The 144179-nt window shown below is 43.0% G+C and overlaps 1 protein-coding gene across 3 annotated transcripts; it reads left to right on the top strand.

Moving 5' to 3' along the window:
* The first annotated feature begins 32971 nt into the window (after positions 1-32971).
* Positions 32972-113569, top strand: MAP9 (microtubule associated protein 9). Of its 3 annotated transcripts, none has more exons than XM_075257435.1 (14): positions 32972-33091; positions 35080-35229; positions 37472-37568; positions 39001-39318; positions 46748-46965; positions 53323-53437; positions 57877-58091; positions 60883-60941; positions 66788-66923; positions 85857-85946; positions 91763-91924; positions 96811-96956; positions 107731-107863; positions 113317-113569. In XM_075257435.1, exons 2-14 carry the CDS (start codon positions 35149-35151, stop codon positions 113434-113436), a joined length of 1890 nt encoding a protein of 629 aa, XP_075113536.1. In that variant the 5' UTR covers positions 32972-33091; positions 35080-35148; the 3' UTR covers positions 113437-113569. The 3 variants fall into 3 exon arrangements, with proteins under 3 accessions (XP_075113536.1, XP_075113530.1, XP_075113545.1); XM_075257429.1 differs by having other exon boundaries at positions 32972-33123; XM_075257444.1 differs by having other exon boundaries at positions 32990-33015.
* Positions 113570-144179: the final 30610 nt, after the last annotated feature.

Genomic DNA, 144179 nt, shown 5'->3' with positions numbered 1-144179 from the left:
GCTCTGACCTCTCAGTTTGATTCTGGCTCTGACCTCTCATACTTATTCTGGCTCTGACCTCTCACACTGATTCTGGCTCTGACCTCTCAGTCTGATTCTGGCTCTGACCTCTCACACTGATTCTGACTCTGACCTCTCATACTGATTCTAGCACTGACCTCTCAGACCGATTCTGGCTCTGACCTCTCATACTAATTCTGGCTCTGACCTCTCATTCTGATTCTGGCTCTCACCTCTCATACTGATTCTGGCTCTCACCTCTCATACTGATTCTGGCTCTCACCTCTCATACTGATTCTGGCTCTCACCTCTCAGACTGATTCTGGCTCTGACCTCTCAAACTGATTCTGGATCTGACCTCTCATACTGATTCTGGCTCTGACCTCTCAGACTGATTCTGGTTCTCACCTCTCATACTGATTCTGGCTCTGACCTCTCAGACTGATTCTGGCTCTGACCTCTCAGTCTGATTCTGGCTCTGACCTCTCGGACTAATTCTGGCTCTGACCTCTCATATTAATTCTGGCTCTGACCTCTCATACTAATTCTGGCTCTGACCTCTCAGTCTGATTCTGGCTCTGACCTCTCATACTGATACTGGCTCTGACCTTTGATACCGATTCTGGCTCTGACATCTCATACTAATTCTGGCTCTGACCTCTCAGTCTGATTCTGGCTCTGACCTCTCATACTGATTCTGGCTCTGACCTCTCATACTGACTCTGGCTCTGACCTCGCACACTGAATCTGGCTCTGACCTCTCAGTCTGATTCTGGCTCTGACCTCTCAGACTGATTCTGGCTCTGACCTCTCAGACTGATTCTGGCTCTGACCTCTCAGACTGATTCTGGCTCTGACCTCTCAGTCTGATTCTGGCTCTGACCTCTCATACTGATTCTCGCTCTGACCTCTCAGTCTGATTCTGGCTCTGACCTCTCATACTGATTCTGGCTCTGACCTCTCACACTGATTCTGGCTCTGACCTCTCACACTGATTCTGGCTCTGACCTCTCAGACCGATTCTGGCACTAACCTCTCCGACCGATTCTGACTCTGACCTCTCATACTGATTCTGGCTCTGACCTCTCAGTCTGATTCTGGCTCTGACCTCTCATACTGATTCTGGCTCTGACCTCTCACACTGATTCTGGCTCTGACCTCTCATACTTATTCTGGCTCTGACCTCTCACACTGATTCTGGCTCTGACCTCTCACACTGATTCTGGCACTGACCTCTCAGACCGATTCTGGCTCTGACTTCTCATACTAATTCTGGCTCTGACCTCTCAGTCTGATTCTGGCTCTGACCTCTCATACTGATTCTGGCTCTGACCTCTCAGTCTGATTCTGGCTCTGACCTCTCATACTGATTCTGGCTCTGACCTCTCACACTGATTCTGGCTCTGACCTCTTACACTGATTCTGGCTCTGACCTCTCAGACCGATTCTGGCACTAACCTCTCAGACCGATTCTGACTCTGACCTCTCATACTGATTCTGGCTCTGACCTCTCAGTCTGATTCTGGCTCTGACCTCTCATACTGATTCTGGCTCTGACCTCTCACACTGATTCTGGCTCTGACCTCTCACACTGATTCTGGCTCTGACCTCTCACACTGATTCTGGCTGTGACCTCTCAGACTGATTCTGGCTCTGACCTCTCAGACTGATTCTGGCTCTGACCTCTCAGTCTGATTCTGGCTCTGACCTCTCATACTGATTCTGTCTCTGACCTCTTAGTCTGATTCTGGCTCTGACCTCTCATACTTATTCTGGCTCTGACCTCTCACACTGATTCTGGCTCTGACCTCTCACACTGATTCTGGCACTGACCTCTCAGACCGATTCTGGCTCTGACCTCTCAGTCTGATTCTGGCTCTGACCTCTCATACTGATTCTGACTCTGACCTCTCAGTCTGATTCTGGCTCTGACCTCTCATACTTATTCTGGCTCTGACCTCTCACACTGATTCTGGCTCTGACCGCTCAGTCTGATTCTGGCTCTGACCTCTCACACTGATTCTGGCTCTGACCTCTCAGACTGATTCTGGCACTGACCTCTCAGTCCGATTCTGTCTCTGACCTCTCATACTAATTCTGCCTCTGACCTCTCAGTCTGATTCTGGCTCTGACCTCTCATACTGATTCTGGCTCTGACCTCTCACACTGATTCTGGCTCTGACCTCTCAGACTGATTCTGGCTCTGACCTCTCAGACTGATTCTGGCTCTGACCTCTCAGACTGATTCTGGCTCTGACCTCTCAGACTGATTCTGGCTCTGACCTCTCAGACTGATTCTGGCACTGACCTCTAAGACCGATTCTGGCTCTGACCTCTCACACGGATTCTGGCTCTGACCTCTCACACTGATTCTGGCTCTGACCTCTCAGACTGATTCTGCCTCTGACCTCTCAGACTGAATCTGGCTATGACCTCTCAGACCGATTCTGGCACTGACCTCTCAGACCGATTCTGGCTCTGACCTCTCACACTGATTCTGGCACTGACCTCTCAGACTGATTCTGGCACTGACCTCTCAGACCGATTCTGGCTCTGACCTCTCATACTGATTCTGGCTCTGACCTCTCAGTCTGATTCTGGCTCTGACCTCTCATACTGATTCTGGCTCTGACCTCTCACACTGATTCTGGCTCTGACCTCTCAGTCTGATTCTGGCTCTGACCTCTCATACTGATTCTGGCTCTGACCTCTCACACTGATTCTGGCTCTGACCTCTCAGTCTGATTCTGGCTCTGACCTCTCAGACTGATTCTGGCACTGACCTCTCAGACCGATTCTGGCTCTGACCTCTCATACTGATTCTGGCTCTGACCTCTCAGTCTGATTCTGGCTCTGACCTCTCAGACTGATTCTGGCTCTGACCTCTCACACTGATTCTGGCTCTGACCTCTCATACTGATTCTGGCTGTGACCTCTCAGACTGATTCTGGCTGTGACCTCTCAGTCTGATTCTGGCTCTGACCTCTCGGACTAATTCTGGCTCTGACCTCTCATATTAATTCTGGCTCTGACCTTTCATACTAATTCTGGCTCTGACCTCTCAGTCTGATTCTGGCTCTGACCTCTCATACTGATACTGGCTCTGACCTTTCATACCGATTCTGGCTCTGACATCTCATACTAATTCTGGCTCTGACCTCTCAGTCTGATTCTGGCTCTGACCTCTCATACTGATTCTGGCTCTGACCTCTCATACTGATTCTGGCTCTGACCTCTCAGTCTGATTCTGGCTCTGACCTCTCAGACTGATTCTGGCTCTGACCTCTCAGACTGATTCTGGCTCTGACCTCTCAGACTGATTCTGGCTCTGACCTCTCAGACTAATTCTGGCTCTGACCTCTCAGTCTGATTCTGGCTCTGACCTCTCATACTGATTCTGGCTCTGACCTCTCAGTCTGATTCTGGCTCTGACCTCTCATACTGATTCTGGCTCTGACCTCTCACACTGATTCTGGCTCTGACCTCTCACACTGATTCTGGCTCTGACCTCTCAGACCGATTCTGGCACTAACCTCTCAGACCGATTCTGACTCTGACCTCTCATACTGATTCTGGCTCTGACCTCTCAGACCGATTCTGGCTCTGACCTCTCATACTGATTCTGGCTCTGACCTCTCAGTCTGATTCTGGCTCTGACCTCTCATACTGATTCTGGCTTTGACCTCTCACACTGATTCTGGCTCTGACCTCTCAGTCTGATTCTGGCTCTGACCTCTCATACTGATTCTGGCTCTGACCTCTCACACTGATTCTGTCTCTGACCTCTCAGTCTGATTCTGGCTCTGACCTCTCAGACTGATTCTGGCACTGACCTCTCAGACCGATTCTGGCTCTGACCTCTCATACTGATTCTGGCTCTGACCTCTCAGTCTGATTCTGGCTCTGACCTCTCAGACTGATTCTGGCTCTGACCTCTCACACTGATTCTGGCTCTGACCTCTCATACTGATTCTGGCTGTGACCTCTCAGACTGATTCTGGCTGTGACCTCTCAGTCTGATTCTGGCTCTGACCTCTCGGACTAATTCTGGCTCTGACCTCTCATATTAATTCTGGCTCTGACCTTTCATACTAATTCTGGCTCTGACCTCTCAGTCTGATTCTGGCTCTGACCTCTCATACTGATACTGGCTCTGACCTTTCATACCGATTCTGGCTCTGACATCTCAAACTAATTCTGGCTCTGACCTCTCAGTCTGATTCTGGCTCTGACCTCTCATACTGATTCTGGCTCTGACCTCTCATACTGACTCTGGCTCTGACCTCGCACACTGATTCTGGCTCTGACCTCTCAGTCTGATTCTGGCTCTGACCTCTCAGACTGATTCTGGCTCTGACCTCTCAGACTGATTCTGGCTCTGACCTCTCAGACTGATTCTGGCTCTGACCTCTCAGACTAATTCTGGCTCTGACCTCTCAGTCTGATTCTGGCTCTGACCTCTCATACTGATTCTGGCTCTGACCTCTCAGTCTGATTCTGGCTCTGACCTCTCATACTGATTCTGGCTCTGACCTCTCACACTGATTCTGGCTCTGACCTCTCACACTGATTCTGGCTCTGACCTCTCAGACCGATTCTGGCACTAACCTCTCAGACCGATTCTGACTCTGACCTCTCATACTGATTCTGGCTCTGACCTCTCAGTCTGATTCTGGCTCTGACCTCTCATACTGATTCTGGCTCTGACCTCTCACACTGATTCTGGCTCTGACCTCTCATACTTATTCTGGCTATGACCTCTCACACTGATTCTGGCTCTGACCTCTCACACTGATTCTGGCACTGACCTCTCAGACCGATTCTGGCTCTGACCTCTCATACTAATTCTGGCTCTGACCTCTCAGTCTGATTCTGGCTCTGACCTCTCATACTGATTCTGGCTCTGACCTCTCAGTCTGATTCTGGCTCTGACCTCTCATACTGATTCTGGCTCTGACCTCTCACGCTGATTCTGGCTCTGACCTCTCACACTGATTCTGGCTCTGACCTCTCAGACCGATTCTGGCACTAACCTCTCAGACCGATTCTGACTCTGACCTCTCATACTGATTCTGGCTCTGACCTCTCAGTCTGATTCTGGCTCTGACCTCTCATACTGATTCTGGCTCTGACCTCTCACACTGATTCTGGCTCTGACCTCTCAGACTGATTCTGGCTGTGACCTCTCAGACTGATTCTGGCTGTGACCTCTCAGACTGATTCTGGCTCTGACCTCTCAGACTGATTCTGGCTCTGACCTCTCAGTCTGATTCTGGCTCTGACCTCTCATACTGATTCTGTCTCTGACCTCTTAGTCTGATTCTGGCTCTGACCTCTCATACTTATTCTGGCTCCGACCTCTCACACTGATTCTGGCTCTGACCTCTCACACTGATTCTGGCACTGACCTCTCAGACCGATTCTGGCTCTGACCTCTCAGTCTGATTCTGGCTCTGACCTCTCATACTGATTCTGACTCTGACCTCTCAGTCTGATTCTGGCTCTGACCTCTCATACTTATTCTGGCTCTGACCTCTCACACTGATTCTGGCTCTGACCTCTCAGTCTGATTCTGGCTCTGACCTCTCACACTGATTCTGGCTCTGACCTCTCAGACTGATTCTGGCACTGACCTCTAAGACCGATTCTGGCTCTGACCTCTCACACGGATTCTGGCTCTGACCTCTCACACTGATTCTGGCTCTGACCTCTCACACTGATTCTGCCTCTGACCTCTCAGACTGAATCTGGCTATGACCTCTCAGACCGATTCTGGCACTGACCTCTCAGACCGATTCTGGCTCTGACCTCTCACACTGATTCTGGCACTGACCTCTCAGACTGATTCTGGCATTGACCTCTCAGACCGATTCTGGCTCTGACCTCTCAGACTGAATATGGCTCTGACCTCTCAGACTGATTCTGGCTCTGACCTCTCAGACTGATTCTGGCTCTGACCTCTCAGACTGATTCTGGCTCTGACCTCTCAGACCGATTCTGGCACTGACCTCTCAGTCTGATTCTGGCTCTGACCTCTCAGTCTGATTCTGGCTCTGACCTCTCATACTGATTCTGGCTCTGACCTCTCACACTGATTCTGGCTCTGACCTCTCAGTCTGATTCTGGCTCTGACCTCTTACACTGATTCTGGCTCTGACCTCTCAGACTGATTCTGGCACTGACCTCTCAGACCGATTCTGGCTCTGACCTCTCATACTGATTCTGGCTCTGACCTCTCAGTCTGATTCTGGCTCTGACCTCTCAGACTGATTCTGGCTCTGACCTCTCAGACTGATTCTGGCACTGACCTCTCAGACCAATACTGGCCCTGAACTCTCAGTCTGATTCTGGCTCTGACCTCTCATACTGATTCTGGCTCTGACCTCTCACACTGATTCTGGCTTTGACCTCTCAGTCTGATTCTGGCTCTGACCTCTCAGACTGATTCTGGCTCTGACCTCTCAGACTGATTCTGGCACTGACCTCTCAGACTGATTCTGGCTCTGACCTTTCAGACTGATTCTGGCTCTGACCTCTCAGACCGATTCTGGCACTGACCTCTCAGACCGATTTTGGCTCTGACCTCTCACTGATTCTGGCTCTGACCTCTCAGTTTGATTCTGGCTCTGACCTCTCATACTGATTCCGGCTCTAACCTCTCACACTGATTCTGGCTCTGACCTCTCACACTGATTCTGGCTCTGACCTCTCAGACGGATTCTGGCACTGACCTCTCAGACCGATTCTGGCTCTGACCTCTCAGACCGGATTCTGGCTCTGACCTCTCAGACCGGATTCTGGCTCTGACCTCTCATACTGATTCTGGCTCTGACCTCTCAGTCTGATTCTGGCTCTGACCTTTCATACTGATTCTTGCTCTGACCTCTCACACTGATTCTGGCTCTGACCTCTCAGTCTGATTCTGGCTCTGACCTCTCACACTGATTCTGGCTCTGACCTCTCAGACTGATTCTGGCACTGACCTCTCAGACCGATTCTGGCTCTGACCTCTCATACCGATTCTGGCTCTGACCTCTCAGTTTGATTCTGGCTCTGACCTCTCATACTGATTCTGGCTCTGACCTCTCACACTGATTCTGGCTCTGACCTCTCACACTGATTCTGGCTGTGACCTCTCAGACTGATTCTGGCTGTGACCTCTCAGACTGATTCTGGCTGTGACCTCTCAGACTGATTCTGGCTCTGACCTCTCAGACTGATTCTGGCTCTGACCTCTCAGTCTGATTCTGGCTCTGACCTCTCATACTGATTCTGGCTCTGACCTCTCAGTCTGATTCTGGCTCTGACCTCTCATACTTATTCTGGCTCTGACTTCTCACACTGATTCTGGCTCTGACCTCTCAGTCTGATTCTGGCTCTTACCTCTCACACTGATTCTGGCTCTGACCTCTCAGACTGATTCTGGCACTGACCTCTCAAACCGATTCTGTCTCTGACCTCTCATACTAATTCTGGCTCTGACCTCTCAGTCTGATTCTGGCTCTGACCTCTCATACTGATTCTGGCTCTGACCTCTCACACTGATTCTGGCTCTGACCTCTCAGACTGATTCTGGCTCTGACCTCTCAGACTGATTCTGGCTCTGACCTCTCAGACTGATTCTGGCTCTGACCTCTCAGACTGATTCTGGCTCTGACCTCTCATACTGATTCTGGCTCTGACCTCTCAGACTGATTCTGGCACTGACCTCTAAGACCGATTCTGGCTCTGACCTCTCACACGGATTCTGGCTCTGACCTCTCACACTGATTCTGGCTCTGACCTCTCAGACTGATTCTGCCTCTGACCTCTCAGACCGATTCTGGCTCTGACCTCTCACACTGATTCTGGCACTGACCTCTCAGACTGATTCTGGCACTGACCTCTCAGACCGATTCTGGCTCTGACCTCTCATACTGATTCTGGCTCTGACCTCTCAGTCTGATTCTGGCTCTGACCTCTCATACTGATTCTGGCTCTGACCTCTCACACTGATTCTGGCTCTGACCTCTCAGTCTGATTCTGGCTCTGACCTCTCATACTGATTCTGGCTCTGACCTCTCACACTGATTCTGGCTCTGACCTCTCAGTCTGATTCTGGCTCTGACCTCTCAGACTGATTCTGGCTCTGACCTCTCAGACTGATTCTGGCTCTGACCTCTCAGACCGATTCTGGCTCTGACCTCTCAGACTGATTCTGGCTCTGACCTCTCAGACCGATTCTGGCTCTGACCTCTCATACCGATTCTGGCTCTGACCTCTCACACTGATTCTTGCTCTGACCTCTCAGTCTGATTCTGGCTCTGACCTCTCACACTGATTCTGGCTCTGACCTCTCACACTGATTCTGGCTCTGACCTCTCACACTGATTCTGGCTCTGACCTCTCATACTGATTCTGGCTCTGACCTCTCAGTCTGATTCTGGCTCTGACCTCTCATACTGATTCTGGCTCTGACCTCTCACACTGATTCTGGCTCTGACCTCTCACACTGATTCTGGCTCTGACCTCTCACACTGATTCTGGCTCTGAACTCTCACACTGATTCTGGCTCTGACCTCTCAGACCGATTCTGGCACTAACCTCTCAGACCGATTCTGACTCTGACCTCTCATACTGATTCTGGCTCTGACCTCTCAGTCTGATTCTGGCTCTGACCTCTCATACTGATTCTGGCTCTGACCTCTCACACTGATTCTGGCTCTGACCTCTCAGACTGATTCTGGCTCTGACCTCTCAGACTGATTCTGGCTGTGACCTCTCAGACTGATTCTGGCTCTGACCTCTCAGACTGATTCTGGCTCTGACCTCTCAGTCTGATTCTGGCTCTGACCTCTCATACTGATTCTGTCTCTGACCTCTTAGTCTGATTCTGGCTCTGACCTCTCATACTTATTCTGGCTCCGACCTCTCACACTGATTCTGGCTCTGACCTCTCACACTGATTCTGGCACTGACCTCTCAGACCGATTCTGGCTCTGACCTCTCAGTCTGATTCTGGCTCTGACCTCTCATACTGATTCTGACTCTGACCTCTCAGTCTGATTCTGGCTCTGACCTCTCATACTTATTCTGGCTCTGACCTCTCACACTGATTCTGGCTCTGACCTCTCAGTCTGATTCTGGCTCTGACCTCTCACACTGATTCTGGCTCTGACCTCTCAGACTGATTCTGGCACTGACCTCTAAGACCGATTCTGGCTCTGACCTCTCACACGGATTCTGGCTCTGACCTCTCACACTGATTCTGGCTCTGACCTCTCACACTGATTCTGCCTCTGACCTCTCAGACTGAATCTGGCTATGACCTCTCAGACCGATTCTGGCACTGACCTCTCAGACCGATTCTGGCTCTGACCTCTCACACTGATTCTGGCACTGACCTCTCAGACTGATTCTGGCATTGACCTCTCAGACCGATTCTGGCTCTGACCTCTCAGACTGAATATGGCTCTGACCTCTCAGACTGATTCTGGCTCTGACCTCTCAGACTGATTCTGGCTCTGACCTCTCAGACTGATTCTGGCTCTGACCTCTCAGACCGATTCTGGCACTGACCTCTCAGTCTGATTCTGGCTCTGACCTCTCAGTCTGATTCTGGCTCTGACCTCTCATACTGATTCTGGCTCTGACCTCTCACACTGATTCTGGCTCTGACCTCTCAGTCTGATTCTGGCTCTGACCTCTTACACTGATTCTGGCTCTGACCTCTCAGACTGATTCTGGCACTGACCTCTCAGACCGATTCTGGCTCTGACCTCTCATACTGATTCTGGCTCTGACCTCTCAGTCTGATTCTGGCTCTGACCTCTCAGACTGATTCTGGCTCTGACCTCTCAGACTGATTCTGGCACTGACCTCTCAGACCGATACTGGCCCTGAACTCTCAGTCTGATTCTGGCTCTGACCTCTCATACTGATTATGGCTCTGACCTCTCACACTGATTCTGGCTTTGACCTCTCAGTCTGATTCTGGCTCTGACCTCTCAGACTGATTCTGGCTCTGACCTCTCAGACTGATTCTGGCACTGACCTCTCAGACTGATTCTGGCTCTGACCTTTCAGACTGATTCTGGCTCTGACCTCTCAGACCGATTCTGGCACTGACCTCTCAGACCGATTTTGGCTCTGACCTCTCACTGATTCTGGCTCTGACCTCTCAGTTTGATTCTGGCTCTGACCTCTCATACTGATTCCGGCTCTAACCTCTCACACTGATTCTGGCTCTGACCTCTCACACTGATTCTGGCTCTGACCTCTCAGACGGATTCTGGCACTGACCTCTCAGACCGATTCTGGCTCTGACCTCTCAGACCGGATTCTGGCTCTGACCTCTCAGACCGGATTCTGGCTCTGACCTCTCATACTGATTCTGGCTCTGACCTCTCAGTCTGATTCTGGCTCTGACCTTTCATACTGATTCTTGCTCTGACCTCTCACACTGATTCTGGCTCTGACCTCTCAGTCTGATTCTGGCTCTGACCTCTCACACTGATTCTGGCTCTGACCTCTCAGACTGATTCTGGCACTGACCTCTCAGACCGATTCTGGCTCTGACCTCTCATACCGATTCTGGCTCTGACCTCTCAGTTTGATTCTGGCTCTGACCTCTCATACTGATTCTGGCTCTGACCTCTCACACTGATTCTGGCTCTGACCTCTCACACTGATTCTGGCTGTGACCTCTCAGACTGATTCTGGCTGTGACCTCTCAGACTGATTCTGGCTGTGACCTCTCAGACTGATTCTGGCTCTGACCTCTCAGACTGATTCTGGCTCTGACCTCTCAGTCTGATTCTGGCTCTGACCTCTCATACTGATTCTGGCTCTGACCTCTCAGTCTGATTCTGGCTCTGACCTCTCATACTTATTCTGGCTCTGACTTCTCACACTGATTCTGGCTCTGACCTCTCAGTCTGATTCTGGCTCTTACCTCTCACACTGATTCTGGCTCTGACCTCTCAGACTGATTCTGGCACTGACCTCTCAAACCGATTCTGTCTCTGACCTCTCATACTAATTCTGGCTCTGACCTCTCAGTCTGATTCTGGCTCTGACCTCTCATACTGATTCTGGCTCTGACCTCTCACACTGATTCTGGCTCTGACCTCTCAGACTGATTCTGGCTCTGACCTCTCATACTGATTCTGGCTCTGACCTCTCAGACTGATTCTGGCTCTGACCTCTCAGACTGATTCTGGCTCTGACCTCTCATACTGATTCTGGCTCTGACCTCTCAGACTGATTCTGGCACTGACCTCTAAGACCGATTCTGGCTCTGACCTCTCACACGGATTCTGGCTCTGACCTCTCACACTGATTCTGGCTCTGACCTCTCAGACTGATTCTGCCTCTGACCTCTCAGACCGATTCTGGCTCTGACCTCTCACACTGATTCTGGCACTGACCTCTCAGACTGATTCTGGCACTGACCTCTCAGACCGATTCTGGCTCTGACCTCTCATACTGATTCTGGCTCTGACCTCTCAGTCTGATTCTGGCTCTGACCTCTCATACTGATTCTGGCTCTGACCTCTCACACTGATTCTGGCTCTGACCTCTCAGTCTGATTCTGGCTCTGACCTCTCATACTGATTCTGGCTCTGACCTCTCACACTGATTCTGGCTCTGACCTCTCAGTCTGATTCTGGCTCTGACCTCTCAGACTGATTCTGGCTCTGACCTCTCAGACTGATTCTGGCTCTGACCTCTCAGACCGATTCTGGCTCTGACCTCTCAGACTGATTCTGGCTCTGACCTCTCAGACCGATTCTGGCTCTGACCTCTCATACCGATTCTGGCTCTGACCTCTCACACTGATTCTAGCTCTGACCTCTCAGTCTGATTCTGGCTCTGACCTCTCACACTGATTCTGGCTCTGACCTCTCACACTGATTCCGGCTCTGACCTCTCACACTGATTCTGGCTCTGACCTCTCACACTGATTCTGGCTCTGACCTCTCAGTCTGATTCTGGCTCTGACCTCTCAGACGGATTCTGGCACTGACCTCTCAGACCGATTCTGGCTCTGACCTCTCAGTCTGATTCTGGCTCTGACCTCTCAGACGGATTCTGGCACTGACCTCTCAGACCGATTCTGGCTCTGACCTCTCATACTGATTCTGGCTCTGACCTCTCAGACTGATTCTGGCTCTGACCTCTCAGTCTGATTCTGGCTCTGACCTCTCAGACTGATTCTGGCTCTGACCTCTCAGACTGATTCTGGCTCTGACCTCTCAGACTGATTCTGGCTATGACTTCTCAGACTGATTCTGGCTCTGACCTCTCAGACCGATTCTGGCTCTGACCTCTCAGACCGATTCTGGCTCTGACCTCTCATACCGATTCTGGCTCTGACCTCTCTGTCTGATTCTGGCTCTGACCTCTCACACTGATTCTGGCTCTGACCTCTCAGACTGATTCTGGCTCTGACCTCTCAGACCGATTCTGGCACTGACCTCTCAGACCGATTCTGGCTCTGACCTCTCACTGATTCTGGCTCTGACCTCTCAGTTTGATTCTGGCTCTGACCTCTCATACTGATTCTGGCTCTAACCTCTTACACTGATTCTGGCTCTGACCTCTCAGACCGATTCTGGCTCTGACCTCTCAGACCGATTCTGGCTCTGACCTCTCAGACCGATTCTGGCTCTGACCTCTCAGACCGATTCTGGCTCTGACCTCTCATACTGATTCTGGCTCTGACCTTTCATACTGATTCTTGCTCTGACCTCTCACACTGATTCTGGCTCTGACCTCTCAGTCTGATTCTGGCTCTGACGTCTCACACTGATTCTGGCTCTGACCTCTCACACTGATTCTGGCTCTGACCTCTCAGACTGATTCTGGCACTGACCTCTCACACTGATTCTGGCTCTGACCTCTCAGACTGATTCTGGCTCTGACCTCTCACACTGATTCTGGCTCTGACCTCTCACACTGATTCTGGCTCTGACCTCTCAGACTGATTCTGGCTTTGACCTCTCATACTGATTCTTGCTCTGACCTCTCAGTCTGATTCTGGCTCTGACCTCTCAGACTGATTCTGGCTCTGACCTCTCAGACTGATTCTGGCACTGACCTCTCAGACCGATTCTGGCTCTGACCTCTCATACTGATTCTGGCTCTGACCTCTCAGTCTGATTCTGGCTCTGACCTCTCATACTGATTCTGGCTCTGACCTCTCACACTGATTCTGGCTCTGACCTCTCAATCTGATTCTGGCTCTGACCTCTCAGACTGATTCTGGCTCTGACCTCTCAGACTGATTCTGGCTCTGACCTCTCAGACTGATTCTGGCTCTGACCTCTCAGACTGATTCTGGCTCTGACCTCTCAGACTGATTCTGGCACTGACCTCTCAGACTGATTCTGCTCTGACCTCTCATACTGATTCTGGCTCTGACCTCTCAGTCTGATTCTGGCACTGACCTCTCAGACCGATTCTGGCTCTGACCTCTCATACCGATTCTGGCTCTGACCTCTCACACTGATTCTGGCTCTGACCTCTCAGTCTCATTCTTGCTCTGACCTCTGACACTGATTCTGGCTCTGACCTCTCACACTGATTCTGGCTCTGACCTCTCACACTGATTCTGGCTCTGACCTCTCACACTGATTCTGGCTCTGACGTCTCAGTCTGATTCTGGCTCTGACCTCTCAGACGGATTCTGGCACTGACCTCTCAGACCGATTCTGGCTCTGACCTCTCAGTCTGATTCTGGCTCTGACCTCTCAGACGGATTCTGGCACTGACCTCTCAGACCGATTCTGGCTCTGACCTCTCATACTGATTCTGGCTCTGACCTCTCAGACCGATTCTGGCTCTGACCTCTCAGTCTGATTCTGGCTCTGACCTCTCAGACTGATTCTGGCTCTGACCTCTCAGACTGATTCTGGCTCTGACCTCTCAGACTGATTCTGGCTATGACTTCTCAGACTGATTCTGGCTCTGACCTCTCAGACCGATTCTGGCTCTGACCTCTCAGACCGATTCTGGCTCTGACCTCTCATACCGATTCTGGCTCTGACCTCTCATACCGATTCTGGCTCTGACCTCTCAGTCTGATTCTGGCTCTGAGCTCTCACACTGATTCTGGCTCTGACCTCTTATTCTGATTCTGGCTCTGACCTCTCAGTCTGATTCTGGCTCTGACCTCTCACACTGATTCTGGCTCTGACCTCTCAGTCTGATTCTGGCTCTGACCTCTCACACTGATTCTGGCTCTGACCTCTCACATTGATTCTGGCTCTGACCTCTCAGTCTGATTCTGGCTCTGACCTCTCATACTGATTCTGGCTCTGACCTCTCACACTGATTCTGGCTCTGACCTCTCACACTGATTCTGGCTCTGACCTCTCACACTGATTCTGGCTCTGACCTCTCACACTGATTCTGGCTCTGACCTCTCAGTCTGATTCTGGCTCTGACCTCTCACACTGATTCTGGCTCTGACCTCTCACACTGATTTTGGCTCTGACCTCTCAGACCGATTCTGGCTCTGACCTCTCAGACCGATTCTGGCTCTGACCTCTCAGACCGATTCTGGCACTGACCTCTCAGACCGATTCTGGCTCTGACTTCTCAGACCGATTCTGGCTCTGACCTCTCAGACCAATTCTGGCTCTGACCTCTCAGACCGATTCTGGCACTGACCTCTCAGACCGATTCTGGCTCTGACCTCTCATACCGATTCTGGCTCTGACCTCTCATACCGATTCTGGCTCTGACCTCTCATACCGATTCTGGCTCTGACCTCTCACACTGATTCTTGCTCTGACCTCTCAGTCTGATTCTGGCTCTGACCTCTCACACTGATTCTGGCTCTGACCTCTCACACTGATTCTGGCTCTGACCTCTCACACTGATTCTGGCTCTGACCTCTCACACTGATTCTGGCTCTGACCTCTCACACTGATTCTGGCTCTGACCTCTCAGTCTGATTCTGGCTCTGACCTCTCAGACGGATTCTGGCACTGACCTCTCAGACCGATTCTGGCTCTGACCTCTCAGTCTGATTCTGGCTCTGACCTCTCAGACGGATTCTGGCACTGACCTCTCAGACCGATTCTGGCTCTGACCTCTCATACTGATTCTGGCTCTGACCTCTCAGACTGATTCTGGCTCTGACCTCTCAGTCTGATTCTGGCTCTGACCTCTCATACTGATTCTGGCTCTGACCTCTCAGACTGATTCTGGCTCTGACCTCTCAGACTGATTCTGGCTATGACTTCTCAGACCGATTCTGGCTCTGACCTCTCAGACCGATTCTGGCTCTGACCTCTCAGACTGATTCTGGCTCTGACCTCTCAGACTGATTCTGGCTATGACTTCTCAGACCGATTCTGGCTCTGACCTCTCAGACCGATTCTGGCTCTGACCTCTCAGACCGATTCTGGCACTGACCTCTCAGACCGATTCTGGCTCTGACCTCTCATACCGATTCTGGCTCTGACCTCTCATACCGATTCTGGCTCTGACCTCTCATACCGATTCTGGCTCTGACCTCTCATACCGATTCTGGCTCTGACCTCTCACACTGATTCTTGCTCTGACCTCTCAGTCTGATTCTGGCTCTGACCTCTCACACTGATTCTGGCTCTGACCTCTCACACTGATTCTGGCTCTGACCTCTCACACTGATTCTGGCTCTGACCTCTCACACTGATTCTGGCTCTGACCTCTCACACTGATTCTGGCTCTGACCTCTCAGTCTGATTCTGGCTCTGACCTCTCAGACGGATTCTGGCACTGACCTCTCAGACCGATTATGGCTCTGACCTCTCAGTCTGATTCTGGCTCTGACCTCTCAGACGGATTCTGGCACTGACCTCTCAGACCGATTCTGGCTCTGACCTCTCATACTGATTCTGGCTCTGACCTCTCAGACTGATTCTGGCTCTGACCTCTCAGTCTGATTCTGGCTCTGACCTCTCAGACTGATTCTGGCTCTGACCTCTCAGACTAATTCTGGCTCTGACCTCTCAGACTGATTCTGGCTATGACTTCTCAGACCGATTCTGGCTCTGACCTCTCAGACCGATTCTGGCTCTGACCTCTCATACCGATTCTGGCTCTGACCTCTCAGTCTGATTCTGGCTCTGACCTCTCAGACCGATTCTGGCTCTGACCTCTCAGACTGATTCTGGCTCTGACCTCTCACACTGATTCTGGCTCTGACCTCTCAGACTGATTCTGGCTCTGACCTCTCAGACCGATTCTGGCACTGACCTTTTAGACCGATTCTGGCTCTGACCTCTCACTGATTCTGGCTCTGACCTCTCAGTTTGATTCTGGCTCTGACCTCTCATACTGATTCTGGCTCTGACCTCTCACACTGATTCTGGCTCTGACCTCTCAGACCGATTCTGGCTCTGACCTCTCAGACCGATTCTGGCTCTGACCTCTCAGACCGATTCTGGCTCTGACCTCTCAGACCGATTCTGGCTCTGACCTCTCATACTGATTCTGGCTCTGACCTCTCAGTCTGATTCTGGCTCTGACCTTTCATACTGATTCTTGCTCTGACCTCTCACACTGATTCTGGCTCTGACCTCTCAGTCTGATTCTGGCTCTGACGTCTCACACTGATTCTGGCTCTGACCTCTCACACTGATTCTGGCTCTGACCTCTCAGACTGATTCTGGCACTGACCTCTCACACTGATTCTGGCTCTGACCTCTCAGACTGATTCTGGCTCTGACCTCTCACACTGATTCTGGCTCTGACCTCTCAGACTGATTCTGGCTCTGACCTCTCATACTGATTCTGGCTCTGACCTCTCAGTCTGATTCTGGCTCTGACCTCTCAGACTGATTCTGGCTCTGACCTCTCAGACTGATTCTGGCACTGACCTCTCAGACCGATTCTGGCTCTGACCTCTCATACTGATTCTGGCTCTGACCTCTCAGTCTGATTCTGGCTCTGACCTCTCATACTGATTCTGGCTCTGACCTCTCACACTGATTCTGGCTCTGACCTCTCAATCTGATTCTGGCTCTGACCTCTCAGACTGATTCTGGCTCTGACCTCTCAGACTGATTCTGGCTCTGACCTCTCAGACTGATTGTGGCTCTGACCTCTCAGACTGATTCTGGCTCTGACCTCTCAGACTGATTCTGGCTCTGACCTCTCAGACTGATTCTGGCACTGACCTCTCAGACCGATTCTGGCTCTGACCTCTCAGACGGATTCTGGCACTGACCTCTCAGACCGATTCTGGCTCTGACCTCTCAGTCTGATTCTGGCTCTGACCTTTCAGACGGATTCTGGCACTGACCTCTCAGACCGATTCTGGCTCTGACCTCTCATACCGATTCTGGCTCTGACCTCTCAGACTGATTCTGGCTCTGACCTCTCAGTCTGATTCTGGCACTGACCTCTCACACTGATTCTGGCTCTGACCTCTCAGACTGATTCTGGCTCTGACCTCTCACACTGATTCTGGCTCTGACCTCTCAGACTGATTCTGGCTCTGACCTCTCATACTGATTCTGGCTCTGACCTCTCAGTCTGATTCTGGCTCTGACCTCTCAGACTGATTCTGGCTCTGACCTCTCAGACTGATTCTGGCACTGACCTCTCAGACCGATTCTGGCTCTGACCTCTCATACTGATTCTGGCTCTGACCTCTCAGTCTGATTCTGGCTCTGACCTCTCATACTGATTCTGGCTCTGACCTCTCAATCTGATTCTGGCTCTGACCTCTCAATCTGATTCTGGCTCTGACCTCTCAGACTGATTCTGGCTCTGACCTCTCAGACTGATTCTGGCTCTGACCTCTCAGACTGATTGTGGCTCTGACCTCTCAGACTGATTCTGGCTCTGACCTCTCAGACTGATTCTGGCTCTGACCTCTCAGACTGATTCTGGCACTGACCTCTCAGACCGATTCTGGCTCTGACCTCTCAGACGGATTCTGGCACTGACCTCTCAGACCGATTCTGGCTCTGACCTCTCAGACGGATTCTGGCACTGACCTCTCAGACCGATTCTGGCTCTGACCTCTCATACCGATTCTGGCTCTGACCTCTCAGACTGATTCTGGCTCTGACCTCTCAGTCTGATTCTGGCTCTGACCTCTCAGACTGATTCTGGCTCTGACCTCTCAGACTGATTGTGGCTCTGACCTCTCAGACTGATTCTGGCTATGACTTCTCAGACTGATTCTGGCTCTGACCTCTCAGACCGATTCTGGCTCTGACCTCTCAGACCGATTCTGGCTCTGACCTCTCATACCGATTCTGGCTCTGACCTCTCATACCGATTCTGGCTCTGACCTCTCAGTCTGATTCTGGCTCTGAGCTCTCACACTGATTCTGGCTCTGACCTCTTATTCTGATTCTGGCTCTGACCTCTCAGTCTGATTCTGGCTCTGACCTCTCACACTGATTCTGGCTCTGACCTCTCAGTCTGATTCTAGCTCTGACCTCTCACACTGATTCTGGCTCTGACCTCTCACATTGATTCTGGCTCTGACCTCTCAGTCTGATTCTGGCTCTGACCTCTCATACTGATTCTGGCTCTGACCTCTCACACTGATTCTGGCTCTGACCTCTCACACTGATTCTGGCTCTGACCTCTCACACTGATTCTGGCTCTGACCTCTCACACTGATTCTGGCTCTGACCTCTCAGTATGATTCTGGCTCTGACCTCTCACACTGATTCTGGCTCTGACCTCTCACACTGATTTTGGCTCTGACCTCTCAGACCGATTCTGGCTCTGACCTCTCAGACCGATTCTGGCTCTGACCTCTCAGACCGATTCTGGCTCTGACCTCTCAGACCGATTCTGGCTCTGACTTCTCAGACCGATTCTGGCTCTGACCTCTCAGACCGATTCTGGCTCTGACCTCTCAGACCGATTCTGGCACTGACCTCTCAGACCGATTCTGGCTCTGACCTCTCAGACCGATTCTGGCTCTGACCTCTCATACCGATTCTGGCTCTGACCTCTCATACCGATTCTGGCTCTGACCTCTCATACCGATTCTGGCTCTGACCTCTCAGTCTGATTCTGGCTCTGACCTCTCACACTGATTCTGGCTCTGACCTCTCACACTGATTCTGGCTCTGACCTCTCACACTGATTCTGGCTCTGACCTCTCACACTGATTCTGGCTCTGACCTCTCACACTGATTCTTGCTCTGACCTCTCATACTGATTCTGGCTCTGACATTGCATATATATGCGCTCATGCGGGTGTCCCATATACAGTCCTATGAAAAAGTTTGGGCACCCCTATTAATCTTAATCATTTTTAGTTCTAAATATTTTGGTGTTTGCAACAGCCATTTCAGTTTGATATATCTAATAACTGATGGACACAGTAATATTTCAGGATTGAAATGAGTTTTATTGTACTAACAGAAAATGTGCAATATGCATTAAACGAAAATTTGCCCGGTGCAAAAGTATGGGCACCTCAACAGAAAAGTGACATTAATATTTAGTAGATCCTCCTTTTGCAAAGATAACAGCCTCTAGTCGCTTCCTGTAGCTTTTAATCAGTTCCTGGATCCTGGATAAAGGTATTTTGGACCATTCCTCTTGATATATATATATATATATATATATATATATATATATATATATATACTCACCGGCCACTTTATTAGGTACACCTGTCCAACTGCTCGTTAACACTTAATTTCTAATCAGCCAATCACATGGCGGCAACTTAGTGCATTTAGGCATGTAGACATGGTCAAGACAATCTCCTGCAGTTCAAACCGAGCATCAGTATGGGGAAGAAAGGTGATTTGAGTGCCTTTGAACGTGGCATGGTTGTTGGTGCCAGAAGGGCTGGTCTGAGTATTTCAGAAACTGCTGATCTACTGGGATTTTCACGCACAACCATCTCTAGGGTTTACAGAGAATGGTCCGAAAAAGAAAAAACATCCAGTGAGCGGCAGTTCTGTGGGCGGAAATGCGTTGTTGATGCCAGAGGTCAGAGGAGAATGGCCAGACTGGTTCGAGCTGATAGAAAGGCAACAGTGACTCAAATAGCCACCCGTTACAACCAAGGTAGCCAGAAGAGCATCTCTGAACGCACAGTACGTCGAACTTTGAGGCAGATGGGCTACAGCAGCAGAAGACCACACCGGGTGCCACTCCTTTCAGCTAAGAACAGGAAACTGAGGCTACAATTTGCACAAGCTCATCGAAATTGGACAATTGAAGATTGGAAAAACGTTGCCTGGTCTGATGAGTCTCGATTTCTGCTGCGACATTCGGATGGTAGGGTCAGAATTTGGCGTCAACAACATGAAAGCATGGATCCATCCTGCCTTGTATCAACGTTTCAGGCTGGTGGTGGTGGTGTCATGGTGTGGGGAATATTTTCTTGGCACTCTTTGGGCCCCTTGGTACCAATTGAGCATCATTGCAACGCCAAAGCCTACCTGAGTATTGTTGCTGACCATGTCCATACCTTTATGACCACAATGTACCCAACATCTGATGGCTACTTTCAGCAGGATAATGCGTCATGTCATAAAGCTGGAATCATCTCAGACTGGTTTCTTGAACATGACAATGAGTTCACTGTACTCCAATGGCCTCCACAGTCACCAGATCTCAATCCAATAGAGCATCTTTGGGATGTGGTGGAACGGGAGATTCGCATCATGGATGTGCAGCCGACAAATCTGCGGCAACTGTGTGATGCCATCATGTCAATATGGACCAAAATCTCTGAGGAATGCTTCCAGCACCTTGTTGAATCTATGCCACGAAGAATTGAGGCAGTTCTGAAGGCAAAAGGGGGTCCAACCCGTTACTAGCATGGTGTACCTAATAAAGTGGCCGGTGAGTGTACATACATATACACGAGCACATATATATGGGATACCCGCAGGAGCGCATATATATGCGATGTCAGAGCCATATATATGCGAGCGCATATATATGCGAGCGCATATACACCCTCTATATATATGCATATATTTATATATATAAATATGCGCGGGTGTCCCATATACTGTATATGCGAGCGCATATATATATGCGAGCGCATATGTGTGGATGTGTGGATGGATGTGTGCCTGGAAAGCTAGCGCCCTCTTCTGTATGGTGAGCCATAGGGGGAGTCTGCCTAGCTCTGCCCTGCAGGCTATGTTGGTGGTGTTGCGATGGACATGGAGCAGGTATTTGCAGAACTCTAGGTGGAAGTTCTCTGTTGGGCTGGAATCCCAACTTGACTGGTCTGGGTAGGTGGCTGGGCCCCAAACCTCACTGCCATAGAGAAGGATCGGGGAGATGACTGCGTCAAATATCTTCAGCCAGACCCTCACCGGTGGTTTGAGGTGGTACAGTTTTCTTCTGATGGCGTAGAAGGTTCTGCAGACTTTTGCTTTCAGGGTTTCTATTGCTGCTTTGAAGCTTCCTGATTGGCTGAGCTCCAGCCCCAGGTAGGTGTAGCTGTTGGTTTTCTCCAGTGTGGAGCGGTTCAGTGTGAATTGTGGGGTGGTGGAGGCTTTATTGTGGCCCTTCTTCTGAAATACCATGAGTTTGGTCTTCTTCTGGTTGATGGGTAGGGCCCATGTGGTGCTGAATTTTTCCACCAATGACAGGCTTTCTTGGAGGTCTTTCTCGGTGGGGGCCAGGAGTAGGAGGTCGTCGGCGTATAGCAGGAACTTCACCTCTCGATTGTTCAGGGTGAGGCCTGGGGTTGGTGAGGCCTCCTATATATATAAATATATGCATATATATAGAGGATGTCCCAAAAACATGCGCGCGCACATGTGTGCAGGTGTCCCATATATATGCGAGCGCATATATATGCGACACGCACACATGTGCATGCGAATTTTTTTGGGACACCCAGTATATATATGCGAGCACCCGTGTGTATATATATATATATATATATATATATATATACATACATGAGCACATATATACAGTCCTATGAAAAAGTTTGGGCACCCCTATTAATCTTAATCATTTTTAGTTCTAAATATTTTGGTGTTTGCAACAGCCATTTCAGTTTGATATATCTAATAACTGATGGACACAGTAATATTTCAGGATTGAAATGAGGTTTATTGTACTAACAGAAAATGCGCAATATGCATTAAACCAAAATTTGACCGGTGCAAAAATATGGGCACCTCAACAGAAAAGTGACATTAATATTTAGTACATCCTCCTTTTGCAAAGATAACAGCCTCTAGTCACTTCCTGTAGCTTTTAATCAGTTCCTGGATCCTGGATGAAGGTATTTTGGACCATTCCTCTTTACAAAACAATTCAAGTTCAGTTAAGTTTGATGGTCGCCGAACATGGACAGCCCACTCTCAAATGATCTGAAAACAAAGATTGTTCAACATAGTTGTTCAGGGGAAGGATACAAAACGTTGTCTCAGAGATTTAACCTGTCAGTTTCCACTGTGAGGAACATAGTAAGGAAATGGAAGACCACAGGGACAGTTCTTGTTAAGCCCAGAAGTGGCAGGCCAAGAAAAATATCAGAAAGGCAGAGAAGAAGAATGGTTAGAACAGTCAAGGACAATCCACAGACCACCTCCAAAGAGCTGCAGCATCATCTTGCTGCAGATGGTGTCACTGTGCATCGGTCAACTATACAGCGCACTTTGCACAAATAGAAGCTGTATGGGAGAGTGATGAGAAAGAAGCCGTTTCTGCAAGCACGCCACAAATAGAGTTGCCTGAGGTATGCAAAAGCACATTTGGAGAAGCCAACTTCATTTTGGAAACAAAGATTGAGTTGTTTGGTTATAAAAAAAAAGGCGTTATGCATGGCGTCCAAAAAGAAACAGCATTCCAAGAAAAACACATGCTACCCACTGTAAAATTTGGTGGAGGTTCCATCATGCTTTGGGGCTGTGTGGCCAATGCCGGCATCGGGAATCTTGTTAAAGTTGAGAGTCGCATGGATTCCACTCAGTATCAGCAGATTCTTGAGAATAATGTTCAAGAATCAGTGACGAAGTTGAAGTTACGCCGGGGATGGATATTTCAGCAAGACAATGATCCAAAACACCGCTCCAAATCCTCAGGCATTCATGCAGAGGAACAATTACAATGTTCTGGAATGGCCATCCCAGTCCCCAGACCTGAATATCATTGAACATCTGTGGGATGATTTGAAGCGGGCTGTCCATGCTCGGCGACCATCTAACTTAACTTGAATTGTTTGTCCAAAATACCTTCATCCAGGATCCAGGAACTGATTAAAAGCTACAGGAAGCGACTAGAGGCTGTTATCTTTGCAAAAGGAGGATCTACTAAATATTATCACTTTTCTGTTGAGGTGCCCATACTTTTGCACCGGTCAAATTTTGGTTTAATGCATATTGCACATTTTCTGTTAGTACAATAAACCTCATTTTAATCCTGAAATATTACTGTGTCCATCAGTTATTAGATATATCAAACTGAAATGGCTGCTGCAAACACCAAAATATTTAGAACTAAAAATGATTAAGATTAATAGGGGTGCCCAAACTTTTTCATAGGACTGTATATATAAATATGTGCGGGTGTCCCATATATATGCGCATACACACACATATATATATGCGCGCACATCTATATATACACACACATATATAGGCACGCACACACATACATATATATTTATTGTGGGGGAGGTAGGCTCAGCGGTAGCAGCAGCGGACCTAGACAGTCAGAGACAGACACCAAAATCAGTTTAAACAGGGTTTTAGCCCTGTGTGTTTATTTTGCAAAAAGGTGTTGGCAAACAAAAACAGGCCTTTACTTCAGGCAAAAACAGAAACACAAATACCTGCCCGTCTAGGCGACTAACTACACAGATGCACTCTGTCTATACGTATGGCTTGCTTCAACCACACGGACAAAACAAATCAACAAGTAAACAAGCTGTGGAGCACCCACTGGTCTTACCAGTTTTCAGCTGGGATGGACAGGACCTGGCTCCACCACTCTCCCCCAGGAACTGCCCAGAACAGAAGTCTTGAGAGGCTTTATAGGCCTGTGATTAGGCCTAACTGTTCCCACCATTGCACACAAGCTCCTTCCTGCAGTGGGATGAGAAGAGGTTAATACTGACAGATGCTTTGCTACAGCTATTGAAGCCCTCACTCACCACACATATGAGAGGACTCTGGGGGAGATATAGCGTCCTTCCAGGACTTTTCCTGTCACTTTCTTAAATACCCTCCCCCTTTGTTCGAACCTATAGGGGGCGAACACCTTTCGCCACCATACAATGTGTCCTGGACAAAGCGTCTGCATTCCCCTGTAATTTACCGGATCGGTGTTCGACCTTAAATTTAAAATTTTGTAAGGTAAGGAACCATCTCGTAACCCGGGCATTTCTTTGTTTAGCCTGAGACATCCATGTGAGAGGGGAGTGGTCAGTAATCAACCGAAACTGTCGGCCTAGCAAATAATATCGTAGGGACTCCAGAGCCCATTTGATGGCCAAACACTCCCTTTCTACAATACTGTAATTTTTCTCTGCATGAGTGAGCTTTCGACTCAGGTATGTGACTGGATGTTCCTCACCTTCGATTACCTGTGAAAGGACTGCTCCTAACCCTACATCTGAGGCATCAGTCTGCACCACAAACTCTTTTGCATAATTTGGAGTGACCAAGACCGGTTGTATACAAAGGACTGATTTCAACTTTTGGAATGCCCCCTCAGTCCATTTGATGAGGCCAGTTCTCCCTCCCTTGGTCAGGTCAGTCAGGGGAGCTGCAATGGAGGCAAAATTGGGTATGAACCTCCTATAGTACCCCACAATTCCCAGGAAAGCCCTCACCTGCTTTTTACTTACGGGACGGGGCCAATTCTGGATAGCCTCTACTTTATTCACCTGGGGTTTGATTACTCCTCTTCCTATTGTGTACCCTAAATACCGGGCTTCCTCAAGGCCCAAAGCATACTTTTTGGGGTTAGCAGTTAATCCGGCTGCCCAAAGCGAATCTAGTACTGCTTGGACCTTCGGCAAGTGGCTCCCCCAATCAGGGCTGAAGATGACAATATCATCAAGGTAGGCTGAAGCACACCTGCGATGTGGCTTGAGGATTTTGTCCATCAACCGCTGAAAGGTGGCGGGAGCACCATGTAAACCGAAAGGCATAGTTACATACTGGAAGAGCCCATCTGGGGTAGCAAAAGCAGTTTTCTCTTTAGCCCTTTCCGTAAGCGGGACCTGCCAATACCCTTTTGTTAAATCGAGAGTAGAGAAATACCTGGAAGTCCCTAACCTCTCAATCAGCTCGTCCACTCTGGGCATTGGGTAGGCATCAAACTTTGAATTTTCATTTAATTTACGGAAATCGTTACAAAATCTGATTGTACCATCGGGTTTGGGAATCAGGACAATAGGATTTGACCATGCACTTTTAGATTCTTCAATGACCCCAAGGGCTAACATATCGCTAACCTCCTTGGTTATGGCCTGTCTACGAGCTTCAGGTACACGGTAGGGCTTCAGACTGATTCGTACCTGCAGCTCGGTTACAATGTCGTGCTCTATTAGATTAGTACGCCCAGGGGTCTCTAAAAATACATCAGTGTTTCTTTGGACAAGTTCTTTTGTCTCTTGTGCCTGTACCTTAGACAGAGTCACCGCTATCTGTACATCAGGACAATGATTACCAATGGCACCCCTTGCTGTAATGGCAATCTCTCTAGGGGCACTTATGGCAGACAAGGATTCCCTCTCTTTCCAGGGTTTTAACAGATTCACATGGTAGATCTGTTCAGGTTTCCTCCTGCCTGGTTGGAAGACCTTGTAGTTTACATTCCCCACTTTTTCAATTATCTCATACGGACCTTGCCACTTGGCTAGAAATTTACTTTCTACGGTGGGTACGAGCACTAACACCCGGTCACCTGGGTTAAAGGATCTGAGCTGAGCCTTTCTGTTATAAACGCGGCTTTGTGCCAACTGAGCATGCTCCATGTGCTCCTTTACGATGGGCATTACTGCGGTAATTCGGTCTTACATTTGGGTTATGTGTTCTATAACGCTACGGTAAGGAGTCTGTTCCTGTTCCCAAGTTTCCCTAGCAATATCTAACAGACCCCTTGGATGTCTACCATACACTAGTTCGAAGGGAGAAAATCCGGTGGAGGACTGTGGTACCTCTCGGATGGCAAACATTAAATATGGCAGCAAACAATCCCAGTCCTTACCATCCTTGCTAACTACCCTTTTCAACATTCCTTTAAGGGTCTTGTTAAACCTCTCAACTAGGCCATCGGTCTGGGGGTGGTAGACAGAGGTTCTTAAGTGCTTAATGCCCAGGAGCTTACACATTTCCTTTGTAACTTTGGACATAAAGGGGGTACCTTGATCCGTCAGGATCTCTTTAGGGATACTGGTTCGGGAAAACATATAAAACAACTCCTTTGCGATTAGTTTTGCCGAGGTATGTCTGAGGGGCACGGCCTCAGGGTATCGGGTAGCATAATCTACTACGACCAATATGTACTGATGTCCCCTAGCCGATTTCACCAGGGGTCCCACCAAATCCATAGCTATACGCTCAAAGGGCACCTCTATAATTGGGAGGGGTACTAATGGACTCCTGAAGTGAGAGACGGGGGCAGTCAATTGGCACACGGGGCAGGAGCTACAGTAGTCCTGTACATGTCTGTCCACCCCCGGCCAATAGAAACGTAATATACGTTCCTTAGTTTTCTCATACCCCAAATGTCCTCCCAGTGCATGCTTATGGGCTAAGTCTAGTACCACTTTTTGAAAGGGTTGAGGTACCACCAATTGCTCAATAACTTCATTTCTTATTTTTCTTACTCTATACAGTAAATCCTGGTTCACAGCAAAATAAGGAAATTCTCGGTCAGCCCCCGGATATTGGGACTTACCATTTATCACTTTTACATTTTCTCTTGCCCGAGACAAGTTTGGGTCCCTGAGTTGGGCAGTACCAAAATTGTCATGGGACACCTCAAGTTCCTGTAGGTCAGACACCTCCCGCTGACCTTCAGTGTCACCAGCTAACACTGTAAGGGGCGAGCTAGTTCCTTCTGGGACTGCAGCTATTGCTGGCACACCACAGTCCGGGTCAAAAGGTTCAGGGTCAATTTGAGGCAACCTTTCGCAATCATCCCGCTCTTTATATGGAACCTTCTGGTTTTTCCACAGGCTCCAGAACCCAGGAAAGTCTCTTCCAAGAATGACACTGTGGCACAGACTCTGGACTACGCCGACCTGGTGACAAACTATACCACCGGTAGTCTCGATGGGGACCTCAGCGATTGGGTACTTTCTGACGTCACCATGGATGCACAAGACCCCCATCATACGCCCATTGTATTGGACAGGGTCCACCAGAGTTGCACGTACCAGGGTCACCACACTACCAGAGTCCAGGAGAGCAGACACAGACTGTCCTCCCACAGTTACCACACACATTTGGGGATCACCATCAGTCGGCAGTTCTGCTAAGCAGGCAGGTTGATCAAACAGCGAGACTTGCCGGGCACGGCTACAGTCCATTGGCTCACTGGTCAGAGGGCAATGTGCAGCTACATGTCCCATCTCATGGCACCGCCAGCACCGTAAATATGATTGGTCGCCATTTTGCGGGTGGAATCTAGACAACACGGCTCCGGCTGCCTGCTCCCTTGGTATACACCCTTCCACTCCAATCCTCCTCACACCCCTACCGGTGGGTATTGTCTTACCAGACTTCGGGGAGGTCGGTCTGGAGGGTGTCTGGAGGAGGTCCTCAGTGGCCCGATATCTCTCCACTAGGCAAACCAGCTCCTCTGCCGTCGTGGGCCCTGCTTGGCCAACCCAGCGTTGGATTTTAGGGGGAAGGGAGCGGGTGTACATGTCCAGCACTACCCGTTCCACCATCTTGGCAGGGGAGGCTTCTTCTGGCTGGAGCCACTTCCTCACCAGGTAGACCAAGTCATGCATTTGAGACCTGGGCGGGAGACTTTCAGAAAAAGTCCATTGATGTACCCTTCCAACTCGTACATGCATGTTTACTCTAAGTCGGGCTAGGATTTCTCCCCTCAGCTTGGTATAGTCCCTGGCGTCTGTCTCACACACATCATAGTATGCCTTCTGTGGCTCCCCGGTTAGAAAGGGCGCCACGACATCTGCCCACTGTTCTCTCGGCAGCTTTTCCCGTTCTGCAACCCGCTCAAAGACATGTAAATATGCTTCCACGTCGTCTGTGGATGTCATCTTCTGTAACGAACTCTGTACAGCAGCTCGAGCATTGGGTCTCACCTCCCGGGACTCAGCAGAAGACTCTCTCCCCAGCTTTTGAGCAGCCAAGGTCTCACTTAACGCCGTCAACTGCTTCATGAACATCATATTCATTTCTTGTTGCCATTTTTCAGAGGCCTCCATTGCACGCTGTTGCCGCCTCTCAGCATCCACCTGGGCCTGTCCAAGCAACTTAACCAGGTCTTCCATTGCGGGAGCGTTCGTCTTTTGTTCTACCACCGCCTTCACCCAGGACATCCGGTGATAGAGCAAAAAAAAAAAAAAAAGGTATCTGTCTCTTTAAGAGCTGTTTTAAACTGGGCTTGCCCGCATCCGAAGCACCAAATGTGGGGGAGGTAGGCTCAGCGGTAGTAGCAGCGGAACCAGACAGTCAGAGACAGACACCAAAATCAGTTTAAACAGGGTTTTAGCCCTGTGTGTTTATTTTGCAAAAAGGTGTTGGCAAACAAAAACAGGCCTTTACTTCAGGCAAAAACAGAAACACAAATACCTGCCCGGCTAGGTGACTAACTACACAGATGCACTCTGTCTATACGTGTGGCTTGCTTCAACCACACGGACAAAACAAATCAATAAGAAATACAAGCTGTGGAGCACCCACTGGTCTCACCAGTTTTCAGCTGGGATGGACAGGACCTGGCTCCACCACTCTCCCCCAGGAACTGCCCAGGACAGAAGTCTTGAGAGGCTTTATAGGCCTGTGATTAGGCCTAACTGTTCCCACCTTTGCACACAAGCTCCTTCCTGCAGTGGGATGAGAAGAGGTTAATACTGACAGATGCCTTGCTACAGCTATTGAAGCCCTCACTCACCACACATATGAGAGGACTCTGGGGGAGATATAGCGTCCTTCCAGGACTTTTCCTGTCACTTTCTTAAATACCCTCCCCCTTTGTTCGAACCTATAGGGGCGAACACCTTTCGCCACCATACAATGTGTCCTGGACAAAGCGTCTGCATTCCCCTGTAATTTACCGGATCGGTGTTCGACCTTAAATTTAAAATTTTGTAAGGTAAGGAACCATCTCGTAACCCGGGCATTTCTTTGTTTAGCCTGAGACATCCATGTGAGAGGGGAGTGGTCAGTAATCAACCGAAACTGTCGGCCTAGCAAATAATATCGTAGGGACTCCAGAGCCCATTTGATGGCCAAACACTCCCTTTCTACAATACTGTAATTTTTCTCTGCATGAGTGAGCTTTCGACTCAGGTATGTGACTGGATGTTCCTCACCTTCGATTACCTGTGAAAGGACTGCTCCTAACCCTACAGCTATAGCTATAGCTACAGCTATTGAAGCCCTCACTCACCACACATATGAGAGGACTCTGGGGGAGGTATAGCGTCCTTCCGGGACTTTTCCTGTCACTTTCTTACAATATATATATATATATATATATATATATATATATATATATATATATACACATACTAGCTGGTACCCGCGACTTCGTCTGCGGTGATTGTAGAAGTGGGTAAATACAGGCGCGGGTAAGGTTTTAGTAGTGTGTATAAGGTGTGGGATATAAAATGTAACTTTGTATCTTGTTTTTGCTGTAATTCTGAGAATACGTGAGACTTTTGTGTTGAAGTTAATTAGTATTTCAGCTGCTATATGGTGTTCTGAGAAACTGTACATAGTGTGTTTGGGACAGAGGTATTTCAGGTTAATATACTTTGATATACGACGTTGTATGATTTGTTATTTTCCGCCAGTACATGTAAGTTTTGGGCACAGGATACTCTTGAGCAAGCAACATAAAGTCTGGCCCTGTGCATGACAGTTTAGTAACCCATCATGTCCTTCACATTAACCCTTGTGTAAGAGTTACTGATATGTGAGAGACTTGGAGGTAATAATTAAGTATCTTCATTATTGAGGTCTTTTATTAGTACCTCCATATGTCTCACATATTAGTAACCTTTATATGGGTCACACAGGGGTTAATATAAGGGACATGATGGGGTTTATTCCTATTAATGTGAGGCACACAGGGGTTAATATGAGGGACATGATGGGGTTTATTCCTATTAATGTGATGCACATGGAGTTACTAACACTAAACTAATAACCCCAAATGCCTGACATTAATGAGAATAGGAACTACAGGAAGGGACCTGTGTGTTTCTTCACTTTGCTAGCAGCTTCCTCTCCTCCTCGGGAACGTTTGCAGGATGCAGGCGAAAGGAGCTATCGCTATAGCAGGCAGAGACCTGAGCGATTAAGCTCCACCTCCTGGGTTTCCTGCACCCCTCTCATTGGAGGGCAGTGAGAGAAGGGGAGTGTCCTTATGCCTCAGCTCTAGCAGAGCACTGAAGGGACGTTTCGACTTCATTTAACTCTTGCAGGTCCTGTGCTGCTGGTGTGCCAGTGAAATATGGCAGGAGTGCCACTCTTGGCACGTGTGCCAGGGGTTGCTGACCTCTGCTGTAGAGGGTAATATGAATTTTGTGGCTTGCTATGGTCCAAAGTGTGTTAGATTGCAGAGATAGTGATGTGAGTTTGGGTTTTGTGGGGGTCCTGGGAAAAAAGTATGTGCGCTATTGTGACGAAAAGTAGCCTATTGTGCAATCCTGTGTAGTGACTATGTTTGTGGAAAATTTCAGCCAAATCGGTGGAGCGGGTTTTGCGTGATTGACCGCCAAACATCCAAACCCACAAACATTTCACAATTATAATATACTAGCTGGTACCTGCGACTTCGTCTGCGGTGATTGTAGCAGTGGGTATATACAGGCGCGGGTAAGGTTTTCGTAGTGTGTATAAGGGATGGGATATGAAATGTAACTTTGTATCTTGTTTTTGCTGTAATTCAGAGAATACGTGAGACTTTTGTGTTGAAGTTCATTTGTATTTGAGCTGCTATATATACAGTGTTGTGAGAAACTTTACATAGTGACTTTGGGACAGAAGTATTTGAAGTTAACTCTTTCCCGACGATGGCATTTTTTGATTTTCGTTTTTGACTCCCCTCCTTCTAAACCCCATAACTTTTTTATTTCTCCGCTCCCAGAGTCATATGAGGTCTTCATTTTTCCTGGGACAAATTTTTCTTCATGATGCCACCATTGTTTATTCTATATAATGTACTGGGAAGCAGGGAAACAATTCTGAATGGGGTGGATTTGACGAAAAAAATTTCTTACGGGCTTTGGTTTTACAGCGTTCACTGTGCAACCAAAATTTATATGGTTTTATTTACTTTTTGACCCTTTAAAAAAATCCAAAGCTGTGTTAAAAAATTTTTTTTGGAAAAGTCGTCATATTCCGACAGCCGTAACTTTTTTATACGTCCGTGTACGGGGATGTATAGGGTGTCTTTTTTTTGCGGGACCGGGTGTACTTTTTAGTTCTACCATTTTCGGGAAATGTTATTGCTTTGATCACTTTTTATTCAAATTTTTATCAGAATCAAAACAGTGAAAAAAAACGGCGGTTTGGCACTTTTGACCATTTTTCCCGCTACGGCGTTTACCGAACAGGAAAAATATTTGTATAGCTTTGTAGAGCAAGCGATTTCGGACCCGGGGATACCTAACATGTATGGGTTTCACAGTTTTTAACTACTTTTATATGTGTTCTAGGGAAAGGGGGGTGATTTGAATTTTTAATCCTTTTTATTTGTTTTTATATTTTTTTTACTTTTTTTTAAACTTTTTTTTTTTGCATTTATTAGACCGCCTAGGGGTATTGACATGGGTGGGCGGTGTCGCGGATTGTCAGAGCGGTGGGGGTCGGCAAACATGGCTGCTCCGGAGCGTTAAAGAGAGCCTCCTGGAGTATCGTTAAGGGGAGGGGCAAAGTGGTAAAGTATATGTATATGAGATTGTGTGGGGTTAGGGGCGAGGGTGTAGAGGGCAATATGAATTTTGTGGCTTGCTATGGTCCAAAGTGTGTGAGATTGCAGAGATGGTGGTGTGAGTTTGGGTTTTGTGGGGGTCCTGGCACAAACGTATGTGCGCTATTGTGACGAAAAGTAGCCTATTGCGCAATCGGGTGTATTAACTATGCTTGTGGAAACTTTCAGGCAAATTGGTCGAGCGGGTTTTGCGTGATTGAGTAACAAATATCCAAACACACAAACATCCAAACTCACAAACTTTCACAGGATGTATCTATGTCCAGGAATGTGTATTTCCTGTATTCTTATTGATAATCATATACATATACAATGTCTCTCTTGGCCAGTTCTGGCTCCTTCCTATAGACAATCCACTCTACCGTAGCTGCTCCTGTAGTGAGGTGACTAGATTGGGGTTTCTGGCGGCAGCTCCTATTAGCAACTCCATTCTAGTCACTTCAGTACTGAATAGTCTACATTGGAGTTGATTCTAGTAGTTCCTGCCTCCAGCAACTCCAATCTAGTCACCTCTCTAGTGAATTGTCTAGATTGGAGTTGCTCCTGGTAGGTCCTCCCTACAGTAACTTCATTCTAGCCCGTTCACTAGTGAGGTGACTAGATTGGAGTTGCTGGAGGGAGGACCTACCAGGAGCAACTCCATTCTAGACGCAACCCTTCTCCCTCCTCGGCTGCCTGCCGACAAATGCACGTAATCACCAAGCGCACGCGCTCAAGAGATACAGCGTACTGACGTAAAGCTCCGCCTACACGTAGGATCACGTGCCCTCTTCCGTTACCTTACGCCGTTACCTAGCAACCATACGGCTTCTCATGCTTTGCCCCGAGAAAGGTACTGCCGGTGATCAGGTACCGGAAAGTGATCTCCATCAGTCGTTATTAATAACGAGGGCAGAGGAGGCGTCTACACTATGTACGGCTGGGAGGGTGAGGAGGACATATGTAATACACACGTCTGTACTACACGACCACTGGACAGAAGCAGCAGCACTGATTTCTTAGGGTACCCATCCTCTGCTGTAGTTGTGTGTTACCGTACGTATTATTAGTGAGGATTTATTATACAGTCAGTCTTTATGTTACCGTACATATTATTAGTGAGGATTTATTATACAGTCAGTCTTTATGTTACCGTACGTATTATTAGTGAGGATTTATTATACAGTCAGTCTTTATGTTACCGTACATATTATTAGTGAGGATTTATTATACAGTCAGTCTTTATTAATAGAATTTCTCATGCTGGTATAACATCCACATATACCGCACTGCTTTCCATTGGTAGCGCATTGGCGTGATATTGTGGCGCTCATTTGGCGTCCTTTCCTTCTCCAAGCATGCCCTTATAAATCAGTCTGTGCTAGGCAGGGCCATTATTAAGACTAGCAAGTGAAACATCTTAAAGTGGTTGTATGTTTATGGACAGAGGACACGCGGATAAGTGTCCGATCACTGGAGGGCCAATCGCCAGGTCCACTAGTAAACAGAAGGACGGGGACCAGAAGTCCCCTTTAGGCCTCTTTGTGAATAGAATACCAGTGCATTTACGTGACCGGTGCTCCGTGCTGGAGATTACAGTCCTGGCAGCCTCATAGAAGTGAATGGAGCACTGTTCACACAGACGCACAGGCACATCATTTACAAGGAGGCTTCAGAGGGACTTTCAGTACCCCGATCGGTCCTCCTTATCACTGTGAATAGAGGTTATCCTGTTAAATATACTTATCCCCAATCCACATGGGAGATAAGTGTCCAATCACCGGGGCTTCAACTACCAAGTCCTCCAACAATCATGAGAACAGGGGACCAAAAAACCCACTAAAGCCTTATTTATGGTGCGCCATTCACTGTTATTTCTTCCTTGTCCTGTCGGCGCAAAAGAAATCTCATACATGCGCTGTACGCTCAGGCCCGAACCTGTAGCGTTAAAGCTTACAGCGCATGTGAGAGATTTGCGCCGACAGGACAAGGAAGAAAGAAGAGGGGAAGGAGTGAACATCAAGCAAGAGGGGGTGGCGATGCAGGTCCAAGATGTTAACGCTGGGGGGTGCTCACAGCACAGGGGGAAGGCTGATTTGCATAAGAAGATAACTAATTCTTGAAATTGGCTGCATTGATCACAACACAAAAGGTCTGTCTACAGTAGCCTTTCTAAAGGCTACATGAAGATAGGCTTAGTTAAAAATGTAAAATCCCAATGATACAATCCCTTTAAAAACCAGAGTTTATCCACAAAACGTTGGATTTACTGGGATTGTTTCTGAAAAGTTTGTTTCATAACAGTGCAAAGACGTACATGTTACAACAGCATGGCCTATATTGCTATAAACAGAAGACACATAGCACGATGTCACTATAAAGAGTGTGTTGGTACAAATTGTACCAGTCTGGGCCCCGGGGGAAAACACAACATTTCTATCATCATTATTAGGATGAGATTATTCAGTGAGTGGCGTCCTGCTACAGTTTCAGCAGGGTTTTCTTGCTGAACCACTAAAAAATAGGAAAGAAGACATAGTGAAGACTATTAGTGTGCTGAGAATACAAAAGTTCATTGCTGTCTATATTAGAAACAGTAGGACTTTATAGCGGGTGCTTTTATATGAATTTTGGAGCTATAAAGATGTCTATTTCCATGAAAAAGGTTCAGTGTAAGCATATCCTAACACAGCTAATTGGGAATAATCTAGATTAATATGAGGGGAAAAATATGAATCCCCTCAAGGGAGAAGTCTATGGAGATTGTGGGTACGTGGGGCATTAGCCTAAGCATTACATTTAGACAGCCAGTGTGCATCAGTAACTACCTGGTGTGTTTGCTCAGGTACGCCCTTAGAGGGCAGTGGTGTTCTCAGCAGTACACTATACATGGAGTTATTGTATATCTATGGATGTTTGATATATTTTATCCAGTGAATTATTATGCTTACGTATAACGCCTTGTACTTGTAGCCCTCACAAGCATTCATTGTGTATTTATTTTGTTTGCAGCTAAATAGCAGGAAGCCATAGCACATAGACATAAGGCTATTCACCAATAAGAACCTCTTTGTCTGAAATATGGATGATGAAGATGAAAACCTCACTACTTTCCTAGCTTACACAAAGAGCCCTAAGACAACAAAAAGAACATCCTTTCAGGTAATACTATTTGTTTTTTCTTACTGTTTGTCTAGTATTAATTTTCCTGATAGGAATGATTTGTACTTCCTGACCCGGGTGACACAGTGAAAGTATTCAGTACGTCCTGTTCATACACAATAGCTGCAGTTGGCTAATCCACCATATCGTGCCATCTCACTAGGGCCTGAACACTAGTTTCTATTGTATCGGTACATGAAATTGTCATAAGTTACGTTTTATTAGAAAATGTCTGTGGTGCAGCAGGAAATAACGTGTCACTTTCCTTTCCGTAAACTATTATTAAAGCATACCTCTTGTGTCACCTCTTCTTACTCATAGACTGTAAGCTCTTGCGAGCAGCATTAATTAATGACTCATTTATTAGTCTGTAATGACTCATTTTTTCTGTGCATGAACCCTATTATATGTAAAGGGCTATGGAATATTTTGGTTCGATGTAAGCCAACAAATTAATAATTATTGTTAAAGAAATGCTGCAAGAACTGAAATAATTGAATATGAATGTGAGGGACATCAGACACAAAGCTGTGAGTATTAAAGGGATGTTTGCTTCAGAAAACTCTATTTCAAATACATAATCTTATTTGGAGTTAATAGCACTTTGTTATTTGAGGTGTCGGTCTCTTTCCCTGTCCATGCATTATACATTCATTATTATTAAACAGCCCATTAAGTTCAAGGTGCAATTTGTAATGCTTCAGTTTTCTTGTAGTGGCACTGAAGGAAAATAAAACATTTAATACCCCCTGGTACCTATGTAGATAAGAGCTTATCTTTAGGGGTCCCATCCGCTTCAGTCTTTGTGACCCATTTATTATTGGGGGAATCTTCTAATATAAAAGAACTGACCAAAGTGGACAACCCCTCTAATGAAAGCTACCTGTTAGATCAGCTGATACCACCGTCGGCTGCCTGTAGCATAGATACAGGATGAGGTACGAATGGGTATGGAGGCGTACAGGTTCTCTATGGCATCCTGTTGCTCATTTGCCCCATTTGTTGCATGTTACGATCTGGTGGAGATGTTACTGAGAAACCTGTACTGTGTACTCTGGTATTCTGTCTAGGCCATCCTGGGTCTGTTCACCATGTATGTGTGTCCTCACATAACCACTCAATACCTCTTTAGAGCCAGATTGGAATGGCCAAGATGGTGGGAAATTTGGCAATACAACTATCCTGCTTTTCTCAGTCTGATGATTTATCCCTTCTCAAGGGCCAGCTCCAGGCTTGTGTGAGCCTTCAGGTGACAGAGCATCATTGGACCTCTTTTGGAGCAACTCATTCGCACCGCTGCAAAAATACAACCAGAATTGGGTGTTTTTTGCTGAGGCAAGCCTATTGTCCAAAATTGGCCATTTCATACAAATAGATAGAACCTATTAAGACGTCGGAAAGTCAAGAGGAATTTGAGGTGGACATCTGCTCTCGATTCCTCTTTATTTTCTGCCCCCGGCCGTTGTGGCTTTCCACCGCAGATTAGGTCTAAAGAATGAGTCTAACCAGTGGAGAGTCTCAAGTCTATGAGTCAACTACAGAATGTGTGGCAAGATCAAGCAGGATACTTTTTTTTTTCGAGCGTCCTGTTTGAATTGTTTTCAATGGGAGGCAGAATGAGGGAAGAATCTGCTGCTCATATGAGGGCGAAATCCGTCACAAAATCAACACTAGATCCTAGGGCCTGATACTGTCAATAGTGCAATGAATGCTTTCATTTGTATTAATAGAAGTGCTCAATGCAGAAACTCAGTATATACTGTATATATACAGGAGAATAACTAGCATTGACTGGGCTTCAGAAAACTTTTCTCTATTCCTCCACACCCACGGTATAGTACACCCTTTCCTGGTTCCAACATGGTGTAACGTCCCATAGTGGCCCCTGCACACTGTATTATATCTCATAGTGGCCCTTATGGTGTTCCCCTATGGAGCATTAGTCACGTAAGCACAATGGTGCATTATTCACAGAGAGTCCCCCATTCTACTGATCACTGGGGTCCCAGCAGTCAATCCCCAGTGATCTGCCACTGTCCTGTGTATAAGTGTCTTTAATGGCACAAACCCTTTAACCAAATTCAAGGTAAGTAAGGTAAGGAGAAGACACATCTGTAGGTATAAAATGTTTCACAATCTACCACAGCAAGACAACTCATGGACTTGTAATAGACTCATAAACTCATGATGGTAATAGATTTACTATTTCCTTAGTTACAGGATGTAACATTGTCTGTTGTAGGATGAACTTAAGAAGGCAGTTAGTGCTCGAGTGTCTCGACAGCAAGCAGTGGAAGAAGCTGAAAATTCGGATTACTCTGAAGAGTTTGAAAGTGATGGTATATGACAATTCATGGCATTATTTCATGATATGTTTATACTTTCTGCATTGATATTTTATGTATGGTCAGCATGTTTAGCTAACGTTTACCTAATATGTATGGGCACTTTAGACTCATATTTCTACTGGCTCATACTATCTCTGCACAGATCACTCCACCCATTATCCATATATTTGTTTCTGAGCAGATCTTGGGATAGCTGTTCACAGCTCATAGTAGCAGCTCAGGCAAAATGGTTGCCTTCTTAATCTTGTAGAACACACACTGTCTACCAATAAGTATTTGGACACCCATGCAATAAGATATCTGCGGTTGTGATGTACGTCACGCCTTCCGCCATTATATAGGAAACAGCATTGGCATTAGTCGCATGCAAGATACCACGAAGTGCAGAGTTGTCCGATTTCGAGAAAGGGGTGATTGTGGGGTACCACAGAAATGGTCAATCCTTAAGGGACATAGCAAGTATGTGATTACGAAGTGAAAGGTGAACGGTGACTGTCGGAATGTGCCCTGAGTCGGCAGACCCCCAAAATTGGGAGATAGAGACGACAAGTGCTGGCCAGAGAAACCAAACCGATGGCTCACATACACCAGGAGTTTCACCAGACATTCAGGAGTATTGTGTTGATCAATACCATTCATAAGGAAGCATCTTCTGGGTTCTGCCAACTACTGGATATGAATAAATGTTGTTTTTCTATTCTACCACAGGTGTCCAAATACTTATTGGTAGATAGTGTACAAAGTAAAAACACATATAGCCGGGAATAAGCATCCTCTTCTAAAGAAAATGATTGCTCTAGAACTATTTATAAATGTTATAATACAATAGGAAATAAATAATGTGAATAGGGGATATAGTGGATAGGGGATAAGTGTCTGTACTGGGACAACCCCTTTAACATGCATACACTTATTAGAACTGTCAGCCATGTGACCAAATCTCTCCTCTATCTTTGGTAGAATATCACACTTATGATTCCATATTATACTGTAATCCTCATCCACACTAGTATCCTAGGTGATTCATAACATGTTATTTTAAGAGATATTTCAGGATCTGCAAACTCAATTCATATTCACCAAATGGGCAAATCAAACAACTTATATATAATATTACCCAAAATTCTGTTGATCGGTGAACTAGTCACATTACCTTCCACCTACACCACACATTCCCCCCTCTATGGATAAATGTCTGATCACTGAAGCGGCCTCACTGGTGGACTCCCTCCAATCACTTGAACAGGGGCCCTCTGACCCTGGGTCATCTGCTGTGCATGACCACAATGACAAAGACTGAATGCAGCCATGCTCAGACATACACCCTGCTGCCCCATTCACTATGTATGGGGATAAGTGAAATAGCCAAGTATAGTGCTATGTTTTTTCTTCAGCCTCATAGACTTCATTTACTTCATTTTAGATAGTTTAGACGAATCCTTTGGAAATACAAAAACAATTGAGTCAAAACTACAAAAAGATCTTCAGAATTTCCACTTCTCTGACAATGAGGAGGATCTGCATGGCAAAACATCCTTTCTTAAAAAAAGCAAAGAAGCAGAAAGAAGCTTAAGCAAGTATTCTGACAAAAGCACAGAAGATATCAGCCAAGGAGACCATAAAGATAGGTTGTCAAAATCTGGAGTGTTTGATGAGGTAAAAACACAGCAAGGAACAGATGACAAAGAGAGAAAACCCATTCCAAAGCCAAGAGAATCCAGGTTAAAAAGCTCGTCTTCAGGTAAGAGATATGTATTCAGATATATATGTATGTTATATAGTGCCAACATACTCGATAGCTCTTTACAGATGTTGTCAACACTGTCCCAAGTAAGGCGCACAATCTATATCCTATCAGTATGTTTTTGGAGGGTGGGAGGAAACCCACACATACACATGGAGAACATACAAACTCCATGTGTCAAACCCAGGACAAGCAAGTAACAGTGCTAAACACTGAGTCACCGCTGCTATCCATAGTCAAGTCATAGTCACCACTATCCATAGTCAAGAACATATCTCGTCTTTTTCTGTAATGAAGAACTGCAGTAAAAATATATGATTGTATGGTGGATTTTTATTCTGTAATACCTGGCCACCTTAGTTAAAAAAAGAACGCTATGAAGTAGATCAACTGAGCTAAATTCTCCAGAATTCTCGATTAAAGGGGCTTACCAGACTAAATTATTGATGACCTGTCCTTTGTATGACAATATCAGATCATTGAGGGTGTTCTCAGCAGCTGATATACAGAGAATGGGGCAGGAAGGAGACAGCTCTGTTCTTTGTGAAGTGGAAAGACCAGGTTACTGCCGTTTAGATCAAATCTCATTAAAAAACTGGCTGCGTGCAGGAATACCTTCCGCTCCAGTTCTCAGTCTCTATTGCTGGTCGTGTTTTTTGACAGTATACATGTTCACTGTAGCCCATCACTACTGGTCTCAGCAGTACGTCACAAAGACCAGTCACAATACATTGTATGGCCACTGCAGTCCTGTCAAGAAAGGACTGAGTGACATACCCATAGGGGATTCAGAAGGTAAGTGCTCTTCAGTTTTTTAACCCCTCTTCTTCCTGGTTTCAATGAAATCCGGCAACTCACCCTAATTTTCTTCTAAAAAATTGTATTTGTTTAACAGCACATTTATGATGTATGTTCAACAAGTAGCGGTGGTTGTGCTTAATAAACATCGATGCCAAATTTTGGAGCAAACTGTGGAAGCAAAGCAAGGCACCCAATAGGTGGTGCAAAGCTAAGCAGATGTATTTAAGGCCGGGACCCCACGTGAATTAAACGCCACGGCAAAAACAACACTTTGTAGTCCCTGAAAAAGGAAACCCAGACACACATTGCAGAAATATACCCAAAATAGAAATGCTGCTATTTACAATATTGTTGCTTTTTTAGAAATCGGAGCATGTCAATTATACCTGCGGAAATAGGCATTTTCCCTATATGTATGATTGAATCATAAAGTCTGCTGTGGAAACCTCTGCGGATTTTCTTTGAAAAGCGATGTAGGACAAACTGTAATGTGTGTCCGCTGCGGTTTTTCTGACCAAGCTTTTTTTTTTTTGCTGCAGCCTGCTACATGGGGCCTTGGCCTTAAAATTCATCAATTGTTTATCCAGCAACAGCCATTGCAACAAATTTGTACCATGTTTAGAAAGCCTGATCTCTCTTTACACTAACTATTAGACAGGAATAATTATTTCGCCCCTTTGTATAAATGGTACATAATCAGAAACCCACTACCAGTATAATGCAGTGTTGGCGTTTATCTCTAGATGGCAGCAAAGGATTCTGAACAAATTTATTCAATTTAGCCTTCTGTCTCCTGTGTGACTTTGGGGTTCTCACTGTATAAGAAAGCACATTGAGGAAACTGTATGCATTTTTTTTCTTTTGACTGGTAAAATACTAGCCGTATAGGTTAAAGGAGTATACCTACACAGACACTACTTTGCTAGTTTTGGAGCGACAAAACAAGCAACATAGCACAAGCACAGAAAGAGTGAACCAAAAAACATCAAAGTCACTCAAAAGGTCACTGTAAAGATAAGGTCCTCACTAGGTGCATGTCAATACCTGAAAAACTATACCACAGAGAGAAAAACAAATATAGGTAGTTCGACACTCAAAGTATATATCAAAGGTACCCCAAATTTAAAACAATTCGTTTATTTAGAACATAATTTAAAATATAGATGTAGTAAATGTACATAAAAGGGAGTCAGCGGGGACAGTCTACTATGCAATCCCAGTTACAAAGAGATCTCCATAATGGCAAACCCCCATAGGAGAAATAAATACATATCATACGACATGTAATATTCACAATAAATAAATAAATGTACGTGAAATGTAACATGTAAAAAATAACAGTCCTCAATATAAGAAGTGTGCGTATGTAGCAGGAAGTATATCATGCTCAATGGACAATGAACATAGAATACAAGGACCACAGACAATAGTAATGGCAAGCAGAGGTGTGAGCTCCATAAACATGTATATCCATCTAACTTAGTCAAGGCTCAAGTACTGTAAGGATACATGTAAAGGTGATACAGGTAAGGAAAAAGAAAGGAACTCATTGTAGCAAATATGCAGGAGGGAACATGGGATGCAGTGGAACGCCTGCCTTCGTCAGGGGGCATTTGTGTATATTTACTGCATCTTACTGCATCTATATTTTAAATTATGTTCTAAATAAACGAATTGTTTTAAATTTGGAGTACCTTTGATATATACTTTTGAGTATATATACCTAGATCTGTTTTTCTCTCTGTGGTATAGTCTGGGAGCAGAAATCACAAATGACCACAGTGCGCTTTCTGTATTCCAGGTAGGCAAAAAAAAAAAGATGCAATAAGTCTATAGAATGGCTCCCAATATCTCAGTTTTATATATGCTCATGAAACCCACCTTAAAATGTAGAAATTTACTTTTCTACATTCATAAAGGCTACTGAGATGAAAACATTTATTTTACATTTGTCAAAGTGGAAGTAGAGCCAGTAAGACTGTGAATAACCCATGAACATCCCCTTTAAATTGGTACAATTAAGTGACAAATTACTGGTAATACAAACTCATAAAGTGATATACTAGCTATCCTATGTGCAGCAATCCATATGCTAGTGGTATGCTAAACCAGAAGGTGTGATGGAATTGGGTGGATTCGTGGTGGGATAGGGTCCCAATCCGTACTCTATTGTATAAAGGATCCCACTCAAGGCAAATTGATTTTCCTTACAATTGCGTTTATTTACAAAAAAGTGTATACTGCTTGGTGCAAAATGAACGTTTTCGGCCTAACCGGCCTTCATCAGGCTCTACAAAAACATAGAAAATAAAATAACAAAACGGAGTGAGTGAGTATCCCACCTTAGCAATTCTGTGTATACATACTTGACAAGTGCGCACAATATATATAAAAAATACAACATCATCACGTTTTATGTTGATCTCGGAAAGTAGATAAAGCTCCATACAATACAGGGATGAAGTATTCCTGTGGCGTACATGCTGTGCGAAATAGAATACAAAGGTATTGTTGCGGTGACTCATCGTGTAGGTCCTTGGTCTCTAGTGGTGGTAGATTAGGATGTAAAGTAACATACTGAGAGCTAATTCCACCGTCACAACAAGAGAGTATATAGAGTCCATATTGTGAAGTATTATTCCTATAAGCACCCCTAAAAGGCATAAGTGAAGATAGGAAGATAATTAGGAATGGATAAATGAGCATACCAGAAGTTTGTCGTATGATAGATGCTGGACAAGGTAGATGTCCAAAAGAAGGTATAAGAACCTAATGGATAAAAGAATAAAGTATGTCATTTGTGCTACTTGTGGCTATAGGATCCAGTATGTCATGTTGCAAATAGCTCACCTTTAGGATTAACAGTTACTGTCAGGCAGTTGTGTCTAGATGACAAGGGAATGCAGCTGACCTTAGCAATGGCTATTTCAAATGCTGTGAGAAACGGTAGACAGGCATAATGAATAGGGCATTCAGGGCAAGGTGTCTAATGAGTGTCTTGATATCTTGATATATATAGGCATCCATACCAAATATCCACAAAATTGAGGCAGTGTTACCTTAGAGGATGAGGCCCACTAGCTATGGGTGGCAAGGCATGGGTGATGCAAGTTGCCAGAGACGGGAATCTGTGGCTAACATGGCCAGAATCAGTGAACCGTGGATGTCAAATGAGTAACAAGCTGTAGGGGGACCCCAGTGACCTTACCTGCTGGAATCGCTGGCTGCACGTCCTATCTCATTGGTGGTGTGGCAGGGACTAGGTCCGGCGCGCGCTTTAAGCTGCGCCGAGCCGCTCTGACGATGACGTCATGACGCACGGACGTCGCGCATCATGACGTCCGTCGGAGCCGGGACACGCCCCCTTACTGAGACGGGAGCTGTGTCCACGGCAAAATGAAGCGATCACGTGGGAAATGCTCCCACGTGACGCTAGTTGCTCGGGTAACCCAGGATGCCTGTGGGAGGTGAGCACAGCGGACTGAAGCTATGAGGCCAGTCCTGCCTGTAAACAGAAAGCAAATAGGGGCGAATAATAGGCTAAGAATATGGATGGAATGGATATGTGTTGCATGTGTGTCGGCAGTAAGGTGGACAATAGGGAGGAAAAGTTATATAAGAAGTAAATAAATGAAATGAAGTAAGATCCAAGAAAGAGGTCAGAACAAAATGAAATAAAATAGAAATGAAAAAGAAATAACATGAAAGAAGAATTATGAAAATGAAAGAGGACCTTTCACCATATCTGGGCACATGCAGTGCTATATACTGCCGGAAAGCTGACAGTGCGCTGAATTCAGCGCACTGTCGGCTTTCCCGATCTGTGCCCGGTGTGAAGAGCTTACGGTCCGGTACCGTAGCTCTTCTATGGTCAGAAGGGCGTTTCTGACAGTTAGCCAGAGACGTCCTTCTGCCTCGCGGCGCCAATCGCGCTGTGCTGTGGAGCGGGGAGGAACTTCCCCCTCCCTCTCCTGATAATACTCGTCTATGGACGAGCTGTGTGAGCAGAGGGAGGGGGCGTTCCTCCCCGCTCCACAGCACAGCGCGATTGGCGCCGCGAGGCAGAAGGACGTCTCTGGCTAATGGTCAGAAACGCCCTTCTGACCATAGAAGAGCTACGGTACCGGCACCGTAAGCTCTTTACACCGGGCACAGATCGGGAAAGCTGAATTCAGCGCACTGTCAGCTTTCCGGCAGTATATAACACTGCATGTGCCCGGATATGGTGAAAGGTCCTCTTGAAGTGAGATGGAGAATTGTATAGATAGCATGGAGAATAGTGTTAGTGAAGAGGAAAATTCTACCAATAAAGAAAGGTAGGAAATCAAAGGAAGGAAGGATCGGAAAATTCAGTATTGCAAACAATTGCAATACCAATGTAGCGTGGACCAAGGATACCTTTGTCACGATGTCACAAATTCTGAGCAAATGGTTGTCTAGCGGCGATTCTGAAACAGAGTGAGAAGCATTTTAGTAATCACGACTAACATTGCAAAAAGGCTGATATGTCGTATTCCCTATTCAGTCCTAGGGGTTCCATGTTTTGAAGGGTATAAATCCAAAACGCCTCCCTTCTTTTCAGAAGGTGCACTCTATCGCCCCCTCTTCTAGGGGATTCCACCTGTTCCAGGACCTGGAACCTCAACTGAGCAATGTAGTGGTATGCTAGCTATCCTGTGTGCAGTAATCCATATGTTAGTGGTATACTAGCTATCCTATGTGCAGAAATACATATGCTAGTGATATACTAGCTATCCTATGTGCAGTAATCCATATGCTAGTGGTATGCTAGCTATCCTATGTGCAGTAATCCATATGCTAGTGGTATGCTAGCTATCCTATGTGCAGTTATCCATATGCTGGTGGTATGCTAGCTACCCTACATGTAGCAATCCAGTGGGGGGGGGTTGAATTGCAGCCTGTCAAGCTTTTTGTCGTGATACTTTGTTGAATTCGTATCTTTAGAAATTGAAATCAATAAAAGGCTCTGTCAATAGGAGCTGAGCTGCTGAGCCAGGACCCTGCAACTATATAAGACATGGAGTCAACTCCGCCTGGCTTTGCGTTGTGTGTAGTTCTGGCGTTGGAGGTGGCCCCAAACTGTTGATCTGTGCATGGGGGTGGCTCTAACCCCCCCCCCCCCCCCATTAATCAGATTTTATCCTATCCAAAGGATGAGTAATAAATTAAAAAATCCTGACCAACCCTTTTAAGCAAATTCAAAATCAGTTACTTAATATGTAAACACACCTGTACATGAGAAACCCTGAATCACGGGATTTGTCATATCTTCTCCCAATGGCAGGACATAATTATCAAGTTTAGATTCGTACAAATGAATCCCTTTTCCTTCAACCACCAGATGGCAGCAGAGTATCTGGAAAAATATATACGGTTAATATAAAGTGTGTGGTTTGTCTTATAAAGTCTTTAATTAAAAAATTAAAACAAGAATAATTAAAAAAGAATATGATGTGATTTATTGTGCCATCAGTGCACTGAGCATGGATTTTGTAATAACTTTGTATAGTTTTATTAAAAATGTTTCCTTACGGAATTATTGCAGTTATGTGCTTGTAATTAGTTAAGTGCCTCACTCCTCCGTGCTGCTCTGTTGTGAATGATCGTTCTTACCTGTGTCTGACAAGTAGGGGGCAGCACATAGTGGTGAGTTGCTTATCTACAGTGATTTCTTTCCTCCCACTGCTTGGCGCCTGTATCAGGACGTTTACTTTTTACTGTTATAAATAATGCCAATGCTGGTCTTTCTGACAAGCAGATAGTCTATGTCAAACTTAAATGATATCCCTGTTTTTTCACTGAGGATACATCAGAATCTGTACTGTATTCCACTGTGCGTTCATGACTAACACAGCCTCACTACAATGACATTCATGGATGTCTACAAGCTGAACACCAGGTGGTGCTATTACAAGCACATAGCACTACTGCCACCACACCACCATCTGAACATCTTCTACCGCTCCTCACACAACCGCCTCCAAGATTTCTCTAGTGCATCCCCTATACTCTGGAACTCCTTACCAGAATATATGAGACTGACCCCCACAATCACAGGCTTCAAGAAGGCCCTGAAGACTCACCTATTCAGGAAGGCCTACAACCTCCAATAACACTATCACCGCACTGCCATCTGTACAGTCTCACCCTCTCCTTCTGTCTCTACCCCCTTCCCTCATAGATTGTAAGCCCTCGCGGGCAGGGCCCTCTACCCCACTGTGCCAGTCGGTCATTGTTAGTATTATATCTACCTGTATATTCTGTGTATTGTATGTAACCCCCAAATGTAAAGCACCATGGAATTAATGGTGCTATATAAATAAATAATAACAATACCCCCACCTGCTGTCTCTACCCTCATAGACTGTAAGCCATTGCAGGCAGGCCCCTCTATCCCATTATACCAGTTGGTCATTGTTAGTACTGTGCTTGTTTTATGTATTTTGTGTGTTATATGAAAACTCTCAAATGTACAGCACCCTGGTATTAATATGTACAGAACATGGAATTAATGTTGTTCTAAAAATAAATAATAATGCTGACTGCCATTTGTACGGATGCCACAATCTCTTTAATAACTTATTTCTTTGTCATTCATGTCTAGCTCAAGGTTTTGGCATCTCCCTGTCCGATGAAAGCTTAAAGCCTACTTCACTGCATAGCAACTTGTCTGGAAAAAGCAGTCACCTGGAAGACAAAGCAGAAGGAAAATACTCCAGTGACAAACCGACTTCGCTCTCTGCTCCTTCTTCTCTAATGAGACTTAATGATAAAGTTTCTGCTTCTAAGACACAGTCTTTCTCGGAGAGATCTAGCCCAGAGGTAATTACTATGTTACAACTCTATGCGTCTCTATGTTATAACTCATCGCTGTAATTAGAACTATTTCCATTTTGTACATCATGTTTGAAAGCCTGCAGCCATGGTAAATGGTCTTTGCCCTGGATGTGATGATCACGATTGTAGGTACATGATGACAATCGCAGACTTCCAACACTTACAAAGAATTAGTTTTTCTTCTGTACGACCACAAGCTTAAACAGATGGGAGATATTGCCTTGGGCATTTAAGGTGACACTATTCCTTTAGGTGGCAGATTTCATGTGTGTGCAAATTAAGGTGCACTGCCCACTATGCTGGTCTAGATGTTTTATAAATGGAATCTGCTGTCAAACCCTCCAAAGCGTATCTGTCATTGAAAATGCAGTCCTATCTGTAGGCAGCATATTATAGTGCAGGAGGAGCACAGTAATATGGACACTTTGTAGCATCCAGTATTGTGTTCATTCAAATCTCTGCTTATTCTGAGCTTAGGAGTCCACTTGCTTAATATGTACCATAAAACTGGTTTACATTACCTTGTCTGACATAGATGCGATGCTTATTAGGAAAGGGCCGCTGCTTAAGAATTAACAATGTGCTCCACAGGATGTCTCAAAGTAACCCAGCAAATAGGTAGCATAACCTCAGACTAGACAGTGTTAAAATGCTCGATAAATCTGCCACATCTTTAGGCTGTCTAGTCACACAGAATTAGGAAATCTGCAATTCATTGGATTTGCTGCGTCTTCTTTCATCAGTGTGGGACTGCCATAGATTTGAGTGGAGATGCAGCATTGATGCAAGGAAGCCACATCATTCATAGTGATCCTATGGATTGGTACAACCCTGTTAGAGCTTTTCCCACTAATAACACTTATCCTGCATTCTGAGGAGATAGATATATATATATATATATATATATATATATATATATATATATATATATATATATTGTGTATCTTATACTGTATATAATAAATCACCTCTTATAGAGGTACTACTGAAACAGCGTAGCACAAATAGCGCTAGATTAACACTAGCCTAATGCTTTCTGTCATTCTCCACTGGGGGACCTGAATGATGGAGAGCTGGACCGGTTAATCAGCTGTTGCAAGTGTCCTCATTGGCTATATTGGGGTTCTCTGGGTATCTACCATTTTCAAACAGGACTTTTCTTTCCCCCGATTTTTCGCAGTTTCTGCAACCTAGTCTCCAACTGAGACTCTGGTGCAGATATGAACTCAACCTTAGCTACACTGTTATGGAAACAGCTTTGCTTTTACACCAGGAAGACTATATCGTTGAACCGGTGGCCCCCTAAGACTCCCTTCCTTTCCCAGTGGGCGTAAGTTATATATTGCCATTGGATTACTTTGCAGATAACTATTTCCCTGTCTTTGTCTCAGATCCCTCCCACTAAGGAGGAACCCAAGTGTGACTAATAGTGCCATCGCAGCTCATAACACTCAGGGAATGGCATTGATCCCAGCCTTTTTTGCCTTCAAATGTGTCTGGTTCCACTGTTATTTAGGATAACATTGTATATTGATTGTTCTTGACTGGTATATCAACTATTGACAATGACAATTTTAGCCATGGGACCATCCCCATGGGTTGGCAAAGGAGAACGTAAATAATGCTTCATCAACCAGTTATCCAGCCAATATCTTCGCCAGCATTGGTATACAGTATACAGTGATGTGGTAGGGGCAGCAAGTTGAGGACAAGGTAGATGACACATTAATGACCAACTCAGGTTGTGTACAAGCTATGGGCTCTGTGTATGTGACATATACTATACATACATACATACATACATATATATATATATATATATATTATCATGAAATATCACATTGCCTTTATATAATATACACATACAATATATATGAAATATAGATTTACATGAACATACACAAACATATAGTGTCTCGTTTTATTCTACTCGTACAATACAATGACAATGACTTTTTCACCTTGTCACATTTGATAATACCTGTTATACCAGTTGTTATTATAATTGGCAATGCATTCTGCTAGTGCTTTGTGCACACAAATCATTCATGTAACAGTGTCATCATATCACCTCCAGAAAACTGCAATTTATTGACACTCATATTATGCGCATGGATAAATGCTAGCACAATGTTGACCCATTGACCCCCATACCTTTTAAAGGCACTATTTGTTGCCAGTTCTGGTTAGAAAGGGGTAAGTTGGGTGGCCAAAGGGAGACGTACGCAAAGTCCGATTTACAAAAGACTAAGGGGACATAGCAGAGGTTGTGCTGTATTGCATATAAGTTCACTGATATAACTATAGGGACCACAGTGGTTGTAGCTGTTACAGGTCCCATAACCTAGGGACATAGGTCACCCACTGCACCTTACTGATCACACATCATTCATTTACTATCTGAGTTCCTTTCATCACTGCCAGGCTGTACATAGTTAGTTTATTACCCCTGCCCTCTGGTGCACTCGAGTGAGAGAGATGAAGATGTTTTATAATACATAACTCTTCACTGTCATAAAGGAGAAAATGAACCCTTTAGTTTCAAAGTAGCAGTTTTTTTTAGCATATAATTAAAGGGGTTGTCCGGGATGACTGGAAATCCTTCCATTAATCTAAACACCCTCCTACTTTCTAAATAACATAATTAATCAATAATGTATTGTTACCCATATCCCTGAGCCGTTCATGAAACCACCCCAGGGACATTTTATGATTATCCAGTGACGATCAATTTCCCTATTTCTGGAAACAGAACGTCACTACTACTCCCCTCCCCCATCTACCCCATTATACTTACCTTTTTCCTGCGAGACGGCTCCTCCTTCTTTACTGATTCTGCAAGCGCATGCTCTTCTTCAAGCACTGCGCTGCGCACTGCTGCCGATAATCCACCTCTACTGCACAGAGCATGTGCAGTAGAGGTGGCTCATTGCTGCAGAGAACAGAGCAGCGCTGAAGAAGAGCCCGCTCCTGCAGAATCAGTAAAGAAGGAGGAGCCGTAGGATGAAGTGTGGAAGGTAATTATATAATATGGGTTGGGGGTTAGGCTGAGTAGGTAGGGAAGGGCAGGATAGCTAGAGAGACAGGTAGGGGGTGTATGGGAGGGAGAAGAGAGAAAGGAGCGGGGGACTGATGAAGGATGGGGGAGTAAGGAAGGTGGGAGACAGATGAGAGGAGTTAGTGTGAAGGCGACATACCATGTTTCCCCGAAAGTAAGACAGTGTCCTACATTCTTTTTACCCCCAAAAGTCCCACTATGTCTTACTTTCGGGGTATGTCTTATATTAGAAAAAAAATGACAGGGGTTGATGGATTGAAGCGGCGGCACGCGAGGAGTTAAGCGGCGGCCGGCGGCCGCTTCCATACATTGCAATGGGAGCGTGCTATTCAAATAGTATTCGTTCATCTCTAAATTCAATTGTAACTTCTTACAATTGAAGTTAGAGATGCGCGAATACTATTTGAATAGCGCGCTCCCATTGCAATGTATGGAAGCGGCAGGCAGACTTTGCCGACGGCCGCTGCTTAAAGGGATTCTACCATTAAAAGAAGTTCTTTCCTCTGACCACGTCGGAATAGCCTTAAAAAAGGCTATTCGTCTCCTACCTTTTGCCATAGCCAGCGCCGCCTTCTTCCTGAGCTGCGTCCTCCCCTTCTGTGTCGTCTTCTTTGGGCGTTATGGATGACGCATGCGCAGTCGGCTCTGGCTGCGAGAGCCTGTTAGAGCCGACTGCGCATGCGTCATCCATGAGGCCCAAAGAAGACACAGACGGGGACACAGATGGGGCGGACGCAGCTCAGGAAGAAGACGGCGCTGGCTATGGCAAAAGGTAGGAGAAGAATAGCCTTTTTTAAGGCTATTCCGACGTGGTCAGAGGAAAGAACTTCTTTTAATGGTAGAATCCCTTTAACTCCTCGTGTGCCGAGCGCTTCCATTCATTTCAATGGAAGCGTGCCATTGAAATGAATAGAAGCGGCTGGCACGCGGGGGGTTAAGCGGCCGCCGGCAAAGTCGGCGTGCCACCGCTTTCAATCACATATAAGGCGCACCGGACAGCGCTTCGCCTTATAGTCTGGTGCGCCTTATATATGAACCTAGACAGGACTATAAGGCGCTCATGGGTAATGCGCCTTATAGTCCTGCCTAGGTTCATATATAAGGCGCACCGGACTATAAGGCGCACCGAACTATAAGGCGCAGCGCTGTCCGATGCGCCTTATGTTTACTACGGTATGTCTTACTTTTACTTTGAAACATTTACTATGTCTTACTTTCGGGGTACGTCTTACATTAGCCCACCCCCAAAAGTTCCACTACGTCTTACTATCGGGGGTGTCTTACTATCAGGGAAACACGGTAGCAGGAAGCTGAACAATGTAAACAAATGTAGGAGATACTAGGATCTCCCAGAGACACCCATAAATCACTAAAACATGGCTAAAGGTATATGGGTGCATTTATCAACCCATTAATAGCAGAAACAGGCTTTTTTTAAAAAAAAACAAAAAAAAAAAAACATTTTTAAGGATTGATTCTGTAGAGGGAAAACCTAAACCGTTTTTTTTAAACCGGACACAGAGTCGGACATGCAGTACTCTGTGTCTGGTTTAAAAAAACGTCCGGACTCGGCATGACAGGTTTCCGTCTTCTGCATGCAGAAGACGGACACCACAGAATGGAGTCCGGGCGCTGGTGTGAACCCAGCATAACAGACTTGTACAGAAGGAGAGAAGGTTCTACCAGCGAGAGCTGACACCCTACAAAAGAAAGGGGAGACAGTAGAGAGAGGGTGCAAGCTATTATTTGTACTAGCAGAGTAGAGACAAGCAGACAAGCTTATTGCAGTGTCTAAGCTTTTCTGGGAAAGTGAGTTTTTTTTAGGGAATTTATAAGAATTGGATGGAGGAAGAGAGTCTGTCTCATGTTGGGATAAGGATCAATAAGGCGGGAGAGAAATCTTAACAGGATTATCCAGTGTCTATTATTGATGCCCATCAATATTAGCCCATTTATTTTATAGGACATCAATATTAGACCGTCCATTTTATAGCTTGCCATAGCATTAAAATGGCACATTGAATGTTCTCCTAATAATGGCTGCATCTTTTGTAAGCGGCTGTCAGACTTAATGGCATACCCTATAAATATGCCCCCAAAGTCTGAGATGGCAAAATCCCTTTAAATTTGGGGAGGTGGAAGATTAAAGTCAGAGATATATGGAAGGTACAGGTCGTAGAAGGTGTTAAATGATGTTGTCAAAGTTTACAAGTAGATTCAGTGAGTGCTGAGCAGCCAATAAATGTAATGGCAGAGATAAGAGTCAGTGATGGATGTATCAGACAGCAGAGCGGAGGTTTGGGATGTTAGAGGAGACGGGGATGTTGCATTAGTATAAGCAGGGTATGGCTGGGGCAAATGACAGCATTTTCGAAGGTGAACCAGTAAAAATGTGACGCTATCATTTTTAATTGATGGTATTTTAGGATGATTAAATGCAATAGGGCGAAGATATTAAACATAGATTTCTGTGTGTTAAGTTTTGAAAAGTTGGTAAAGAAGAAGGATATAAGTGATACACACACTGGTTATGGATAGCAGAGCGAGCAGAGCGGTAAGATGGGAGCCAGAGATGTAAATTTGGTATAAAAAGTGGTAAAAGCTATAGAGAGGTATAAGTAAATTTGGTCAGGAGTTCTAGGACAGTATCTTAAAGGGTGATAACAAAGAGATGAGATTAGGCCAAAATTTAAAAAAAAAAACAACTTAGGGTACCTGCCCTGATAGCTACCTGCATCCTAGTTTTGCCTGTAGGGGTATAGTTGTGAACAAATTGGCACCACTGTAGAAGATGGTGCAGCAGCTAGGAAGAGAGGCCATCTTGTGGTATCCAAGCAGCTGTAGTCACTGCCTCAGAAATCCTGTAAGGCGGATACACACAAACCACTGCAGAAGCCCAGTCCTTAATTTGGCCCACTTCGTGCAACTCTGCTGCTTCCAGTCCATTAGCAAGGAACCCATCGAGGCTTTGTTTTACATACAGAAGGGCATTGGTGGACATGGTTTTTTTTTTGTAATTTTTTTACATTTATACCACTCTAGGCATAACAAGCTCCTGCATCTTCCTAAGAAAATGCAAGTAGTTACCAGGGCAAGTACCCTGACTTTTTTAGTTTTTATTTTTTGAACTATTCGTGAAGAACCCCTTTAATTACTCCTCTTTTTTTTCTTAGCTCTCAAGATGCAAACACCATATGTGGGGGAGGGGGGGGGGGCACACCCACCAAAGTATCAAAATATGTTGTCATTTTTAAAACAGTCATTTCCAATCTATCATCTGACAGGGACATCGGCAGTTAACCCCACCAATACCTGCATCAAGAATCAAACCTCTGTCCATAGCCGCTGACAAAAATAACACGACAACGTCTAAGGAAGAAGCATCAGAGATACTAAAAGGTATGCCTGACAATATGACTGCTTTTGGTAAATGGATACTTGTCACACCACCTGGTGATGTGGTGATCATCGAGAAGGGTTCAACCCCGTATCAACCATTCCAGAAACGCAGAACTTAGAAGGTTTGCAGTGAAATCAAAATGTCTTATTTATTTGGTCCTAGATGATGCCATCCATCAAAGCGTCTCATCTATGAATAAAACCTTTATCAAACACTGGAAAGTAACATAGACAAAATCAATTACAAAGTCCATAAAGAATATCAGTGTGCTCTACAAAGTGCATAATACAGTGTGAATATACATACATGCAAGCATTTTCCTCACAGCTCAAGGGTATATGAAACAATTTATTACAAATGAGATCCCCTTGCTGTCTAACTTATGTGCAGGAGCAGGAGAGCCAGGGTTACAATATGGGCAATCATATCAAAATGATGCGTATACTATTACATAAAACTGAACATTTAGCCTTATTGGCTAACCCGTAGATATATTTAGGCTATCATAAACGTATACCATAAAGGTCTATGAGCGGAGGAGTCTGGGGTACAATAATGGAGTTTGGACCACTGAAACACCCACTGATCACAAGAACAGGGGACCCCAAATATCCTGTGAATGGAGCAGTGGTGCGCATGTGTGAACTCCTTCATTAATTTCCTTGGAACCGACAGATTACCGTACTTAGTGGTCTCCATCATTCTCATAGAAGTCAGTGGAGTGGTGGTCACACATATACACCGCATGGGTGACTCAGGAGCCACTGTTTTCATGATCATTGGGGGTTCCATCAGTAGATACTGATGATCTATCCTTAGGATAGGTGATTAGTATCAGATTGGTGGGGGTCCGACACACTCCAACAACCACTCCAACCAGCTGATATCTGCACATTATACAAAAGCACATAACTATGTATACTGAGTAGTGACTTTCCCACACAGTTGCAGGTCTGTTTTCATTCAAGTGTGAAGCCACATAGGACACCAGCCTTCTGGTGTAGAAGGGTGTATATGTGGCGCATCTTTGGTGCATGGCCTTTTTTGTGCCAGAGAAGCCCTGCCTTGTTGGCTCTGCACCCCAGCTTATACAAATATTGGTGGAGAGGTGTGGATTCAGGAGATGCCTTGGCTCCACAAATTTGCTATAACTCAAGCCATTAAACTGGCACAAGTTATACCTGAAATCTTCAATAGTCCTTGGCTGGTGTAGATTTCATTTCTGACGTTTAGGACCCCCTGTTAGGGGCCTGAATTATGAAGAGGCCGGAGCCGCCACTCTTAATCATGTGTTATTCCTACTGTTTCAGACAGCAATTTAAAAGAAATAACAAAATCTGTGTGTCATGGGGAAATTACTATCAATAGCTACAACAGGTTAAATGGGATGATTGGAGATGATATACTGGCTACCAACACAGTAATATGTGTACGATAGAATTATTATGTATATCCTGGAGCTGTGGAACAGCTATTAGTGACAATGAAAGAAATAAGAAGCTCTGTGTATCATGGGCATATTACTATCAATATATCACTACCTACAGCAGGTTAAATAGGATGAATGGAGATGATATACACTGTATATACTTGAGTCTCCGTGGAATGGCTATTAGTAACAATGAAAGAGCTTATTATGGTACATTACATATCTCCTATTACATCTTACTGTATGTGGCGAGGCTCACAATCATTAGTTTAATATGGGTTATGGTAATTCTGAATCTACAACAGAATGATAAACTAACAACATGGCTGACGACTTATATCCTCCTCATTGCATTATAACAATGGATTATTTTTCTTACAGTAATGCTGAGCATTGGTTGTAGGGAGAACTAGAAGGATATGTAAAACATGGAAATGTATTATTATTCATTAATCTTACTCTGGCGGTAGATGATGTGATGACAGAACAAAGCCTGTGTTTGGCAGGTACTTCTGAATGATACATTCACCTGCGAATGGAATGGCTGATTACTTTAGATGAGGACCGCTTCCAATCCACAGTCCGTGAATTACCATCTTAGGTTCTTTTCACAAACACAGCGACTTACTGACGTCACAATGTCCTTTTTTCTGACATTTTCCAATTTACACTGTATTAATCAAGCTGCGTGTCTATAATACCTCTGCAGTTAGCTTAAGGGATTCTTTTATCACGCAATCCTTCTACAATCAGAAGTGAGAATAAGCGAAGCAACAATAATTCGCTGAGCGGCCCAATAAAATCTACATTATAGATATCATAAGTAGTAAGATACTGGATATCCTGTCATGCCAGGCTTAGTGTCCTTTGTAATGTTCAATGTGATGACAAGAGTATAGGATAAGTGATAGCCTGCAGATCAGACCCCCATGGATCAGAGAGGGGGAAGAAATGAATGGAGCTCCATTGAAATTAATGGAGATCCTGATCAATGGGGTCTGAGTGGTTGGGCCACCGCTGATCAGCACGTCATCCCCTATCCTATAAACAATGGAAAATTTACTTTGGTGGGAAAACCCCTTTCATGACTTATACTTTTTTTTTTTTTTTTGCACATACAATTTAATTCTAATTTACTAGCCGTGTTCCTGATCTTTTATCCCAGCTCAGTTACATCCATCCAGTGTGTACCTGTTCATCCTGGGCAGTCGGCTCACATAATCATACTACCAGTCTAGAACGTTCTTTCCTATATACAGGATGTCAGTCTCTTCTGCGTATCTGATGTAAAGGATTACATTAGCATCTATCATATCCCTCCAGGACAGACGTCCTTCTTTTTTTTCTGCATCACTCCCATTGTAATAGTACAGTAAAAAGGATATAATTCATCAGCCACGTTGTTAGTTTATTATTCTGTTGTAGATGCAGAATTTCTATAACTCATCTAACTTATGGTTGGTAGACAAACTATATACAGTTCCCAGACACAGTGTCAATGTGGACTCCCTTAGGGAAACTATATAAAAGGAGGAACAAAAGAGCCAACTTGGCACAATAACTAAGACAGCTATAGACAAGACATACACAAGAAGCTCTAAATTGTTCTTTAATATTAATCTGTACTTCTTGTATAGGCAAAAAAATATCTGAAGTCCTTCTTTACATATTTCAGAGATGTGAAGAACATAAGAGATTTTCTTTTACATTTTTATTTTCTTCATATTCATACTTCAGTTTGTCACTGCCGTCCATCTGCGTAGAAGTAAGAGAAGCATTTTCTTTTCATACGCTCTGGATGGTGAGGACCCAGCTGCTTCCTCTTCTTAAGGAATCATCAAGTACTTTTAGAATGGGAGTATCACCTGTGATGTCATTGTACTTGAGAAGATTACAATTTATGGTGAATAGAAGAAAAATGTGCTGCACTTCTTACTATTCTATACGCCACTTTTATGTGTTATTCATCTCTTTGGCATGAAGATGTGGGTCAACATAGTTTTTGTTAAACCTATTAAAGTGGGCCCATTCAATACCTCCACCAAATTCCCGTTTTTGCATCCTTTAATTATTAAAGAAAAGTGGGACTAAAGAGAAAAATTTCTCTTTAGTCCCACTTTTCTGAAGCATTCATTTCAGTGCCTGATATATTAAGTAGAAGCTGTACTATCAGGTAGGTGGTCTCAGGCAAGTCTCCATGATTCAGTGTTCTGTCCAATCAGAGAACAGAGTCAGAGAGTTTAGAATCATGCGTTTTATTTCTGCTCTGGCCCAAGACTGCATACTTGACAGTAGAGAGTCTACTTACCATATCAGGCACAAAAACTGACTGCACTGATTGCTCAGCAATGGTGGGGGCTACAGAAAAAAAATCCATCTGCCCTGTAATCAGTAGAGCACAGCGTATTAAAGGATACAAAGAGCTACTTCTCGATGTTTGAAAAATTCTACCAAATTTTGCAGATTGTTGTTACACAGAGCTATTGTCCGTTCCATTTTCTCTTGGCTAGGTGACCAGCTTTGACAAAAAATAAAAAACAATTGCATTACCCAAAATGTCTGACAGAGTAAAGCAAACATTTTTGCTTTTATGGCTAATCATATTGCTTCACTCATCTCTGGATCAGTCAAGCCAAGAGGAAAGTTACAGAAGGACGTATCTGTTGTCTGACAGAGTGGCATCTACTGTGGGGTTACCATACTATACATTTGCCTGGTGTGGAAGGAATAATAGGTTGGGAAGACAAAGTAGTTTATATTGCTTCATATTGAGGACACCAGAAGCGTTTTTATAGCCTTTAATCTGCCCAAAACAATATAGCGCCATCTGTGCGACTTTAGTCTTATCCCTGCCGATTGCTCAGTCTGTACTAGCAATATTACAAGATTGTTCTATCTGGGAATAGCAAGTCATTTAACATTGTACAATTTCATTTTGTAAGCCAAAAAGTAACTGTCCATATATTCTAACTAATGATATCATGTATAATGAATATTTTATTGCTTTAGACCTACAGATTGGAGAAGTAGATGGTAATAGAAACACAGGGTCAAGTGGCAATGGAAGAAAATCTCCATCTGTTTTTGAGATGATGATGTCAGATGTCAGAGAAAAAACTGTACTGCAGGAGACCAAAGATGCAACCATATTGAAGACTAATGATACTCGGTCCTTCCCTGAAAAAGAGGATAACAATGAGAAGATACAACAGAAGCCAGGACAGGTAAGATTGCTATAATAAAATAGGCTAAAAAAGAATACTTAACAGATCGTAGACTTCTTGGAAGTCAAGAAGTGACTTAGTTGGTACGTACGTTTTTTTGTTTTACGGGTCTATATGACTAGTTCTAAACTACACACTGTTTTGTCTGAATTTACCTCAGAGATAACAAAGCACTGTTGTAGCTCTTATCAGGGCTCAGCAACTAAGTGCACTTTCAAGAGCTGAAAGAGGCTCCATTAGCTGTCAGTCACAGGGAAGAGCAGACAATAAAGGTGTCTGGGAATAGGGACAGATGCCTCCAGCCCAGACAACACTAACAGATAGTAGAGGTGATCTGAAACCTAGGCCATGAGCTGTAAACACTGAGGAAACATATTCAACAGTCAACAGTATCTGGCAAGCAGATACTATGTAACAGTGTATTGAGTAAAACACTTTAGTTAATTTAAAGTACAATGTTAAAGTGACATTCTAGCATTTCTTTAGCTATGCAAGGTAGTCATCGATGTAGATTCAAACTATGCTATTTCTAATGTTGTCACCCATGTCTAGCATCTGTCCCCATAACTAGTACCTGTCACCCATATCCATTTCCTGTTTCCGCAAAATACTGCAGAGCTCATTGATACTGTATAACTGCCCGGGCACACATTGAGGAGGATGGGGACATTGGTAACTGGACTGTTAGAGGAGGGGTCTCTAGGGGCAGTTTGTTCAAGAGGGGGCTATAGGAAGAAGTTTATATGAGAGAGGGAAGCTGTACCCGACCGATTTAGAAATAATTGTTTTGCCTGGACAACTCTTTTTATTTGGTTAAAAGACAAAAATAAAATTTTCACTTTTAAATCATTCATCCTTTTCTGCACCTGCCTAAAACGTTTGCACGATTCTGTGCCTCTTTTCTTCTTAGAATAATAGAAACCTGCTCTCAATACCATGAGGTGCAAAGTGATACATCAAAAGATATGGCCATACAGTCCTATGAAAAAGTTTGGGCACCCCTATTAATCTTAATCATTTTTAGTTCTAAATATTTTGGTGTTTGCAGCAGCCATTTCAGTTTGATATATCTAATAACTGATGGACACAGTAATATTTCAGGATTGAAATGAGGTTTATTGTACTAACAGAAAATGTGCAATATGCAGTAAACCAAAATTTGACAGGTGCAAAAGTATGGGCACCTCAACAGAAAAGTGACATTAATATTTAGTAGATCCTCCTTTTGCAAAGATAACAGCCTCTAGTCGCTTCCTGTAGCTGTTAATCAGTTCCTGGATCCTGGATGAAGGTATTTTGGACCATTCCTCTTTACAAAACAATTCAAGTTCAGTTAAGTTTGATGGTCGCCGAGCATGGACAACCCGCTTCAAATCATCCCACAGATGTTCAATGATATTCAGGTCTGGGGACTGGGATGGCCATTCCAGAGTCTGATTCTTGAACATTATTCTCAAGAATCTGCTGATACTGAGTGGAATCCATGCGACCCTCAACTTTAACAAGATTCCCGGTGCCGGCATTGGCCACACAGCCCCAAAGCATGATGGAACCTCCACCAAATTTTACAGTGGGTAGCAAGTGTTTTTCTTGGAATGCTGTTTTTTTTCGACGCCATGCATAACGCCTTTTTGTATGACCAAACAACTCAATCTTTGTTTCATCAGTCCACAGGACCTTCTTCCAAAATGAAGCTGGCTTGTCCAAATGTGCTTTTGCATACCTCAGGTGATTCTGTTTGTGGCGTGCTTGCAGAAATGGCTTCTTTCTCATCATCTCCCATACAGCTTCTCTTTGTGCAAAGTGCACGGTATTGTTGACCGATGCACAGTGACACCATCTGCAGCAAGATGATGCTGCAGCTCTTTGGAGGTGGTCTGTGGATTGTCCTTGACTGTTCTCACCATTCTTCTTCTCTGCCTTTCTGATATTTTTCTTGGCCTGCAACTTCTGGGCTTAACAAGAACTGTCCCTGTGGTCTTCCATTTCCTTACTATGTTCCTCACAGTGGAAACTGACAGGTTAAATCTCTGAGACAACGTTTTGTATCCTTCCCCTGAACAACTATGTTGAACAATCTTTGTTTTCAGATCGTTTGAGAGCGGGCTGTCCATGCTTGGCGACCATCAAACTTAACTGAACTTGAATTGTTTTGTAGAAAGAAATGGTCCAAAATACCTTCATCCAGGATCCAGGAACTGATTAAAAGCTACAGGAAGCGACTAGAGGCTGTTATCTTTGCAAAAGGAGGATCTACTAAATATTAATGTCACTTTTCTGTTGAGGTGCCCATACTTTTACACCGGTCATATTTTGGTTTAATACATATTGCACATTTTCTGTTAGTACAATAAACCTCATTTGAATCCAGAAATATTACTGTGTCCATCAGTTATTAGATATATCAAACTGAAATGGCTGTTGCAAACACCAAAATATTTAGAACTAAAAATGATAAAGATTAATAGGGGTGCCCAAACTTTTTCATAGGACTGTATCTGTCAAGCTCTTTGCCACTTATCGGGGCATATCTCAATGTTTTACAGAGCAGTAGAAAAGGGATTTTTGTTCTTCAAAAGGTACATGTAGTGATTGTCTAAAAATTACCTTAGGCAAATAAGTAGACGTCTTGCACCAAACCCGCTGCACCACTATTCATAAATATCCCACAAAGAGATGTAAATGTAATGTTAGTTATTAAGAATGTAATAAAATCTTCACACCATTCACTCCGTGTGATATTTCATTACTTTGGTCCATTCTATCTGCTAATTGTGTTCTTGTTTTTCAGCTTGATCATCAAAAGGACTTGAAAGCTTCATTGACATCAGGTAGATCTCGCTCAAACAGGTAATTGGCTGCTTTACATACATTAAATTTGGAACCAGGGTATTTTGGGAGAGGTATTTTGAAAGCCATTAATATTCCTTCCTCCTTAGCAGTGTTGCATTACTGCAGTCTTCCAGGTATAAGGATTTCTATTTGCTTGTGCTCTCATTTCCCTCCCATTCTTTCTGGGTAAAACTGTCTTGGCTTAATAGCGCTTCCTCAATCTCATTATACTTACTAGGCTCAGCTTTTTATGTGGATTGTATAGAAACTGTGAAATGGTGTACAAAAATAGAAGGGAATTTGTCACCAGGACAGACCCACTTTACTATGAGTATCTTGGCACTGCTTAAAGGAATTCTATCATTAGAAGCCCTTTTTGAGATAATACCACATTGGAATAGCCTAAAGGAGGTCTATTCGTCCCCTACCTTTATAATTCTGCTCCAAGCCACTGTTTCATTGATATTACGTTTTTTCCCAGTATGCAAATGAGTCTCCAGACAGCACAGGGGGCGTTCCCCCTGTGCTCAAACAGGAACAGTATGCTCGTGTAAGTGGCCACAGTAAAATGGCCGAATAGACATGCACAGTCGCCTCTGCCCAAAGCCCGATGGCAGAGCCAACTGAGCATGCACGCGATTTCCATCCTGAATGCAGGCTTGGCCCAGCAATGATGACACACCGTGGCGGAGAGGCACAGCTGAAGAAGATGGAGGCATCGTTGGAGAATCTCCAGGCAACACAGGGGACGCCCCCAGTGCTGTTTGAGCACAGGGGGAATCTACCCCTGTGCTGTCTGGAGACTCATTTGCATACCGGGAAAAAGCGGAATATCAACAGAATGGTGGTGCGGAGCAGAATTATAAAGGTAGGGGCCGAATAGCTTTTTTTAAGGCTATTCCGACGTGGTGCTACCTCAAAAAGGGATTCTAATGATAGAATCCCTTTAAGAAAAAAAAAAATCATACCCTATGTTAACACATTCATAGCGTTTTAGGCTAGGTTCACACCTGCGTCTGATTTCTGCTTGGGGATTCCGTTCCCCATTCCGCTTTAATAATGCGGAGAGAAATGTCATACAAGCAGAACTTTTCTCTCCACATTTTTATGCCATTTTTCGGGCAGACACCATTATAACAGGTAACTGCTCTTTTAAGTAGATTAGTTTTCCGTTTGTGTCATTTGCTTGGGGAAACCTGAACACATGTGAACATAGCGTCAGATTGTAAAATGCCGTAGAAGTGACCTGACATTGCAGCTCATGCCCATTGCCGTTTATAGGATTCAGCTACAACACTTAGCAGCCAAATGACAGTTGGAAGAGAGTATAGAGCAGGGGTAGGGAACGTACTGCTCTCCAGCTGTTGCAAAATTACAACTCCCAGCATGCATACTTGCTCTGCTGTACTTGGAACTCCCATGGAAGTGAATAGAGCATGCTGGGAGTTGTAGTTTCACAGCAGCTGGAGAGCCAAAGGTTCCCTACCCCTGGTATAGAGCGTGTACAGCTAGTGAACATATAAGTTAAAGTGTTTGACATAGAGTTATCGACTTCCAAAAAAATAAACTGTGAGTGACATGAATGTATACTCGCATACACTATATGCCATTATTTTTCCAAGTCAGTTTGGAAATGTCTTCCCTCCTGTGAGTGCCATTATTAAAAAGTAATAGTGTTAGGAACCTCAGCCATTGGCAGACCACGTAAGGTTCAGGTTAAATGAACAGGTTTGAGCTTCTGCATGTAAAGCTTACATCACCAAGTAAAATATTAAAAGCCGCATAGAGTGATGAAAACCACACCAATACCCTGGAATAGTGGAAATGTGCTCTATGGAGTGGTGAATCACGCTTGTCAATCTGACAGTCTCATGGACAAATTTCAGGTGAAGTTTACCTGCCTAACTCCATGCTGAATGAGAAATCCTTTATTTCACGTTATTCCACCTTTTGGTTGGCTTACTTTGTGCTAAAATGTTGGTGTACTTTTGGCACTATAAGTGAGCGTTCACACTATCGTTGGTGTCCGCTCAGCAGTGTCCGTGGCTATTGTCCGTACAAGATTTTAGCAACAGACACTGGCTGATCTTGGAGGACTTTTCTGTCCGTTTGAAATACAGTAAGTGTCCGTTTTTTTGTTTTTGTTTTTTTTTTAATATTGAGGTCTATGGGCAACAGACATATAACGGACAGTAACTGATCGCCATCAGTTACTGTCCGCTATGATAGGTGTCCATTTTCCTTTAAACGGACACCTTCTGAGTGGACACCAATAGTAATGTGACCCCTACCTAACCCAAGCCCCTTCCTGCTAGCCTACTCCCTCTTCCTACTAGATCATACCCAGTGCTAAGATGTATAAAGTGTCTTAAACACATAATAAATGTGGTACATAGCACGCACACCAGTTTTTGGCAGAAATGAAGACAAAACTCTGGCACATTTATCGCAGGAAATGTTTAGAACTTACTGGAAATGTATTCAGCGCTTTTATTCTTTCCCTATGGAGCAATATAAAACACACATTACTTTCTATTTTAGGGAGTAAATCCCATTATTACAGACAATTATTTTTGTCTATATCTAATTATTTTCTACTTGACAGATTGATCTTGACCTACAGATCCATTCTTTCCTCAGTTTTTTTGGCTCTTTTGTAGCATTCTTGATATTAGTTTAAGCTTTTGTAAAAGTTTTTTTTTGTTTCCATTCCATCCCTGTCCCTAATGGGAAAGTGAGATTAATATTTAATTATAATAATGTGCGACAGATGGACTGTGTGCCAATATTACTCCACAGCTTGACTAAAAGCTATGTGAGAGTTGGATATCCCAGAAGACGGTGCCCCAAACAGCAGGGCGATCCTCCTGGCAAGGGAATTAGCTGTTAAGCTTATTCATTGAAAGCTGAGCTTTAGAATTATTAAATCTTGAAGCTAATGTATGAGCCACTATGTACAAAGTCATATCCAAGAGGTTGGATTCTGATGATAGTAGTCTATCAGAGAAATACAATCTGCATCCCTAGTAGCATATGTTCACACTTCTTTTTCCAACATAGCTGGAGTTTTTGTCAGCATTACTCTTAAAGGGAATTTGTCATTAGAATTTTGTACACTAAACCAATTCTTTCTTTCTGTATTGCATATAAATGATTTTGAGGATATGCTCCTGATGAAATTGCTGGCTTTCCCTGGAGGGAGAAAACAAGTTACAGATGTGCCCTCCTTTATTCTTCTTGTTGTCAGTACATATCCCAATAGGCGTGTCGAGATGAGCTGATTTTCAAAACAATATGATCTCACAATACTTTGTCACAAGATCTCTGTCCTATATGTGGTTGTGTTATGAATTTCACCTTTTACTGTACATTGTTTTTAAGAGAAATTGAATTTCTTAAAGGAGCTTTCTAGGCAAAAAATGTTGTTGTTTTTTTAAAGGTCTGTTAGTGCTATTAATGAGAAATGCACCCATATACCTTTAGCAGTGTTTTGAGTGATTTATGATGTCTCTGGCAGTTCCTGGTATCTTCTGCCTTTTTAAAGGCTATGCACGCATATGTGGGGCTCTAGCAGCATGATTTTGCTGATAGAGCCCCTTTAATTATGTTATTTAGAAAGTAGGAGGGGGAAGGTGTTCAGATTAGTGTAGAGTTTTCCAGTTATCCTGAAGCAAAGGTATAGTTGGCCACATCAGTATAAACAACCATGGTCCTGTTATTGGCATTTCTGCAGTTCTTGGCTGTACATCACACCCGTTCTTCCTTGATTGACATCCCACTCAGTGTATGACATAAGGACTAGCTGTGACAAGAGCAATGTCAACCAATGAAGAATGGGAGTGGCTGCAGCAAAGGAAATGTGACTAAGGCCACTAAGGCTAAGGCCCCACGTTGCAGAAAAGTAGCTTTGTTGCAGATTTTAGTTTGGTTTTTTGAGCCAAAGCCAGGAGTGGATTGGGCAGAATGGGAAAGCGTTTTCTTTATATTTTCCATTCCTTTTGGCTCAAAAAAAACTCAGCAAAATCTGCAACATAAAAAGTAGCTTTTCTAGGGGCTACACGGTGGTTCAGTGGTTAGCACTGCAGCCTTGCAGCACTAGAGTCTTAGGTTCGATTCCTGCCAAGGGTAAAAAAAACATCTGCAAGGAGTTTGTGTGTTCTCCCCATGTTTGCATGGATTTCCATCCCATATTCCAAAAGACATACTGATAGGGAAATATGTACATTGTGAGCTCTATGTGGGGCTCACAATCTACATAAACAAAAATAATAAAATGCAGCTTTTCTGCAACGTAAGGCCTTAGTTTTAGTTATATTTTATACCCCTGACTTTTCTAGCTTGACAAAATAGGATTTGCCTTGGAACGCTTAACACAATCACGGCTATCACAAACAAAGTCGTTGGTTTCCTGTATTTCTACTTGAAGACTTTTGCTTGTACACAATAATGTTAAGTACTGAAATGGTTACATTAACTTAACGAACTGTAAAATAAATGTACATGCCAGACTCAATTCCTATAAGATGTGAATGCAATGAAATATATATGAAAGCGGTCTCCTTGCACTCATAGCATCAAATATTTATTAGTTGCTGTTTTGTGTTCTGAAGGTTTTTATCAGCTGCATTTAAGTGAATAGATGATACAGTAAATGTGCGTTATGTAAGTTTGATATATATATATATATATATATATATATATATATATATATATATATATATATCATAAGGTATTTGCTGTGTTATTTATTCGCTTTGTACCTGCTCTGTGTTAACCACTGGTTTACATTTACAGAGCTTAAAGCTGAAGGTTTACAGAATATATTCTTGTGATACCAGTCTTTTATGCTTGTCACAATTCTGCCCTTTATTCTTGGCTTGCATTTAGAATAAAAATATGAGCTAATGCTTTGTTCACATCTGCTTTTGGGTGTGCGTTGTTCTGCTCAGTTGGAGGACCAGAACCACGGACACATGGACCGCTAAAGCAGCAGATGGATTGCATTGACTATAATAGGACTTGCAGCACTTATAAATGTGTGTACGTCTGTGTGCAGTAAAATCTGGCGAAATTTGCGACATAGGCTGAAACACAAATGTGAATAGAGGCTTAGTGGAAACATCTATGGTACAACAGCAGCACTGACATAAGAAATTGTACAGTTTATATAGGAAATGCAAGTGCCAGCCAGTGTAGTTGAAAATGTGATTGTTCCTATAATAACTCCCACGTTACTCATTACATTGTGTCACTTAATTGTTATGGCACAGGACAGATTTTGGCTATGTTCTAGAAGAGGGCACTGGGGACTTTCTTCTGTCCTGGTAAGTCGTTCTGTAACTCTGACCAAGAGATGAATTTTAGGTTGGAGTCACAATATAATTTGGAACTGTGCCATAAGAATTCACTACAAGAGTAAACCTATTGCTTTCTTTTACAGTAGCACTCTTCAATTATTAAGATATAGTTATTAGGGCTCGTTCACAGGGGGCAAGAGGGGGCAGAATTTGACGCTGAGTCCACGTCATAATCTGCCCCCTAACAATAGAGGTCTATGTAGACCGCTAGTTTCCTTTTTTTCGTGAGTGGTATGTTCCCGCTCGCGCAAAAAAGAAGCGAGCTGCCCTTTCTTCAGGCGGATTCCATGGCTGATTCAGCTCAGGCATCCACCTCGCAACAGCACCCTCCAGACTAGACCCATTCATTTGGGTCTACTCCGTAGCCGGGAGCCGCAACTGTCGGAAGTCGCAGCAGGCGCATTTTGGTCCTATTCTGACGTGGCTTCCTGCATCAAAATCAGGATCAAAATACGCGGTCACAAGCCCCGTGTGAACTAGCCCTTAAGTTTCTTTTTCTCATTACAGATCTTTTTCTGCTCCCCAATCCATGAAGTCTGCTAAATCACGTTATTTGGGAACCTTAACCATACTGGACACATCTGTTAATAAAGACGGTGGCGATGTAGTGGCAGCCGATAAACTGCGTGCTACTATTTATCAGGTAAATATCTTTATTATGTCTTTATATAACTGTAATAATCCAGTAAAATACAGAGAAGAACTAAAATGAGGTCACTTGATAAGAACTGGATTCTTCGTTTCAACAAACAAAATTTCAATCAATTTTTTCTCTCAACCTCAGCAGGGTATTCTTAGTTTATTATTGTCCTGACAAGTGTTATGTTGGCTCTTTCTTGTGAAATCTGGTGTTTTCAAATAGTTATAAGAAATCCTCCTAGTCTACAACGCTTCTAGCGCTGCAGGTTAGGTCACTTATATATCAAGAGAAGTTGTGGCTTTACTAGTCAGCAGTGTCGCACTGAGGTGCCTAGGGCTTATCAGTACGTGCAAATATTACCTGACACTCGTTTACAAATTCCTAAAATGTTACCAATATAGATTTATTTTCCAGCAATAAATTGTTGCCTGGCTTTTGCCTTTGATTGTTTCTCTCCTGGGTTCCTGTCAGTAGTCTGCTGTCTGGCTCTTGCATTGAACTAGCACACATAGGAGCAGACCTCAGGCAGCAGCAGGACCATGCAAGATGGTTGGCGATTGGGAAGATGCAGCCCAAGGAAGAAGGATACTAGTCAGCCTGACTCTGCACCTACCGGTAGATGTCACCCACTGTGTCTTCAGTATATAACAGTGGGTAGTTTCTTAAATATTCTACCCGCTATATTATATTGATACACAGCCTGGTTGAGATGCTGTACATAGATTATCTGTATGAATCACATTGAGTGCACTATACCATGCCAGTACAAGTTGGTGGTACAGTTGGCTTCTGAAGGGGCTTCTCCAGGGGATTCAGCTGTTAACATATAGGACATCATGGGATTATTATGTGAATGGAACCCTCTGGTCCATGAAAAACAATCCCTGGATCAGGTAAGTGAATTACAACTCCCTGGACAATCCCTTTTAAAATTGGATAAAGATTCAAGTCCATCATATGAAAATCTGTAATCCTACTATGTTAGTCCAGAGGTAAAAAAAACAAATAAACTCTCTGCATACATGCGGCAGATGAAATTTGGCACATATGAAAGGGAAAAAATCCTTTCCGAGTCCAAATATGGTAGTCAGAATATATCATATCAAAAGGAAACAAGGGGGGGGAGGGAGATTTAGGTTCAACTTGCAAAATATATCGAAGAATGGTATGACTCACGTTCTTGAAAGGGTAATGCACGGAGAGTTCTTGCGGCCCAAGAAACTTGTGATCAGGAACTTCTCAAAATGTAAAACTCCAGCATAAACGTCCTTGTTAATAAAAAATAACTTTTAATGAAAAAACTTTAAGTTAAAAAATCCACAAGTGTCTCTTAAGTAACCTCTGAGAAGACAGAATGTACTGTACAGTGAGCTACATTGAATAACTAGCAAACGCTAGTAGACACTGACTAAGTCACTGAAGACACTGAATAACTAAAAAGTTATTTTTTATTAACAAGGACGTTTATGCTGGAGTTTTACATTTTGAGAAGTCAGAATATATGCCTGGATCAATTTCCTATCCCAGGAATCTAGTTCTTATAGCTTTTGACAGTTTTTACTTCTTTTATCAAAGGCTTTAAAACCCCTGTTGTACTTGTACAATGTACAATATCACAAAATCTTGCAGCAGAGAGTTCTATAGTTTCACCTCCATGTATCACAATGGTGAAACCGTCTTTCCTTTAGACATAGAAAGTGTCCTGTCTCATTATCACAGGCCTAGTCGTTGAAGGGTCATTGGAAAGATTAGATTTCAGATATTCAGATATTTCTACATTGTAATTAGGACATCCCAAACTGTTTATTTTCCAAACTGAAAAAACTGTCCTGGTAGTCTTACCCACACACACCCTTCTCTGCATCCACACTAGTTCAGCTACTGTCTGTCCTTCTTTTACCTTTCTTACACCATCCATCAATAAGAGGGAAGAATGTTGCAAGAATCCATCTCCAAAAAAGTTGGATTCAAAAAGGAAGTATTTTTTTTTAATGTTCACAAAACTAAAAGAAAAAGCACAAAATCCACGGCAGGCTGAATCCCAGGCTGACTTTGGATTTTGCCAGTCTTCAGGTTCTTCATAGTTTCAATGTCCTTATTTACAGTATAGCATGAAGGTCACTGGCTAAATCATATCACATGGCTCTAAGTTTTTTGAATCAGGAATAGATGCTGTTCTATTGGCTGATATCGGTCTCATGATTAGAAGGAGAGGAGGAGCTACCTCATTGATTAATATATAATAACAATAATACATTTTATTTATATAGCGCCAACATATTCCGCAGCACTGTACAATTTGTAGGGTTCAAATACAGACAGAAAGATACATTACAAAAGAAATAGTCAATTCACACAATGGGACTGAGGGCCCTGCTCGCAAGAGCTTACAATCTATGAGGTAGAGGGGGTGACACAAGAGGTAGATTAAAATATCTTTGATTTTTGTAAAGGGATATTTTTAGATATTTTAAATGAAAAGATTGCAATAAACGTAATGAAAATGTAGTTGTGTGAATTCATTACGCTTATGAGTACAAGAAAGTGTATTTACAATTGGAAGCAGTATAAAAAAGCATATTAAAGTATACAATTATGGTGATGGGACAAATTAGCCTAACCTATACATGTAATTGAGTTATTACCAGGAGGGGATTGGTTAACTGATTTTGGGGGGGTGGGGGGGAATGTCATTTTTGGACAACTGTCTTGTGTAGGAAACATTATGTATGAAATTGTGGATAAAAGGATTACGTACAGGGCTGTGGAGTGAGAGTCAGTGTTGACCCTGACTCTGGCTTCAAAATAAAATATTCAGATCAATATTGATATATACAAATGTTATTGTTTGTATAAGGAAAAGTCCCTGCTAATTGTCATTCATTCTGCTTACTGTCAGTGGATAAAAATCAGTCCATGCTCATGTGATGGACAATTCGTGGTCTTGTCATATACAGTACACAAAGATGCACGGCTCATTATACTAAGGCCTCGTTCACATCTGCGTTTCGTATTCCTTCAGCTGGCGAAAAATATAAGCGTTATGCTCGATCTTCAGAAGCATTTCACCTGGTAACTCCCATTAAAGTGGATGAAAAGCAGAAACTTTACAATTCCTATTTGCACATTATGCTGTGGATTCTGCAGCAGAATTTGGTCAAGCAGAAGCCGTGGGAACATACTCTTACACTAGGGTCATACCTGCGCTCGGGTTTTCGTTCCCCAAGCGGACCCAAAAATGGAAACCCTATCAGCTTATAGATTACTAGCTTTTACCCGCGACTTCGTCTGCGGTGATTTGAGAATTGGGCGGACACAGACGTGTGAAACTGTAAAAGTGCTTTAAAAAGTTTGGTGGGATAGCAATTGTGATGTGTTATATTGTGTATGTAGTAATACAGACAATGTGATGTGTTATATTGTGTATGTAGTAATACAGACAATGTGATGTGTTATATTGTGTATGTAGTAATACAGACAATGTGATGTGTTATATTGTGTATGTAGCAATACAGACAATGTGATGTGTTATATTGTGTATGTAGTAATACAGACAATGTGATGTGTTATATTGTGTATGTAGTAATACAGACAATGTGATGTGTTATATTGTGTATGTAGTAATACAGACAATGTGATGTGTTATATTGTGTATGTAGTAATACAGACAATGTGATGTGTTATATTGTGTATGTAGTAATACAGACAATGTGATGTGTTATATTGTGTATGTAGTAATACAGACAATGTGATGTGTTATATTGTGTATGTAGTAATACAGTCAATGTGATGTGTTATATTGTGTATGTAGTAATACAGACAATGTGATGTGTTATATTGTGTATGTAGCATACCTCCCAACTTTTGAAGAACCGAAAGAGGGACAAAATGTGCGGCGCGCTAAGCGCGCCGCGGCAAATTTAGCCCCGCCCACTTTTGTGTTGACTCCGCCCACTCGTTAATTTTTCATGTGCCCGCACACAGTATAATCCTCCTACAGTCACCCGTAAATTATATGTCCCCCCCTCTATCTCTCCCCCAGTTTCATATACACCCTTCATCTGCCCCCAGTTTCATGTCCCTCTTCCATCTCTGCCCCCAGATTCATGTCCCTCCATCTCTGCCCCCAGATTCATGTCCCCACATCTCTGCCCCCAGATTCATGTCCCTCCATCTCTGCCCCCAGATTCATGTCCTCTCCATCTCTGCCCCCAGTGTCATGCCGTCCTCTCCATCTCTGCCCCCAGTGTCATGCCGTCCTCTCCTTCATCTGCCCCCAGATTCACGTTCCACCTCCACATTAAACTTACCTTCTCCTCCGCTCCCTCGCCGCTCTCTGCCCGCCTCTCTCACTGACACATGCGGCTGAAGGAAGGAGCTGACACAGGTCAGCTCCTCGCTTCGCCGCTGCCCGCGTCTCTCCCTGACACACGCGGCTGAAGCTGCTCGCGTGCTCGCTTCGCCGCTGCGTCTCTCTCTCTCGCTGACACATGCGGCTGAAGCGAGGAGCTGACCTGTGTCAGCTCCTCGCTTCGCTGCTGCCGCCGGCTCCTGGCGTGTACATCGCGTCTACAAGCCAGGAGCCGGCGGCAGCAGCGAAGCGAGGAGCTGACACAGGTCAGCTCCTCGCTTCAGCCGCATGTGTCAGCGAGAGAGAGAGACGCAGCGGTGAAGCGAGCACGCGAGCAGCTTCAGCCGCGTGTTTCAGGGAGAGAGGCGGGCAGCGGCGAAGCGAGGAGCTGACCTGTGTCAGCTCCTTCCTTCAGCCGCATGTGTGTTCAACTCAGATCTGCGTCCTCTGGACACAGATCTGAGTTGAAATCAGGACATACCTCCCTCCAACCGGGACCGCGGGACATGTCACCCAAATCGGGACTGTCCCGCGGAAATCGGGACGGTTGGGAGGTATGTATGTAGTAATACAGACAATGTGATCTGTTATATAGTGTAAAGCTATATGTAAATGTGAGTGAGTAGAGTGAGGGCTACTCCTGAGGTGACAGTAAGGAGTGTGCAGGCAGGTTGAGGCAGGAAATGCCAGGCAGTGTGTGTGAGTCTATAGCTGGGGCTAGGAGTCCTGCTTTTGTGAGTGCCTTGCTAGGAAGCCATGTTGTTTAGTGGCACCAAAAGTAGCCTATGACTCAATCCTAAGGGAAAACTATGTTTGTGGAAAATTGCACGCAAATCCGTCCAGGCGTTTTAGCGTGATTGAGGAACAAACATCCAAACTCACAAACATGCAAACATCCAAACATCGGTCTGCTGAGTTTCTGGCCGGTTTCCATCTTAAAAATGTGGAGAGAAAAGGGCTGCTTGTATTTTTCAAGCAGAATGGGGGATGGAATCTCTGAGTAGGCAACAAGCGCAGATGTGAACCCTGCCTTATTGCTTCTTACTAACCATGTCTGCCAGCCATTTATAAAGGAGCCAGCTGTGGTTAATTAATGGTTTGGCTACCAAGTCCCTGACTATGTGGCTCTCTACACTTGATGTATGGACCAGATGAGTTATATAATAAAAGCTGTAAGTGTGAAGCGCAGCATACGTTCGCCACATGGAGAAACATGTATACAAGAAAAAAATTTTTACCTCACTGTGGCTCACATATTAAACAGTCCGCTGCAGGTCATCTTGCCTTACTGTTTACACATTAAATCATTAATTATTTATATGGTATTCAGTAGGCAACATGACGTTTGTTGTAATTGAATCATACATTTACTTTTCAGTGAAAGCTATTTGTTCAATGGGAAAACCTAAAAATGTTCAATTACCTAAGTGCGTGCCATGCTCTATTTTCCAGATACACATTGAAGTACAGAAAAATCCAGTATGCACGCAAGTATAAACAAGCAGTGTAGCATGCTTGTTGGGAAACGAAGCACACAGACCACTTGGTTAGGATAGCTAAAAAACACTGAAGAATAAACATAGCTGGAAAGCAGTGGAAAAAAATGCAGCAAAAACATTTTCTTGCTTTACTGCTTTTTCATTATTTCCTTCTTCATCCCATAGAAGTCTAAGGGAACAATGTAGGATTTCTGCTGCATTTTTCAAAAAAATACACATTTGAGATTATACAATATTTCATTAACTTTGTTGGTACTTTAAAACAGTGTTTCCGCAGCGTGTGGTCTTTTTGGTGACTTTTGGCTTTCAGATTGGATAAAGATTGGGAAAACTGAGAAACTCATGGGAGGTCTGAAATGCGTCACCTCAGTATGGTGGACTTATGCACCATATATTTTGTGTACATTGCGGATGCCACGTGTGGTTAGGGTTCACACTGCATTGCATTCCGTTCAGAAGGTGTCTGTTTAAAAAAAAACAAAAAAAAAAACAAAACGGACACCTATCATAACAGACGCAAACGGACAGTGACTGATGGCTATCAGTTACTGTCCGTTAGAAGTCCATTGCCCATAGACTTCAATGTTAAAAAAATAATGGATACTTGCTATCTGTTTTTTCAAACGGACAGAAAAGTCCTGCATGTAGCATTTTTTTATCCACTTGAAAAAATGGGCATGGGTGTAAACGGACACAAGATAAAATCTCACTGAAATAAATGGAAATTTCAAACGGAATAGCTAGTATCCGTTGCTAAAATCTTGTAAGGATAATAGCCACGAACACTGCTGACGGAATCCAATGGTGTGTGAATGCCCCCTAAGGCCCCACATAGCAGGCCCCCCAAAAAAATGTGCATCACGGCTTTTCCCACATCGCTTTTCACAGAAAGTCAGCAGAATTCTCCTCTGCTGACTTTCTGCTTCCAGTATACCTATAATACCCGGAGTTTCTATAGGTACAATTGACATGCTACAATATCTAAAACCGCGACGGTTTTAGAATTTGCAACAGTTCCACTGCACATATTTTTCTGCAATGTGTGGATGTGATTCGCTAGAGTCCCATCCACCTTGCAGGGACTGTAAGGGTATGTTCACACAGAGTTTTTTGCTGGCGGATGTTGACGCGGAATCTGCCTCAAGATCCGCCTGCAAAAATGGCTCCCATTGACTTCTATGGAAGCCGCTTGCTTTTCTTTTTTCCACTAGCTAGTAGCGGGAAAAAGAAGGGACATGACATATCTTGCCGCGGAGTCCGTGGCTAGGTCAACCGTGGCGTTCGCGGCTTGAGACACACTCCTGTTTAGGCCCATTCATTCGGCCTCATCAGGAGTGAGATGCCACGAAGGATTGCCAATGGACTTCATCGGCATCCCGTCGTGGCTATCCGCGCAGAAGTTTACACGGTGGAAACCATTTTCTGCCATGTGAACATACCCTAAAACAACACGTGGGGCCCCGACTTTAACCCCACACAAAGTTCTGAACTAACAAATCCTTGTTTGTGCAAAGTACATTACAGTACACCCCGAGCAGGATGCATTCATTGAAACTGTAGAGGGAGCAATCACTTTAAATAGCTCTAACCACAGGGGCTAGACTGCAACATCTAAGTAGTTTTACAAATAAAATGGAAAAATAGACCTATTTCTTCTTCTTAATGAAAAAAATAAAAAAAGCACACAATTGGTATTGCCACATCTGTACCAACCCCTTAAATAAAATTAGCACATTACGTATTCCCCTTGAAAAATGCCATAAACCTTAACATTCAGATGCCAGAATTGATGTTTTTTGTTCATCTCATTTCTCAAAAACCAAAAGTAATAAAATCAGTTCCAAAAGTCTCATGTGACAACACAATATACAAGGTGTCATAAAGTTACATTGAAACAAAGTGTAAAACGTTATGGATGCAGAGAGGGATAAAACGTTCCTGGTTTGAGGCGAAAATGCATTAAATCGATGAAGGGTTGAAATGCACATAAGGCACCAGAGTTATGTGCCAGGAATATTTATCTGTGCCATCAATTCAAAATCTCCAATAAAAAGGTGACATTTTTAGTAGGGGGTTAAGAGTGGCATTCTGTGTGTGCCATCTGTTGCTTGTTTTTTTAGCTTTAAGTTAAAGAGACCATGTTAGCTTACTTGACATGTTTGTTTTAGTAAATACTTGTACTCCGCATGAAATAATAGTTCTAGACCATCTTCTATGATATCTCTATGCTGTATGTACGTTGACATTTGTGTGTTATATATGGATCACACCCCAGTAGGATGGGGTAATAGGATTAAGGTTAAGGCCACATGTAGCAGGCCTAGGTGAAAAAGCGCTGTAGGAGAAACCACAGCAGATTGTAGATTGTGAGCCCCATATAGGGATCACAATGTACATTTTTTTCCCCATCAGTATGTCTTTATGGAATGGGAGGAAATCCATGCCAACACGGGGAGAACATACAAACTCCTTGCAGATGTTTTTCCTGGCAGGATTCGAACCCAGGACTCCAGCGCTGCAAGGCTGAAGTGCTAACCACTGAGCCACCGTGATGTTCCCTTAGTCCACACAGTTTTTTAATGCAGACTTTATGCTTTAATTATACCCTTGGGGAAACCGTTGATGTTTTCGGAGGTATAATTGACATGCTGCGATTTCCAAAAACGCAATGATTTTCAAAATCACTGGCATTTCCACTGCACATATTTTTTCGCAGTGTGTGAATTCTAATTTGCAGGGTCTGTAAAACACTGCGGCATTTGCACCATGTGGGGCCCTGGCCTAAACAAAAACACAACAAAGAAAAGATACTCTAGATTTTATTTTATGTGATATACAAGTATTATTTAAAACAGACATGTCGGGAGAGGTTTGTGTATATATTGTGGGGAATCACTCAGGTAGATGCTCGGTAGCAGTGCAGGAAACAGGGAAACAGAGAATGGGTTGCACACAAGTTCAGTCTTTATTCACTTGCGGCGCATAAACTGCCTTTGCAAAGGCATAAGCAAACAAAACAAAAGCCTTCTCGGCTGAGAACTAACTATACATAAGAAAACTCTTCCCTGACTATTCAGGAGTCTGGCTACCAGACTCCTGCCTTGGCAACAACAACGGGTGACACTGTACCTGCTTTGTAGGTTCGGTCTGGACAGGTCAGCTCTGTCACTGTGCTGCCACACTCATAGTCTTCACACACACAAACTAATATACGGCCTTGATTAGTCAGCTGACCTCCCTGGTGTGGGCCTTTACCAAACACCCTTTAGCTGCCTGACTGGGACATACCTGTCTTCCCAGACCACACCCCTCACTCTCTCACAATATGTGTGTGTGTGTATATATATATATATATATATATATGTATATATATCGATAATCGTCTGGTTCCATTGATTGTTATAAAAGACTGTATACTTGTGCCTATCAGAAGAAGGGAATATATCTTTAACGTGGGGATAGTTATATTTTTATATATGTTACATGTCTTTCAATCTGTAATTTACACTCTCAACAGTCTCTTACAATGCAGAACACTATTTCAAGGTAATCCCTAGGCTTAATATTCACTCACCCCATCAAAATGTCAGAAATTTGATTCTAGGAAACGAAAAGCAAGCGCCGCAATACATAATAACCAGATCATCACTACGGAAATGCAGACCAATATAACATCTGGACATTGATGTATCATGAAGTAAATTGCTACACTCAGACTAGTCCAGAGCAGCGATTGATGTCACTTTTTATATAGTGAAATATGACTGACACTAGAAAACTTGTCACCTACTCAAATATTGTGATTTTACTCTCTATATCTATTTGTACTTGTGTGAAAGTTCCAGAAAAATATCTACACTTGTCAAACCGATCCATAAATTAGCTTTTAGTGTTCTTCTCCATACTGCTTTGCAGAGGAAGAGCTAGCCCATCACTTTTAGAAAGCTTACAGGGGTCTCATCTCCGTAGTCCATTTGTTTTGAATTGTTGAATTCGTAGATCAAAACCCAGTGTCAAAATGCAAATTCCCATAATTTGTGATAATTTTAAGAAAGGCCCCTCTTAATATTGTACAAATTGTCAATCATCACAACTTGAAACATGCTCCAATAAGCATTTGAAAACCATATTGCATACATGTCAGCTTGATTTTCCATCACATCATGGCCACACCTATGGGGTTATTCATCTTTGTAATATTGAAGGTCTATCCCTATGATAGGCAATCAATATGAGATCTGCAGGAGTCTGACAATCGGGATCCCTACAGAACAGCTGTTCCAAGAGAATTTGTTTTCTGGTCATGTTTACATGCCCCATTAAAGTCTATTATTATTATTTATTTATATAGCACCATTAATTCCATGGTGCTTTACATTTGGGGGTTACATACAATACACAGAATATACAGGTAGATATAATACTAACAATGACTGACTGGCACAGTGGGGTAGAGGGCCCTGCCCGCGAGGGCTTACAATCTAAAGTCTATTATCTAAAGTCACTGCTACTCTTTGTCCTTTAATATCTGTGATCTAAACTTTCATTAGACCAATAGCTTTTGCACAGTCTGTTTAGCCGAATATCTGTTTTCAATGCAGAAAGTGGAGAAAACTGTTATCTGTCATGTCTGACAGGTCTTTATCTCGAGGGAGAGCAAAAGGATCAGTCTTCGAAATTTGACACACCCCATACACATTAGTTAGTCAGTTTGTCCCACCATAATTGCCAGGATTGTCCTTTTTTTTTCTTTGATTTGTATGGGGACAAATAGTCTGACTTTAATAGGAAATGTAGAAAATGTATAAACCTCACTTGTTTTGGTAGAAAATGTGAATAAAAATGGCTGTTATTTTGGAAACCTGGAGTAAAACTGCATGTATGTGACCTTGTGTAACAATGTTATCCACAGCGCCAATGTCTTTAAGCTGACATACAGCAGTGAAGACAAATGGTTGGGTTGTTATGGAAACCTGGAGTAAAGCTGTGTGTATGTAGAGACTAAGTGCCTGCGAGCTTTTATTGGCTAATAGGGAACATTTGACCTTGTGTATGGCATATGGCAGTGAAATATGAGTGAAAGACTTCTAATGGATAATGACGGTTTTTTTGGGATACTGTATCTCAGTAATGGTACATCCTAGAGACCTGAGTCACAGTCTAAAAACTTCCTGGACATCTGATGTACCTGTGTGCCAAATTGGGTGAAGAAGATCAATCCTGTCATTTGGTCGCACATAAAGTACAGACAGACAAACTCATTTTGAGATATATATACACTCACCGGCCACTTTATTAGGTACACCATGCTAGTAACGGGTTGGACCCCCTTTTGCCTTCAGAACTGCCTCAATTCTTCGTGGCATAGATTCAACAAGGTGCTGGAAGCATTCCTCAGAGATTTTGGTCCATATTGACATGATGGCATCACACAGTTGCTGCAGATTTGTCGGCTGCACATCCATGATGCGAATCTCCCGTTCCACCACATCCCAAAGTTGCTCTATTGGATTGAGATCTGGTGACTGTGGAGGCCATTGGAGTACAGTGAACTCATTGTCATGTTCAAGAAACCAGTCTGAGATGATTCCAGCTTTATGACATGGCGCATTATCCTGCTGAAAGTAGCCATCAGATGTTGGGTACATTGTGGTCATAAAGGGATGGACATGGTCAGCAACAATACTCAGGTAGGCTTTGGCGTTGCAACGATGCTCAATTGGTACCAAGGGGCCCAAAGAGTGCCAAGAAAATATTCCCCACACCATGACACCACCACCACCAGCCTGAACCGTTGATACAAGGCAGGATGGATCCATGCTTTCATGTTGTTGACGCCAAATTCTGACCCTACCATCCGAATGTCGCAGCAGAAATCGAGACTCATCAGACCAGGCAACGTTTTTCCAATCTTCAATTGTCCAATTTCGATGAGCTTGTGCAAATTGTAGCCTCAGTTTCCTGTTCTTAGCTGAAAGGAGTGGCACCCGGTGTGGTCTTCTGCTGCTGTAGCCCATCTGCCTCAAAGTTCGACGTACTGTGCGTTCAGAGATGCTCTTCTGGCTACCTTGGTTGTAACGGGTGGCTATTTGAGTCACTGTTGCCTTTCTATCAGCTCGAACCAGTCTGGCCATTCTCCTCTGACCTCTGGCATCAACAACGCATTTCCGCCCACAGAACTGCCGCTCACTGGATGTTTTTTCTTTTTCGGACCATTCTCTGTAAACCCTAGAGATGGTTGTGCGTGAAAATCCCAGTAGATCAGCAGTTTCTGAAATACTCAGACCAGCCCTTCTGGCACCAACAACCATGCCACGTTCAAAGGCACTCAAATCACCTTTCTTCCCCATACTGATGCTCGGTTTGAACTGCAGGAGATTGTCTTGACCATGTCTACATGCCTAAATGCACTGAGTTGCCGCCATGTGATTGGCTGATTAGAAATTAAGTGTTAACGAGCAGTTGGACAGGTGTACCTAATAAAGTGGCCGGTGAGTGTATATAAGAGATACATGGAACTCTAAGCCAGTCTTTTTAGATTATTGGATCTTGGCTTTCTTTTCTCTCTCTCTCTCTCTCTCTCTCTCTCTCTCTCTCTCTCTCTCTCTCTCTCTCTCTCTCCCTCTCATAACAGAAATCACCCCCATCTCATTGCCATAATTAACTCTTTCCTTGTTAAAAAATGTCCCCACAGGATAATAACACTGAGTTCTGCTGCTTGGACCCCTGTAGCCAGTGTTCAGCACCACTGCGGTGTCACGGCTGTTTGTTCTGACACTACACATAAAATATTATATTCTGCTGCTGTAGCCATGTCATATCACCTTCACACCTTGAAATCGCTCTCTTTCATTCATTTCTTTAAATAGTAGCTTTGCCTTTGAGCAGCCTTTTGCATTTATATAGAAAGTATATAGCTATAGAGAAAGTCAAATGTTGATTTAGCTTCTATATTACAGTGTTATCCCCATGTCACAATATTGTACAGAGATGTCATATGTAGACTAACTACAATGGCCGTGGTTGTGAACATAGATATATAGAATGTGGAAGAGGGTCACAGGGTTAAAAATTCCACTTTCAGTGACTAGTAACCTTTTGGACACCCCTGATATCACAGGATATGATGCCTGTGTCCTGCAGAAATAACTACTTAGAACAGCAATCCTTTGTAAATCTGCTCTGCTCTACGAGCGCTCTGTGGCCTTGTGCCTGGCAATAAATTGGTGCTCTGTGGTTTGCACCATATGCGGACATTCACTGTACAGCAGGATACAGTATATACAGGGCTTTGTGACTTTTTCCCTATTTGAGGGCCCTGTGGTTTGTAGGTGTTATAGGGCAATGACTGGCACTGCTGCAGTAACGGCATTTTGTGAATACAATTGAAGCAAAGTTCATACTTTGTGGTTTTCGACTTGTTTTTCTCCATATTTTTTCACACGTATAATCCCAAGGTATTTATATTAACATGAATAAGATGAAGTATGTTTTGGTTGTTTTAAGATATAGTCCTCATCATTTGTGTCTGGGTTACATGACTTCAACTCTCACATAAATCAGAGCGTATGAGAAAAGCACTTTTGTTCAGTGTTTTTCCAGCACAAGATAACATTTGGCAGTATATGGTGTTTATATTGTGACTATATTGCAGAAATATCCTGCCCTCAAAGCAACACAAGGAACAATGACTTCTTAGTCCAAAGGCTACATAATACATTATATATAATGTAACATATATATATATATATATATATATATATATATATATATATATATATATATATATCATATTGTACAAAATGGAGCTTTTGTGGAGCAAAGGTAAACACGATGATGTGCGTATATTTTTATGCACAGCATTACATGTCTTTCTTATTTTCCAAGTATGTATAAATATTGCAGTAATAGAGTATACAGCTTTTATTCCCTTTTAGTCATATTCAGGACACTGGTTGGGTTAATACATTTCAAGAACATTAAATAAATCCTTTATTTATGTGCATGGGAATCTGTAGAATAAATTGCTAGCTGTGGGGCTTATGAATCATATCACACCGATGATGCAGCGTGGCAGCAGAATACATTTAAATGAAGTTCGCAAATGGAAAAAATGAAATGAAAGTGCTGTCCATGAAAATAAACATAAAAGAAAATAGTGATTTTATTTTCTGTGATATGTTGGTTTTCCTCTCCAGAGGTGAAACATAAATCAAATATTATCACAACCATTTGTTCTGATCTTTGAAGATTTACTATTTTTTTTTCCGTTGTATCTATTGCATTGTAATTGCTGAGAACAATGGAAAATATCAGATGTTCAAATTTTGGTATTTTTTTTTTTTCTTAGGGATCCAGATGTAACCCAGTTGAGCATTAAAATAGTTAAAAGGAAGACTCTAAACCTATATTCACATGACCATGGTGGAAACGGTCACAGCCATTTTGCACCTGAGCAGCGGCTGTTATTTTACATCTTGTCCATTTTCACAGATTTCTCCATACACCCTTCCCTCCTTGACAACGGACTGTCAAAATATTGTTCATGTGTAATCCCCATTAACCAAAATTAATGAAATTATTAAAATTTATGTGACCTTATGACTGTCGTGTGTATACAGGCTTAGGCCACATGTTTTGGAAATGCAGAGTTTTTGGCAGTAATGCAACAGGAAATAATGCTACTTTTTACAGTACCTGCAAAGTGAATGAGATTTTGTGTAAGCACATCCACACACACACACAAAAAAAAGTGTTTTCAGCAAGCTTTTTTTTTCAGTGCGGAAAATTCAGCGCCAAATACAGTGCCATTTTCCTCTGTGTGAATGGATCCTTAAAAGGGTCCATTCACACAGAGGAAAATGTTAAAAGCCTCCCATTGACTTCAATGGGTTCCTTTTTCTGCTAGCAGAAAAAGGAACCAATTGAAGTCAATGGGAGACTTTTTTTTCAGCACTGAAATTCCGCACCAAATTCCTCACCATTTTCCTCCGTGTGAATGGACCCTTAGGCTTAAAGGGATTGGCCACTTTCAGACCAATATTAACAAACAAATGTACAATAAAAGATATACAATTTACGGTCTATGGTTATGTGATTTACGGTCCATGGTCATGTGATGAGCGCACAGGTGCCGCTCGTTACAGTCACAACACAGTAATCAGACATCTGCCTGGTAATCAGCTGTGCACCTGTGTACTCATCACATGACCATGGACCGTAAATCACATGACCATGGTCAGAGTTTTATCCACTAGAAGTAACAGAATGAATGACAGCAAGCAGAGATCTAGAAAACCGTGAGGAATTGATACAGAAAGTATATTGGAAAATTGTATATCTTTTTTTGTACATTTGTTTGTCAATATTGGTCTGAAAGTGGCCAACCCCTTTAACCCCTTCCCGCCGATGGCATTTTGTGATTTTCGTTTTTCGTTTTTGACTCCCCTCCTTCTAAACCCCATAACTTTTTTATTTCTCCGCTCCCAGAGCCATATGAGGTCTTAATTTTTGCGGGACAAATTTTTCTTCATGATGCTACCATTAATTATTCTATATAATGTACTGGGAAGCAGGAAAAAAATTCAGAATGGGGTGGATTTGAAGAAAAAATGCATTTCTGCGACTTTCTTACGGGCTTTGGTTTTACGGCGTTTACTGTGCAGCCAAAATGACATGTCCCCTATATTCTGTGTTTGGGTACGGTTCCAGGGATACCAAATTTATATGGTTTTATTTACATTTTGACCCCTAAAAAAAATTCCAAAACGGTGTTAAAAAAAATTTTTTCTAAAAGTCGCCATATTCCGACGGCAATAACTTTTTTATACGTAAGTGTACGGGGATGCATAGGGCGTCTTTTTTTGCGGGGTCGGGTATACTTTTTAGTTCTACCATTTTCGGGAAATGTTACTGCTTTGATCACTTTTTATTCAAATTTTTATCAGAATCAAAACAGTGAAAAAACGGCGGTTTGGCACTTTCGACTATTTTTACCGCTACGGCGTTTACCAAACAGGAAAAATATTTTTATAGATTTGTAGAGGGCGCGATTTCGGACGCGGGGATACCTAACATGTATATGTTTCACAGTTTTTAACTACTTTTATATGTGTTCTAGGGAAAGGGGGGTGATTTGAACTTTTAATTCTTTTTATATTTTTTTATATTTTTTTTAATTTTTTTTTTTTTTTTTTTGCATTTATTAGACCCCCTAGGGGTGTTGAACCCCAGGGGGTCTGATCACTAATGCAATGCATTACAATGCTAATGCATTGCAATGCATTGCAAAAAATCATCATCTCTTTTGCAGGCTGCATACACCAGCCTGCAAAAGAGAGAATTTGCAGACCGGCTGGGAGCCTTTAACAAGGCTCCCGGCTGTCATGGCAACATGACGTCGGCATTGGAGCATGCTCCAGGAGCCGGCGATCCCTGCCAAAATGGCGGCGCCCATGCACCGCCGGGAAAATGGCGCCTCCGGCGCCTTTGACAGCAGCGCCGGAGGGGTTAATGCCTCCAATCGGTCCGGGGACCGATTGGAGGCATTAGAGCCGGTTGTCTACTGCTTAAAGCAGTAGACACCCGGCGGCTATGGCGGCCGCCCGGCTCCCGGGCGGTCGCCATAGTTACAGACCCGACATGCGCCGTACTATTACGGCGCATGTCGGGAAGGGGTTAAAGAGGACCTTTCACCATATCTGGGCACAGGCAGTGTTATATACTGCCAGAAAGCTGACAGTGCGCTGAATTCAGCGCACTGTCGGCTTTCCCGATCCGTGCCCGGTGTAAAGCGCTATCGGTCCCGGTACCGTAGCGCTTTACAGTCAGAAGGGCGTTTCTGACCATTAGCCAGAGACGTCCTTCTGCCTCGCGGCGCCAATCGCGCTGTACTGTGGAGCCGGGAGGAACGCCCCCTCCCGCTCCTGATAATGCTAGTCTACAGACAAGCTGTGTGAGCAGAGGGAGGGGGCGTTCCTCCCCGCTCCACAGTACAGCGCGATTGGCGCCGCGAGGCAGAAGGACGTCTCTGGCTAATGGTCAGAAACGCCCTTCTGACCATAGAAGAGCTACGGTACCGGGCCGTAAGCTCTTCACACCGGGCACAGATCGGGAAAGCCGACAGTGCGCTGAATTCAGCGCACTGTCAGCTTTCTGGCAGTATATAGAACTGCATGTGCCCAAAAGTGGTGAAAGGTCCTCTTTAAGCTGTCAGTACACTGCTGGTGGCTGTCTGCTAAGCCCTCATTCAGCTGACTCATTCCTCCCTGTAAATGAGCTCTCAACCAAGCATGCATGTATTCTGAATGGGAAGAGGGGAGTAAAATGCTAGCAGTGGCTGGAGGTGGCTTATCTACTCCTGTTGTAATCATACTGTATGATCTTTCTCCCCCAGACACCTATTGGTATGGGATACTTAGGTTGCCCCCATATACATTAGATAGTTGGCCAGTCCTGAAGAATTCAGTAGGTTAGGCTGCCATTAACATAATGCTCATGACCAGTCAAAAAATGAGAAGTAGACAGCCATTTACAGATGTATATAGTTTTCCAAAATGAATCAAAATGAGCTTAGGCCTCAACCCAGCTGAATGCATCATCATGTCCTACTCAGTATATTGGTCATTTTCTCAATTTCTGAAACTCAGAACCCATTGATTTATAATGGTGTCAGTTTCATATTTGATGGGAATAATACTGTTTATGTTACAATGACCCAAGCGCTGTGATGGACCCTATTATATAGGTAAACATGGTCTCCACCAAACCCCTGTGGTATTCATTTTTACCAGCTGTAGATTTGGAAAATACAAAGCCTTTAATAAACCCTGTAAAATTTAAAATAAACCAGCTGCAATACATAAAAAAGACAAGTGGCCAAAGAAACCAAAAATTCCCCCCAAAATTATCTAAGGTCAGTACAGGTAGTGATAGGTACCCTAAATAAGATAAGATAAATAGTGTCTCTAGCTTTGTATATCCAGAAAAATAAGGGGTCACTGATGTCAGTGGTACTAGAGCTAGTGATACATCTAGTAATATACTAAGTTGGATAAACACAGACATACAGTAGTCCAAGCTATGAAAGTTGTAAGTGAACAAGTTCCAGATCAGCATGCATGAAGGAGTTTTTTCATCTAGGCAAGTTATTTATTATCCACAGGATAGGGGATAACGTGCAGATCGGTGGGGATCAGAGAAGAGGGGATCTTTGTACTTGGGTCTGAAGAGAGCAGTGGTTAAGCATCGCACACTATGGATTTGCAGAACAGGGATGGAATATTTCCACAGCCTCATATGGAATATGCACGTCAGTTCCGGGCACAAGTTCATAGAAAGGATTCCCTGGAGTTAGAAAATGTACAACAATGATAAGGGGCATCAATGACATCAGTAATATGGAGGGATTCAGAGAATTAGATCTGTTTAGTTATGAGAAGGAACATCTAAAGAGGTTGGAGGTGTTATGAATAACCTGTATTGTGTGTTTGTATATATACGGTAAATAACTGTACATAACTTATGGTGAAAATCGGTTCCATGTAAAATCCCCTCAAAATTCAAGAGGATATTCCTTCCGTCTAGAGAGAAATAGGTTTAATCTGCAGAGATAAAAATGCTTCTTCACCGAAAGAACTGTGAATCTGTGGAGTAGCCTACCCCAGAAGCTGGCTAGATGACTATGGCACCCGTGCATTTCACTCCAAAATATTTAACAACATAATAAAATGAAATGCAAAGGAGGCAAAATACTCTGTATTAGATACATAATACAGAAACTTCTAATGAAAATGAAATGAGTCAGATATATTTGTGAGTTCTCAGCAGGTTTTCCTTAATTATATAAGATGCAATTTCAGCACAAGGCTCTAAATATTGTAATTTTCTCTTCTTTTTTGTTTGTAAGCTCATTTCACCAGAAGAATTGTTGGCCACAACTCATTCCATATAGCAATGCAGATATGTAATAAGTTATGTGCTTTTCATATCGCTGACTGCTAAATATTCTGCTACAAGGTAACAAAACTTTCAGTAAAGTGTCTTTTGCAATTTCCAGTTTACTCAGTGATATCATTATCATTCTAGGACTGGCTGGAAAAGAAGAAAATATTTCTTCATGAACTGCAGAAAATAAAAAAGACAGAAGAGCAACTTCAGAAAGAAAAAGCGAGACAGGTAATCTATTGTTCCTAAAGGTCTGCTGTACCTAAAAAGAGAACCCAAGGCTGTTTGGGCCAAAATATTGCCTTTTATTGCTTCTATTCCCTGTTGTCAGTAAAGATGACATTTTCACTTCAGCCGGCTGTATTACTTTTTTGATTATACACTGAGATTTTTTTTTTTAATAGGAATCTTCACAAACAATACCATATGAACAAAATATCCCATATATATATATAGATAGGGAATAAGTGATCACTGGAAGTCCTACTGATCAACAGAATGAATATCCCTTTTGTGATTAGAATGGTAGTGGGTATGAATAATCACTGTTCAGTTTAGTTCTGTAGGACTGATGTAGATAGCCGTGTATGGAGCACCATCAGTGTCATAGAAGTAATGGAAATGCTAGTTACATGCTTCTGGTGATCAATAGGGTTTCCAGCGTTGTGACTCACAGTGATCAAACCCTTATTCTTTTTCTTATGGTAGAGTTGGAAGGGACCTCAAGGGCCATCGGGTCCAACCCCCTGCGAGTGCAGGTTTTCCTAAATCATCCCAGCTATATGTTTATCCAGATTCGGCTTGAAGATTTCCATTGATGGAGCGCCCACCACCTCCCGTGGCAGCCTATTCCACTCTCTCACTACCCTCACTGTCAGAAAGTTTTTCCTAATGTCTAATCTGTATCTCTTTCCCTTTAGTTTCATCCCATTGCTTCTTGTACTTCCTTGTGCTAATGAGAATAGGGTAGATCCCTCTGCACTGTGACTACCTTTCAGATATTTGTAGACTGCTATTAAATCTCCCCTCAGCCTTCTCGTCTGCAAACTAAACAATCCCAGTTCTTTTAGCCGCTCCTCATAGAACATGGTTTGCAGACCTTCCACCATTTTGGTTGCTCTTCTCTGGACTTGCTCCAATATATCGATGTCTTTCTTGAATTGAGGCGCCCAGAACTGTACACAGTATTCCAGGTGTGGTCTGACCAGGGAAGAATACAGCGGAATAATGACCTCTCTTGATCTAGATTCAATGCTTGTCTTAATACATCCCAGAATTTTATTAGCCTTTTTTGCAGCAGCACCGCACTGTTGGCTCATGTTGAATAGTGTGATCTACTATTATGCCCTGGTTACTATTATTCCCTGGTTACTTCCTCTGGATTTTTTTTTTTCAAACTGGATCTGGGTGTTCTAGGCTGGTTCCAAACTCTTAGTCACGTGATCGGAACCAGTGTCAATCTCTTTCTCTTTTCCCTCTTTTTCATGTATAGTATAGAGACTGTAAGACTATAGTAATGCCAGCCCCATAGCACAAGTAACAAGGAGTGAATACTGGAGAGGAAAGAGAAGGAACCCTGCTCAGAACCAGCCGTGGAGAAATTAAATTAAGCAAGACAATCTACCTTGACTAGTCCTTTAATCCCCCATTAAAAAAAAAAAAAAAAAAAAAATGAAATAAATAAATATAAAAATTAATGTATAATGTATTTTATATAATATTATAAATTACACTTAAATAGCAGAAATTATTCATTGGAATATATTGAAATATCTGAAAAGCTACAAATAATTTTTCACAAGAATTTAACCGTTTTCTTGCCAAGGACGTAGCTCTACGTCCTCCCAGGGTGTCACTTGCCTAGCCGAGGACTTAGCTGCTACGTCCTTAATTCTAATGCCCATATCTCTGGACTCGTTTGGACTATGAAGATAATTTTAGATTCATTTTAAAGATGAGAATCTCATCTTTAAGATGATACCAAGTTCTTCATGTTAACCCTTACTGTGCCAAAGCAATTCACTGTTGAATACGCTATTGGGGATTGAGATCTCATTGAAGATCTCAATTTCCCGACAGCATATTTAACAGCAATTCGCTAAAAATCTGTAAGGGCTATTATAAAGATCTTCTCATCTTTAAAATGAATCTAAAATTATCTTCATAGCCCAAACGAATCCTGAGATACAGGACTTTAAAGTGTCCCCGTCCCCCCCTCCTGTCTCCAAAAGCATTAGTGAAACAGAAAGGGGGGAGGAGGAGCAGCGTGTACAGAGACAGAGAAGCATCTTTTCTGTCCCTGTGCACAACCTGTATGTGACCCCCAGGAGAGGAGGAGAAGGGATTCAGTCCCTCCCCCCCCCCCCCTCCTGTCAATCAGAGCGCATACTGTACTTTGATTGTCACATAAAGGTATAATATAATTCCCCCTGAGCTTTACTAGTGGAGTATTCTTATGTTATAGCCTCTAAACATAACCAGGAAGTTTAGTGGCGCTTACCATTAGACATTAGACCTTAGACATTTACCATTATCCAGGTCACAGCGGCAAAAAAAAGTCACACCAAACACTTACACAACATATACACAATATCATGAATAAAGTTTACATTTCACCCAATCCCTGTCCTGTCCATACCTGAGCTTTCTACAGTAAACTACATCTCTAGCGATTGTATAGATTGCTAAAATTTTTATAGGGGGATGGAAAATAATATTTTTATATAAAGTCCTATTTAATTTGCATGCACAAAATGGGATGGTGCATTTCTGTGATTTTGGTGTAAATATATACATGTGTGGTATGTTGGACTCCTCACATATTGTAGTTTTTTAGAAAGTACATTGTGTTTGCAGAAAGGGATTGTTTGAGCCGCACTTTACTGGCAAATTTGAATAGCAATCTCTGTTTGCCGCAACGTTGCATGAAGGTGGTTGTATATATGAAACATTAAGTTGTGTTTTTATATACGGTATACGGTATATACGGTATGCTGTGCAATCTCAAAAAAGTTAGATTTTGGTATCACTGTCACAGTTTGGTAGGTGCAGTATAGCTTTTTAACATATTAGTGAATAACTGCAAAATCCTGCCTCTCTTCTGTATTCATGTTTTTGAGAGCCCGAGCTCTTGTCGTAGTTGATGTTTGTGGTACATATAGTATATATACACTATAAGCTATTATTTTAAATGTATTTTGTTTATGAATGTGAGATTGAACATGGGTTTTAGGTGCAAATATGTGGTTTAGTGCATTTTTTTCAACAAATATTTTGTGTTTGTCACAAAGTTGCATGAAGGTGGATGTGGCTATTGATGGCCCATTGAGACATATGTAATCTTCAGTTTGCCTACTTTTAAAAAATATATAGGGTTTAGGGGTTCACTTACTGTTCATTGTGTGTAATTCCCTACATTTTATAGGATGATACTTTTTAACATTTCTAGCTTCAAAGCAGATTTTTGTTCCTTCCAGTTCTAGCGACTTTCTGAAGACACGTCCATGCGGGTGTAGGCCATAGTGATATGAATGAACTCTGCACATGTCGAACTCTTATTTTTAGGAGGTTTTGTGCATATAATTTATTGTTTGGTTTCCACATTTAACAACTAATATACATTTATTTGCATTTTTTCATAAAACATTCAAGTAAAATAAAAATTGCATGAAGGTGCCTGTTCGTATACCGGACCAAGTGGCATTGAGACAATGCTGCAGGTGTCTACTTTAACCCCTTCCCGACATCCGCCGTAATAGTATGGCGCTGCCGGGAAGGACTTAACCTGTGTGCGCACCATGCCCTCCGAGTGTCAGCCGTATGTTACGGCTGACAATGACCTGTAACACCCGCGGTTGCAACCGGGTCTGATCGCGGGTGTTAACCCCTGAGATGCCGGCGGTCAAACATGACCGCCGGAATCTCAGGGGTTTTGGTATATTATGGTGCCGATTGGAACCCCCCACGACGGTTTCGGGGGTTGCAGGTGTTGGTAATGGGCGGTCTGACTATCTGTATGCAATGCACATCATTTCAAACTTTATAAAATGCATATTTTTCAAAATTTCCATCAAATTTCCTATTGTTTCATAATTAAACACAAAACATATCAACCAAAATTTACTACTAACATGAAGTACAATGTGTTACGAAAAAACAGTCTCAAAATCACTTTGGTAAATTAAAGCATTCCAAAGTTATTGCCATATAAATTGACACATGTCAGTTTTGAAAAATCGAGCGTGGTCAGGAAGTCAAAAAGTGTCATTGGCGGGAAGGGGTTACGAAAATATATAGGTATGGGGGGGGGGGTTGGATGATTTTTTAATGTTGCAATTTAGCTTTGATTTATCCATCTCAAAACTGTGAAAATCGCTCTGGCTACTGGAGGTGCAAAATTTCCAGACACCCTTGGCAGTGAAAGGGTTAAAATAAAGTTTCATGTTTTAATTCACATCTATTATTTAATTTCTGAAATATCCAGTATTCCACAGAAATTATACAACACATCCTCCATTTTATGCCTTGCTCACCACTTCCTATGGAGCGAGCTGCATCGAGCATGTTTCAGCCCAACATACAGACCTAGGCAAGCTTCAGCCTTACATACAGTTTTCTGGCGTGAATTATACAGGGAATCCCCAGTCCCCGATTGGCGGAGATTTCCATTCCACTAGTGCACACATTTTTTAAGAGGCTGGAGCCTCTTGGTGGAGCAGACGATCCGTGTGCTTGTTGGGTTCTTTATTAAGACTCTTAATAAGTAAGATAAGTCTTAATAAATCTGCCCCAATGTGGTTATGTCTTGCAGTGATGGCCTAAAGGGAACATAACCTGTGAATGACGTATAACAGCCACCCAAACAAGTACCGTATTTTTCGGACTATAAGACGCACTTTTTTTCCCCAAAATTTGGGGGGAAAAGAAGGGTGCGTCTTATAGTCTGAATGTGGCGCCTGGCATCCGCTGTAATAGAGAGGCGGAAGCCGGCAAGTGATAGACGCCGGGGCCTGAGACATCGCTGCGCTCCTCTGCCCTGCATGAAGCCAGCAGCGGGAGGAGTGATGCTATTCCGCTCCTCCGTGCCCCCGCCGCTGGCTTCATGCAGGGCAGAGGATCGTAGCGATGTCTCAGGCCCCGGCGTCTATCCCTCCCCGGCATCCGCCTCTCTAGTACAGCGGATGCCGGGTCAGTATCCGTGGCCCCTTCTCCCCCGGGGCCGGTCCCCACCGGCCCCGTACCTGTGAAGTTGCAGGCCGGCTCCTGCGCAGCGATATCGCAGGAGCCGACCTGTTCGGGTGACAGCCGGGAGCCTAATGAGGCTCCCAGGCCTGTCACTGCTATATATTAGTATTGCGGCTGGGTCTATGACCAGCCGTAATACTAATAGACAGAATGTCCTATAGACGGCAATACACTTGTATTGCCGTCTATGGGACTTGCGATCAAGTGACCGCAGGTTCAAGCCCCCGGGGGGGAATAAAATAGTAAAAAAAAAAAAAAAGCTTTAAAAATATGAAATAAATAAAAGTTCTAAATCACCTTCTGTTTTTTTTTCAATACAAGGTGATCTAAGCAATAGATATCCCCCAAAATGGTATAACTAAAAAGTACAGCTGGCCCCGCAAAAAAAACGCTCTATGCATCCCCGTACAGCTGCAGGGTCACCTGTCAATGTGGCCTTGCAGCTGTTGCAAAACTACAACTCCCATATATTAAATATTTTACCAGTTTTTGCTTCAAAATTTTTTTTCCCTATTTTCCTCCTCTAAAACCTAGGTGCGTCTTAGTCCAGTGCGGTAGTTTCCTATGAAGCATTTATTATGCGCTTATTTCTACTGCTTTCTCCTTGAGATGTAGAATCAGCCCAACTTACTCATATCGGTATCTCTTATAGAAGAAAATGTTTAAGAACCGCACACGTGCTCCTCCCTCTCTACTGCCACCCAGATACCGTTACTGTACCCATCTTTACACTACAAATACTGCAAAGCACATATAGCTGAAATACAATAAAGTATCCTTTTCTTTTATGTTTACGCCTGCAGGAAAACTCTATGAAAAAAGAAGACGCAAAGGCAGCTTTTATGGCTTGGAAAGCAGAGAAAAATAAGGAAATAAAACAAAGTCTAAAAAAGCAAAAAAATGAAGAAAAGAAAAAGATGGAAGAAGTTCATGACATTGCACGTAGAAAGGAGGAATGCAGGATGGTACATTATTATTTTTATTGATTTATAGTTTATGATGTGCCTATAAATAGTACATGTATAACTCAGGGCTCCTGAGTGCAGGGACTCGGGGCTAGCATCAGACGTCATGGACTTTCCTCAGGTTTGTGGAGGTTTCTGTCCAAAATGAAAATTTGCTGGATAACCAGTTTTGTTTACGTAGTATTGTAGATAAGTATTCTGTTATATAACTTTCTTCTTTTTCCCTTCTGTATGTGGTGAAAACTCAGCGCTGTCAGACTACTAAGTCGATGGATCTTTCAGAAACAGCAAGACACTTTGAAACAAAATTGAAAGAGTCACCCATAGCTAAAGTCAGACTTCACTTCACGTCTTACTGTTATTTTTTAAGAGCAGTAGTCTCATGGGCTGTGATAGACAACTCTTCCACTAGTTTTGATATATCCCCCCTGCCGTGAATTAAGCTGAGAATAGCCTACAAAGCCTTTCGTTTTATATATATACACTCACCGGCCACTTTATTAGGTACACCTGTCCAACTGCTCGTTAGCACTTAATTTCTAATCAGCCAATCATATGGCGGCAACTCTCTCATATTTAGGCTTGTAGACATGGTCAAGACAATCTCCTGCAGTTCAAACCGAGCATCAGTATGGGGAAGAAAGGTGATTTGAGTGCCTTTGAACGTGGCATGGTTGTTGGTTCCAGAAGGGCTGGTCTGAGTATTTCAGAAACTGCTGATCTACTGGGATTTTCACGCACAACCATCTCTAGGGTTTACAGAGAATGGTCCGAAAAAGAAAAAACATCCAGTGAGCGGCAGTTCTGTGGGCGGAAATGCGTTGTTGATGCCAGAGGTCAGAGGAGAATGGCCAGACTGGTTCGAGCTGATACAAAAGGCAACAGTGACTCAAATAGCCACCCGTTACAACCAAGGTAGCCAGAAGAGCATCTCTGAACGCACAGTACGTCGAACTTTGAGGCAGATGGGCTACAGCAGCAGAAGACCACACCGGGTGCCACTCCTTTCAGCTAAGAACAGGAAACTGAGGCTACAATTTGCACAAGCTCATCGAAATTGGACAATTGAAGATTGGAAAAACGTTGCCTGGTCTGATGAGTCTCGATTTCTGCTGCGACATTCGGATGGTAGGGTCAGAATTTGGCGTCAACAACATGAAAGCATGGATCCATCCTGCCTTGTATCAACGGTTCAGGCTGGTGGTGGTGGTGTCATGGTGTGGGGAATATTTTCTTGGCACTCTTTGGGCCCCTTGGTACCAATTGAGCATCGTTGCAACGCCAAAGCCTACCTGAGTATTGTTGCTGACCATGTCCATCCCTTTATGACCACAATGTACCCAACATCTGATGGCTACTTTCAGCAGGATAATGCGCCATGTCATAAAGCTGGAATCATCTCAGACTGGTTTCTTGAACATGACAATGAGTTCACTGTACTCCAATGGCCTCCACAGTCACCAGATCTCAATCCAATAGAGCAACTTTGGGATGTGGTGGAACGGGAGATTCGCATCATGGATGTGCAGCCGACAAATCTGCAGCAACTGTGTGATGCCATCATGTCAATATGGACCAAAATCTCTGAGGAATGCTTCCAGCACCTTGTTGAATCTATGCCACGAAGAATTGAGGCAGTTCTGAAGGCAAAAGGGGGTCCAACCCGTTACTAGCATGGTGTACCTAATAAAGTGGCCGGTGAGTGTATATATATCTCAAAATGAGTTTGTCTGTCTGTACTTTATGTGCGACCAAATGACAGGATTGATCTTCTTCACCCAATTTGGCACACAGGTACATCAGATGTCCAGGAAGTTTTTAGACTGTGACTCAGGTCTCTAGGATGTACCATTACTGAGATACAGTATCCCAAAAAAACCGTCATTATCCATTAGAAGTCTTTCACTCATATTTCACTGCCATATGCCATACACAAGGTCAAATGTTCCCTATTAGCCAATAAAAGCTCGCAGGCACTTAGTCTCTACATACACACAGCTTTACTCCAGGTTTCCATAACAACCCAACCATTTGTCTTCACTGCTGTATGTCAGCTTAAAGACATTGGCGCTGTGGATAACATTGTTATTGTTACTCCAATGGCCTCCACAGTCACCAGATCTCAATCCAATAGAGCATCTTTGGGATGTGGTGGAACGGGAGATTCGCATCATGGATGTGCAGCCGACAAATCTGCGGCAACTGTGTGATGCCATCATGTCAATATGGACCAAAATCTCTGAGGAATGCTTCCAGCACCTTGTTGAATCTATGCCACGAAGAATTGAGGCAGTTCTGAAGGCAAAAGGGGGTCCAACCCGTTACTAGCATGGTGTACCTAATAAAGTGGCCGGTGAGTGTATATGTATATATATATATATATATATATATATATATATATATATATAAAAAATTCTTTAAATGTAGATTGTGAGCCCCACATAGAGCTCATAGTGTACATTTTTCCCTATCAGTATGTCTTTTTTTGGAATATGGGATGGAAATCCATGCAAACACGGAGAGAAAATACAAAATCCTTGCAGATGGTTTTCTGCCCTTGGCGGGATTTGAGCACCAGGACTCCAGCGCTGCAAGGCTGCAGTGCTAACCACTGAGCCACCGTGTGGCCCCCTTTCTTTATATTTTATATCCACTTATATGTTTAATGAGCCTTCTGTATCGTCCTCATATATCACCCCATAGCATAGCAACAAGACATTAAGTTTCCTGTAAGGCACATTACCTCAGACACACATTAATACATCAGGCCCCATATGATTTTACGTTGCCTTCTAGCTCTAGACTTAATAGTGACCTAGATTTAAGTACTATGAAATTATTGTGCCTGATCATCTGCTACCTTCCCAGTAGAATGTCATCTTTCTCCATTAACAAACCATATAGAGAGGTTAGAGGAAACTTTGTCGGATCATTTTATCTGTCTATACAGATGGCTCAACACTTAAAGAGGTTGTCTGAGCATTTTTAATTTTTTAACCCCTTCCCGCCGATGGCATTTTTTGATTTTCGTTTTTCGTTTTTGACTCCCCTCCTTCTAAACCCCATAACTTTTTTATTTCTCTGCTCCCAGAGTCATATGAGGTCTTAATTTTTGCGGGACAATTTTTTCTTCATGATGCCACCATTAATTATTCTGTATAATGTACTGGGAAGCAGGAAAAAAAATTCAGAATGGGGTGGATTTGAAGAAAAAATGCATTTCTGCGACTTTCTTACGGGCTTTGGTTTTACGGCGTTCACTGTGCAGCCAAAATGACATGTCCCCTGTATTCTGTGTTTCGGTACGGTTCCAGGGATACCAAATTTCTATGGTTTTATTTACATTTTGACCCCTAAAAAAAATTCCAAAACGGTGTTAAAATTTTTTTTTTCTAAAAGTCGCCATATTCCGACGGCCGTAACTTTTTTATACATAGGTGTACGGGGATGCATAGGGCGTCTTTTTTTGCGGGGCCGGGTGTACTTTTTAGTTCTACCATTTTCGGGAAATGTTATTGCTTTGATCACTTTTTATTCAAATTTTTATCAGAATTAAAACAGTGAAAAAACAGCGGTTTGGCACTTTTGACTATTTTTCCTGCTACGGCGTTTACTGAACAGGAAAAATATTTTTATAGATTTGTAGAGCGGGCGATTTCGGACGCGGGGATACCTAACATGTATATGTTTCACAGTTTTTAACTACTTTTATATTTGTTCTAGGGAAAGGGGGGTGATTTGAACTTTTAATACTTTTTATATTTTTTTATATTTTTTTTTACTTTTTTTTTTTATTTATTTTTTTGCATTTATTAGACCCCCTAGGGGTGTTGAACCCCAGGGGGTCTGATCACTAATGCAATGCATTACAATGCTAATGCATTGCAATGCATTGCAAAAAATCATCATCTCTTTTGCAGGCTGTATACACCAGCCTGCAAAAGAGAGAATTTGCAGACTGGCTGGGAGCCCTTAACAAGGCTCCCGGCTGTCATGGCAACGGGGGGTCGGCCCTGGAGCATGCTCCAGGAGCCGGCGATCCCTGCCAAAATGGCGGCGCCCATGCGCCGCCGGGAAGATGGCGCCTCCGGCGCCTTTGACAGCGGCGCCGGAGGGGTTAATGCCTCCGATCGGTCCGGGGGCCGATCGGAGGCATTAGAGCCGGTTGTCTACTGCTTAAAGCAGTAGACACCCGGCGGCTATGACGGCCGCCCGGCTCCCGGGCGGTCGCCATAGTTACAGACCCGACACGCGCCGTACTATTACGGCGCATGTCGGGAAGGGGTTAATTTAATTTTTTAAAGATATGCCAGGGAAGGTGAAAAAAAATAAATAAAAAATAGTACTCGCTTCTCCTGTTGCTAGAGTGACTCTGGCACCTCCGTTTACTTCAATGTGAGTACCTGAGATAGCCAAGAGCTGTCTGTATATCTCTAGCCCTCCTGATGGGAGGACCAACTGTTACCAATACCATCCAGTCCTGCCCACATTCAGTCTGGCTAAGTTCAGGTTGACTATAGTGCATGTGAAAGGTCCATGTCAGTTTACTTTGTGGGACAACCCCTTTAAAGCAACCCTCAAGTTGACAATATAAGAGTCATAATAACTTTCCATAATAAATGGTTAGCTACGCAATGCCCACCTTTTTAATGTTTCTGGTACAGTTTATCTGACTCCCAGATTGCTCTTCTTAAATTACTCTATGCACAATGTTGCATAGAGTTCTATTGGGAGGCTTTTTTTGGAGGCTGATTTTGAGGCTAATTCAGCCTCAAAATCAGCGCCAAAAAACTGTGTGCACTGACCCTTAGTAAAGGTTGTAAAAACATATATGTAGCAAAATAGCTCTATTATTTATTAAAGCAGCTGTTTTTCTCTATTTTTAGGCTTTTGAGAAATGGCGGGAGACTAAGGAAGTATACTTAAAGGAAAAGGTCCTGAAAGAAAAGCACACTGAAAAGGAGAAGAAGGAAAAAGAACAGAAAGCTGTCATGACGAAGAAAAAGATAAACTCATCTGCATTTGAAAGATGGTAATTTTTTTTTTTTTTTTACAAATTCCTAACAAATGGCCTTGCTACAGTCTAAAGTACTGTTTTTCAACTTGTATTACATGTACCCCAGGGGGTACGCTATGTAGTTTCAGGAGGTATAAATCATGTCTTTTTTTTTTTTTAATTCAAAAACTTTTATTGGGATTTTTTCAAGTTTTACACAATATACAAGGGGGAGGGGGGACAGGGAAGGGACAGGGGCAAGGGAACAAAAAGAGAAAGGGAGGGGAGGGGTGAGGTGCGGAAGGGGAACAATAAATACAAGACAAGAACAATGCAGTTACAAGAACATAAACTGCAAAACATATGTCTAAACAGCAATTGTATGCCTGGTTGTAGATTAAGCGAATAAAGACAAATAAAATAAACGCAGGTTTCATGAATACTCAATCTTTAAAAGTGTACGGTCTGAAAAAGAAATACCATCCTCTCTAGGAAGGGGAGGGAAGCTTACCAAGGAGGAGTACGGGAATTGAAAGCCGGGGGGAGGGAGGGGGAGAGAAAGAGAAGGTTCCAGGTACCCAAGAGACAGATAGGGGCTATAAGCGCTACAGAAGTAAAGATGTGGACCCTAGCCGCTGCCAATATGATCATGGCTCATTCACATGGGGTGCGTCCTTCTCCAATGTGCATGCCAAGGGTCCCAGATCTTAACATATTTGTCATGTGTTCGTGCGGACCAACTTAACAGCTCTTCCAATCTGGCAATCTCGTGAATTGTGTTCTCCCACAATGCAAGCGGAGGAGCAAGGGTTTGTAACCAGTACCGCGGCACCAGGAGTTTGGCCGCTGCCAGAAGATGTGTGACTAGCAAGTCTATTGTCGGATTGTATGTCGCATTCGGTTGGTAAAGAAACAACGCTTCCGGCGTTAAATCGATGGGTGTGCCGGTAATCCGTTCAATTTTCTCAGCGATAGCCTCCCAGAATTCTGCTATTATCGGACAGTCCCACCAAATGTGTAGGTAGGAACCTACATGTTTTAGGCACCTCCAACATAATGGAGTGTCACTAAGTCCACGTCTGACCAGTCCCTCTGGGGATCTGTACCACCTCGACAGGATCTTAAAGGAATTTTCTTTTAGTCGAACACAGGTGGAGAAGCCTTGAGAGTTGCGTAAAGCACGATCAACTTCTTCTTGAGACAACATTATATTCAGGTCTTTCTCCCAGGTGGTCATATAGGCCGGTTTATAGCTGGAAGGAGGGGATATAAACCTGTGTAGGAGAGAGGAGACTTTCCGTAACATCTTTGTCTGAGATGTTAGCAGCTTCTCAAAGGGAGTCAGTTGAACTCTTAAGTTTGGGGAATCATTCAATTTGTTGAGAACAAATCTGACGTGTTCTTTATGAAGGAAAGAGCACCGTGGGAGCTGAGGTATGGATGTCGGGTCTGTCGTGATCTGTTTCAGGTCTTCATCCCACAGATCTCTCAAGCTAAGTGCGCGGAGTGAATTCCATACTGATGCGTATTGGCGATGTTGATCCCCCAAATAAGAAGGCAACAGTGCTACTGGTAAAAGGGGGGACGGTTCTGGGGCCAGAGTCGGACCCAACATCTTCCAGGTTTCAAAGGCACCCCTGAACATCGGATTTTTGGTGTCTGGGTGAGAGGGCGTCTTCCTGGGGAGCCACAAATCGTTAAGTTGAGTGGGGGAGAGAGTAATCGTAGAGACTGTGATTGGAAAGAGTAGATGGGCCCACCAACGAAGTTGAGTCGTTCGATAATACAGCTGGGCGTCCGGCAGCCCAATCCCACCTTGAGATCTAGGTTTGACTAAAAGAGACCAAGCTAGTCTGGGAGGTTTATGACTCCATATGAATTTGGTGAATATACAGCGTAGGGTCTTGAAGAAGTCTTTGGGCAGGTAGATGGGGAGCATGCTGAGTTTATATGTAAGTTTAGGAAACAAGTAAGTTTGGATAAGCGTTTTTCTCCCAAACCAGGACAGAGGTAGATGTTGGTAGGAATCTAAGTCCTTCTTAAATTGGGCCAGCAAGGGGTGAAAGTTCTTCATATAGAGATCTTCAAGTCTGGGAGTAAGGTGAACCCCCAGGTACTTGATAGAAGAGGTCGCCCATTGGAACGGAGTACTAGCCTTCAAGGCTTCTGCTCTTTTTTGAGGCAAAGAAACGTTCAGGATTTCTGACTTCTCCAAATTCGCCTTATATCCGGATAGATTCCCATATTCCGACAACACCACTGCAATCCGGGGAAGGGCAACCTCAGGGTTTGAGACCACAAAAAGAACGTCATCCGCGAAAGCCGTAGCTGACGTGTAAGTGCTTCCAGACTGCATCCCTTGAATATTCGAATCCTTCCTGATCCTCGATAGGAGTGTCTCCAGAACAAGAACAAATAACGTTGGGGACAATGGGCATCCCTGTCTGGTTCCATTCCGTATCTGGAAGGCGTCCGACAGGGTCCCGTTCACCTTAAGCCTGGCATAAGGATTGTTGTATAAGGTGAAGATGGCATCCACAAACGAAGAGGGAAACTTGAACTTCAGTAGAGTTGCTCTCATGAAATCCCAAGAGACCCTGTCGAACGCCTTTTCCGCATCCACTCCCAAAAGAAGTAACGGCACATTCTCTTTCCTTGCCTTATATATCAGTGGGAGAAGGCGTGCGGTGTTATCCTTTCCTTCACGACCAATAATAAAGCCCGACTGTTCCGGGTCTACCAGTTCAGGTATCAGTGGTTTCATTCTCAATGCAAGGACCTTGGCCCATATTTTTAGATCCAGATTCAGCAAGGAGATGGGTCTATAATTGCCACAAGAGGTGAGGTCTCGTCCCTCTTTAGGAATTAACGCTATGTGTGCCTCAAGAGTTTGGGATGGCAAGGAGGCTCCAGTCAGGAGAGTGTTGCACATCCTTGCCAAATGAGGGATCAGAATGGATTTGAACTTGACATAGTAGATTAAGGGCAGACCATCCGGTCCTGGGCTCTTTCCCGCAGGAAAACTGTCAAGGACTTCTACTAATTCCTCATGAGAGATAGGGTCCATCAGTGAGTCTGTTTGTTCAGGTGATAATTCCGGTAAGGCTAAGTTGTCTAGGAAAGCAGTTACTAAAGTATTCCTATCTGGACGTAGGCAAGGATCGGCCTGAGCGTCAAGGTTGTACAAAGTCGAATAAAACTTCACAAATTCATTCGCAATCTCTGAAGTGATAGATGTGGAGGTGTTATTCCCAACACGAATATTCGCTATATACGATTTTTGTTTAGCTTTGTGAATGAGTGAGGACATAAGTCGACTACCCTTGTTTCCGTGGGCATAAATCAGCTTACGAGAATGCAGATGATGTTTAGCGGCCTTCTTGTTCAGTAGATCCAGTAATGCTTCTCTGTATGCTGTGAGCTCTTCCATAGAAGCAGTGGCCGAGGTTCGTTTATGTTGCCGTTCCAAGCGTGCAATATTATTCAACACGGAATCTAGCGCTTGTTGTTCGGTTTTCTTCGCTTTCGCCGCAATGGAGATAAGGACACCTCTAATATACGCCTTGTGTGCCTCCCATATCATTGGAGGGGCAACATCAGGTGTGGTGTTAGAAGTAAAGTAGTCCTTCAGATGCCGTTCAAGTGAGTCGAGATTCTCTGGCGAGTCAAGGAGCGATTCGTTGAGACGCCACGTCCATTGTCCTTTCGGAACTCGTTTAAGGCAGAGGGACAGTGATACAGGCGAATGGTCGGATACCGTGATGGAGCCAATCTTTGCCTCTGAGGTGAGGGGGAATAACTCTTTGGAGACGAATAAATAATCGATGCGGTGATAGGTTTTTGCTGTTGGAGAATAGAAGGTATAGTCTCGGTCTTTTGGATGATGCGAGCGCCAGGTGTCTATCAGATTCAGATCTTGAAGAGCTCTATGTATTGCACCAATCGATCTCTGGGAGAGAAGAGCTTTAGAGGTGGAAGAATCTAAGAGGCAGTTCAGGGCTACATTGAAGTCTCCGCCAAGGATCAAGTGTCCTTCTGTGAAAAGGCTAAGGGATTGCAGCGTGGCCACTAACCAGGATGTCTGGTTCTTGTTAGGTGCATATAGAGAGGCAAATGTGTACGGGATCGTTGCTATCGAGCCTTTTACAAAGAGCGCCCTGCCATCCGGGTCTGCATATTGTGTCTTACATATAAATGGCACATTCGTGTAAAATAAAATAGAGACTCCCTTCGAGGCTGAGGTGGGGTGGGTGCTGTGGAAACATTGGGAGAAGGACTTCACCGGTAGGTAGGGGATCTTGGTCCCCTTGAAGTGAGTTTCTTGGAGGAACGCTACGTCCGTTTTCCATTTACGGAGCAGACTCAGCACCGAATGTCGCTTGTTCGGGGAGTTGAAACCGTTTACGTTGAGTGTGACACAGCGTAAAAGAGCATCAATCTGTGAGGTAGGTATAGCCATCGTCACTATAAAAAGATAAACGGAACCTGAGATACAATAGAAGAGGCTTGGGAAGTGACTGAAGTGGAAGTGAGAGGGGGAAGGAAATGCAAGAGAAAATGCAATATATATTAACAACAAACTACGTAGTCTCTTACAATATAGGTTGATTAATAGCAGTAATACGATATAGATAAATACGTGTACGTAAGGGACACTAAATGTCCACGCCCTTATGGTAAACTAAAGACAGCTACATGAAGAACATGGTCAAGGTATGCGTAAGAGTATTGAGAGCGTGAGGCAACGCTCAGGGGACCCCGCACATGGATCCAAATCAATGTGGAGCTGAAGTAAGAGGAGTTCGAACAAACATGTAACTGTAGCAAACTAAGTCAGGATCAGGATAGTACAATCGTGCGGGTACCCCGGAGGTTACCGTCTAGCTCGGATTGCAGTGAAATAACAATAAAACAGTATTTAAACAGCAACAAGTATCCTGTAAGACAGAAAGATAATACAATAAACCAGTGTCATTGCAGCCCCTCTCACTGGTCAGAGTCCTGCAAGCGTGCATGCTGTTTTTTAGCTCTTGGAGACTTATAACGACCAGGGGTGTGAGGCGGGTCACCAGCAGTAAACATCTGGTCAGGATCTTGGTCCCCCGGAAAAGGCAACCAGGAGGGGACTTGTATAGGTGGTACGCCTAGCACTGCCCAGATAGGATCCAAGTCCTTGGGTGTAAAAACATTATATCTCCTGCCATTCTTTAGGATAGATAGACCAAACGGGAACAACCATGCATATTGGATGTTACGTGCTTTCAGAACGTCTAGTAGAGGACGTAGCATTCGCCTTTTTTGCAACGTGACAGGCGAAAGGTCCTGAAAGATTTGCAATTGTGCTCCATCATATGACAAGTCTTTCTTATCCCTGGCTGACTTCAGTATTTCTGAGGTGTGAGCTGAGGAGGTGAGACCACAAATTACATCCCTAGGAGGATCTCTATCATCAGGTCGAGGTCTGATTGCTCTATGTACTCTCTCGATATCTATCTTCCCAGCCCTCTCCTCGCCAAGAAGTGATTTGAAAACAGAGCTAACTATCTCCTGTAGAGACTCAGGAGGGTATTTTTCAGGGATCCCCCTAATACGAACATTCCTTCGTCTATTCCTGTTTTCAAGATCCTCCAGAAGTAAATATGTTTTATTAAAGTGTTCAGAATGAGCATCTACTTTATGAGTTAAGGCGGAGGCGGCTTTCTGCGACTTCGTCTGTTTCACCTCCAGGGTGTCAACTCTTTTACCCAGAGCTTTCATGTCAGTGCGAAGTTCTGCGATTTCTGAGAGTACAGGGACTAGCGCGTGAGATAGGGCTTCCTTCAAAAATCCCTGAGTTATAACTGTGGAATCACTATTCTGGTCTAGGGACTCATCCTCCGAGTCAGGAGCACATGCCTCTGAGGTGGTGCTTTGTGAGGGCTGCGCCTTGTGGGGTAGAATAGCGCGCGCAGCGTTCTGTTTTTTCAAAAACTTCTGCATGTCAGCCGTAGGAACAGGGGACTTCAGTTGTGATGAAGGGTCAGAGGGCCTGTCCTTCCCAATCTTAACCATGTCAAAATGCAGCAGACTAATAAACCGTGGAGTAGTGTCCCAGTGTAGAGTTAGAAGCACATGTTATGCAGCAGTGGAGTGCAGTCAACTTGAGGGTTAATGTCCAAAAAGAAAGGTACTGTCCCTGAAGAAGTACACCAGAGTTGGAGGGGAGACAACGTAGGTGCTGGAGGGAGGATGAGGGAAGGAAGGGTGTCCAGAGGGTGAGACCAGGTAGTATGAGGAGCTTCCCTGATGTTTGTGTAGATGCTCAGCACTCTACTACCTGGGCCCTACTAGTCACTTCTTAGATGGAGGGAAATGGCGGAGTAAGGGGGAGGGGTGGGAAAGACGGCACACGGAGAGAAGGAGAGAGAGGGCTGGTACACTTAGCTGCAGGCAGGTGATGATGTTCCCTCCGGAGTATCCCGGTGTACTGAGGAGAAAGATCCACCCTGTTGAGGCAGGCTGCCGAGATGCGGTGGTGGAGAGCTCTACCGTAGGAGAAGCAGGAAGGCAGGAAGGGTCCGGCGCTTGTAAGGATCCAACACCCGTAGCAGCGATAAGGCCTCGCCGGAAGTAAGTGTCCGCGGCAAGGCGTCCGAGGCGGGTCGGGTAGCGAGACTCCACAGACCGCAATGTCAAGCCGGGTGCAGTCGTGAGAAACCAGCGTATGTGCCGCAGGAAAGGTAAGTCTCTCTCAGCAGGCGAGTGAGCACGGGAGCGGATGTGGGTAGTGCAGCTCAGTCTGTAAGATGGCGGGCGGCTCCAAGAAGCGTGGTAGGCCGCACAACGGAGTTACCACTTCTTGGGGATGGATCTCTCAAAATCACTCCAGAGTGAGCCAACAGGGGTTGGGGGGAAATCCCTTCTAGTAGGTCTAATGAAAAGTGGCACCAGAGAGGCAGATGGATGTAGATTTCTCGCCAGTTTTGGCGGAGCTCCTGAGGAGAACGTCTGGTCGCCTCAACGGTTAAGCCACGCCCCCCCAGGTATAAATCATGTCTGAGATCCACTGTTCTGTGACAGATGCACAAGTTTTTAGGCTCCTGTGGGTTAGTGTCACTCAAGCTACCCACCATCTTCAAATACTGTAGTCTGTGCTTTATATACAGAAAGCTTCTGACCTAAGATCTGATGGGTGAAAAGCAGGTCGGAAGCTAAAACACCCTCAAAACTTTTAGTGTGTGCCTGCCACAGGTGCCCCCATATTCAGAAGGTTATGCTTGGCTATGCACGCCAGTTTTTCTTCCACACTCGAGAACAGGAGCAAGTTCTGTCACATGATGGACACCACTGTGTCTGTAGGGGGTACTTAGCATGAAAGGATAGAGAAACACTGGTCTATCGGTATCTTAGGTAGTTAAAGAGGACCTTTCATGAGTTGGGGTACATGTGGTTTTATATACCGCTGGAAAGCCGACTGCGCTGAATTCAGCACACTGTCGGATTTCCTGATCTGTGCCCCAGGTCAAGAGCTATCGGTGCCAGTACCATAGCTCTTCACCGTCAGAAAGGTGTTCCTGACAGTCAGTCAGAAATGCCTTTCCTCACAGCAGCACCTATAGCACTGTACTGTGTGAGCGGGGAGGAACGCCTCCCAGGTCTCACATTACAGCGCTATAGGCATTGCTGTGAAGAGGGTTGTTTCTGACTGTCAGAAACACCCTTCTGACGGTGAAGAGCTATGGTACTGGCACCGATAGCTCTTCACCTGGGGCACAGATCGTGAAAGCCGACAGTGCGCTGAATTCAGCGCACTGTCTGCTTTCCAGAGGTATATAAAACCTCATGTGCCCCAACTCACGAAAGGTCCTCTTTAACAAAGTAACTACTGGTGATCACACATTGTTTGAATAGCCAGTCATGTATCTATTCGGTTCTGGGTTGTTACTGCGTATGTGGTATGTAACATTAACATATATATACGAGTTAGAGCAACGTACCTGGGAGTGCTGAAATGGACCACATCACCCCGACTCACCTCTTGGTTAGAAAGGCGGTTTCTCCAGAAACATCCGCCGAAGAAACCTCTATCATCCTTCTACTCCAACCTGATACAAGAACGGGAATCGACACTCTTATCATATACTAGCAGGAGGACCCGGCTTCGCACGGCTATATTTCATTTTTTGTTTGTGTAGTGGCCCCGTAAGAATTGTTTAGTTTTGCATTGGTGAATTTTTTATATCGTTTGCGCGTGTATCCATAAGTGTCATGTGATCATGTGTATCACATTTTGGGTATTAAAAAACCTGCGATTAGTTGTTATGGAGATCTGGAGTACAGCTGTATGAATGTGACATTGTGTAACAGTGTCATCCATAGTGCCCTGCCCCTTTAAAGCTGACATAAAGCAGTGAAGAAAATGGCTGGGTTGCTATGGAAACCTGGAGTAAAAATCTAATATGTGATACTCTGTGCAGAGCCATGAATCTAATCCTCCAGCGTGTGGTATTGTGTTCTGAGGCATGTATCTAATCCTCTGGCATCTGGTACTGTGTGTACACGCGTGTATCTTATCCTCTGGTGTGTGGTACTGTGTACAGAGGCGCGTATCTAATCCTCTCTTGTGTGGAATTGTGTGAAGACACGTGTATTTAATCCTCTGGCGCTTGGCATTGTGTGCATATGTCTGTATTGAATCCTCCAGCGTGTGGTACTGTGTCAAGACGTGCGTATGTAATCCTCCAGCTTGTGCTACTGTGTGCAGTCGCGCTTATCTAATCCTCTGGTGTGTGATACTATGTGCTGACTTACTGTATCTAATCCTCCAGCATGTGGTACTATGTGCAGATGCGCGTATCTAATCCTCCGTCGTGTGGTATTCTGTGCTGGTGCCCGTATCTAACCCTCCCCGTGTGGTGTTGTGTGCAGTAGCATGTATCTAGTCCTCCATCATGTGGTATTGTGTGAAGAGGTGCATATCTACTCCTCCGGCATACACCTGTATCTAATCCTCCGGCGTGTAGAACTGTGTGCAGATGCGCGTATCTGATCCTCCGGCGTGTGTAATTGTGTGCAGACGTGCATATCTAATCCTTCAACATGTGGTATTGTGTAAAGACGTGCGTATCTAATCCTCCGGCGTGTGGAACTGTGCGCAGATGTGTGTAACTAATCCTGCGGCGTGTGGAACTGTGTATAGACGCATGTACCTAATCCTCTGGCGTGTGGAATTGTGTGCAGTGACGCGTATCTAATCCTCTGGCGTCTGATACTGTGTTCTGACCTGTGTATCTAATCCTCCAACGTGTGGTACTGTGTACAGATGCACGTATCTAATCCTCTGGCATGTGGAACTGTGTGCAGACGCGTGTATCTAATCCTTCGACTTGTGGAATTGTGTGTAGACGCGCATATTTAATCCTCTGGCGTGGGAAACTGTGTGCAGACGTACGTATCTAATCCTCTGGCGTGTGATACTTGGTGATGACTTGTGTATCTAATACTCTAAAGTGTATCTCAGTTTGGATATCAGTGTTGGATTGTACATGTAGAGTGACCGTTTGTATTGCAGTTGGAATATGAGTGAAAGACTTGCAGGTTTATATTGGTTAATGGGGGGGTCAGGGTTTTGGGAAAGCTGTATCTCTGGAACGGTACGTCCAAGCGGGTTGGGGCCTCGTCTTAAACCTTCCCGGACACTTGAAGTATCTGTGTGCAAAATTTGGTGAAGATCGGTTCAGTCGTTTGGTCGCGCATAAAGAACAGACAGACAGACAGAAATTCATTTTTATAATATAGAGAGATATGAGCCTGGGGAAAGGAACTACACATTTCACTGTCACCAACTGAAATTTCTTCTATATTTTGGCATTCCATGGGCCCCTCTATACGCTTTCTGGAGGCTACCTATAAACTGCACATATACATACCTACTCTCCAGATGTCTCACCCCAGTATTGGCACTGTACAAACAAGGCCACAGGCATGTATCACCATTTATGGTGGGAAAGTGGGACAATTAAGCCCTACTGGGATCAGGTCCAACAAAGACTGACCCACATCAGTATTTCTCTGCCCTCCCCGGCATGACTTTAAATATATGCCTGCCTTTTCCCCTAAGTCATGTAAATTTAATAGCCATAACGTAAACATTATGGCTTCAATTGATTTCAGCAGACAAGGCCCTTATCCTTCTCTATTGGGCCTTAGATTCTCCTCCCACAATATCCTATTATCTCTGGAAAGTCTCCTAGATTTCTAGCCTGAAAGAGCTCACATATTTGGAGCTTCATACTTACTCTAAGTACTCACAAGTGTAGGCACCGTTGGTTTCTTTCACCCAAGACCCTGTCTGGTTACATTTATGGGTTGAGACCACTCCTCCCCCCTTGAGTATTAAAGGACACACCATGACTATTTCTCCATTGTTGAATGTGTTGACTTTGCTTCCCTTGACTTTCCCCAAATATATATCTACAATACATGTACAGTACAATACATATTATCCTCATTCAGCAATTGTTATCAGAACAACATCAAGTAGCAGATGGAAGACCCTGATGGATTTTAGGCCTAAAACCTCCCCATAGAGTATAGTTCAAGTCTTTATGGAAGATCTCTAATTCTAGGAGAATTTGTGAATGGTTCTTCCCCAGACTAAAAGGATAGTATGATAATTTAAGTGAAGCGGGTAAAGATTTTGTAGAAATCTAATGATAGGGGCTCTATTCTAGGGAAGTTTTATATGATGTTAGTTTTACATTTTAGAACTGCCATCTTGTTCTTTTCAATACTGTGAAATTGCAACTTTTTCTGTTTTACCAAAATGTAGGAGTGACCGGAAAGAACACGTATTAAAAGAAAAGAAACATCAAGAAAAGCTTGAGAGACAGAAACTAAAGACACTGCAAGCCGAAAAGGAGGATCAGGAGAAAAGGGCTATGGAACAATATGAGCAATGGCTGGTAAGATACTGTCTAGTCTATGTACAATGTATCTGTACATATCTAATTTTCTTTTAATTTTTTCCTTATCTTTTTTCCCTATACATTTAATTTTCTCCTGTTCTGTTTCCTTTCTAAAAGTATGTCTTAGTACATTATATTACCTAAAAAAGCAAAAATGAATGTCCCGGGATATCTACTTATTCTACATTACTTTGTTGAGTTGTCTCTAATATCTCTATATTCCTTCAGGTGGTTTGGAGTCTGTATACATTTTAATTTATGTGGGAATTATCTTATATAAAATGTTTAAGAGTTTTAAAAGCTGGAAAATAGGGGCTAGGGAGAAGGTCAGTATTAGGCTAAGGCTCCCCCATTATACAAATACTAGCAAAGTAAATGAGATTTCATTATTCTCATCCACACGTTGCACAAAGGCAAAGCTGCTTTATCAAAAACATGTGCGATATTAAAAAACACATCATGTTCATTTCACCTGCCGAATCACAAGCATTTTCACTATGTATTTATATCCTACTAATCCTCCTACTATACTAATACTAATATATTATATTAGTGTGTTTGGATGTTTGTTCCTGAATCACGCAAAAACGGCTGAACTGATATGAATGCAATTTGGCACATAGATAGATTGTAACCTCGATTAAAATATATGCTACTTTTTATCCCGGTAAATGACATGGCTTCGCGACTGTTATGAATTTATGTTCACATACTATATTAAACTGCTCCTGCAGCCGCAAACAATGAGAACTATGAAGGTAGCCAGAGGTCACACAGTTCTCCTCAAGCGGAGCTGAGGGAGATCATCGACACCAACAACATATGCATTATATGGCATTGCAGCGAGGTGCTGAGATTCCGGAACAATTACAGGCACGGTGCGAAGAACAACAAGATTAACGCCAACAACACACTCATTATATGGCGTCCCAGTTAGTTGCTGAGATGCCACAACAATCACGGGCACAGCACGAGGAACAAGTTCAGCGGCAGGCCAGCTTGAAAGTTGCCGAAACGCTGGAGCATGCGGATCATTAACACCAATAACATGCTCATTATATGACTTCCCAGTGAGCTGCTGAGATGTCAGAACAATCATGGGCACAGTGCCAGGAGTGAGTTCAGTGGCAGGCCAGCTTGACAGCTGCCGAAATGCCGGAGCAAGCAGATCACCAATGCCAACAACACGGTCATTATATTGCGTCCCAGCGAGCTGCTGAGATGCCAGAACAATCACAGGCATGGTGCGAGGAACAAGTTCAGCAGCAGGTCAGCTTAACAGCTGCCGAACGCCGCGGCAGGCAAATCATCGACGGCAACAATTTGCTAAATATAAGCGGATCATAGACGCCAAAAACCCGCAGACAAAGTTGCAGGCAGAGGCTAGTATATATATAGAGAGAGAGAGAGAGAGGAAGAAAAACAGCATAGAAAAATTCAGCAAAAACTTGCAATGTGTATTTGCTGTAGTTTTTTCTGCAGCGTTTTGTAGTTGCATTTCGCTACATGGGACCGTAGCCAATGGACAGCTTCATTTTGTGGCACTTTTGCAGACATTTATCTATTTTTCTCGTTGTTGCTAACTCAGCAGTTTATCTAAGGTTAGACATAACCTCCTCTGTATTATGCCATGCTAGTCTCCATGTTTTTCATGTTAACTTATGAAGTAAAATAGTTCTTGTAATTACTGTAGCATTATATGAGAAAACACAGATATATAGAATGTGGATTCATTGGGAAAACAGGTAGTAAATGCTATCGTACACTATACCACCATTTTGATGGTACACAAGGAAATGTATTATTCTGCTATATCCTCATATACTCCTATTCACAAAATAACTTCTAATTCTAACAGAAGTGATGCAAATCTAGAGAAGAAAAGCCAATGAAAACTACAATCCCCCCTGGCATTGCTGGGCATTGTAAAGGTTGCAGACTATTTTATAGCAATCTGTTCTCTGTGCTTCACACTTTGTTGACAAATCTAAAAGCAACTTTGGACATATCTGGTGCAATCCAAGTCACGGTTATAATGTTACAGCCAAAGTATCCTGGCTTACAATGATATAAACATCTGACTAAGGAGCTTTCATGTTTGTTATAAAACAGACACCTTTTTGCAGTCTCTTCCTCCATGGTCAGCTTGTCTTTATTATTGTTATAAAATATAAGTTTATGTTTTCATCTGAATTGTTACTAAATGGTCAGTGTTACCAGTATGGTAGACCCTAAATATATGTAGAGTTGGGCACCCTGCACGTCCTTAAAGTCGTTGTGCCATTACGTACATTTATCCCCTATGCAGAGTCTGCAGATAGGCTCAGACAAACAATCTGCCATACCAGCCAGAGGAGGTCCATGCAGTTTCTTAGGGCCCACCTCCTGATTCCCCTGTTTTTCCACTGCTATTGCCCCTAGTGGACTGCAGACTGTGTTTCTACACTCCAACTACAACCTGCAGGGAACTGAGAGAGTCAATAAGTGATTGCCCAGATCAGCCCGAGGAGGGTAGGTTGTCATTTAAAGTACTATATTACATGTGAATGGGGGCTTGGGCAGCGGCTGGAATGACAGGAGTTGTGGTGTGTTTTTGTTTTTTTTGTTTTTTAGGGGGAGTGGTGACTGTTGGAATGACCAAGACTGGGAGGGAAGTACTGACATGACTTCTGTACTAGGGACTGATTTGATCAGAAATGATATGATTTCTTTAGGGGCTGATTATCCTACCAGCACTAGTAGAGCTCATATCAGCCCTTACAGAAAGCACATGTGTCCACCGAGGCCATATCAGCCCCTAAATCAAATATCAACCCTTTTTGTAGGCGCTAGGGTAATCTCTGCCCACTGGTTAAGCATGTAGGAGTTAACATGTCCTCTGTACAACATGTTATGACCTCTTTAGGGGCTATTAGAGGCTGACCATATGATATTTCTAGGTATTAGGCTGGATATTCACGTGGTGGTAGTGTACTTGCCACAAATCATCTGTACTTGCTGCAGATCCTTAGGGTCCATTCACACGGAGGAAAATGGTGAGGAATTTGGTATGGAATTTCAACGCTGAAAAAAAAGCCTCCCATTGATTTTAGAGGGCTCAGCGGAAAAAAAAGCTAGCAGAACCCATTTAAATTAATGGGAGGCTTTTTTTTTCAGCGCTGAAATTCCACACCAAATTCCTCACCATTTTCCTCCATGTGAATGGACCCTAAGGAAACCACATGCATCTTTGTTGTGTGGTTCTCAGCTGGGCAGAACACTACTGCATTACAAGTACAAAACCCACCCTGGAGTCAGTGATGCAAAGCAATAGCTTACAATCTGTTACACACCCTGGTGGTCTCAATCATAAGTGTCCACTGTCAAAATCATTGACACCTAACACAAAGGAGAAACTGTAATGATAACAACAGCCTTACATTTTAAGTGCATCATCCATGGCTGGCTATATAGGTTGAAGAACCTGTGTTTACATCATGGTCACTTGAACATGAGTGCAAAGGTCCTTCCCACAGGATTTGGGCTAATCTTTGCCCTCTGCTTGTACTGATCAGTGCTTTATATCAGTAACCAGGACAAGGTAAACCCATTTATGCTGTTGCAGGTCCAGTTAGTGAACATACCTTGCCTGTGCAATTTTGCTTCTGAGAAATTCAACTTTTATTCTGTATAAAAATGAGCAGTTTGGTGCACTAAGGGAGAGAGACGACATCTGCCGAAGCACTGTTTTATTTTGTGGTTGCAAATCATTGTCCCAAAGGAAATGGGTGCTCCAGCAGGTGTGGCCCCGCCCTAAGTGCACCAAACAGCTCATTTGCATTTGAAATTCGATTTGAATTTCTCAGCAGCAAGATTTCACATTAACGCAAGAAAGTTATGTTCACCATTTGCTTTCATGGTGTGGCCTGGGATGCACAGTATGAAGAGCTGCAGCGTATGATAAGACTGTATGGCGGTATAGTTGGCTACTTGTGTGGCGGTAACATACACTTTTCTCAGACTAAGGGATAGTTCACATCTGCATTCGGTCCGCATGGGGACTACCGAATGCATTTGCAAGCGGTGTGCAGTGAAAGCACACGGACCCCCAGTTGAGATTGACCCCCATGCAGATTTCTCCGAATGGAATACCAACGCAGATGTGAACGTGGCCTTTGAATGTGACGCCTGTCCCTGACTCTTTGATTACTTACTTGGTTCACGTTTGTTTTTCACTCATGTGCCAGTGACATGCTTTACATGTTTACGGGAGCTTTGAGGAACTTAAACAAATGAAGTAAAATTAGTTGCCGTGCGAGCTACTACCGTATTTTCCGGACTATAAGGCGCACATAAAAACCTACGATTTCCTCAGAAATCGTAAGTGCGGCTTATAGTCCGGTGCGCCTTATATATGGATGGAAGCGGCGGCAAAGTCTGCGTGCCGCTTACATACATACATAAAAGGCACCGTAAGGGTGCATTAACACTACGGAACGCCGGCGTGTATCACAGCCGTACACGCCGGCATTACAGCAGGGCTGCCGGACACTTCCCATTCATTTCTATGGGAGCCGGCATGCGAGCGCTCCCCATAGAAATGAATGGACAGACACTTCCCATTCATTTCTATGGGAGCCGGCATGCGAGCGCTCCCTATAGAAATGAATGGAAAAAAGCAGTCCATTCATTTCTATGGGGAGCGCTGGCATGCCGGCTCCCATAGAAATGAATGGGAAGTGTCCGGCAGCCCTGCTGTCACGCCGGCCTGAAACAGAACGTGAAACTTACCGGGTGGGCGGGCATTCAGGCCTCCTCTTCCTCCGATGTCCTGACCACTTCCTCCGGCGCTCGCGATCTGATAATGGCCTGGGCGCATGCGCAATATCATAATGCTTCTACTACTGCGCATGCGCCCAGGCCATTATCAGTTAGCGAGCGGCGGAGGAGGAGGACGGAACATCGGAGGAAGAGGAGGCCTGAATGCCCGCCCACCCTGCACCACTCGGTAAGTTTCACATTCTGTTTCAGGCTTTTATTTTAAAACGGGGGGGGGGGTAGTTTAATCTAACTTCTACGGTTGGGCTCTATCAGCATGATTTTGCTGATAGAGCCCCTCCTCGCCTGCCGAGCGCTTCCAATAGAAGCGGCTGGCACGCGGGGGGTTAAGCGGCCGCTGGCAAAGTCTGCCTGCCGCCGCTTTCAATAACATATAATGCGCACCGGACTGCGGCTTATAGTCCGGTGCGCCTTATATATGAACCGAGACGGACTATAAGGCGCTCATGGGCAATGCGGCTTATAGTCCAGTGCGCCTTATAGTCCGTAAAATACGGTATTTCTCTGTGATATGGAAGTTGATGCAGCATGGGGGCTGGTGGAGTTTGTGTTCCAGGGCTGTTATTTACCACTAATCTGGACCTGTTAGTAGATATTCTGTTGTTAACCACAATTTGTCATGTCATTCCCAGGAGAGAAAAGAAAGACAAGAGAAGCTTGAAAAGAAGCAAAAGAAACTCCAGGTTATTTTAGATGATGACCCTCCTCCACCATGGAGTCCTCCAGGAAGAACTATCCCAGCAGGAAGATGATCATCCTCTTTTTCTTTTATCTCTACAATCTGATATAAATATTTCTCATCATCTTCCGACAGTTGTGTGTACTGTTTATATTGCTTGACAGCTCTTGCATAGAATGGTTGGATATTGATCGGGCATTCTCACATAAGTGCTGCAATTTAATTTATGAGAAATTGATGTTTATTTTTAAAGAAAAATTATATTTATTGATACATGTGTATGCCTTTGGCATAACCTTCATGGCTGATAATCTGTAGAGACCCAGACGCCATTATATACACATTATTGCAAAAATGGTAAAACTGTCTTCTAGTATCTACCATCTTATATAAGTGTCCAATCTGTCACACAGCATGAGCCATCCGGATACATTTGGTGCAATCTTGTAAATTAATATGTAAGAGGTTTTCTGAGATTTTTTTCTAATTGAGACCAAATGAAAATTTCCTACCCTTTTATAGAAATGTGTGAGCAATACAATATCTGTGGAAGTCACTTCCTTACTGATCCTGATCATGTGCCACTTATTGTGCAAATGAGTTCAGTTGTTAGCTATAACCACCATGAACGTGACGTCATTACTGATGAAAGCTGCACAGTCTTAAGGTTATTGACAGCCAGGACAGCTAGCACCTGGTTCACACATATGATCACAGCAGTGATCAGAGGCAGCAGCAGTCGCAGCATGTAAGGTAGACAAATACATTTTTTATTTGTTATATTTTTAACTATTCTAGTTTCTTTCTTGTGAGTCAGAGGGTGTTATGGACACAGACGGGCCAGCTGCATGATGTAGATGCATAGTGAGAGTGAAGGAGATGAGCAACACGTGCAAAAGATGTAAATGTATTATCATTAGTATCATGCAGGGAAAGCTACATGAGTATTTGAACAATGTATACTATGTAGGTTTCAAAAACGAATGCATTTTTTAAAAGCATGTTTGGTTTTCTGATTTCTTTTTCAGCAGAACCACATCATGTGAACATATCTTTACTGGAAAATGTTATATCATGAAACCAGATTATATCAAAGAATCATACACGCATATATATGCTTTGTATAGATTTGTATAGATGTATGCATATACACAGTCCAGTCCAGTCAGTCATATTAATGTGAGCACCGCCTACTTTTGACGTCAACGTTAATTAACCAATTGCAGAAGGCACGTGTCATCAGCCATCTGGGTGCACTCATCATTGTGGAAGGCACGATGGATCAACACAAGTATGCATCTATCCTTGTGGACCATGTTCACCCCTACCAGTGATTTGTTTTTCCTCAGGATGATGGCATCTACCAGCAGGACAATGCAACATGTCATAAAGCTCACAGTTTACGTGCGTGGTTCGTGGAGGACCAGGATGAGTTTCCGTACTCCCTTGGCCAGCAAATTCCCTCGGACTTGAACACAATTGAGAATCTGTGGGACCACCTCGATCAGGTTGTTCATGCCATGGATGCTCAACCGCGTAACTAGCGCAGCTGGCCACGGTACTGGATTTGGCATGGCTCAACATCCCAGTGAACGTCATCACAACATCCCCTCTCTTCTTGCACGTCTCGCAGCGGTCCGCTCTACAAAAGGTGCTTATTCTGGATTTTGACAGGTGGTCACATTAATGTGACTGGACTGTGTATATGTTACTATATAACGTGTGTGTAAATACATACACATAAGTAAGTATACTGGACATGAATGAAAAAATACTAGGAGGTGCAATGGGCAGATGTCGGGAGGGGCTGCCTGTCTACGTAAGTACTGACACTCCCACAATCAGGAATTAGAAACCAGGATGTATTATAATGCCTGAAAATAAGTAATTGTAAAAATGGTCCAAACACACATAAATGAGTACCTTTATATTTATTAATTCATATCGTAAGAATTTCCTGCCTTTAGTCTCATTTTCATAGCCTCAGAAAACCCCTTTAAGCTGTACAAATTTAAGACCGTAATAAATCTCAATTTATTTTAAAAAAAACTGGCTGTAAAACCATACAGTAAAGATACATGTAACATACAATATATACATCTGTGTCCCTTTTTAATGCCAGGCATATATACAACATGTTTTGAGAAAGTACATTAAGATCTGCTTGCATTTACTCTCACAGTGGAGGTTATCTATGGACACGGGTGTGCTAGGAGAGTGCATGAGTGTTATAGAATGCAGATCACTGCAGAAAACATGAATTCACACCTGATGTTTCTCTTACAAGAACAGTGGCAGAGAACATTCACATTTTATGGCAAATAACTGCTGTTCTTGTATTGATGCTCTACAGGTTGTTTTACAACACTCAGACTAAATCTAAAAATTTGACTTGCTGAAAAAGTGTCATCTTATGGCAGTGCCACTAGATTTTTCACTACTACCTATTTGACGTCTAATCCTTTTAATAATCTGTTAGAAAAGAGGAAAATAAAACATCAGAACTAATCAAAAGTGATGTACACATACTTTTGGCCCAATAGTATATTAATATTTACTGGATACACTGTTGAAGTTTGATTTTTAGATGATTTAGATTTATTATTTATTTATGATGTCATGGTTTTGATGCTATTTATAATTTATTTTAAAGTATCATTATTATTATTACAAAATTTGTTCATTTCATTATCAACAAAAGTAAATAATGCTGTACATTTACCAGAAATCATTCATCTACAGATCTTTACTATTTTTGTATGCAGTTGTTCAACCTGAATCAATTATTGATCGTTTTTATACTAAAGTACATCAAAAATTATACTCACAAGTTTCACATTTGAACCTACATTAAACAACCTTTCTGATTTAAGTCTTTCTTAAATAATGTCTGAGAACCTGTGATGTTAGGCCACATTCACACCACCGTAGTTCTTTTTCGTATATTAACCACTCATACAGATCCGGATATCATATGGGCCCATTCCTTTCTGTGAACCCATACACACATGCAAAATATAGAGCAGGTCTGTTTTTGCAGGCAAAAACCACTATGGTCGTTTGCATGTAGCCTTAAAGGGGTTTTCCTATTTCACCCAGGCTGTATACAGTGTCTGCTTCTCATTTCCTGTATTTCTCTCCCTCCCCCTCCCTCCTGCTGAATGGGACACGCAACATTTCTGCAGGTCAGATAATATGCAGATGCTTGTACAGAACAGGCTCAGAGTTATCTGTGTGTTTACATAGAGAGATAACAGACCCGGCTTTATGAGCAAAGTGCAATTAGCTTAATCCAGCAAGAGCTATGAGTGAGTGTTGTCCTACAGGTCCGTGGTTATAACAACACAGTGTAAACAATGGGAGGAATAAATTCACATACCAGGCAAACAAAGCAGAATTTCTAAAGCAATATATTTAGAAAAAGGCTTCAATTTACATAAGCTACCAATATAGATAGGATCCTTGAGATGGGACAACCCCTTTAAAGCATAGCGCCAATTATAATAAACTTTTAAAAAATGAATAGTATACGTTAATATATAAAACTTTGTAACACATCTTATTAAAGAAATATGTTTCACACCTTCACTTTTCAGGAAGAGTTAATTTCTACAGATTAGTCTATAAAATGGGAAGGAAGGATAAAAAGAATTTTAAAAAATTGCTGTTACACTTTGTGTACACTTCTAATACTGCTAGGCTGCAGATAAGAGGCCACTAGTATCAGGAATCTCAGTTTGACTGATGTCACTTTAAAGTGCCAAACTGTGAAGCTTTGTTAGTTTTCAGGGCTCTCCTAGGCAGATCCAATTAGCAGCTGAAGATTGATATTTAACCCCTTCCCGACATGCGCCGTAATAGTACGGCGCGTGTCGGGTCTGTAACTATGGCGACCGCCCGGGAGCCGGGCGGCCGCCATAGCCGCCGGGTGTCTACTGCTTTAAGCAGTAGACAACCGGCTCTAATGCCTCCGATCGGTCCCCGGACCGATCGGAGGCATTAACCCCTCCGGCGCTGCTGTCAAAGGCGCCGGAGGCGCCATCTTCCCGGCGGCGCATGGGCGCCGCCATTTTGGCAGGGATCGCCGGCTCCTGGAGCATGCTCCAGGGCCGACCCCCCGTTGCCATGACAGCCGGGAGCCTTGTTAAGGGCTCCCAGCCAGTCTGCAAATTCTCTCTTTTGCAGGCTGGTGTATACAGCCTGCAAAAGAGATGATGATTTTTTGCAATGCATTGCAATGCATTAGCATTGTAATGCATTGCATTAGTGATCAGACCCCCTGGGGTTCAACACCCCTAGGGGGTCTAATAAATGCAAAAAAAAAAAGTAAAAAAAATATAAAAAAATATAAAAAGTATTAAAAGTTCAAATCACCCCCCTTTCCCTAGAACAAATATAAAAGTAGTTAAAAACTGTGAAACATATACATGTTAGGTATCCCCGCGTCCGAAATCGCCCGCTCTACAAATCTATAAAAATATTTTTCCTGTTCGGTAAACGCCGTAGCAGGAAAAATAGTCAAAAGTGCCAAACCGCCGTTTTTTCACTGTTTTAATTCTGATAAAAATTTGAATAAAAAGTGATCAAAGCAATAACATTTCCCGAAAATGGTAGAACTAAAAAGTACACCCGGCCCCGCAAAAAAAGACGCCCTATGCATCCCCGTACACCTATGTATAAAAAAGTTACGGCCGTCGGAATATGGCGACTTTTAGAAAAAAAAATTTTTAACACCGTTTTGGAATTTTTTTTATGGGTCAAAATGTAAATAAAACCATATAAATTTGGTATCCCTGGAACCGTACCGAAACACAGAATACAGGGGACATGTCATTTTGGCTGCACAGTGAACGCCGTAAAACCAAAGCCCGTAAGAAAGTCGCAGAAATGCATTTTTTCTTCAAATCCACCCCATTCTGAATTTTTTTCCTGCTTCCCAGTACATTATATAGAATAATTAATGGTGGCATCATGAAGAAAAAATTGTCCCGCAAAAATTAAGACCTCATATGACTCTGGGAGCGGAGAAATAAAAAAGTTATGGGGTTTAGAAGGAGGGGAGTCAAAAACGAAAAACGAAAATCAAAAAATGCCATCGGCGGGAAGGGGTTAAATTCTTATCCTTCTCATTCAGGTGCCTGCTATTTAGTTGTACTTAAGTGAAGCATCCATGTCCTGATCATTTGTAATGGACTGCTCTAATATTGATGTTTGGCTTGAAGCATCCATATCCTGATTAGTTGTACTGGACTGCTCTATTATTGATCTTTGGAAATCTGCTTGTCTTCTGATTTTGGCTCTGATGTTGCCTCTCAGACTGACTTTTGGTTTAGACACATTCATTCTGATTTATTCCCCAAGTTTTGATCTGCCTTGTCAATTTATCATGGGTTCTGCTTAGACTTCAGTCTGTGGAGTGTATATTTCTTATACCACTTTCCGTGGTGACAACTTGGGTTCCAAATGAAACACAAGTCTATCCGGCTTCACAGCTGACGCTAGTTAAGATATTTGGGTGCCCAATGTCTATCTCTCATTGCTATCGCACATCGTGTAATATTTGAACAGCTTGTTCTACTGCTCTCTCTTCTCAGCCAGTTCCAGTTGCAATTTCTGATATTCCAGAGATACTGTTCTATCACAACACTAGCCCTATAAGACCTATGTTTTATGTAACATATTCAAAAGCTTGTAGATCAGATGCAAAATACAGTATTACCCAGATGGTCCAGGATTTGGCTTGGAGAGTTCAACAGCAGGAGAGATCACAACTTTAAGTTCCATGTGCTTCCACTTCTCCCAATAGAACCAAAATAAATCTTCTCAACAGGTTGTTTAGTAATTTCCACCTTCCATTGTAATTGCAAGTTGTGTTTTCATATGAACCTGAAGAATTCCCAAACAATTTCTAAGAATCATGCAGATAAAAGATGGTCAGCAGGTCCTGTTTTTACTGTGGGAGAAAAAATGTAGCTCTAAAAATCTACATCTTAGGTTGGGCTGGGTTTTATGTTTATTGCAGTAATTATAAATTGGGTTCTAGGTTTATTGCAGAAGTTATAAGTTGGGTTCTACGTTTATTGCAGAAGTTATAAGTTGGGTTCTAGGTTTATTGCAGTAGTTATTTCTCTGTCTTTTCCTTTATATCTTCCTCCATCCTTTGAAATACATAATGTTTTTCATAAAGCTCTCCTTAAGAAATATTCGTTGCTGGTTATCTCGCTCAATAAACCTTCTCCCGAAGTGGAAGGGGACCTAAAATATGAGGGTTGATATAAGCTGAAGAGGGATATTTAAACCTGCTATTTGGTTGTACTTTAATGACATTTTCATACCCTGACCATTTATGCTGGACTGCTCTATTACTGACCTCTGGCTTGGTACTGGAAATCCATTGGTATTCTGATTTTAGAAGGTGACGTTATCTCTTGTCCTGACTTTTGGCTTGGACACGTTCATTCTTCTGATGCATCTCACTTGGTTTTGCTATGCCTTGTAAATTTATTGTGGGTTCTGCTTAGACTTCAGTTTGTGGATCCCTTATTTCTTATACCAGATTCTTTTGTGATAACTAGGCCCCCTATATTCAGCCATCTGGCTTTGTGGCTAATGCGGGTGAAGACATTTGGGTACCAAGGATCTCTCAGTGCTGTGCGATATTTAAACAGCTTGTTCTACTGCTCTCTGTTGTCAACCAGTTCCTACAAGTTCTTGATATTTGCTCCAGAGATATTAACATAAGAGTGAGCACACAGAATGAGGCAATAAATCAGATAAGCAGCTGGCAGGAGAATCCTACTCCACCCCCTTTTCTCTCCATAGATCTATGGTGTGAGGATGAATATGTAGATTAATATAATGTAAACAAGCTTTGAGATTGAAGATAAGGAGAACAACTTAATATGTGGTGAGGGAAACAGAATCCCCTTAGTAAGAGATGCTACACAGTATCTTATATTCACTTGAGCTATTCATTTATGAAAAGATGTACGCTCTAAAGTAAAACCAGGTTATATATATTTAGGAATTTCGGAATAACAAATGTACAAAAATATTCAAGAAAGATACCCTAAGGAAAACGAGTGTGCAGTTGAATAAGAAATTTGTAGCAGAAAATATTTTGCTATCACTTAATTTTTCAGCCCAAAGAACCTATCAGATTGTTTGCTTAGTCTGCATTTTGCAGTATACTTCATTACCAAACATTCTGAAATGCCAGAAAGATGTTTTACTGTATTTGTCATGAGCTTTGTCTATTCCACAGAACCTTTTCATCTGTGTAAACAGAATCCTAGTATTTGTAACATTTTTTTATGATCCTGTCAGAGTTGAATAAGTGCAGAAAAAAAAGTTGCCGTTTCAGGCTAAGGCCCCACGTAGTGTCTCACAGCAAAAATGCACTGCGGGAAAAACCACGGCAGCGGCATGCATCATGCAGCACTTTTCACAGAAAGTTCACGGAGGTTTCCTCTACGGACTTTTTGCTTCAATTATAGGGAAAACTATGGGGAAACCGCCGGCGTTCCAATAAATTTAATTGACATGCTGCAATTTCCAAAACCACAATGGTTTTGGAAATCGCAGCGTGTTCTCTGCACGTACAGTGAAGGAAATAAGTATTTGATCCCTTGCTGATTTTGTAAGTTTGCCCACTGACAAAGACATGAACAGTGTATAATTTTAAGTGTAGGTTAATTTTAACAGTGAGAGATAGACTATCAAAAATAAAATCCAGAAAATCACATTGTATAAATTGTATAAATGTATTTGCATTTTGCAGAGAGAAATAAGTATTTGATCCCTCTGGCAAACAAGACTTGATGGCAAAACCGTTATTGGGACGCATATCAGTCAGATGTTTTTGTAGTTGATGAGATTTACGCACATGTCAGGAGGAATTTTAGTCCACTCTTCTTTGCAGATGATCTGTAAATCAATAAGATTTTGAGGCTGTCACTAGGCAACTTCAGCTCCCTCCAAAAATTTTCTATGGGATTAAGGTTTGGAGATTGGCTAGACCACTCCATGACCTTAATGTGCTTCTTTTTGAGCCACTCCTTTGTCACCCTGGCTGTATGTTTTGGGTCATTGTCCTGCTGGAAGACCCAGCCACAAACCCATTTTTAATGTCCTGGGGGAGGGAAGAAGGTTGTCACTCAGGATTTTACAGTATTTGGCCCCATCCATTCTACCATTGATGGGGTGAAGTAGTCCTGTGCCATTAGCAGAGAAACCCCCCAAAACATAATGTTTCCACCTCCTTGCTTGGCAGTGAGGACGGTGTTCTTTATAGGCATTGGCAGCATATCTCTTCCTCCAAACACGGCTAGTTGAGTTCATGCCAAAGAGTCCAATTTTTGTCCTATCTGACCAATCTGGATGAGTCTGAGAGAGATTGGGAGAAGTTGCTGTGGTCAGATGAGACAAAAATTGAGCTCTTTGGCATTAACCCAACTCGCTATGTTAGGTGCAAACACTACATAAATAAGATATAAACACTAAACCATTAAGGTTAAAAATAAAGGGACATTTTTGCACAAACTACTTGATGAATTCCCCTCAATATGTTTTCGTACGCTTATAATATAAAAACTGTTTAGCAAATCTCCAGTTCCCTGACTAATATGATAAGATTAGATTTCACTATTTTTTGTTTTGTTTTGTTTTTTTAATTAGATCATTTGATTCTAAAATAGATAAAGTGGAAATAAAATCCTAAACTGAATCTTGTACACATGGTGCCTGCTTAGGAGGATACACAGCATTATTTCATAGTATGCATCACATCCTCCACAGTTCACTTCAGGTCAGAAAGGGAGGTTTCATCTCTCGGCAGTTTGCCAATATATAAAATATATCTAAATCAATTAGTCAATGAATTATTATCCATTGATCCAGGGAAATAATCCAGCTGTGGTGTGGAATAAAAAAAGGTAACTCCTCTGGGAGACAAAAAGGCTACAGTTGTGGATTTGGTTTGCTTTCTTATAGATGAAGCAGTTCTGGAATCTGCCCCAAAAATCAGCATCGAATTCTGACCCAAAAAAGTAATTGGAAAAATGTTTTTCCAATTAGTTTCCGTAATTTTTATTGTGTACCGTGATAAAGTACTGCAGCAGTTTAACCAATTGCAGATGTTCAGGTTAACTCTGTTACATCTGTGTAAATATGTATCGGTAATTTTTATAATTTGTATCTTTTTATGCGGCCTGGCACATGTTAGTGATGATTAAAAACAAGCTGTCTGAATGATTTTAGATTCTGCCAATTATGTAAATGAAATTTTAAAAACAAGTTTAGAATGTGTAAATGGATGTGAATTCAGGATTACTGTCCTGTAATATGGTCTGCAACATTAAATTAATTATTCTTATTTTTGCATGGTTGATAAATAGCTATTGTTGGCCAGAAAGAGCTTTAGCACGTAGAAAAATGGTAATAGGTTTCCTTTACAAGAAAAGGGTGCAATATAAATTCTGAAACATATATAAAAGCTGCAAGACTTGTTACTCTGAGCAGTCACTTTTCTGAGAACAATTTTTATAGCCAAAGTCCCTTGTTGCAAAAAAAAAAATATGTGTAACCATGTTATGACAAGCACAGATTTTTATCTACTGGAAGTAAACTAGGTTCCTATTGACAGACAACAAGCATCTTGGGATCTTGAGAAGTGTGAGGAATTGATATACAGATGTGACTACTATTAATTCTAATTTTGTGAAGGACTCCAATTTCTCATGAAACTGATTCAGTACAATGTCATGTGGGTCAGGAGAGTTAGTATGTCTCCTTGTGGAGTTTTCTTTACAATCTGATGCCTGACTTTCAAGGAGCCTTGTGAAACCAGTCTTAAAGAAAGTTAACTTCTAATTGGTGGTGCTAAAGGAAGGCTTATTTGCGTATTCGTATGAAGAATTCATTCCCCGTGGCCTTTAAGACACTGAAAAGGTTGTCTCCATTAGGAGATATAGTACCCATCTGTATCCACATCAATGGACTTTCACCTAGACAACCAATAGCCTGCTCTGCATTAACAATGGCAAAGTTGATCCCTGGTCAAGCCACAAGGATTACTGAAAGTTGGACACAGATTTTTCGGGAGTTACCTTAATAATTGGCTCCCTTATCCAATAAGAAAAACTTATTTGAAGAGTCTTCCCTATACAATTTCATGACAAGATAGCAAAACCCTTGAAAGGTTGCAATTCACAAACAGGAAAGAATCTACAAATGTGGAGTATGTACAAATTTGGTGTGTCACCATAGTAAATGTGCTTAAAGGGAATCTGTCACTTAGGAAGCTAGGGCAGCATGGTGGCTTGGTGGTTAGCATTGTTGCCTTGCAGCACTGCGGACTAGTCAAAGAGCTATGTAGGGGACATTATGCTGGACACTCGTCATTTTAGAGTGTCCCATAGATACAATACTACTTTGAAAAAGTTGCTTTGAGAAATAGGAAAATGAAGCTCAAGTGTAATGGGACATGTTAGAGCTCTAAAGGCTCCAGCCACATATTCCACGGACATGGAATTAAAAAAAGAAGATCAGGAGAACATGAAGAGGGGTGAACAGAATTAACTAAGCGGCAGCGAGAGGTTATGACATGGGGTGTTTGGAGCACAGGGGAATGCCCCCTGTACTCCATGAGCATAATTTGCATATCACAATAATTGGATTTTTACATTAATGGCGGGGAGAAGAAAAGAGCGGAAAGTAGGAGTGGAATCATCTTTTTAAAGGCTATTCCAACATGCCATTAGTTCAAAAGGTGATTAATGATAGACTCCCTTTAACAATGCCTTATGCATTCTGTAAACAAAGAACCTTTTCAGACATAGTGACATAATATAGACTCTTAGCACTGCCATAGTACATCATTAAACAAATATTACATGAGTATTACATTGGCATACTATATGAAGAATACTAGACAACAAGAAGCACTTACCCCACCTCTCTAATACTCAAACCAATTACAGGTAATATAAATGAGAACATTTACTAACAATTTACAAACTAAAAAGATTTTAACAATGAAATGGGATACATAAACATCACTGCTGGCTGTAACAATAAGATGTAATGGAAATATGGCGCAATATTTCTCTCTAAATTACATGCTGACAGTTGTTGTAGATTAATATGAAGATTCTCTTGGCACTTCAACTCCTACAGAAATCAATTTACATAATTGCAAAACATTTTAACAACACATTGCAGATATCTTCTGGCAACAATTAGTTATGGAAATTATCTTATATGAACAGGTTGTTATAACGGGACTATAAAGGATTATATATTACCTTTCAATTATAAATATTTGCTGTTCAAGGCAGAAAAGCACACCGAGGAAAAAACACGGCGGAAATGTAAAACGTTTTTTTCCCCGCAGATTATTTCTTTGTGAGTTTGCAGGGTTTTCTTCTGCAGACTTTCTGCCCCTATTATACCTAAATGGAAAATGCCAGCGTTTCCACTTGTATAATTAAAAGGGTTGTCCCATCTCAAGGATCCTATCTATACTGCTAGCTTATGTGGATTTAAGACTTTTTCTAAATACATTGCTTCAGCAAAACTGCTTTGTTTGGCCGCTATCTGAGATTATTCACTTCATTGTTTACACTGTGTTTCCATAACCACGGACCTGGGGATGATCTTATCTCTCCGCCCAGGACAAGTGACGCAGCTCTCAGGAGGGGAGGGGGAACTGAGTGCTCAGAGCAGCTTGTATTTCTGAGATGTTTATATCTGGCTCTTCCAGTTATCAGGTCGGCTAATTGAATTTTTTTTATTTTTTTTTTATGTAGATTGTGAGCCCCACATAGGGCTCACAATGTACATTTTTCCCTATCAGTATGTCTTTTTGAAATATGGGATGGAAATCCATGCAAACACAGGGAGAACATACAAACTCCTTGCAGATGGTTTTTTGCCCTTGGTGGGATTTGAGCACCAGGACTCCAGCACTGCAGGGCTGCAGTGCTAACCACTGAGCCACCGTGTGCCCCCCCCCCGGCTAATTGAATTTTGCTGATAAGGGCTGAGACGGAGTCTGTTACCTCTGTATGGAATACACAGACCTAAAAGTGAGTTTATTGTATGCTTACTCTTGGTCCTGTAGCATGTAAATTTGGGATTGTTATCACCTATCAAATTCAGCTCTGCTACATCAGATTCATATTGTGCATTTTTCAGTGATTTGGTGCTAATTTATTTACAACCATCCCTCATTACTGACTGCAAACATGTACTGCTATGAAAAGAGCTAGCAGGGCAAGTAAAACCCCGCCCACCAATTTACCAAGAAAACCAGGAAGTGAACAGAGCACACAGCCTGCAAGTTGGTGAGCAGTTGAGTTGGGAAAATCCCTTTAACTTGTTGCAAGCATTTCTGAAATGTGTACATAGTATTAGCCAGAATCCCAACCTCTTTGCAGATACTGTAAAATGCAGCATTCTTTGCGGCCGTGTTTCCACAGCAGCAAAAAGTTTGTGTTGTCACAACTTGGGGCTCCGGCCTTACTTCATGGTTATCAATTGGTGAGATGAAGGTTATCCTAGGTAGATAAGGTGCAAGGGACATACTGTACAGTATATCCAAAATTGTATACTATTAGCTTTTAGATTTTTTGTGAAACATTATAGAACCTTATATCTGATTTTGTAGTATTGATATTTAACTCTAAAGAAATTCTCATAGAGCCTAGTCCTGTTAGGTAAAGTGGTGTGAGGCCTAGGTAAAGATAGCAAATAATTTGCGAGTAGACTTATCTTTTGTATGCATGAGACTCGGTGAAGTTCTGAAATGTTAGGAATCAATCTGCTTGAGGCCGGGAACACGTAGCATTTTACATTACTTGCAAAGTGGATGGAATTCTGGCTAATCCAATCCTCACATTACAGAAAAAATCTGCAGCGGAAAAGTATTTTTGAAAAGCATGTCAATTCTACCTGCACAAACACTTGTCCCGTATAGGTAGAATAGAGGCAGAAAGTTTTAATAGAAAGTTAGAAAGGATAATAAAGTATATTACTAAATGCTCACAAACACACAGTGGGAAAAAAATAATTACACTTTAAATGTGATGAAATTGTGTCTAAAATTTTAGATTCAAATTATGGTTAATATTTAGCCAACTAAAAGACTAGATAGCCTATAGATGTGCAAGATTCCTCATCAGCCACAGAGACAATGTTTTCTTTTCTGTGAATCTGTCACAATATTCTCAGCAGAGCCATTTTAAGTGACCATTGTACTGTACTGTAAGTGGGTGTTAACGCGCAGGAATTTGACACAGAATTTGTCAAGTGGAAAATTTCTGTTTCAGGAATTTGAAACAATTTTTTTTTCTGTTTCACAAAATCAGACGCAGATTTTGACACTGAATTTGAAGCATATTTTGAAAAAGAAGTTGGAAAAGAGTCCCACTGTTATTTGCCTATATAAAGCAAGGCCAAATTTCAAGGCGTTAACGCCGGTCAACGCCACCTCAAAATAGCGCGGTGTTAACGCGGCGCTATGTGCAAAAAGCATACAAAAAACGCCTGGCGTTACTCTGTGTGAATACAGCCAAAAAGTGTATTTTCAACCTCTCATTCATTTAAAGGGGAAGAACAAGCAGGAAGCTTATTTTTTTCTGCTAGCTACGAAAATCAGCTAGTTAGGGTCCATTCACATGGAAGAAAATGGTGAAGAATTTGGTGTGGACTTCAATGGTTTCCTTTTTCTGCTAGCAAGTCAATGGGAAGCTTTTTTTTTCATGCGCTGAAATTCTTCACCATTTTCCTCTGTGCGAATGAACCCTTAGTGCCTCCTATTATGTTGAATGGGAGGCAGATTTCAGGTCAAAATTCAGTGAGATTTTGAGGAAGATTCCGCCTCAAATTCAGTGATAAATTCCTACCTATTCCTAAATGTTATGTGACAGTTTCAGTAACAGAAATCTTTGATTCATTCTGTCATTTGCAACTCAATACTGAACCAAAATCACAAACATCATGCTTCCTGTATCTGTACATGATATATAGTATAGGAATTTCATTTTGATTTTCTCTTTAAAAAACATTCACATGACAGTTTTAAAAACTTAAATTAAATTTAACATTAAATCCATTTTTTAATGCATGTAAAATGGGTAAATGAATTTAAAAAGGACACGATAACCCATCTTAAGAAATATGACATTGTTCATTTCTTTAGTATATTTTCATCTTAATATAACTTCAAAAAGCAGCTGAATTATTGCTTGGTCTCTTTTATGTTGATTGACCAAGAATAATAGGTTGCCTGTGATGTGTTCTAGTCCATACTGATCATCAAAGAGGGTTAATGCATTTGACATCTGGCTTCTAAATAGCACTGCGGAGGCAAGCACTTTATGTTAGATCATAGCCTTTATTTGTGAAAGCAAGAATTCTCAGCGTTACATGTTCCCAAAATGGAAACAATGAATTCAGGTATTAGGCTGGATCAATGGTGACCCTACACCCGGAACAATTCTATCCTCGGAACTTCACTGCTTTTGTACTGCAGCAAATCTGTATAGCGGCGAAGAAAAATGGAAAGGTGGAAAGGAAAATAAAAGCTTTGTAAAGGTATTAAAGGGAAAATAAATATACAGTATTATGCTTTCTTGTTTTTGCTGTTAATGAGCAAAGCATCATATATACCGGTCATATACCAAAATTATGACATCCATTAGATTCCCAGTGTCATCCTACTAATAAATATAAATGTGAAAGTTTGGATGTTTGTGTGCAGTGGCGTAACTAGGAATGGCGGGGCCCCATGGTGAACTTCTAACATGCCCCCCCCCCCATCGATATGGACGCCGAAGACCTCGACCGACCCCCCCCCCCCCCGCGCGCATTCCTGCGCGCTCTATTATGCCCCATAGTGACCCCTGCATACAGTATTATAACCCACAGTGGCCCCTGCACACAGTATGATGCCCCATAGTGGCCTCAGTACACAGTATTATGCCCCATAGTGGCCCCTGCACACAGTATTATGCCATTATAGGGCATAATACTGTGTGCAGGGGCCATTGTAGGACATTATAGTGTGTGCAGGAATGAGTTTTGTGCGTTGGGGGGGGCGAGTGCCCATGTCAAATGTTCGCCTTGGGGCCCAGCCATTCCTAGTTACGCCACTGAGTCTGCCAACCCTTTCCATAATGTTCTCTGTCTTGGGGAGACAAGCTGTGACAGAGCCTGTGAGAACCAGAACCACGTCAGTTGGTCAGAACCCTGTATTTGTGTTAGTAGAACCCCTGTATTGGATAGTAGTATAAAGATGGCTGAGATCAGGTTTAAAGGTACTGTATTTCCCCCAAAATAAGACAATGTCTTATTGTGCTTGCTTATTGTACTTGCTGCACAAAGACTATATGAAGAAAAACATTGCAGCCGGCTGAACGCTGTGTGCGGTGCTCTGTGTGCACAGGAAAGCTGGCTGCTGACGCCGCTGCAATACATTGTATCCACTGTTCCTGCTGCTGTGGGATGATCTGGGAGAGTAGACTCCCCGCCGCACACGATGCTTAGTGTATGCACAGTGGGCATCTCCCAGCTTATCCTACAGCAGCAGGAACAGTGGATACAACGTATAGCAGCGGCGTCAGCAGCTGGCATACCTGTGCACATGGAACATCGCGCACAGTGTTCAGCCGGCTGCAATGGTTTTCTTCATACAATCTTTGCGCAGAAAGATTATTATTATTGGGGGATGTCTTACTTTCTGGGGATACCTTATATTAGGCAATTCAACAAAACCTCTGCTATGTCTTACTTTCGGGGTTGACTTATTTTGAGGGGATGACTTATTTTCGAGGAAACAGGGTAATTCACTATGTGAAGTGAGAATTTATTGGAGGTTTCTGATGTGCCTACCATCTTGATATATGCATTCATCACCAGACCTCAGATTAATGTGAATAAAGTAAAGATAAAGTCAAATAACACAAGTAGTCAAATACTGTAGATTGCAATATATACATTCCCTTTTCTAAGTAACTAGAGTCTCAGATCACACAGAACAACATAGGTGGAGAGTGAATCCGTAATATATGTAATACTGGACTGCTGTAACAATCTTTTCATGACTATACCTGGTGTTTAAAATTTGTCTGCGATTACTTAAAAGGGGCTGCTATCAGAGCTAAGCCATCTGCATCGAATATTGAGCTGTACCTGCAAATATCACCTGCTATCGCTGAGGAAAGCTGTGGATGGCCAGTCATTTGCCATCTATCTTAATCAATTAGCTCTGGCTCATCGAAGGGAGTCCAATCAGGAAACCCAGTCCCGCAACAGGGAACCGCTGATCCAAGGCACTTAAAGGGCATTTAGCTTATGGTAAAGTCTGGCTTTCTATATTTCTTTGTAATTCATATTTCAGTAATTTTTTTAAGGATCTCTGCATGTTTCACAATAACACAAGAATTTTAAATAAATTATAAACACTTCCGTATTTAAAAAAAAATAAAATAAAATTATATATATATATATATATATATATATAATATATATATATATATAGGCTGTGTAAGGGCTATTTGACCAAGAAGGAGAGTGATGGGGTGTTACTCCAGATGACCTGGCCTCCACAGTCACCAGACCTGAACCCAATCGAGATGATTTGGGGTGAGCTGGACCGCAGAGTGAAGGCAAAAGGGACAACATTTCACCATTTCAGGTGACAAAGCTTTGATTACTACTTTGCACACTCTTGGCATTCCCTTGATGATCTTCAAGAGGTAGTCACCTGAAATGGTCTTCCAACCATCTTGAAGGAGTTCCCAGAGATGCTTAGCACTTGTTGGTCCTTTTGCCTTCACTCTGCGGTCCAGCTCACCCCAAATCATCTCGATTGCGTTCAGGTCTGGTGACTGTGGAGGCCAAGTCATCTGGCGTAACACCCCATCACTCTCCTTCTTGGTTAAATAGCCCTTACACAGCCTGCAGGTGTGTTTGGAGTCATTGTCCTGTTGAAAAATAAATGATGGTCCAACTAAACACAAACCAGATGGAATAGCATGCCGCTGCAAGATGCTGTGGTAGCCATTCTGGTTCAGTATACCTTCAATTTTGAATAAATCCCCAACAGTGTCACTAGCAAAGCACCCCCACACCATCACACCTCCTCCTCCATGCTGCACAGTGGGAACCAGGCATGTAGAGTCCATCCGTTCCTTTTCTGCGTTGCACAAAGACACGGTGGTTGGAACCAAAGATCTCAAATTTAGACTCATCAGACCAAAGCACAGATTTCCACTGGTCTAATGTCCATTCCTTGTGTTCTTTAGCCCAAGCAAGTCTCTTCTGCATGTTGCCTGTCCTTAGCAGTGGTTTTCTAGCAGCTATTTTACCATGAAGTCCGGCTGCTGCACAAAGTCTCCTCTTAATAGTTGTTGTAGAGATGTGTCTGCTGCTACAACTGTGTGTGGCATTGACCTGGTCTCTAATCTGAGCTGCTGTTAACCTGCGATTTCTGAGGCTGGTGACTCGGATGAACTTATCCTCCACAGCAGAGGTGACTCTTGGTCTTCCTTTCCTGGGGCGGTCCTCATGTGAGTCAGTTTCTTTGTAGCGCTTGATGGTTTTTGCAACTTGGGGACACTTTCAAAGTTTTCCCAATTTTTCGGACTGACTGACCTTCATTTCCTAAAGTAATGATGGCCACTTGTTTTTCTTTACTTAGCTGCTTTTTTGCCATAATACAAATTCTAACAGTCTATTCAGTAGAACTATCAGCTGTGTATCCACCTGACTTCTGCACAACATTTATAAGGCAAGAAATCCCACTTATTAAACCTGACAGGGCACACCTGTGAAGTGAAAACCATTTCCGGTGACTACCTCTTGAAGCTCATCTAGAGAATGCCAAGAGTGTGCAAAGCAGTAATCAAAGCAAAAGATGGCTACTTTGAAAATGCAGAAAACTCTTTGAATGAGAAGGTGTGTCCAAAGTTTTGGTCTGTACTGTACATAAAAATTTGGTTGAAGAAGAGTGCCTGTGTACCAATATTACTTAAACGGTCACTTAATTTTCAGACAACATAGTCTCATTTAATACAGCAGGTGATTCTGGATCAAAATGAAATGCTTTTTTTTTTTTTTTTATAAAAAAAATGCTGCTGTTTTCTGTCTGAAAACTTATTTAAAGTTGCTGCCTTTAGGTGTCTCTCTTCTAGCTATTTTGCTGTTCATTCCCTATTACTAGGGAAGTTTCATCCATTACCTTCAAAATCAAGATGGGTTCACAGTGAGTAAAGGAGGGAGGGCCTGTTCTCTATTTACACAGAGAAAGGAGAGGGGAGGGACTGGTTCTCCTCACATCCTCCACATGTCTCCACTCAGCTTTTCCTGCCTATACATAGCATGCACTTGGAGGATTCTGCAGATTCTACAATGTAAGGAGAGTTTACAATGTACTTTTATGTACCTCTGACTAGCTGCTTATGTTATTGCTGATGGGATGTTAGTCACAGACAGCAAGCAGCTTTCCTGATTGTGCTTAGGTTTCTCTTTTTCTGTGACATGGATCTGAATCATAACCTGGATTTGCAGTCCTTTGTCCCTGGATGGATGGTGGAGAGACAGACTTCTCCTTATTGTTTTCTCAGGTAGAAAGGTAAAATGTGCTGCAGCCATAATGGGGATATTAGACTGTTAATCCTGTACGAAGGTATATACAGCCAGAGAACAGACTGCCCAGCAGCAAGACCATGCAAATATTTCAACTTTTGATGAACACTCTGGATTCTGGATACATCTGTTAAAGTACTGCACATAAATGACCATGGAAATGTCAGAGCTATGTACTAGATTTAGGATGTGAAAAACCAGGAAAAAAGATATAGGATGGCACTGCTGAATGCACAAATGAAAGTCCCGATGAATTGAAGGTAAGTATGAGGATTGTAACCTTATGTATAGAGAGCTGTGGGGGTGCTCAGCAACCAAAAAAAGGCAGTTAGGCAAATAGAGCAAATGTAGAAAAATGAGGAAGGGCACTCACCCACATCCACGCTCGTCTTCATAAAATACTTCTTTTATTAAGGTAACATATTTCTTTAAAAACAAGTAGTGCAGGGAGGGAATAGAGCATATATAGGCAAGTAGGCAACAGCCGTTTCGCGCAACTATGTGCGCTTTCTCAAGCCTCAGAATGCATTGCATTCTGAGGCTTGAGAAAGCGCACATAGTTGCGCGAAACGGCTGTTGCCTACTTGCCTATATATGCTCTATTCCCTCCCTGCACTACTTGTTTTTAAAGAAATATGTTACCTTAATAAAAGAAGTATTTTATGAAGACGAGCGTGGATGTGGGTGAGTGCCCTTCCTCATTTTTCTACATTTGCTCCAGATTTAGGATGTACTTGACTTGTACAAAAACAACTTTGCTGTCTTATTTAAATGATGCAGTGGGTGCACAGGGAATAAGCTTTCAGCCCAAACCACCCCATGAACTGAGAGATCATACTCCCCATCACTCATGCTACTTGAATAGCAAGATCAGTACTCCCAGGGCTGAAGACCCGCCCCCAGTGCACCAACTGCCTCATTTGCATATCACATCAAAGTTATTCCTCTCCAAATTTAGAAAAGTGAAATAGATAACAATGATATATGGTAGATATCTTGTATATCAGCGTAATGTGCTCTGTAAAATGATGGTGACAGCGCAACACTTAGGGGACGTGGTAGACTCCCTTTAATCTAAACCTATACAGACCTACATGTTAGGAAGTCACAAATGCAGTGTCCTCTCCCTCTCATGCAGTGCTCTACTTCTAGGGATATGGTCACATTGTGATGACTTGTGGATAGAGATGAGCGAACACTATTCGAAACAGCCGTTTGGAATAGCACGCTCCCATAGAAATGAATGGAAGCGACCGGCTACGTCCATTCATTTCTATGGGAGCGTGCTATTCCAAACGGCTGTTTCGAATAGTGTTTGCTCATCTCTACTCATGAAGTATGCACTGGCGCACTACACACCTCTAGTAAAATATTTAGAAAATATTTTAATAAATGTGCTATTTATGCAGAAAGAGAAAATATATGTTAATTTCAAGATAATAAATTCCAATGTAAATATCTTTCCTGGAATTGTAAATGAACCTGGCTATAGTCTATCTCAGTCAGCATGCTGTAAGAGAATATGCAAGCTTGGCTTCATATAAAAATATCTTCCTGCTCAGATTACAGTCATATTCCTGCTAGCGGTAATTTACAATGGTGTGCAGATTCAGCATTCTCCCAAGAACAAAAGAAAAGTCCCCGCGCAGAGGTGATTCCACTAGAATTGTAGAAAGATGTTGCTTTACAGTTAACTTGCTCTTTTGTACTGATAGACAGATACTATTTATAGAGTGCAACGTGCACAACAAAACTGTGACCAGTGATTTATTAATATTAAATATAATTATTATAATGTTTTGGATTTTAACAAGTATTTCATAGTTTGACGTGTTGTTCTTATATTACTGAACTATAGCAGTGAACTTATGACCTGATAAGTTAGATCATGCCTTTCAACTCTTACATGATGGAAGCTTTTAAAGGGGCTTTCCAGACCTTATTAATTGATGACCTATCCCTATCCCTGCTGCACAGTTACGAAGGAGAAAGAAGATGATCATCTTAACTGGGTGTTTTTCCATCCTTCTTCCAAGAACTACAGCCTGGACAAGTGAAGTATTTGCCCCATAGAAGTGCATAGAACACTGTGATTAGTGGGGTCTCAACAGTCCAAGCCCCAGCAAGCAATCATAGGCCTGTCAATAAGAGAATAAATGTTGTACTTGGGCAAAGCCCTTAAGAGACCGTTTAATGAATTTGCACCAATTGTTATCCAACTCACTCCAGAGATATCCACATAGCCTTTACTATAAAAAAAATATAAAAGTGTAGTCCCCTCATTTGGTTAGTTTTAGTTTTGGGCAGCAGATCTTATCATACAGTACCTTACACAAAATGCCCGCTGTACATTACATTCAATGACATTATTAACTTTAAATTTCATCAAAGTCGCATTTTTAGATTAATTTAACTATAGTTACAGCAATTATCATCTGAATTAGTGAGACTTTCACGTTTCAATCTGTTATACTGTACATCCTTACATTTCACGATGCTTGATTTTTTTTTCCCCTTTAATGCTTGGTGACGACTTGTTATTGTATATTCAATATTTGACTAGGCCTTGTAAAAAATGTTCAGATTAATAACAAGAGTATAACAACCTGACTGTAAAAGTCTAAACTTTTTTGTAAAGATAAAAGTAAACAGATACATGCTCAATAAAACAGCTGCGAAGTGAAGTAGTATAGGCAGCATGGCAGAGCAATCTCATGGGAATGTCAGGAATTATATTAGGCTAAGAGGGCCGTGGTAAAAGCAGAAGCCTAGCCATGTCTGTGCATGAAACATGATATACAGTAGGTTTGCATATACCTGTTAGGTCCAAGGGAAGCCTAATTCTGCAGAGCATTCTCAATGCCTACATCCTGGAGCAGAGATAGAATGACGATATTCAATTGAGCATCAATTTCCACATTTAAAGAAGTTGGGCACTTTTTGATGAAAACTCTGGAATGGCCTAAACTGTGTGTATTAGCATGACATACCCAAAGCCCCTTCATTTCTTACCTTACCATTCCAGTTCCAAATCCCCAAGAAGCACTATGAGGAAAAAGACTAATTTTTTTTATGCTTACCTGTATAGTACCATTATACTCTGCAGTGCTTTACAGACATTGACAGTCACTGTCCCATATAGGGCTCACAATCTACATTCCCTATCAGTATGTCTTTAGTGTGTGGGAGGAAACCCATGTAAACATGGCGAGAACGTACAAACTCTTTGCAGATGTTGTCCTCGGCAGGATTTGAACCAAGGACTCCAGCGCTGCAAGGCCACCGTGCTGCCCAGACTCATTCATGTGTATCTCACTTTAATACATGCTGACTTCCTTAACATTGTGTATATACATACTCCACATCATGGCAATAGTATTTCCTGTCAGTGGTCAATTTCAGTAGGATATGGCACGCTGAAAAAAATGTCCAAGAATGGCTTAAGCAGCATAACAAACAGTTCAATGTGTTGGCTTGTCCTGCAAGTTCCTGAGATCTCACTATGAGCATACGTGGGATGTGTTAGAACAGGGGTCAGCACTTCTGCATATTTACTCGGTGCAGGGCTCTTTCTAATGTTTAAAATGCTGATACTCCATGTTGTCTCTTGCTCTTATGGACCTTGACACAGTCATAATGGAGGAGCCATTAAGGTGGAAAGCATGAAGCAAGATGTCCGGGCTGTGAGCTAGTCTAGTCAGAGGGCAGCAATTGCCTATGGAATTCATGTTTGTACCTTGAAGCAAATACAAAAGTAAAGTATGATATGGCAGCTGAACTTGCCAAAGTTGGCGTTTGTTCATTTTAACAAGGCTGAACAAATGTGTATGGGTTTATCAAAAAAAAACTAACAAAAAAAACAGGTCATGTGAAGCACATCCTTTGTCTTCTCTTAGGAGGCTTATTGCAGATCACTCCACTGTTCAACCAAAAGTCCTATCCACCGGAGAAGAATCATCTCTGTACAAAAGTCATGTACTAGAATCACACTGTCATATTGAAATCTAGCAGAAAAATAGATATTTTGTTCCTAAGGCTGCGCATATAACTTAGCTGTCAGCTGAATACTTGCTATTCCTCCCGTCTTGCTATATACTTGCACATTCAGCAGGGTGTGCAGGTGGTTTCAACAGAAAGAGGGCAATAAATCTGCCTCAAAATCCTGACCAATAAAAAGGCTCCCATGGAAGAAACGGCTCCCGGAAAAAAGAAGCGAGGTGCTCATTCTTCAGGCCAAGTCGCCTTCGCGATTCGGCCTGAAGACACTCATTGAGCCTAATTCAGAGCGGAGTGTGCGGCTGGATGTCGGTGCAGTACACCGGCTTTCAGTCGAGGATACCCAGTTTTTGGTCCGAAACCTGAGGCAGCCTCCACCTCAGGTTCTGGAACAAAAAACCCCGTCTGAACTTACCCTAATCCCTTGCCTCAACATTTGCCATTGGAGAAATGGTTAGTGCCTGCCACACAAAAATGGCCAAAAGTTTTGAGACTGACACAAATTTGGTTTTCCATAAACTATGTTGCTTGAGTGTTTTTAGATTTTTTAGTTAGATGTTTCTATGGTTTACTGAAGTACAGTTCAAAGCATTTCATAAGTTTTTAAGGTTTTATTGAGAAATACATTAAGTTTCTGCAAAGACTCAATATTTACAATGTTAACCCTTATTTTTTGAGACTTTAATAATTCACCCTGGCATGCTGGATCATCTTCTCGGCCAAATTCAGACTGATGACAAGTCATTCTTGTTTCATCTGTCCTTGGAATTTATCACAATCTGGGGAAACTCTGATAAACTCCAAGCACTTAAGATCCTTTGGAAAGGGGAAGGGAAAGGGAAGGGACATCAAAAAGAAACTTTGGCTTGGAAGAAGAAAAGCCTAGCTATGGATTGCCATCAGTCTGGGTTTGTCCCAGAATCTGCTATCCAGCTTGCCAGAGTAAATTGCAGATGTCTTGAAAAATAAAGGTCAACAATGGAAATACTGAGTCTTTTTAGAAACTTGATGTATTTGTTTAACAGTAATAGTTTAAAATGAATTGAAATGCTTAGAATGTTTCTTCAGTATATCATAGAAACGTCTGACTAAAAGATCTTTCTTAAAAACAAAGTTTGTCAATCTCAAAACTTTTGGCCACGACTGTATATATTATGCATATAGTCGACCTGCCAAAATCAACACATTAACAGCTGTTTGTTAAGATAGTATTAAAGGGTTTTTCCAGGACTTACCCTAAGGATAGGTCATCAAATTATAAGTCGTCATAATGCGATTGGTAGGGGACCAATATCCAGGACCCCCACCGATCAGCTGGGTAGGCGAGCACTGGTCAGGCGAGCACTGGGGCTCCTGCACCATGTGACTGATGAAGGTGACATCATGAACATAGTGAAGATGCTGCAGTTCTTGAGTGTGTCTAACACAGGGAGCAGCAACTTTCGTCTCTCCAGCTGCTGTGATCTACAACTTCCAACATGCTCCATTCACTTCCATGGAAGTTCCAAGAACAGTAGAGCAAGTATGCATGCTGGGAATTGTAGTTATACAACAGCTGGAATGCCAAAGGTTGCCTAACCCTGATCTAACAGCTGATAAACAGAGGTCCTGAGTGTCAGGCATCAATATAAAAGTCCTGGAAAACCCCTTTAAAAAGAATCTTTCATGTCCTCAGGCACATCTGGTTTTATATACTGCTAGAAAGCTGACAGTGCACTGAATTTAGCATACTGTCGGCTTTCCCGTTATACACTCCGGGAGAAGAGCGATCGGTGCATTTACTGATATCTCTTCACTGTCAGAAGGGCGTCCTGACAGTCTAGCTGGGAACACCCCTCCTGACAGTACTCTCTGTAGCACTATACTGTTAGAGGGGGTGTTCTTTACTGCCCAGTCATGATGCTGAGCAGTGAGGAATGCCCCCCTTCTGACTGTACTCGTCTGTAGACTAGTACTGGGGTGGGCGTTCCTCACTGCTCAGCGTCATGGCTGGGTGGTAAGGAACGCCCCCTCTGACAGTATAGCACTACGGATAGACTGTCAGGAGGGGCGTCCCAGCTAGACTGTCAGAAACGCCCTTCTGACAGTGAAGAGCTATCGGTAAATGCACAGATATCTCTTCTCCCGGAGCGCATAACGGGAAAGCCGACAGTCTGCTGAATTCAGCGCATTCTTGACTTTCTAGTGGTGTATAAAACCTCATGTGCCCAAAGACATGAAACGTCCTCTTTAACAAAAGGTTGTGCACCAGAAATATGACAAAATTTAATGCAAAAATATGTGATTTTATGATTTAATTTTATACTGCATTTGCCACTTTTCTAACAATTGGTGGGGTTTATCACTAGGGGGAGAGGTGAGCATGCTAAATGCCCCATTTAACCACTGAGATTTAAAAGTTCAGCAGCTACATCATTATTCCTGACTGCAGCTCACTCCAGCCGCCTGTTTATTTTGCACCCCACTCTGACCATTTTACTAACTTTAGTCTTCTCTGTTTTACACCAGCCACATTTACCATTCCTACTGTAGTCACCTGTTTATTCTGCAGGTTCATTTTGAACATGAGTGAGATCATGAGTGAGATCTATAGCCATAATTGACATGCCCCTATACATAATGGCCCTCTTATGTCCTCACACAGTATAAAGGCCTCCATATTATGTTCCATATAGTATAATGACTCCCTTACGTCCCCACACAGTAGAATGACCCCTTTATGCCCCCATGCAGTATAATGGTTCCCTTATGCCCCCATGCAGTATAATGTCCCCCTTATACCCCAATAGTCTGAAGTCCTCCATTCAGTACAGTTCCCCCACTTATATCCCTAACTGTCCCCATATAGCACAGTGTCCCATAAAATGCCCCATACAGTACAAAGCCTCCATATATTGAATTCTTATTCCACCATACAGTACAGAGCCCCCATAAAATGCCATCCTACAGTAGAAAGCTCCCATATAATGGCCATAATTTCCCTTACAGTACAGTGGCCACTTAATTCCTCCATATAAAGCCCATACAGTACAGTGTACCCAAATAATCATCCAGTGTGGGATGTCTAGGGCCCAGCAGTGGAATTGTTTCTAGGGGCTCACTGTCAGGACTCCTGCAGATCAGCTGTACTGACACAGTGCGGCTACAGGTGATAATGCCATGCTGCTCACCCACCATACAATGTGCACCACTGCACTACCTAAGACCATCTCTACGCTATGTATGGCATTGCAGGCAGCATAGCTCCTGGAATTGTTAACATTAACATGACCAGTACAACTATAGTACCCACAACTGTGGTTATTAAGAAGTGGGGAGTGAGTGAACAGCACAGCACCCAGCATGGAAACAATACTAAGAACTGCGTGTTCTGGTAAACATCTGATCAGCAGGGTCTAACAGTATAATATGCTCTACAGTGGCCCCCTCACAGTAGAATATGCTCCACACTGGCCCCACACTGTATAATAGGCTCCCCACAGTGGCCCCATACAGTATAAAATGCTCCCAAGAGTCACATTTAAGCCACTTCAGTCGAAACCCACAAAATTTGACAAATAATTGTGTGGTTAGGCACTCCACCTAGTTTTAATGCTATTATTACACATTGGGATTGCCTTAGACCCCTGAGTGTAATAATCAGATGCCCAGGGGTGGTGATGTAAAATAACAAACACTTCCTCGCTCCATCCGGCTGTCTTCAGCGTCCTCTTCTGTCTGAGACTGAGGTCACACGCCCCAGATAATATATACGCCTTTGATTATAGAGAACGCAATATGAGATGACTTGGATATATAATCCTTTGAAAGGTCCGTGCCTTCCCTGGGCCCTTTCTAATAGTAGCCAGCCCAGGGGAAGTGATTTAATATGACAAATACTTATACTCATGTCTCCTGGTACTCCAATGGCTACTAACATATTCTTTGGGGCTCTTTCCATTAACAATATATATTGCAATCGGGGAAGCAAGCTATCCCAGTGCTGCAGGGCCCCAGCTAACTTCAGTGGGCCCTGTACCACTCAGGGCATGATCGTTACGTTGCCTCTTACAAAATCTCCACTGCCTATTAAAAAAAAAGCCCCCATAAAGTACAATGCTCCCTATATGCCCCATAACGATGCCCCCTTATGCTTCTCCCCACCCCCTGCTATACCGTGCTTTGATCAGTCAGCACAGATTTCATTGTTTATGAAGAGTCCCCCTTACTCTCATAACCTATGAGGACTGGCTGGACTTCTCCAGAATGTATGTAGCAGAAAAGAAGATGGACAGGCAAGAGCTTGCTTATTTATTAAATCTGTGATACCATTAGAATCCATATCATTTAATTAGCCGCTTGTCAAAGTGTATAATTCATATAATCAGAGGCCTTGAATGTGGAAGTCTGTGATGTGACTTAGATTATTTCGGATACAATATAATAACACAACGTATCAGGCTTATAGTGCCCTTCATCAGGCTTCATCATATTGTAAAGTTAAAAAAGAGATTGGCTCAAAGTAGATGCAAGACAAACGTGTGAAGCTACAGAGTCACCAGCGCTCCACACTTTTTTGTTACATCCAGTTTGGGCTCCTTTGGACCCAACGCCATTTTTTATTTTGACTTTGTAATGTGGCCTGATGAAGGGCACTATAAAACCGAAATATTGCGTTATTATATTGTATTCTAAATAATCAAAGGTGTATATATCGGAGTCACATCATATTGTATTTTCCATACTCAAAGGCTTTTATATCCAAGTCACATCACCGACTTCCATATTCAAGTCCTCTGTATGAATTATACACTTTGACAAGCAGCTAATTGAATTATATGGATTTTAATGGTATCACAGATTTAATAAATAAGCAAGCTCTTAAAAACCATTTTGGACTGCTGTCCATCTTCTTTAGTGCAGATTTCATTGTCACTTACCACTCTTAACTCTTCCAACCCTGCCCCTTCCCTGGTATGGTGCACTTATTTCTGCGAGCACCAAAACAAGAAAGGAAAGGGGGATGGGGGAGGGGGTTCTGAGGAGCTAAGTGCAGCAAGTAAGAATGAAGTCTGTACTGAGTGCTCCGTATATGTAGTGAGCACTTGCATTGATAAAAGCAATTATTGCTGAACCTAAGTAGGCGCTCTCGTGAGTCATATGTTATGGCAAATATGGCCATGAAAATGTGTGAACAAGGCATTAGCATTGCATGATGACCTACCTACCTGGTCTTGTCCTCCTCAAGCTATGAAGCTCAACTGATACAAGATGGCTGATATTTAGGATTTTGTAGATTCCGGACCAATTGTGATATCAGGTGTTGTCTATGATTTCATGTGCCCTGTGATGCCATCTTAGCTGTTAGTGTTGTTTAGTGTATTAAGTGTAAAACAATAAAGAGTATTTCCAACAACAACAACAATATATCATATAAAAGTACTTTAAACCTATCATACTGTCATCCATTAAAAGTAATAAGACACATTGTACACATCATTAAGAAATCCCAATGAAATCTCCTTGTCCTATTAGTGTTTGAGCACTATTACCACTGGATGTGTCCTGTAGTCCATCTTCATTCAGGATGCACGCTCAGTTACACTTTTTCTTCCCTATAGCTGTTTATTAGACCAGAGCTACATAACCATGAATATGATGTCCTAGCAGTGAGCATGAGCAGTGCAGGAATCATTTCTGTTTAGTGGAATGGCCAGTGCGGCTGTTAGGCTACATGGGCACGGCCCATTGTGTAAACCAAGAGGGGGTCTAATTTTATACTAGAATGCTATCAGATGATATCTGAATTTCCACCCCCATTGATTTCAGTAGGGGATTCAGATCTATTTTGTAGGTGGATTCTATTTATCATCATCAGTCATTTAGGACAACACTGGATCATTTAGAGATCTTCACTGAACTGAACCGAGTGAGTTTGCTGCACTGAAAGTAAAGGGGCCGAATAATTCTGCACGCCCCACTTTTCAGTTTATTTGTTAAAAAAAAGTTTACAGTATCCAATAAATTTCGCTCCACTTCACAATTGTGTTCCACTTGTTGTTGACTCTTCCCAAAAAAATTTAAATTTGATATCTTTACGTTTGAAGTCTGAAATGTGGCAAAAGGTTGAAACGTTCAAGGGGGCCGAATACTTTCGCAAGGGTCTGGGTTTGGGTTTGTCAGGGTCTGGGTTTGCTAGGTGGGGTGGCATAGACATAAAAGTCCAGTTTCTTTAGTCCAAAACAAAGGTAGAGTTTATTTTTCACTCAAAAAGGTAGTGCAGCAACAAAAGGAAACAATACAAGAATAAATACCTGCCCGGCTAGGCTCTAACTAAACATTAGAATAGGTTTCCTCACCTATAATAACAGAAATCAACAGCCAATAGAATCACTCAGGACACAGCTCCATAAATATGACCTCTTTCTTTGGCTCTCCAGCCAAACTCTGCCCCCAGTCTGCTGCTGGAGCAGGCTTCTTATGCTCCTTTAATGAGCAGACTCTCTGCAGCTGAGTTGCTGCCGGAACATCCCCAAAGTGTGGACTGGAGAGGGGTGTAATGACAGGTCCCATTACCAACCTACCTGTCATTCCTAAAAATCCAGCCCAATAACTGGAACTTTGAAATAACCCTTAGCAGACAATAGTCATCTGTTGAGAAACATTCTTTCTGGAGTTTTCTCATCTCACCCACCTTAGTAGTCTGGGTGAGATGTACACCCCCTCCATTACCTGACCAGCCATCGGCTTACTATATATATATATATATATATATATATATATATATATATATATATATATATAGTGTTCTGTATGTTTTGCACAGGTTAATCACATGCTTTCCATATGTATAACCTATGAAAGGGCAAAAAACACATCAGAGACTGTGAACAATTTTGTCATGTGGTAATATTAGGTAGCCTAGTCAGAGGACAACAATTGTTTTTATACCTTGAAGTAAGTGTGAAAGTATAATGTGGCAGCAGAACATGTCAAAGTGGGGATTCAATCATTTCAACAAGGCTAGACAGGTTTTATGCATTTATTCAACATACAGATTGAACTGTGTAAAGGTCGTCCTCCAGGGTATGCAGACCACTCTGAGTCCTATGTTCATCCAAAAGCTATTACCAGAGACGGCTCACACTGAAATGGAAGCTTAGTCAACTAATGAATTGGTTGCTGATATGGATTTTGTTGTATGACTTTCATGTACGAGGTCGACATCCTTACAATTATTGCCTGGCATACTGACTACTTCATTTTTGAGTTTTTTTTAAAAAATCAGCACACCAGACGAAAAAATTTGCTAACTGTTGGGTTAGAATAACAATTCCTATCCATTAAGACCCCACCTCACAACTTACCAGTGAAAGGCTGCTAATGTTTTGCATCAGTTCAGTTCAGACAGTCCTGGGGTCAGGTGACTGCGGGGGCTTCTGTTTTCTTTTTTTTATAACTAGGTTGTTACCAGCTGGAGTAGCCCCAGCATATAATGAGCCCTATTTACTTATCGATCCTGCTCACAGCCGCCTCCACTTACACTTCAGTCCTCCCGAGGTCCCTGTGCACTTCATATCAAGTTGCTGACACTGAACAGAGCTGGGACATCACTGAAGCAGAGGCGGCTGTAGGCAGGAGTGCGTATCGGTAAGGCTGAATATATACAAACTGAAACTGCTATAAATATACTTGGGGGTCTCTTCAGACCTTGGAGTATAATGATCGGCCCGGCAAGGTGGTCAAACATAAAAGGCAATGTTACTCACCTCTCCTAGGCTCTGGCATAGCTCCTTGGTGTCTTCAGGCCTCTTTAGGCTGCGTTCACACAGGGATTCCGCATGTCATATTCCGGTCAGTGAGGTACAGAATAGGGATCAGTGAGGAGTGGTCTAGACGGCAAGCGATGGTCATAACAGGAGGACACGGAGGTACAGAATTGGCAGGCAGAAACTAAGTCGGAAAGCATGATCAAAAAGTCAAACACACAAGAAACACGAGATTCAGATCCAGATAGCTAACATCCAGAGAACTGAATAGCCAGTGGTACAAGAGCGGATATTGCACAAATATAGATTTGGGAGAGAAACAACGATTAAGCCTTAAAGGGGACACACACTAGAACTGGCATGTGTTAGGAACGGACCAGCAACCTTACAGAATAACTGTAGAGGTCTGGGCTCTAATCCTAAC

Source organism: Leptodactylus fuscus, chromosome 1 (genome assembly GCF_031893055.1).
Source record: "Leptodactylus fuscus isolate aLepFus1 chromosome 1, aLepFus1.hap2, whole genome shotgun sequence".
Lineage (NCBI taxonomy): Eukaryota > Metazoa > Chordata > Amphibia > Anura > Leptodactylidae > Leptodactylus > Leptodactylus fuscus.
This window is presented reverse-complemented; position numbering and strand designations above follow the sequence as displayed.

Excerpts from the sequence above, each read along its gene's own strand:
- MAP9 (XM_075257435.1), top strand. The coding sequence starts at position 35,149 with ATGGATGATGAAGATGAAAACCTCACTACTTTCCTAGCTTACACAAAG. Across the intron at positions 53,438-57,876 it reads AGCATCAGAGATACTAAAAG|ACCTACAGATTGGAGAAGTA; the intron begins GTATGCCTGACA and ends TTATTGCTTTAG. Across the intron at positions 66,924-85,856 it reads TGCGTGCTACTATTTATCAG|GACTGGCTGGAAAAGAAGAA; the intron begins GTAAATATCTTT and ends TTATCATTCTAG.